This window comes from Saccoglossus kowalevskii, chromosome 5 (assembly GCF_978046115.1).
Source record: "Saccoglossus kowalevskii chromosome 5, keSacKowa6.1, whole genome shotgun sequence".
Lineage (NCBI taxonomy): Eukaryota > Metazoa > Hemichordata > Enteropneusta > Harrimaniidae > Saccoglossus > Saccoglossus kowalevskii.
In genome coordinates, this window is record NC_140645.1 from 42,897,831 (window position 1) to 43,042,009 (window position 144,179).

Genomic DNA, 144,179 nt, shown 5'->3' on the forward strand with positions numbered 1-144,179 from the left:
GAATGAGCTGTTATCACTGTGAACAATGTTAAATTATTCTTCAGATGACCAGTTTATTTTTTAAAAACAACTAATTTTTTTATTTAAAAAAAATCATGCCGTTTTCGCATCATCCAGCTTTTTGATTGGTTAATTAGCGATTTGACCTATTTGACCTAAGAGAACATGGCGGATATCCTACAGCATCAAACGTTTATACGAGACCGGAATCATTCGCTTACGATGAAACTAAGTTGACTTTTATTTGTATTTCATAACCATTCAACAAATTTATTTTGTGTACATTATTATAATCACTACTGAGTACAGTAATAATCAACAATTCAGAAACGCAGCATGCCGAGATTTTTGTGTTCGTTTTTATTTGAAACTTCGTCTATTTAGAATATATTTTCGTTACCAATAAAATAAAAATCTCTCAGTCAATCAGAAACCCGGATTCATGCCTTTGAGGAAGGTCCCGTTTGAACGCTCACATCGGTTTTTTTTTCGTTTGGGGGAAAACTAAAACTGGTCGCAATTTTCGAATAAGAATGAGTCGGCAATTTTTAGTGGAGTCGAAAATTTGGAGGTAAATAAAACACCGAAACCCGGCAAATAAATAGGCGGTCAAATTTTTAGAGGGGTCGAAATTTTGGAGTTTTCACGGTGCTAATTATTCCATTTCAATGAAACTTAGTACAAAGATGCTCTAGGACAATGTACAAACCTAATTAGTTTGGGGTAAAAATCTGTTCATATTAATTCCCTAATAAGCATAATAATTCATAATTTTTTGGTTCTAATCACATTTCAATTAAACTTGGAGACATAGATTTTCTGTTACATTGCGCAGACCTCATTAGTTTTACACTCAAATCTGGTCATATTAATTTTCTGATTTGCATAATTAGTTTTCAGCTAAGTAATTTCGAATTATATTTAATGTGTCTCCAATACTCTCAGCACATGGGAGTTCTTTCTAAGCTTTCTTTGATTTTTAATGAGGCTTTTATGAGGTTATTTTGAGAATTTTACAAAACATTGTGACGATTTGACTTAAGTTCACCTTTACCGGTACATGTAAATACATTGGATTTGTCACATGGTATCCAACATGCTACATCAATGCACCGTCCCTGGTGTTGAGGGACGGTGAGGGATGGTGATCAGTGCAACTTAGTACAACAACTCAGATGTTTTATGTTTCAGTGAAATTATACAAGTTCTCATTTTGTATTAACCTTTTTCAGTCATGTGCAAACCAAATAATTGAATAAAGCTGATGACAACAAACGACTCAACTGTATTACACTTGCTATGACAGGTATTGACTGTTAGAAACTCTTGGGTAGAGGAATTGTAAAAAAAATCGATAGAAAAAAATCTTGAAGAGAGCAACAATAATTTTCAGCAACATTCAGGAATCTTTTTACACTGGTGGGTCCCACTGGTAAAAAAAATTAGCGACCACCACAGAAACGCTTTCAACCTGAACAATTATCCGACCAGCACAGTATATTTTTATTAGACGCATAAAATCCTTAGGAAAGGATAAAAAGGGTCTTACAGAAAGAAATTAAAAAACAAACAAACTACAATCTAAAAAATAAAACAAAAAATAAAAAGATTTCTAAAAAAAAAAAAAAACAAGTCAAAAACAAAAAATACAATTTGCAGCCAATGGTGAATACAGAATATAGAATGAACACAGAATGTGGCCTAATACACTGATAGTTGTTGCTGTTTTGTTCCATAGCTGTTTTTTAAGAAGACAGCTAAGGCTGGTGCTAGAGTATGGTTTGCCATAATCAAAATGAATTTATTCTGACTATTTTCTTTATCAAAATTTGGAATTTTATTTTGTGCAGTCAGGAATAATTTGTCCCTATGGTGACTGTAAGCTGGACATTTCATTACAAAATGTTGCTCGTCCTCAACTATATTTTGGCTGCACATATCACATGTTCTTTTATCCAGCCGCACATTATTATGTCTGCCTTTCTCAATTTTAAGGTCATGGTTGCTTGTCCTGAATTTTGCAATTAACCTTCTAAGACCATGGTTCTGCATATTAATTAGGTAATTTTCAATTTTTAAATCTTGTTTGAAAAGTCTGTATGTTCTTAATTTGTTTTTAGCCAAGGTTAGTTTTCTATTATCATTATGCATGTCTAAGATCCATTGGTTCTCAAATGATTTGTTTATTTTTTTATGAATAAAGTCTAAATTTTTCTTAATTATTTTTTCACTTGAGTTTACAATGGTGACAACATCTAAATCTTGCATGAGGGTTTCTACACTTGTAAACCATTTACTTTTTACATTCTTGTTTACTAAGTAGGCTTCTCTTAGTAATGTGTTATCAGAGTTTGTTACCCGGTTGAAATATTTAAGTTGTTGTTTCTTGATAAAACAGTCAATGGGGTACCTTCCTAGCTCACCATAAACAGCCATTTTTGGTGTGAATTTTGAGAGACCAAGAATGAACCGACAAAATGAAAGATGAACATCCTCAATTGCAGACTTAGTTGTGCTTTCATCACCCCAAACATCACTACCATATACAATAATTGGTCTTATCAGTTTGTCAAATAAAGATAGTTGGAGGGGTATGTTTAGTGAGTTGTCATAACCGAGTTTGCATTTCAAAGCAAAGAGAGCTTTCATCCCTTTATTTTTTAAATTATTGATACCCTCTTTATGTTTGCCATTAGCACTTATAGTTACCCAGGTAATTAATTTGCTTAACTATGGCAATTTCTTTTTCAGCGAAGAAGAATATATTATTGCTCAGGGCTCTGTTTGATTTATTGAATACAATAACCTTTGTTTTCTCTGTATTAACAGCCAGGCGCCATTTTGACGTATATATATAAGCACATATCCCATCTCCATATCCTGTCAATTGTGGATTATAATTTGTAAACAATGGACCAAGTTACAAAATGTGGTAGTGGCTTCTAAACAATACACTAGCCAAATTTGTAAAATTAGCACCTCAAAACTTTCTGGCGATACAGAAAGTCCTTAATTAGAAAACTAAAATTGTGTAAAAGTCAGTGCCAATCTGATGTATCATGGTCAAAGCAAACCAACATTACTGTAAGCTCAAAATTGAGCGAAGAAAAATTATAATTTGCATATTCAACCTTTTATTTTATATTACCGTAGGTTGCAATGGCTTGACTGAACTGAGAAAGAATTTCTTCAGTCGGAGAATGTTTAATGAATTGTCCTCTAGATTCTTGTTTCTGATAAAACTGTTGGCTCTCAAGAAAAGGTTTGACTTAATATTTGAACTGAATATTTGATCCATTATCACCATATCTATTTGTCATTGCTGTTGAGCTTTTGGCTATTAGAATAAGAAATTGCGAGGAAATAAATAGTTTATTTACAGGACCAATTGAAAACAAAATTTCACAATACGCAGATGACACGAGTTTCACAATTGTGCCTACAAAACATTTTGTAAATTGATGGATATTATTAGTGGTTTTTCTAAAGTTTTCTGTCTAAAACCGAATTATGAAAAATGTAAAGTGAAGCGTACCGGGTCATTAAAACATAGTAATTTCCATATTGAGACGTCACATCCTTTAACTTGGGTTGACGGATCTGTTGATGTATTGGGTATTCATATTCCTGAAGATTTATCGCAGCTAGTCACACTAAATTTTAATACTCGTCTTGTGAAAGCGAGGAAAATACTGCAGCCATGGAGAGGTAGGGGTCTTACGTTGTATGGTAAGATTATTATAATTAAAGCATTAGTGAATTCTCAATTTGTACATCTGTTCATTTCACTTCCCTCGCCCAATGAGCATTTTTTTTAAAGTATGAAACCCCGGTGTTTCAGTTTTTGTGGGGAGGTAAACGTGACTGGGTTAGAAGAAACACAGTTTACAACACGTATGATAAGGGCAGTCTGAATTTAATCAATTTGAAGGGTTTTTAACAATTCTCTTAAAGCTGCTTGGATACCAAGGCTTATTCATGTGAAAAGTTCTTTCTGTAGTAGACTTTATAACTATCTTTTAGGTAGCTTTGGTGGTTCTTTATTATATTTATCAAACCTTAAAGAGAAGGACCATACAATATTGGACCCTTTATATTCTAATTTCTTAAAAACAAATTCTTACAGCATGTCTGCGTTATAATTGTATTGAATCAGAACCTACGATTGAAAGTCTTTGTCAGGAAATCATTTTGAATAATTCTAATATCCGCATAAATAGTATACCAATAGTTTGGAGAAGTTTTATTGAGCATGGTATTGTTTTTATTAATGACCTTCTTGATGAGAACTGTAATTTTGTATCATTTGAATTATTTTACAATATGAGGATGTATGTACCCGATACAAATTTTTTCAGTTAAAATCTGCCATTCCTTCAAAATGGAAAAATCTCATAGCTGGTTGTGCTGGAAACAAATTATGTGTATGTAAACCAAACATGCGTAATTGTAAATGGCTAAGTGGTGATAAAATTAATAAAGAATTGCATGCTGTGCTGCTGAAATTCCAAGACGTATCCAGCAATACTGGCATGTCATCCTGGATGTTATAATACCATGGGGACCTCTATGTACACTCCCATATAAAATCACAATCAATACAAAGCTTAGAAATTTCCAGTACAAGCTTACTATGAAATGTTTGCCTTCTAATCAACTTCTGTATGCATGGAATCTCAAAGATTCTCCTCTATGCTCTTTTTGTGAAGCGGTTAGTGTAGATTACTATCACTTATTTTGGGATTGTAAATTTATATACATTTTTTGGAATTCAGTTAGAAAATGGTTATCCTCGTTCACAGAACTCATTTTCACATTAAATGCTCTAAAATGTATTCTGGGAAATATTGATGAGCATACTAATCCAATGCTTAACTATGTCATATAGTCCAGTAATTCTAGCCAAAAAAGGGGGCCAACCCGTCACAAATTGCAACAGAAATAAATTTCTTCACAGTGCTTTTCGGAAAGGTGTCTAGATTGACAGACTGACAGAAATATACCTAATTTGCATATATTCAAATTTGCACATTTTTACAACATGGAAATATAACTATTTGAACATATCTTTAATTCTAGATGGGGTATTTTAAAAATTCATGATGCTATGGTACTGTTTTGAGTCAGGGAAGGTATGAGAGTGCTAAATGTGTTGATTGGGTAACTGAAAATTAGCACAAATTCAATATGGCCGCGATAATATAATTATTTAATGTAACTTCTCTTCTGGCTTTTCTTCTATGTGGCATAAATAATAAGTTTAAGGTGCTAGAATGCTAGAATATTTTAAAAAGAATCATACAGTACATAAAAGATGTAAATAAATGATTTCCTGGGTAGACAGATGCTTCATCTGCATGGCCGTCCCATCTAAAAGTAAAACTAGAGGAATGAAACACCTTGGTTGGATCTACAAATCTGCTATACTATATACACAATAGACCATTTAACCGTAAATTTTCAACTCTATAAACTATGTTATTGATTTAACAAACTATTAAATAGTTATAATTCTGTCCAAAAGTTTATTGTCTGAAACATGTAATTGCTAATCGTCATCGCTATCTTCATCAGACATCTGGACTACATTTGTGCATCCAGATCCTCGATATTGACCACAATCTGCAGAACATTCAAGGTTGTGCTTTCTGCAGGTACATCTGAGACTGTGACGGTCTGTGGAGCAGTTGCATCTCACTATCCTCAAGAGAAATTCAGGTGCTGCTTCCTTGTCAGCCATTACAGGAATGACGATCGGTTGTGGATCTTGCTTCCTGGCAAGAAACCCGATTCGTGTCTTTATCACGACTTGATTGTCCATAAAGACAACACAACCGTCCGAGAATGACAGGGCCCCTAGTTCAGCCTTACGCCTACCTGAGGCGAGGGTGAGTAGGAAGATTGTTTCCAACGTCAGAAGTTTGAGTGGTGCTGATCGGAGAGTCGGAGTCTGTATAGAGCGGCCAGCACAACCGAAAATCAATCGCTGAAAGGACAAGTCCATTTCGTTCAAACGATGGACAAAAAGTCAGCTGTCTGGCCAACAAAGAAATGGCATGGATCTCCCTTCGACTACGCACGTCATTTCGAGGCATAGGCTGTATGGGGGGGGGGGGGCAAGGGTTATTTTCGTTCAACATAATTGCAATATTTTTTTGTTCGTACAACGTAAATTGAAAAAATAAATTCCGTAATTCTGTAATCACAGGCTAGACGTACAACGTAATCAATCAAATATTTTTTCGTACACTGTAAAAATGTGTTACTTTTCTCGGTACGTACAAGAATTTACATCCAAATAATAAAAGCTGTAAAGAATAATCCAGGGTAATTACATTTTCGAAACTGTAAAACGACTAGATGACACAATTCACTGCAAAATTCAATTTTCACTGTAAACTGTAAAAACATCTTTTTTTTCCTTGTAATTTGTAAAAAGCCCTTTTTATTTCCCGTAAAACTGTACCAGCTACCCCCCTTGCCCGCCCTCTGTATTGGTGGGATCCCTGTTCGCCCTGGCCAGGACGTTAGCAGCCCACTGAGTGAGTCAACCGAGAGTCTTGATGCATGTAAGTGGGCTCAAAGACAGTGCGCCATCCAGATTTGGAAGTCCTGATGTTTCTAACTAACATTTCCAGCAGTAGTGGAAACCAGACCTTGCTTGGCCCATTGGGCGCCACCTGCATCAAAGTGCAGATGCGCTCCTGGCGAAGTTTCTCCAGTACCCGATCAATAGCACATTGTATTCCAGGTACTAAAGAATAATTTTCTCCGCTAGGGATCTGGTCCCCCTCCTTGTAGCTATGAGAGACCACTGCTGTGTTGGCCGTGCGAAGCAAGATTCTGTGGTCTCGAACTAAGTGAAGTAGTGCTAAGCACACTTCTTTCAGTTCGAGCCATTTGATATGGCAGTCCTGAATCTAATGCAGGGGCCATATTTTCCATTGGGCTTGTTGGTGCAATAGGTGCGCTCCCCAACATGTTAGGAAGGTATCCGTTTCCAGAGTCATAGCCGTGGCGAGTGGGTCCAAGGAAACCGAACACCAGGGCAAGGCATTCCTCACTTGGTCCGATAGTGTTACTCACCTCTCCAGTTCCCGGTGTTGCAACAAAAGTGTGCTATAACGGCCTGGGGGAACTACCCTGCAAACCGCTGACATCATTCCGGTGATCCACATTACTTCTCGGAGAGACACAGAGGGAACGCTGATTAGGTGTTCAGCTAGGTCATTTAGGCAATGGGCCTGAGGTGACCGTACCAAGCCCACCTCTGTGTCGAACTCCCTGGTCAGGAACACCAACTGTTGTGTTGGCTAAGGGTGGGACTTGATCAATTTACTAGGAAGCATAACTGGTCTAGAAAATCTGGTGTTAGCCTTACTGCTTGACTGACACCTTGTTGGGTTGTATAGCAACCAGCCATCTAGGTACACGTCGATGTGTATCGTTGTGATGTGTACCGGCACAGCAGTAGCACCACCTGTTTCCACAATCTGGTGAATATGTATGAAGCCATGCAAAACCTCAAGGGGAGCACCCTGCACTCGACTACTTGGACAACTGGGCGAAGTATAGCTCAAATCTAGCGAGGCTAACCAGTAGAAACAGAGCACGGAGAATAATATGGTGCTTGGAGTTTCCAGGAAGTGCATACTGATTTGGTCTGCTTAATTCCATGGGGCGCAGCCACCTGTAGTCTCAGTTATAGTCTTTGGAACCACCAATACTTGCGAGTAGAAGCCCAGACTTAATGCTGAGTGCCCTATCCTGTGTATAGCGCCCTTTGTAAGCAATCTATCTACCTCCTGTCGAATTAATCTTGCTTTGTGGGGATCGATCCCCTGGTAGTGCCTTGAACGGGGGCTGGTGCCAGGGGAGTGGAGATTGCAGCGGGATCTTGTAACCGTGTATTGCCACCTGGAGAGTCAAGGGATCAGTTACGCACTGTCTCCAAACTGGAATACACTGGCGCAATGAGTGCGATAGAAATGTGTAGGTTTGGTGGTTCCACATCTGGGTGATCCCTCCTCCGCTGAGGTGAGGTTCCAACTCAGCCTCCCGCCAAACATATGCCCATCCCCCTTGCCACATGTGGAAGCATCAAACCTGCTTTCCCTGCGAGCTGGGTAGGCGACCCCCGAGGAATAGAGGGGGGATCAACACCTGATCCCTTCTTCCTGAGGGGAGCATCGCCACTCTTCCCTCCCCCAGAAGAGCTGGGAACCTTGCCTCCTGGCAACTTCTGGCCAGTGGGTGTTATAGTTATATTTTCCATGTTGTAAAAATGCACCAAACGGCCATTTTGAAGATATGCAAATTAGGTATATTTCCGAAGCCTAGATTTTCCTAGACTTTTAGTATGTCAATCTAGGCACCTCCCCAAATGTATTGTGAATAAATTATTTCTGTTGCAATTTGTGATGGGTCAAACCATAAATTGACTGGACTAATACTTATAGGTCGTTATTATATATTTAAGTGCAAGTTACAACACATTATGCCAAACATTGTAGGTTTCAAATCCTGTGTAAAACAAATCATTGATTTGGAAAGTATCATTACGAAAGCTCAGAACAGAAGAACAAAATTTCTAAAGAAGTGGAGGCCTTTTATTGAATATTATGGTCTGTAATGTCCAAAGTCACTTCGTCCTTTCAGGTCTCATGCCACTAATTAACCAATGGCTGCTCGTAGCCCCAATGAAATTTTTTAAATATTATTTTTCTCAGGTGCTCCCTGTTTGAGGGCGTAATCACCTGGGTCAGAGGTGAGACCAACATGTGGTCTTTTGTTTACTACTTAGCGGCTGTGTACCTGTGGGTTTATTCTGTGTGTTAATGGATGTTCTAATCTTGGTGTTTTTCCAGTGATTTCTCTTGGTGCAATCCAAATACAGTAGGTGTGTCTTGTTTACCTGAGATTTGCAAGAGTTTGAGCTGGCCAACATGTTAGTTTTTTTCATATGGTTGATTACTGGCATGTTGATTTCCCATTTTTGAGCCATATTTTCAACTTTCTTCGTCATTTTCATATAGCAATCTCGTCATATGTTAACATTGTCGTCTATGAAAATTCAATTAGTGGTATGAGCCCTGAACATCGTCATTTCGTATTGCGCCCTCTATGTCCAGCTTAAAAATAATTTTGTTTTCACTCAGCTTGGGCGCCCTCAGTGTCAAACTTTTCTGTGGCACAAGCGAGTCTTGCTAGTATTTCAGATTATTTTGAAAGGCATAGGAAAAAAAGAAAAAGGTTTCATGTTCAATTTGTTTTCCAAAAACTATTTGTTACAAATACAAAAACTTTCCATTTGTTTCGGTATTTTCTGGTTTGTTTTACTTTTTGTTTATTTACATAGTAACATTGTGCCACAAATTGTACGCAAAATGTTTAAAATGAGAAGAATTTAATTTACGAAGTAATTAGAAGAATTCAAATTATTAACACTTGTTATTACTTATTGTATTTTAAAATTTATACATTGTAAATAAATGAAAATCCACAACTGTTGCAAAGACCTGTATTTTTTTACAGATTTATAAACACTTTTGTTTGAATCATGACATGACCGCAACTATAAAGAATTCAGTACCTGGAACTGTATGAATTTGTTTAGTGAATTGTCTTTCCCAACAGGTCATTGGTTACTCTTTCATCAACAGGATTTCATTGCGTGGGCAGAAAGTGAGTAATGTCGTCATTTTGGATATGTACTAACTTTAGTGTGAATCACAACACGTTTTCAAGGATGTTTACGCGTATGGCCAATCAGAAATTGTCTCTCATACGCATTTAGGCATAGTGTCACGTGACGTGTCTGGGAAAAACAATGACATTCAAAATGGCGACTTGGATTACATGTTCTTAGTTCGTTAGCATCATTCCATCCGTCTACGTACTTTATTCTTGGTGTTTTTCACGTTTTCCTTGATGTGCTAGATTATTTATATTTTGCCTTCATAAATAGGTAAGTTCTCTATCTGTATTTTCAATTGTTTTATGTTTCTGTTGGATAAATTTTGCCGATCGCCTCGCAGACGAACGACTGCGGAAGACACAGGAAATTGAAAGTGACGCGAGCTGTAGCTGACTCAGTCTGGTTACGGTTTCACTGAAGTCTGAAGGAGAACAAAAAACCGTATTATTTGGTATCGTGTTTACCGTTTGTTCTGGTTACCTGCAAATTAGTTGTATGTTTTGTTGAATATCGGTGCACATGCGGAAGTGCGTCGTTGCAAAGACTGAAATCATAAGCGCCAACTTTGACAAAGAAAATATCTCGCTTCACGCTTCCCACTCACTTGAAAACATAGCGGAAGTGGAGATGATGATGTTAATCCAAAAATGGTAACAGACGGACTAGTCTTCCATACTTCTCCATACTGTGTGTGACTGTCACTTTCATGAAAAGATTATTTTACTGCATATTCCGGACTCTATTGTCTGTTTTACTAGTTCATGTATTATTTGTTGTTGAAAATAATTACTCCTGATTTCAACAGTTCCAAATTTAGGCGTTGTTTTTTTTTGTTTTTTTTATAATTATAAATTTATAAAGTTTTATAATAATAATTTTGGGAATGCTAATGTTTAGTTCGTGTTTATCGCATGTTCTATGTGATGAAGTGCAATTGTCTTATATTTGTCTTCATGCTCTTCTTCAAGCTCAGGGAAATCTGTCTATCGTCTAATGGCCAATCATTGAATGAGTCACTGTTGTGGTTTTTAGATTTTCACACCCAGCTTCAAGGGAGGTGGTTATTGAACTTCTTTGTTGACAATTTTATTTAATCAGTGTCTAAACTGTACACAAATATTTCTTGACCCCATTAAATGCCCACAGACTCTGACAACATTGAGGCAAGGTCATTCAAATTAGAAATGAGTGTTTTTGTAGTACAATAGTATATTTAATAATAGTAATAATATCACATTGGTAATGGAATGTGTTCATTGATTCATACATGACAAAGTTCAATGTTTTATTACACCAGAATGTGTTAACAAATTTGCATTTTATCAAATTATGCATGGTCTCTATATCAGCTCAAGTTTCCCCATAGTGTGGTACAAGTGTGGTACATTTCACACTGAAATGCTTACCACATTCTAGCATCACACCAGTCAATGAAATTAATCAATTATGATTTAAATGATAATAAAGCGATTTTAAAAAAAACTAGTTGAAATAGGCTAGAAACATTTTTTGAACATGAAAGACTTAAATTTGGTACTAAATGTATGTACTGTTTAAATATCTATTTCAGTGGTTTAGTGAAGGCAAATATGGTGTATGCAGATTTACATTTCACAACTTGATGATATGTCATGTATATAAACATTTATCTTTATTTTAACAAGAGTAGATTGTAGTGTGATGCAAAACCATAAAATTGATGTAAAACTACAAATTACATGTCACATGTTCATATAATGACTGCTGTTTCATGCCGCTGAGAAACTCATAAAATGTGTGTACATGCCGTTCCAATATTACTGCTGCAAGTAGTGTTTTATAGACTAGGTTAAAATGTGTTAGTAATTTCATTTTGAAATGTCCTGAAATATCCTAAAAATGTGTTATAAGAACACCATAAAATGTGTGATATAAAGGCAGTACATGATTTAGATTGTGAACAACATATTCATAATATGTAATATTGCTTTGGTAGTTCCTTCGGTTTGCTGATATCCTCAACACAACTTTTCATTTAAAGGCCAATGGTCTTCATGTTATATACATCTGAATTGCATGGGATTTGTATTGAATATGAAATGACATAACAACAACTGCAATAATGAAAATGATATGAATTAATTTTATTACAGTATAATTATAAAAATTATATCTTATCACACTTTTTGTCTTATTGATTGATCCCTACATTAAATTGCCAGAATAATTCCTAAAGACATTTGAATTTATTTAATAATGAGTTATCTTTGCTGTGGCTTTTGAATTTGAAAAGCTTACATAGTCATTAATGCGCACCATTCATAATACTGTTTGAATTTTTGAAGTATGTTTATTTTTCCTTAGAGACCACCCAATACCTACAGTGTTTATAAACAATTAGTAATATCATTGTGTTGCTAGGAACTTTAGTTTTACAATGTATTTTGTTTCTGATCATAAGGAACAAGTTTGCATCGAACATGTCAGAGATAAATAAGTCACTTATTACAGCTACTTCTGTTTGAGGTATTTAAAACTCGTATTAAATTGATATAAATTGCATAAAACTATTATTTGAAATTATGGGGGTCAAAATGTATCACTGAGAAAAGAAATGTACATTGCTCTATTTATAGTGCAAATAGTGACTTACATACAAAATATAAATGATAGAGAGGTGTCTATAATCAAAGTCATATTCTAATAGTTTGGCTCACAATAAATTACAGTATTCTTTTAAAGATGTGATTCTAATTAAAGCAAATATAGTACATGCATTACATAATATTTAAATTTTAAGATTGGTATTATAGAAATAATTTAAGTACATGTAGTTCTTTATTTAGAACAAAATTTTCACTTGGTTTAAATTCACAGTAAAACAATGATTTTTACTGTTTGAAAGTTTATGTAATCACTGATTTAGTGTAATTTAGCTGATATTACTTATAAACAATAATGAATAAAAAACGCAGTACTAAAACCATTTATTTTCACTGGCATTTTATTATTTCAATTTTTGAAAAATTTCATTAGGTTTTAAGAAATAAATTAAACTTGGATGGAGACAATGAGCTCTATTGTTATTCTACATGTTCATGTAGATTTAATTTAGCAAGTTTTACTTATCAGCGAAAAATCAAAGCAAAATTAAAAACAAGTGAATAATAAAGGCTTTTACAGTTGTTGTCTATAGTTCAGTCAGTTTTGTGTGTTACTGTCTAATATTACTGACTAACTATATTCAAAGTCATAGAGGTCATGGCACTCCTTGGTGCAGTGTTTACCATATCCGGCATGCAACAAAAGTTGTGAAAATCTCTGTTTTATTTTGCTCTCATTTACCAAAGGGAGAAAATGTGAGATGTTTGCAAACTCCAGAGAGCAGGATGTTTTAATTCAGTAACCAATATTAGTGTATATATGGACTTTATTCTCTATTTATAACATCTAGCATAAATAATATTACCAAACTAGTGGTTGGCTCTGTTTATATATTTCAGTCCATATGTGCAAGTGAGTAGATTGAGACATGGTGTCTGTAATCATCAATCATTCTGAAATTAGTCTCTATATAATCCCTATTTGAAGTGATTCAATTGAAGGTAGTGACAGGCTAATAATTTATCTCAGAAGTACAGTATATAGGAGATTATGATCCTCTCAAACTGACAAACCTGGTCAATTTATATAAATGTATGATGGAATGTTCACCTACATGTTTTTGAAAATAAACTGAAATTACATACCAAAAGTTTTATTGTTCCTAAATAACAATTAATATTTCATAATTCCATGTCTAGTATTATGTATATATGTATATCAATTACACTGAAAAAAGACAAGATGGAAGTTGAAGATAGTGTGTACCTTTAAGCACTGTGTTCTCCTAGGATTTTGTTAACAACTGAGTAATATGAACATGAATACTTTTGGAACTTATGCATAGAATTCTAAGCCGTTACAGACTTTCATTAGAAATTCCACTCTATTTTTTCTACCAAGTTGTATTTGGAAAACAAGAATGACGATACATTGGTTTAAAAATTATTTGTTACCACAAGGCACACAAATAGGTGATTTTCCGTACAATTGCGAGATCTCGCGAGATGCATGAAAAACGCGCGTCGAACGTCTGCCGCAAAAATCGAACGATTTGATTTTGAACTCGAATTTCCTTATTTCGTAGCTCACACCGACCGGCCGATCTTCGACAGAGGAATATTGCTTCCGAATACCCTTACTTAATCGAAATTGCCTATCATCAAATGTGGACAGCACATAATTAAGCATGGAAATGTCCCCAAAATACTTTCGCGTTTGTCGAATCCCACGCGATGTTTGACGCAACTACGACGCTATGACCTTTGTTTGTCCTGTTTTTACGTTCGATTTCACGCATAACGCGTGATTCTCTCAGTGTATGGAAAATGGTTTATTGCTAGGGTTTTTCAATTTCTTAAAATTGGACAGGTTTGTAGTAATTTTGCCTGCCAAATGGATATTTGTATCTGTCTAAAATGTCAGGTTGACAGGTAGCTGGCTAAAAGCCTTGGGGGGGGGGGGGTGTTCCTGTTACCTAGTTCAGGAAGAACACTGTCAAGTATCTTCAGTAAACTTAGTATGACTCATTCTTTACATTTTTAATGACTACATGTTCATGATGTGATATGGAAATTCTGTTGCATTGCAGAGAAAGCCTTCATTGACAAGTAACTTTATTTTGGCCCGTTCAATAAAGCACTAATGCACGTGTTGTTGAAATAAAGATGGGTAATACAGTAATTCAAGGCGTGACACTAAAGGTAGTTCTATAGCCCAGGACACTTGCCCTAACTCACTTGTCTTAACAGACTATAGGAAATATATATGCAACATGTTCTTTATTATGTAATTACTGCATTTACATTTTTGTGCAAGTCTTGATAAGGAAGTACCGTTAAAACCATTGTTGTTTTTACCTCATCACTGATGAGATGAAAAACTCATAGGAAATAGGAGAAGTCAGATTTCAGTTTTTTTTAACCCCTTTCCTGCCAGCACTGTGTACCATACTTTTACAGTGACTTGACCAGATAGGGGTAATATAATCGATGCAAACACTATATGTCTGCAGTGCTGATAGGTAATCAGATCTGCTATTAATTATTCTCATTTATATGTTATAGATTTAGTTATGAGGAAAATTCATTATTATTTTGTATCAGGTGTATTTGAATTCATAAAATTAAAAAGAATGTTTTTCAGATTGCCCAATTTATTTGAAAAACCTTTGTACCTGACAGAGAAATTTTGTGAAAATAAGACTTAAAGGAAATACTATCAGTAATCTACATACTAGGAAATACATGTACTGGAATTGTTGTCCTATTATTTTGTGTGAAACAAGATTCATGATTCAAAATAATGAAATTTCTAGCAGTGAAAATTTTTTAGGGGCCAGAAATTGTAGTGACTTTACAGTCATTTCTGATAATGAAAATTTAATGGCTGTGAGACCAGGAAGAGTTCAAGATAATAAATGTATTGAAAACCAGGAAACTCTGTTTGCAAGTAAAATGTAATTATCAAAACAGGATAGCTTTGGCAAAATCTGATTTCCTCAAGGGCCTCTGTTATCAAAATATGCATTCATGAATCTCAAATTATTTTTACAATGGTCAAAAAATAATACTGGTACAACATCACCAAAGTATTGAATCACTCACTACCATGTACAAGCACATGTTAATAATTCATTTACTTACCAGTAATATTATATCAAATTAGAAGTAATTACAATATTTTTAGTGGCCAGTTTCTAAAAAGACATATGCTGGCCATGCTAGTTATTCTAGTACAGATATTTTTGTGCCAGGCAAAGCATCAGTTTCCGAAATTATATGTTGTTGTTGACTTTTTTGACTTCTTGCACAAATTACCGTAAAAGTGTTGATTGTTCTTTACATATTAGCGTATTTGCTCTATTAGTAGTGCAGGCACTTATGTAAATTATAATGGTGTTTCTATGGTCAAAATAAGTAAATGTGATTTTTTTTTGTTTACATGTGCCTCTATTGAAGATGTGCTTCCAATAGAGCAAATTATAGAATGTATAGTATTTTATTTAATGCAAAATGAAATATAACTTCTAAGACCAATTACATAAACTGCATAAAAAAGGTAATATAATACACTAATAGCTAAACTTTATTGTTGTAAAACAAAAACGTTACTGCAGTGAATTTTGCCTCAAAATCTAGTCACTATATTGCATGTTTTGGACTATTAAAATCTGTTTCGCTACAGTCAGAGTTGCCTCTAAATGAAATCTCTTGCACACTCACCTTTGGGTCGACCCCTTTCGGGTGTTCAACAGTTTCAGATAGAGACATACCTACCACTACCACTACCTGTATTCCCAAAAATCATAGTAACCACAACACAAACACACATAATGCTCGGTATTGTTGGTGAAATGTTTATCTTTCTTGATTTGCTATAGATTTGGTGAGTTATTCTAGTACTAGGTGTGACAGTCAAAACACAATTAGGTATACCTGATGACACACGCATTTCAGTTTCCTGAAATAGGAAGTCGGGCAATTAATCAGGTCATGAACTTTGTGACGTTCCTGCACGCAGTGGAAGTCTACATAAATGCACGGTAACAATGCATACTAAATAAATCACAGCCAATCTTACAAAACAGAAGGACACCATGTTCATAAATTATCTTTTTTTATTCTAAACCAAATTGGTTCTTGTGACTCTTCCTGTTTATCTGAAAAAAAAATATGAGAAAGTCTTGGTGTATAGAATTGACGTCATATAAATTATTAGAAAGGTCCTTGACTAGTAAAGTTCATGTTGAAGTTGTACTCTGGTACCATTCCTATGGATAGTCATGGTTTGAATTTTTGGGAACTGTTCAATAGCAAAACCTGCGACCCACAGTAATTTGGAATCTGTTGACTCATCAAATATTCCATACAATTAGTGTGGACACAATTAAATATTTCACATAAGTTCCAAGAATGATCTTGAAGTAGAATGATCTCAGAGTGGAACTTCATGAGATAATTACTATAATGTACATGGTCATGTATTCTTGATTAATCTTATTATTAGGGGAAGTCAACCAGCCAATAGTTTTAGTTTGTGTGTTATCACACTTTGAAAATATTTCAAAGGAGAATGTGAAAAATGATATTCAGATCTCAAATTAATACTTCATTAGTCACTGAAGCCCTACTCTACATGGTTGTTGATAGTCCCATAGTTATCTTATGTACACAGTTTCCTGTTGTGAACAAAAAAGATATGAAGAATATTTGTTTCAGGTGATCCATAAAAGTAGGAAAAAATATTAGATATTACCTTAAGTGTTATGGATGTGTTTGAATGTCTTCATGTTTTGAAAAATGTGCATCACATTTATCTCGCCCTTTTTAGCTCCGCTGTCGACTTTGTCGAGCGGAGCTTATCATATGAGTGATTGTCCGTCGTCCGTGTCAATGTTTTACTTTTTCGACTTCTTCTTGAAAACTACAAGCCTGAATGCTTTGATACTTGGTGTATATGTACCTTGGGTAGACCTCTCTTAGGTTTGTTCATTTCATGTTGATATCTTCAATTCTCTAATTTTGGTGAATATTTTTGTCATTTTTGGTAAAAAGTGATATTTTCGACTTCTTGTTAAAAACCGCAAGTGCAAATGCTTTGATATTACATATATAGGTATGACATGTGGACCTCTCTCAGATTTGTTCATTTTGTAATGATATCTTCAATTCTCTAATTTTGGTGAATATTTTTGTCATTTTTGGTCAAAAGTGATATTTTCGACTTCTTGTTAAAAACCGCAAGTCCAATTGCTTTGATACTACATATATAGGTACTACATGTGGACCTCTCTCAGATTTGTTCATTTCGTGATGATATCTTCAATTTCCTATTTTTGGTGAATATTTTTGTCATTTTTGGTAAAAAGTGATATTTTCGACTTCTTGTTAAAAACCGCAAGTCCGATTGCTTTGATATTACATATATAGGTACTACATGTGGACCTCTCTCAGATTTGTTCATTTCGTGATGATATCTTCAATTCTCTAATTTTGGTGAATATTTTTGGAATTTTTGGTAAAAAGTGATATTTTTGACTTCTTGTTAAAAACCGCAAGTCCAATTGCTTTGATACTACATATATAGGTACTACATGTGGACCTCTCTCAGATTTGTTCATTTCGTGATGATATCTTCAATTCTCTAATTTTGGTGAATATTTTTGGAATTTTTGGTAAAAAGTGATATTTTCGACTTCTTGTTAAAAACCGCAAGTCCAATTGCTTTGATACTACATATATAGGTACTACATGTGGACCTCTCTCAGATTTGTTCATTTCGTGATGATATCTTCAATTTTCTATTTTTGGTGAATATTTTTGTCATTTTTGATAAAAAGTGATATTTTCGACTTCTTGTTAAAAACCGCAAGTCTGATTGCTTTGATATTACATATATAGGTACTACATGTGGACCTCTCTCAGATTTGTTCATTTCGTGATGATATCTTCAATTCTCTAATTTTGGTGAATATTTTTGTAATTTTTGGTAAAAAGTGATATTTTCGACTTGTTAAAAACCAATAGTTCAATTGCTTTGATATTACATATATAGATACTACATGTAGACCTTTCTCAGATTTGTTCATTTTGTGATGATATATTCAGTTCTCTAATTTTGGTAAATATTTTTGTCATTTTTGGTAAAAGGTGATATTTTCGACTTCTTGTTAAAAACTGTAAGTCCGATTGCTTTGATACTATTCATATTGTTCATTTTCTAATGATGTCTTCAGTTCTTTAATTGAAATGTGCATTGCTAACAGCGGAGCTATCTCAGCCGATAGGCTGCTTGTTTTGTTCACTTTGAGCGTAGAAGCACTATACATGAAGCATCACTGAAGACAAAATGAATTGCTGTATTACCCACCGATTGAAATACTGTATTTGCTTGATTAGAAGCGCTAATCCAATAGAAGCTCATATAAACTAAAAAGTCATGTATGTGGTATAGGCATTTATAGACACACCTCTGTAATTTATGAAAGTGTATGTACCGGTACTACTAATAGAGCAAATCATTAAAATGCTCATTGTAAATTGTATTTTGCGAGAAGTACATTTCACAGTGAGAATCACTTAATGATGTGGCAAAAATATTTATTTTATTGGTATTCTGAGCCTGATAATATATAATACTTTCAAATTATTCTAGGGATTATAAGATATGATATAGTTTGTATTTGATATCTTCCAGATATTTTACTGTCATTAAAATTGACTGTATGTACATGTATTGTAGCATATCCACTGTAGGTCAGTGAGCTGTCATTCCACATTTAGATCTTTGTGGAGATGACGTGATGTGTGTCACAATAGCGTTGTATACATGCGTCTATCATAAAGTCAAATTAAAGATATATTATGTATATACCATTTTTGCTGTATTTGAAATGCCTCTCCAATAGAGGCACATCGTAAGCAAAATTTGTTTACTTTCAATTATTATTTGATATTACCAGTAGGTCCAAATTAGCACTATCCATACTTGTTCTATTAATATTTTGCTTGCACTTACATGTACATAGATGTACATGTATCACATATTTTAATGATCCAGTACCGGTTTATAATAAATGCAATTATTGACCTAGATGTGCTTTTTAGAAACACATTTCTCATACATGATAAAGTAAATACGGTTCAACATTTGCACAAGGGATACACTGATCAATGCAAGCATGAAAATAAAAATGTTTCTGTACATATCCCTAGATTGGATGTCCCTAGTTTCCCTATTGAGATGCTAGGCAATATATCTTGTATTTACAAATACACCATACGGTGATGAGGCTATATAAAATAATGTTTTTTTATTTCTACTGGTACAGTATTACCAAGTTATCCCAGCACTGATTTCATCCAATTTCAAATTGCAATATTGTGAATTACCAATACAGTCCATCCTGTCTATAATGGTCACCCAGTGGACCAAGCCAAAGTGACCACTATAGAGAGGTGGCCTTTCTGTAAAGGGTGGGGCGTGTCTTAACCTGAATCAGTGGGCGTGGCATTTGAGAAAAGCTATTAGGGAATGAATAGGTAGGATTGGGGCATGGCATATAAAATGTAAATGAACACACCATATATATGTTGAACTGTTTATTAGTATGAATAAATAAATATGTACAGTGTTTTACAAAACTCAGTTGTCATACTACATTGTATTAACATTTTTGTAATGTATAATTCATTATAACAAATCATGTTATTGTACGTTACGGGTTGTACATGTACTCTCATTGGCTTAAAAAAATCACAAACTGACGTCTGTTTTGCTTGGGTTATTTTCTCGCTGTGCTTTTTGCTAAAAATGTCCTCTAAATCTGAAATAATACCCAACATTTTAGCTGCAATTTAATTTCACTGAAAACAGCAAATTGGGTAAGCATGAATTATTTTTTGAATTTGCATCGGCCTAAATGCCAATGAGAGAGAAAAACAAATTTGTAGCAGTGGACTTTATCTAAAAAACCAGCAAAGCAGTGAAGGGAAAACGATTTTATCTAAAATTATCGGAAAAATAAATTCAAGGATCTAAATTCAAATGTATTGAAGGAGAAATAGTTCACCTTGTTGACCTTCATATAAATATTTTCCAATTCTGATAACAGTATGTTTGTTATCCCTTGTAAATAAAGTGGTTTACAGTAATTGTAAACATTTTGAATTAGTAATCTAGAATCTGGACTGCATGTATCAAACATGCTGACAATGATTCTATAAGAAACCTGTCTATTCATTGAATAATTAAATTCCATCTAACAATACAGTTTTACTGTCAGCTGTAATGGATTTTATGAGGTCTACTACATCAGCATTCAATTTAAAATGTGTATACCATATGTATCATCATATCTGTTTCTTTTGGAACAAATTTTCTGGTAGCTGCACTGTAGTAGTGTCCACTGTAATTGGTTAATTAGTGTCTAATAATTGTTGTATTGTTGATGGTGTCATCATAGAAATTAAAATACTAAAATAAACAAACATAAAAAATGCTTTAAATTGTTAAACCCTGACCTTCATTGTGTTGAACATCATGGCAGATGAAGCCACTCATACAGTGTGGATACTTATAAATCAAATTTGATGTATTTGTAAAAAAATAAATAATCTTTGAATTCATGATATGATATTCCAAGCTAAGTAATCAAAACTGCATGTTGTATGCCTAATTAGTATTATGCATAAATTGAAATGCAAGTAAGGTGGTGCAATTTGCATAGTCAAATTAACCTTGTTTTGCTTCTGGTATCTAAAAACGTATATGGAAATATAATAAGGTAGTGGACAATTGTTTCTTATTCTAAATTTGTGAACTAAACTTGAAACCTAGTAAAAAGGCTCAAACATCAAAATAGTGAACTTAAATGCCAGTGAAAATAAGTGGTTTTACAAATACACCAAAGGAGTCCAAGTCACATGTACATTCACCTTTAGAAGTATAATTTACATGCAATTAGTTCTTTGAATGAAATTATTATGTAAACAAAAAATGTTTATACAATAGTCATAGAAAGTAACAATGTCATCTGTAAGATAAGGTAAGCTTTATTACAGCTGTATAGAAAACACATTTCTATTTGGGCAAAACAAATGTAATATAGAAATGAAATTCTCGCTATAAATATTATGCAGATTTGGTAAAAGTATAAAACTTTCTCAATGTGAATAACGATGTTCAATATTTATGATTCCTCTCTCTCCATTTTGATCCATTTTCTTTTAATTGTGCATGAATAAACGTGTCTTCCATTATTCTGTTTTCATGTACACATGTTGTGTTTAGGGTTTTCTTTAAAAGGCACCAGGCTTCTAATTTAGCATGCACCTACTGAACACACTCCAATTGAACATTTTTAGAGGTTACCCTGTAAAAGCTATTTGGCTTACTTCAGAAGGTCCTTTATGTGCCGACGACCATTGCAGATGACACCCACAGTGATTAAGTTTCTTTTCCGAAATTAATTTGTAATTCATATTTCTTAAATATCACTATTATGGAGTGAAACAATTCTTGATTTTACTTGCCTAGATAAAAAATTCATTTGGTGCTGAAGGAGTTTTCAAACTGCTTTGAATAATGTATGTGGGAGTTGATGTTTTGGTTGCAAACACTTGACATGTCTGTAAATAGGATATCCTTGTGGGCTGTCCACTTGAACATGTACACACATAGTTTGAAGAAGGTAGGACCTTCAATAGTACTATTTATTCTCTAATTATCTGTGTAAACACACATTGTTGACCCTTCTATTGTGAGTAGGATCACACCTGTATGAAAAGGACAGTAATGGATGGAGCTATAGCACAGTGTAATGGTCCCAAATGATTACTGTACCTTGTCCTGATAAATGTATCCCATGAGAGATATTGTAGATTGTTATGTCCCCTGTTCCCATCCTTGCAATATAGTCAGTTTGAATTATGGGAACCAGACCTTCTGAGCCATTGCCCAGAGAAATAAAACTGACTACTGTATTTTCTATTGTATAAAAAGCACATCAGTGTTGTATTTTGTGTTATTTTTTGTGAATGTTACTCTGTGAATCTGGGAAACATTTCTTTCTATTTTATGAATTTTGTATTTAAAGTGAAGGTGGTGTTGAGATGAAATCACACCATTTCTCAGTACCAAATTTACTTTGGGGAAAAACTGAACTACATCATCAGTAGAAGCACACATACAACATAAATTCCATTTATTGTGTGCTGGATTGGAAAAATATGATGATAGACACGTCTCAGCCATTAAGTAAGTGTATGCGATACTAATAGAGAAAATACATGTATAGTTAAAATTGTTAATTAGTTCTTATTTCATGAGAAAATAAATGTGTATTACAATGAAACTACTTATTGTTATAAAATGTGCATGCCCAACAAATTAGATGTTCTGAAAACAGAATTTGAGGGTATTCAATCCCGACTTGAATTGTTTTATTCATGTCATGCATATTCTCATTATCAGAGAATCCTTCTTTCAGTGCTTAATATTTTCTGCACAACTGATCAGAATTGCATCATTGAATTCCCCTTACTATGGTAATAAAAAATGGTTTATTCTGATATTTTAAGCCTAAAGTTATAAAACCTCAAACACAGTCTCCCTAACAAATCATAGAGCAAGCCATGAGTGTCCTTAACAATAAATCAAATTAAAGTTTGAATAAAATTGCAAATCCTGCTATACTGCAGTAAGCACCTCGATGGTTTGTTGTATAGATGAAGCAACTGCAAGGGATATTGTTCACAGAATTATTAAAAATTGTAATTAACAGTTAAAAGCCCATTGGTCAATCAGCCAGCTGGGAAAATTGTTCATGAATGCCCTTTACTATACCGGTATTGTATTTTTTTTTTAAATTGTTATTAATTAAACTACTGCCAACAGACAAAAAACCTAATTATAGACTTGCACATTCGAATATTTCACAAATAAAACAACATTTAGGAGCAATTGTAATATGAATGAAGGGATTTATGTAAACAAATTGGGAATTTGTCGACTTATTTTCCCAAATGGTTGCAAAGTGATATATAATTATTTGAAGAATATAATAAATTTGAAACATTTCTTTCAAACTCGTTCAATTTTATTAACAAGAAATGTTTGTGAGGGAGAGAACATTGATCAAAGATACTCCTCACTAATGTTGTATATAAAGTTTTAAGATGAACACTATTAAAATATTTACTCGTTTGTTTTAGAAAAATATGTTAGTGTTCAGCAAAAGATGCATCTGCTACATGTACATATATCATAATAAAGTGTCTTTTGTTCAACAAATGTGTGCCGTATTTGTTCTATTATAAGCACATCTCCAATAGAATCATCAAAATATTACCTATTTTGACCATAGAAACATTCTACATAATTTGCACTTATGTTACTAATAGAGCAAATACTGTACTGTTAAATTATCTGATGGCATTTCAAATGTTTATAGCTTTTCACTGCAACCTGTATACATGCACTTCAACTAAACTATGCCAAGGATAGTTGACATCAAAGGAGCACATTATTGTACAGATGGACTGGCATAAGTATGACTATTGTATAAATCAGAGTGTTCCTTCCATCAAACCATCAATTTTTTCTGAGATAATCTCAAACTCAAATATTATTAATCACAATCTGTAAAATATGATAATCCAGATAGTTTCAGTTAATTGCTGTGATCGATTACTGCTGCTATTTACTGTTGATTACTGGTATACAGTACATATACTATGATATAGAAAGCAAGGACCTCTAATGACCATCCGCATGTAATTGAGCAAAAAAAATACTTGGAGTGAAACCCAGGCACACCTGGTACAATTCTAAAGAGTATATATATTTGTAAATAAGGATATAGCCTTGCCACAGAGAATAGACCAAGGTCTGTATCCCACTGTGAAATCCATGGTCATAATATTGTACTGGTACCAGGGACATGCTTATATTGTGTTGCTATGCAAACAGATTGGCTGATGTACTGTGCAAAACATGTAAATGACTGTCATGGTCTGCTGCTGATGCCAGAGAGTTATTAACAAGCAGGTATGTCACAATTCTAATGTACATGCTGTATTTGCTGCGAGTGTTTCCACACTACATGCATGTGCGTTTATCCATGGTCATGTAGAGTTCAAATGTAATATTCATAGTAGTCTGCTTAAACATTGTCTGCATCCATGGATGTCACGTGACCTGTAATGGTCCCATGGTTAGATTAAATGTACATGCACCTAAGGCTCCTAATGCAAGGCCAGTCGCTGTAAACCCTATTTCATCTTATGGCAAGGACATGGTTATATATCCATGTGCTTGTAAATGTCAATTCATGTATGTAGAGTGCTGGGCTTCCAATTTCGCTTTATGCAAATGTATCCGATGTTATTTATTAATCGCAATGAAATAAAATGGCCCAGTCATCGTGTAGCAACTGTTTATATCATATTTTGGGTCAGACAGTTTATTATACAAGTGTTTTATATGTCACATGGGACCCATATTAGACATAGTGACTGTCATACTTTACAATTCTCACTGCTACAAATTTTGAACAAATGGCACTGCAAGAGCAAAATCCTATTTGTGACAGAGTTTTGAATGTATACAGTCAATAAAATAATCATGTTCATCAGTCAGCAAATACTTGTGTACTTTGAAAAAAACAGCTAGAGGATGATTTGAAATACATTTGTACATGTAAATAAATGAGTAACTGAATATGCCTGCTTTTCTGCACACTGCAATGTAATAAGCCTTTCCATCCTGGCCTGCTTTTCTGCACATTGCAATGTAATCAGCCCTTCCATCTCCTGGCTTGCTTTTCTGCACACTGCACTGTATATTGAAACCATGCGGAATAATTAAATCATCAGGTAATGATATCATATACCTCCAGATTACTGATGTATAATCAATCTTTGATTGATAAATTGTGATGAGCAATTACAATACCTTGCTTTCATTTTCATAAGTGTTGAAATTCTTTTGTAACCTTAGTGTAGTGACTACTGTACTCTTGGTAAAAGAAACACTCATGTTTGCATGTATCAACTTCCTGATTTTTTACTGATAGTACAAAAACATTTTCTAACTCTCACCAAATGCAGCAGCTTATTTTATTTTTAACTTTTTATTAGGTTTTGTTCTTATTTTTGTTTGAAGTATTTTTGTTTGGTGTAATAAAAATCATTATTATTTATATCATGCAGTTTGTCATGTTAAGTATTCATGACTATGTTTTAATTGGAGCAAACAAAAAAATGAACCTGCACTGTAAACTGACTAGTCTTAATCTAATATCAGAAATATTTTTTCAAGGACTAAAAATAAACTTGTGATTCATTTATTTGAAATCACAAACTGTCAACCAAAAACACAACAAATAATTGAATTAAAAAATATCCTGTTCTGCTCAAATTATCATGTTTGCTCTATTACTCTGGAAGGAGCACATGTAAACTCAAAATTGCCTTTTATTGTATACAATGTACAAGGTAATTAAAATGTGACTAACATTAAGGCAGTTGGAGCTAAATGCATATTTTGTATTACCTGTACTGAGCATGTTACTGCACTAAATGCAATGCATTATGGGAGACAACCTCCAATGGTATATAATGGAAAACTATTATATTGTAAACTGACATACATTTTTTGAAAATGTTCATTAATAAATAATATACAACTTTTTCGAAATTTTGAAAAATGAAGTAATAATCCCACCATAGAAACCAGCATAAAAAAATGTCACTTATGACCAGTTTCCATGACATTTCCTGTATCTCAAAAAATTGTCTGATTTCATCTCCGGTATCCTGGTGGCATGAACAAACTATTCTTTCTTTAGTTATTATTGTAATATCATCTGATCTCTTATTGTATATGTTGTTTTGTGGTCGTACAATAATATCATGCTAACTTGAGAAAAGATGTACATATAAGTGAGACTGGAAATCCCAAGGCAGGTAGCCTAACTGTCATTAAGTCTGTAGACAAAGATGTGCCCCTGACTCCTGCCGCTGGAAGTAACTGATAATACAATACATAATTATTCTGGTACAATGTGGGGACATGTACCCACTTTAATCAGCTACATGTAATAATAGTGTATACACATTTTAGGTGTGGATTGGTTTTACAAAAGCACCTCAGAATGATAGGTATGCAGAGGCATACAGTACAAGCTGTTGTTTCCCATGAAATGTAAGCTATGTAGCATACCAATGTATACCTATCGGTTCTCAACCTTCTTTATTCTGAGACCAAACAGTAACTACACCTATCCATGTACATTGTATATGTCACTGAACTATAATGACCAGGCTTTTATGTTCAACAATAACATACCCACAGTGTCATGGTGTGTTTATTTGATACAAACTGACAGAGTATAACAGATTACCTCCTTTTCTCACACACTACATATGTCTGAGTTTCTGCTAGTCAATCTGGGTTCTGAGGAATTCATTCTATGACTGACCTAGCTAAATTACACGGGCAGTTATTTTGAATCAGATAGAAACTTAATTTAAGATGAATCAGTTAATTTCCTACAGTACAGTCCAAGCATAACTTAACTCCCTACCTTCGTATCAGTTGCTTTTGCCTATACATTAAAAATTAGATTTGAAGCCAATGTCATTGTCATCAACAATTTTAACTTAACAGAAAATTTATGTTACAAATATGAAATATATTCAGGCAGATTATTGTAAAACAAGTTGAAATAGCTTCATCTCATTTTAGCGAATTTGACTTGATACATGAATTAACAGAAACTTAATTTAGCTAAACAATATGCCAACAATCTCATTGTGAGAATATACTTCAAATTAGTGACATTTTAAATTAGCCAAATTACAGATTAGCTAAATTAGCTAAAATAACATGTTAGTTAAAACAACATAATTTACAGTACTCTGCACAATTTAGATAATTGGTAGTTTTAAAAGCAGGCTAAACTAACGTTAAGCCAGCTAAAAGCTAGATAAATGCTAAGATACCCTTGCATCATATCGTACATGTACTACAGGTCAGCCCATATTTTATATCAATGCTTGAATCTACAATTTACTGTAAAACACTGATATGTATTATGTGGTAGCATGTTTTAGCAAAATTGTCATTTGCATCAATGAAAAGTCTGGGTTGCTGGAGTTGTAGTCAGTAATGATAATGTGTGACCATGGAACTATAAACCCCAGGAAGAACAACGAAACTAAGAGGATTAAAAAAACCTTTGTCTTAGTTTATCTTACAGTGCTTTCGCTTTTGTTTCCACGACATTAGTCATACTCCATGTTAGTTGCCGCCGATACGCCCGTTTCAACCGCTTTGCTGGAAACGGAAAACTTGAAAAAAAAATTTCATATCTGCGCAGTAAAATATTTCATTCACTACGCATGCGCAAACAAGTCGGTCTGCAGGGTGACCTTCAGTGTACCGGAAATCATGCAACGGGTCGGAGTTTTAGCGAGTTTTCATAATTTTTAATGTCGTTTTTAGATTACTTCTTGTTTTTTTCAACCCTCGAAAAAATAAGGTTGCGAAAGTTTGCGAAACATGGGGTTTGGTGAGCTGTTTGTTGTTGAGATATCCCGACTAATTCCGTGTTTCCCTTCGATCGCCAGAAGTGGCAATGTGTTTTTTTTTTCCCGTTGAATGTCGATCATTTATCAGTGTTTTTATCTTGGCGCCATTGTTTTTTTATGCTATAACCGGAACAACTCGGTCACGTGATCTCCCGGAGTCGTCCGATTGACTCCGAAAATGACCGATAGTCGGAGATAAACGTTCATTTGCGTAAATCGGCTTATTTTTTAATGCGACAAAATAAACAGTCAAAATAAACTTTCGACATCGCGGCAACTATCATAGTTCAAAGGAAACGAAGTGGTTGTTCTTCCTGGGGTTTATAGTTCCATGGTGTGACATAATAACTGGCATGTTTGCTTAGTATCAAGGTGATTGTGTTTGTGACTTTGGTTGGAACATACCAAAGAAACCCTCAGTAATGTCAAAACAACAAAAACAAAAACACTCATGACAAACAGAACTTATAGAACTAAAACATATCAAGAACATAAAATATAAATTTGCTAAAAATAAAAATGCTAAGAATGAAAGAATCATTGCTTGAAACAATATTGAGAATTCATCCATGCTAAAATTCTTTAACTTTGGGGCATAGATGAACAGGGCTGCAGGAATCTAGATCTACCAGGTTTGATATAGTGTATGAAATAGTACTAACTTACAAGCTTGCAGCATTCAGTGTTGACAATTGACCTCCAGTCCAAGGAAATCAGGCAGTGTAGATAATAAATCATAGTATCCTTGTCATAACTAGTTGTGAATTATTGCTGGATAACTTATCCCCAAACAGGGCCCTCTATAAAGTCTAATAATAATAAATGTTCTTCTAGCTACGGTATACATTGGCCCTCTATTAAGAGCTGTGCTTGTAATGAAGAAAACACGTAGCCCATGCAAAGGTACATTCTCCTCAGATTAAATGAATGGCAGCTAATTTGCATAATAATAATATATAATTTGTAGCCGTGTTTAGTAACCTCAATTGTTTCTTAAAACTCTATGTATAGGAAAATTTCTCAGAGCTTGGTTAATTTGCATAACAAATAAACATGTTAATTATCTTTATTGTGGCAATTATTATGATAATTTAGTTTTATTTTTAGCTCCGCTGTCGACTTTGTCGAGCGGAGCTTATCTTATGAGTGATTGTCCGGCGTCCAGCGTCGTCCGTGTCAATGTTTTACTTTTTCAACTTCTTCTTGAAAACTACAAGTCTGAATGCTTTGATACTTGGTGTATATGTACTTTGGGTAAACCTCTCTTAGATTTGTTCATTTCATGATGATATCTTCAATTCTCTAATTTTGGTGAATATTTTTGTCATTTTTGGTAAAAAGTGATATTTTCAACTTTTTGTTAAAAACCGCAAGTCCAATTGCTATGATATTACATATATAGGTACTACATGTGGACCTCTCTCAGATTTGTTCATTTTGTAATGAAATCTTTAATTCTCTAATTTTGGTGAATATTTTTGTCATTTTGGGTAAAAAGTGATATTTTTGACTTCTTGTTAAAAACCGCAAGTCCAATTGCTTTGATATTACATATATAGGTACTACATGTAGACCTCTCTCAGATTTGTTCATTTTGTAATGATATCTTTAATTTTCTAATTTTGGTGAATATTTTTGTCATTTTTGGTAAAAAGTGATATTTTGACTTCTTGTTAAAAACCTCAAGTCCAATTGCTTTGATATTACAAATGTACATATATAGGTACTACATGTGGACCTCTTTCAGATTTGTTCATTTCGTGATGATATCTTCAATTCTCTAATTTTGGTGAATATTTTTGTCATTTTTGGTAGAAAGTGATATTTTTGACTTCTTGTTAAAAACTGTAAGTCCGATTGCTTTGATACTATACATATTGTTCATTTTATAATGATATCTTCTGTTCTTTAATTGAAATGTGCATTGCTAACAGCGGAGCTATCTCAGAAGAGAGGCTGCTTGTTAAGTTATTTTACCTTCTCTCCCCCCACCCACACACATGGAGCAAATGTGGTGTGAGACCCTTGAACCTTTTTTAGTGTTGAAATTAGTTCAGCTATTAAAGTGGAAATAATGTACTGACTCTTTGGGCAATACTGATCCAGCTTTCAACATGTGCTGAAGAAATGAAGAGAAGTATTTAAAACTATTGAAGTGCCATGAATGATTGTTTTTTGTTTTTCTTCAAATTTGTTCATATACTTTAATTTAATTGTACTGAACCAAAATTGTTGTACTAAATGAGTATACACAGGATATGAGAAAAACCTAGATATTTTATTTCTAGCTGTCTGAATATTATTATTATTCAGTATAGGTGACTGAACTAGACTGTATTATGTGACAGTTGGTACATCAATATTCATTTTGTCTTACATGGATTAAAATTGTACCAACAGATTCTGCTTCTACATGTATGTGTCCTTTGAAAAATGCAGTGCAATAAATACTGTTGTGATTTTATATGGCTGCCAACTGTTTTACTGCGTTATTTTTTCAATCAATAAGTGTCTAATGTCATGTATGAGTAAAGCATGGAGATTAATGAAGTCAGATTATATTTATATACAGTAAAACATTTTATTTTTACTGGCATTTAATTCTACTTCATAAATTGCATGATAATGATCATTGGTATTTGTGTTTAATTGTGAAGCTATTGTCTCATGTCACTATGAAATAGCATCCTTTTTTTGTTGCAGTTGTGTATTTTGAGAAACTTGTCTTAATATTTTTCAAAAATCGCTTTTTTTAGAACTCCATAATAAAGCATAGACTTTCGACAGTCCTCAGGCCTAATTTGTAGTATACTAAACCAGCAAACGTTGAAGGCGTTTCGTCGTTTGCAAGAAATGCCACAGGCATTTCAGCGAAGGCTGAGGACGGTTAACGCTTTTAAACATCCTATCGCGGCATTACATGGTTTCATTTTTTGTTACTTTTTAAGTAAATGAAAAAAACAAAGTACCCCATCATTTACAATACATGTATATAATTCTTTTTTAAAGTAAATATTCTTATATTGCTCGAAAGTACAATTTATTAAAAAAGGTACAAGTTCTGGGTATTTGAAATCTTGGGTAGGTTTCTACCTTAAGTTCAAAAACTTGGCAAGGAGACTAGGAGTTATATTGTTATTTTTCATGTTCGCACAGATTTCACTTATCGGCAAAAATAATAAAATTAAAAATCGATGAATAATTGATGTGTTTACATTCAGTGTAATTTGTTATTTAGGAAAACCTTAGTGTTTCTGCTTTTGATAGTGTCTGGCTGCATATTACCGGTATATAAAAAAAAATTTAATGCACTCGTTTTTGGAAATCTCCTGAATGTGATTATATTATTGTGAATTTTTTAAAACAAAAGGGACTAAGAATCTTGATTGTTAGAAATTATTCTTCTCAGACACTTATCTTACATTTCTAGGGGGAAAACATTTACCGGTATATTAAAACTGCATATGGTAAACACAATAAGTTGAATGACATTAGATGTATTAGAATGTATTAACTGTCTTCAGTGAATATAATAAGGTAATCTACACTCCATGCTGTTAAAATGTCTAACATGTATGCGGAAGGTCTAGGATTCAATTACGACTCAATTCACTTTCAAATCTCTCCTTGCCAAAGTGTTACATGTATTTGTTTTAACAGTTTTTGTTGACCTCAATATCTTCTTTCCCCTTGCAGGTTTGTGGGAAATTAATTCGAAAATTTTAGTCAAGATACCATACAAAGTAAATAAATGACTGTGGTACTTATATTTGCCATTAAAGCCATTTTATTATTGTCTGGAGAGAAAATAAGAAAAGCATTTTAAAACAGTTTGAGCCAAATTACAATTTTGGACTATTGAGCTTACACATATATGCAAAGAATTAAGGAGATAATCTCCCATTGTATATAATGGAAAGCTATTAGCACCCTGAAAACTAAATTATAAGTCTTTTTTTTTTAAATGTTTTCACAATATCCATGTCAATAATAACATAATTTTTCAGTCTATCTCACCAAGTAAAATTTAGAGATATTATGCAGTCCATAAAGATTTTATCATACATCTTATATGTGTAATTACAATTTTACCACGGCGTGACCTCAAACACACAGCATAATTTTGAATGACGCATTTTGTTTTGATTGATGTAAGCTGGGCGTGCTGGACGGGGGTGGGAGGTGGTGTGATCGGGAAATTATTGCCCTGATGTGAGGGCGCACTTCCCATAGCGTTACAAGGCCTGGCAATACGAGGTGTATGATGAGAAGTAATACCAGTATCTCACCAAAGAAACCAGTGATATTTTTTACTATGGTATCTTGAAAAGTTGTCCAGTGACCTTAATATGATGAGAATATGCATGTTTCGTAAATAATGGTCACTCATTCTGGTATTCTCCATTTGTAGGTATTACAGTAATGATTGTAAATAGTGTGTGTCATTTTTTGCCATGTTATAATGTAAACTGTTTTTTACTTCAGTGATAACTGAATGAATATTTTTGCTAATGTAATTGATAATTCTTGTATATTGAATTTACATGTACCTACATGTATGGAAAGTACCAGGATGTGTGACCTTCTTTAAGGTCATGTACAAGGCATTTGCAAATACATGTACATGTATATGGCTGGTCTGATTGTATCTGCTCCAGACCCCAAGTTGATGAGTTTCTACTTTATCTTTATTTTTTATCTATCACTTTCATTATGCCATGTTCAGTTATACATGGTGGAAATCCAGGTTTTAATCCCTATTCCATGTAAGTTGTTCTCACCGGGAAATTAATATGTGGGGCAGAATTTAGTGATAGTTAAATTTGAGACAATCATACCTGTTTATGTGAGACTCAAGACAACTATTTTGTTCATGTGATATCCTGGAGATTAGTATCCTCATATGAACATATTTAATTTTTGCCTTTTGTATTTCAATTTACATTTATAAATTGTCACATGTATAATAATCCTCACTTTTTGAGGCTGTTTAACTCATCAAACACATGAATAGCTACAAATTACTGATATCTATTGTATTAAAAAGCTCTAGCTGGCAAAACCTTGAACAGTATCCTATTAGCAAAATTCTCATGAAAACACTGCATGTACTGCACTACACTCTTGGATTTCTAAGTTCACTCACTTCTTGCAGTATCCATGCAAACTCATCAACACTCAGATAAGCTGGAAATACCCCAGAGATCATATTGATGTAGAAACACCTGACTATAGTGTATATCTATTTATTTGATAGGAACTATATGGGTTCTTTTATTCTGATCTATTCATGTTTTTTCCATGACATACTAATCCTTTTCTTGTAACTAATTAATAATTTAAAATATGTAAAATATAAACGAGTCTGGTGTTTATTATCCATGACACCTTCTTTATTTACAAAGACAGGTTGATTCTCAATGAAAGAGGTAGATTTGTCAATTATGTATTTGTTATGGATAAAAATGCAATTAAAATCTTGGGGCTATCATGTGATATATTTGATCGTATGGATATATTTACACACAGTTTGTAAGAACGATTTGAGGATTTACCCATATTTACACACAGTTTGTAAGGACGATTTGAGGATTTATCCATATTTACACACAGTTTGTAAGAACGATTTGAGGATTTACCCATATTTACCAATGTTATGAATTTATGTGATATTCCCAAGATCCCAATAAAACTTAGATACATGTATGATTCTAAAATGAATTATCAGAAACAAATACACGATTGAGTATTTAACAACAAATTCAGTATAAATGAATGTTTACATCTACTTATCGTATTGTATGGACACAAGGAAGGCAGCATTTATTCCATGGCCACCAGAATATTCATCATACCACATTACCATGTACTTGTAACAGTTGTGTATGAAACCAATAAACTCAAACTAAATCTACTGTAATGTGCGCAGGAATCTTTCACCACTTTGTGCAATTTTGATTGGCTGGAAACCATAAATAATAAAATAAATATTATTGTTTGATGAGGATTTCCAGGCATTTTCTTCAGTCATCACTCATAGCACTTACATATGTGATTTTACAAGTAAAGTACAAGTCCTTCAATAATTTCACCAAGTACTCAAACTTTGACCTACATGTCAGTTTCCTTGATTGTATATTGCATAATTAATGTAAATATTCTTAAACATGCTTAGAATTCATTCGTGATAAAGTCTGCCTGACACACAAATGGTATAGTTAAATAATTGAAGCACGGCTCAGATACCTGGCATGCATTTCACTGCTGTTAATTGTCAAATTTCTGGATGCATGTAATATTCTATATGATGGCTCAAATATCCAGTTGAGTCAAAGCATACATACAATATACAAGGCAATATTTGATACATTGAAACACCCTGTCAACAAATAAGCTGCTGTCTGATTGGTCTGACTGTTAGGTGTCAGGGTTTGTTAGCCAATCAGGTATAATCTTTTAAGTAGCTGCATTGACTCCAAGTATCTGGCAAGCATATGACACTGCTGTTGACTGCCATATTTGTCATCAAATTATTACATTGTGTCAACTGAAAATACCAGATATGCAGTAGTGATCTATATGTTTGATCAACTGCCAAAATTACTATTGTGTTTATTATATGTAGTCACTTATTATTTTTGGGTTCATTTTCAGATGACTTATTTCTAGTCTGTGCTGTTCCTGATGTTGTAAGCTTAAATCTTCCTCAGTATGTGCAAGTATTGAAATGGCGTCACCCAAGGATGAATTACAAAGGTAAGAAAAAAGCCAAGTAGATGAGGAAATATTCACTGGGTTTAATTTTAGAAGATTTGAATTTACAGGGATATTCAGTGTTTTATTTTCACTGGTTTGTGAAAGAAACAATATATTCTATTGTTGAATGGTGGTGGTCATGACACCACATTCTGTTGGATGTGGGATTAATGGCGACGTATACAACATGTGTAAAATACATGAAATTTGAACACCACCACCTTTTAACTATTCACTGGGTTTTAATTTAGTGCTATCTGTTGAATGAACAAAAATAAAACCCAACTACCATAAAATCTGTAGTAGAAGCCACATCCATTCCTTTTGAACAATTATAGAACCAAAAATTCAGCATTCCTCATATGTGTAGATGCTCTAATAGAAGCCGCAGCTTCTAATACTGATTTTACTGTACTAGTTGAGCCCTATGCGGTATATGTTGACTCAAGACTGCTGAGTTTTGTGTTTGTGTAATATTATATTAGCATTTTTGCTAAGTCTTATTTAGACCCACAGAATTCTCTCTATTAATATGGTGCTATTATGCATGTTGTTAGCAATGTGGACTGTGTTTCGACTAAAAATTTCAATCATTGGTAAACGATTCATAGCTAATTCATAATTAAATTGGCATTTAATGTGAAGTTTATCATTGTTGTAAAAAAAATATTTACACACAAAAGGTGTTCCTTGGTGAAACATGGTGATGAATTTTTTTTTTAGATTTTGTAATACTTCTAGATTCCTATTCAAACAATGTATTTGTCTTTATAATACATATATTAAAGAATTACCGTAAAAACCCGCAAATAAGCGCCACCCTCAATTACGAGCCACTCAGTGAAATTTTTTTACATTTGACCCTCCATTAAGAGCCACCAAGAGTTGAGTGGTTTCGTCAATAAGAACCCTGAAATAAGCGCCAGCCACCCGGTTGTTTACAATCAGGCAGACACAAGCTTGTCGTGCCTCACTTCCACCCTGCATTGTTTATTGCCCCACAGAAGTCGTGAGACATAGCTTGCCTGATGTCTTGTGTAAGTGAGAACGGAAGAATGACAGACGAAAGAAATGCAGTGAACGCGTGAATGTGACTGTCAACTTGTCTATTTCATATTTCTGACACACGATCGACCAATTCACAAACTATTTAGTAGTAACTGTTTTTTGACAAAACACCGAAGGACATTGCCAATGTTGTCTTTATAACCAAATAAAGAACGTCACGATTTTAGAATGCCTTTGTCAGAAAATCGGAGTTGTCGAAAAAACATGTAATGATTACGCAGCCCACTCTCGCTGATCGTGGTTTTGGGTTCTTTTTTGCATTTCAATTGAGACATTCGTTCTTAGGTGATTCGAGACAAAATGTTCAGGGAAGTGATAAAATAACTGGCAGTAGTTTGGAGAGAACTCTCTTGCCGAAAATAATCCAAATTGAAGTTGAATGGATTAGTTCCACAAACTTGCGTGATCAACTTGTCTTACAGCAAAACGAAGTCGACGTGACCCGCCTGACCCAAGTATTTAAATTAGCTATTTGTGAGAATTGAAAATAATCTGGACTTGTACCAATCAAAAAATGCATTGTAACAGGCCTGGGCTTTCGTAAATGATTTCGTCTCGGCGATTGGTCACAGGAAATTATTTTTAATACACGTAATTGTTACTTTCTCGGTACCGTTTCTTATTTGGATATATAGGGTAGGGCCATGGACCATGTTTGCCTGGACTGTGAAGTATGTGAATATCATTAGCATATCATTATAAGCTGGCTTGATTATGAAACAGGAAATATATAAACCAAAGCTGTACTGTCAGACGTCTAGTGCAATTAAAACAATGCCCAAGTACCCAAGCTGTAAAAATCTATAGAAAAACATGTTTTTCTTTATTGTTTTTGCCATAAATACAAGTGATGGGGCATCATCATCATCATTCGTTCCATGCTTGCTTTGCAAATATGTCTTCTCCTGTCGCTGCTGGTCAGATTAATTCTATCCGAAACTATTTAATATCGTCACCAAATCAACCACCACGCCAGCCACAGCCACGCAAGTTTTCCCAGTTTTTAAGAAAAAAGTTGGAGTTTGCCGTACCAAACTTGGTAAACAATTGTACAACGAAAGTACAAGTGATTCAAGTGTTGGGTCAGACACTGAGAGTGCTACTAAATCCAACTTCAGGCATCGCTACACATTGTCGGTGAAACATTGAATCGTCGTGTACGCTCAGCAGCATGGTCAGCGAGCAGCCGCAAGACAATACTCAGTACACCACAGTAATGTCACCAGGTGGATGAGAGACGAAGTGACCGGGAAGTTGAATATTCAACGCGTCTCACGGTATGGCAACATTCCCGGAAGTGGTGGCAAATTGTCTTACCCCAAAGAAATTGACGACATGCTGGTAATATGGATTTTAGAACTCCGGGACAATCAAGTTCCAGTGTCAACAAATATGCTTTGCCAGAAAGCCAAAAAACTAATCCGTCCGCACAATCCAGTGTTCAAAAGTTCAGCGGGATGGGCGCGTCGATTTCTAAGTAGACATTCTCTGTCGATACGACGTCGCACATCGATGGCCCAACGACTGCCCACCAAACTCGAAGACAAAATAACTCCGTTCCACGACTTCATTGTTGAGCTAAGACGGACTTACAATTTTCCACTTGAGCTCATCGGAAATATGGACGAGACCCCGGCATATTTTGATTTGTTGCCGAATACATCCATCGCTCAGCGAGGGACAAAGATGGTCAGTATTCGCAGCACCGGTGCAGAGAAACGTCACCTGACAGTAATTTTGACGGTTCTTGCAAATGGTACGGTTCTACCACCAATGATTATTTTCAAAGGTGTAAAAAAGTTGAACTTGAATGTACCAAAGGGCATGGTCGTCGAAGTACAGAAGAAAGGATGGTGTGATACCGAATTAATGAAGATTTGGCTCAGACGTATTTGGCTCCCGTATACAAAAGACCGTCAATCACTCATCATATTCGACTCCTTCCGCGGACATCTCAAAGATTCGGTAACCAACCAACATCAATCAAACCAGACGTACCGAGCTGTAATTCCAGGCGGATGTATGTCCAAACTCCAACCACTTGACGTCTTGATCAATAAGCCTTTTAAAGAATATCTGCGTAAGGAATGGTGCGAGTTCATCGACAGTCAGCTAAAGCTCATCGGTCCAGGTGAACGTCCCAAGACATCTTCGAAACAAGACATCGTCAACTGGGTTTCACGAGCATGGGACAAACTTCAAGACAGACCTGACATGGTGAAGTTGTCATTCGTCTGTACCGGCATAAGTAGTGCACTTGACGGATCTGACGACCCAGACTACCACTCCGCTTCGATACAGCATGAAATTGAATCAACGGCAGCCGCTCAGTTGAACGTAAATTTGGACCCAGACGACGACAGTTCACCGGAGAATGAAGTCAGTAGCGACAGCGATTCAGAAGACAATGTACCAGAACTCAGCAATAAAGAAATTCTTCAACGTTATTTCAATTCAGATGACAGTGGTAGCAACTTTGACGGGTTTGATTGATTAATTTCACTGAACAATTTCATAGCTAACAATATTTTTTTCTGACACTGCATATCTGTACCAGTATTTTTTATATTTTAATTTCAATGTCAGTATTTTCCTGTGTCAGGAGTTTACATACATTTTCAACTGGCATATTTTTGACTCCCATGTGCGAAGCACAAAATGGGAGTCTTTGCAGTTAGTGTGTCTGTATGTGTGTATGTGTGTATGTGTGTATGTGTGTATGTGTGTATGTGTGTCCGACTGTTCCACTGCTATCTCAAGAACCATACATCGGTTTTTGATGAAACTTGGTGCATAGATGCTCTGGGCCAATGCGCAGATTTGATTAGGTTTTGGTAAAAATCCATGCTCGTTAATTACCTAATTTGCATGATAATTAGCTAATTTTTAGCTGTTCTATGACTGTTCCACTGATATCTAAAGAACCACTCATTGGATTTTGATGAAACTTGGTACATATATGCTCTGAACATATGCGCAGATTTGATTAATTTTTGGTAAAAATCCGTGCATATTAATTACCTAATTTGCATGATAATTAGCTATTTTTTAGTGGTTCCATGACTGTTCCACTGATATCTAAACAACCACTCATTGGATTTTGATGAAACTTGGTACATAGATGCTCTGAACTAATGCTAGGTTTTGATTAGTTTTTGGTAATAATCCGTGGATACTAATTACCTAATTTGCATAATGATTAGTCAATTTTCGGTTTTTCCACTGATATCTCAAGTACTAATCATCACATTTCAATGAAACTTGGTACATAGATGTCATACGACACTGCACAGACCTGATAGTTTTTATGGTAATATCAGTACATATTAATTACCTAATTTGCATAATTAATTAATTTTCAGCATTTGATATAAGTAGTTAGCATTACATTTCAATGAAACTTGGTACTTACATACTCAAGGACTATGCAGAGATTGATTGTTTTCGATAAATATTTGTGCATATTAATCACCTAATTTGCATAATTAGTTAATTTTCAGCTTTTCCACATGTATCTCAAGTACTAATCATCGCATTTCAATGAAACTTGGTACATAGATCCTTTAGGACTATGCAGAGACCTGATTAGTTTTAGGGTAAATAATTGTGCATATTAATTACCTAATTTGCATAATTAATTTTCAGCTTTTCTACTGATATCTAAAGTACTAATCATCATATTTCAATGAATCTAGAATTATGCAAACCCAATTAGTTTCCGGTAAATATTTGTGCATATTAATCACCTAATTTGCATAATTAACCAACTTTCACACTGATATCTCAGGTACTATACATCACATATCAATGAATGTACATGGATGCTGTAGGACAATAGACAGACCTGAATAATTGTGGGTTAAAATCTGTACATATTAATTACCTAATTTGCGTAATTAACCAATTTTAATCTTTCACACTGATATCTAAAGTACCGTAAAAACTCCAAAATTTCGACTGGTTTTAAATAATTTGTGTTAGAAATGTGACGTGTTTTTAGAGTCAAAATTAAGGTGCATTTTCGGACGGTCGAATTTTTCAGAATAGAAATCAGCAAAAAAAAATGGGGATGATAGACAGTGTGCTTCATTAGTTTTTAAAAAATGCAATGTCCGTCAATTGACGTAAACTTCCTCATGTTTCACGGTAAAAGCAAAGGTCGTGGCCGAGTTGTAACTCAAAATCTAAACAAAGTCATCAATCAGTGAGTATTATGACAAGCAAAACAAAACATCAAGACGCGGAGAAGAGGTCAGCACAAAACTAATAGGTCAAAAGACAAAGCTGTCTCGCACTACCTAGGAAAACTTGCGAATGTTCGAAGTACAGGTACCCATTGGACAAAAGATACATGGAAGTTTAGCAAACGATCTCCCCGACCCAGTGCAATGTATCCGGTTAGAATCAAAGCTCACGTGTCCCTTATTTGAGCACCGTACCGGTGATTTGAGGGACCAAATTCTGCCGTAAATTCGCCCTTGGATTAAAAAATATAATGGGATTTAAGAAAATAAAATGGGACTTTTAAGGTGTATTTTGGCGTCATTTTTCGGACATTTCAATCAATCCTGCCGGCTAAAATAGAGTCTAAGTTTTACCGTAGTCATTGACGTCTGTCTATTCAAGAGTACACGTGTATGATTTTTATCGTGACTAGCGTGAGCGGGTAAGCTTCCTTTCGAGAATGAGCTGTTATCACTGTGAACAATGTTAAATTATTCTTCAGATGACCAGTTTATTTTTTAAAAACAACTAATTTTTTTATTTAAAAAAAATCATGCCGTTTTCGCATCATCCAGCTTTTTGATTGGTTAATTAGCGATTTGACCTATTTGACCTAAGAGAACATGGCGGATATCCTACAGCATCAAACGTTTATACGAGATCGGAATCATTCGCTTACGATGAAACTAAGTTGACTTTTATTTGTATTTCATAACCATTCAACAAATTTATTTTGTGTACATTATTATAATCACTACTGAGTACAGTAATAATCAACAATTCAGAAACGCAGCATGCCGAGATTTTTGTGTTCGTTTTTATTTGAAACTTCGTTTATTTAGAATATATTTTCGTTACCAATAAAATAAAAATCTCTCAGTCAATCAGAAACCCGGATTCATGCCTTTGAGGAAGGTCCCGTTTGAACGCTCACATCGTTTTTTTTTTCGTTTGGGGGAAAACTAAAACTGGTCGCAATTTTCGAATAAGAATGAGTCGGCAATTTTTAGTGGAGTCGAAAATTTGGAGGTGAATAAAACACCGAAACCCGGCAAATAAATAGGCGGTCAAATTTTTAGAGGGGTCGAAATTTTGGAGTTTTCACGGTGCTAATTATTCCATTTCAATGAAACTTAGTACAAAGATGCTCTAGGACAATGTACAAACCTAATTAGTTTGGGGTAAAAATCTGTTCATATTAATTCCCTAATAAGCATAATAATTCATAATTTTTTGGTTCTAATCACATTTCAATTAAACTTGGAGACATAGATTTTCTGTTACATTGCGCAGACCTCATTAGTTTTACACTCAAATCTGGTCATATTAATTTTCTGATTTGCATAATTAGTTTTCAGCTAAGTAATTTCGAATTATATTTAATGTGTCTCCAATACTCTCAGCACATGGGAGTTCTTTCTAAGCTTTCTTTGATTTCTTTTATTTATTTGACATTTGTTATTCCAATAAGTGTTTTTTACTGAATAAATTAATTGCAATGATACATCATTAATAATTACTTGTCTGTTTTTGTTGTGTGTGTGTTTGCCAATCCCCTTCCCTATTTCACAATGAAAAAGTTTGATGCCACTGGCTACAAAGTTGTCAAAATGTTACCTCAAATAAGCACCACCCAGAAATGAAGTGTTACAAAGTGGCTCTTATTTGAGGGTTTTAATGGTAACATATCTGTCATTCATTTACTTTTGTAAGCATCCTTGGAATATTCATGTTAATAAACATCTCCCGATTCTACCATGTATGGCGCCCTTCAGTTACACCAAAAATGGCAGAGGAAGGCAGAGGTTCCATACTTGCACTTACTGAATGTTTATTAAAAAAATGTATTATGAACTCTACTAGAAATCCCCCATACCTGATGTATTTCTTGTTTTGATCGCTTATTCATATCTGTTACTCAGTACATTTTCTGTAAAACCATTAATTTTCAACAGCTTATAATTTCAATATTTTGATGTTTTGAGCAATTTCACTGGGTTTTAAATTCAAGAAATATTGTTTTTCTGCGTGTTAATTTAGCAAACTTTACATATCAACGAAAATAATGCATTTACAGTAGTGATATATCTTATATCAGTGACAGATCGTAGGTTAGTCTTGGTGCTCTGAGACACATGTCTGTAAGAGTGAGTCAATGCAATGCAATGCTGTCAAGTCAGTTGAATACATTACATCATGTATCCACTCTTTGTCTATTGTATTACTTCTATGCGATCAATGTGTGAGAATAATAGCTCCATTCTTTGGGAGTTACCTAACTAATTACATTCTACGTCAGGTGTGAGTTGTTACACATGCATCCAGGAATGAATATATGTATGTGTAGGTTGGATTTATCAAAGAACGCAAGGAGGATATAAATTGTGAATAAAAAAATATAACTAAATAAATGAACCCTCTACCATAAATGCATTTTGCTGTTTGATCAAATAAATATAATTATTTTTTCTCTAAACAATATGTGTACCATGTTTGCTCTCTTAGTAGCATGGAGCTGCACTTCTAAAAGACCAAATATAGTAATTAAGTAAAATTTATCTATTTTTCAATAAATATGAACAATTTTGAAATTCATCTGTTACAAAAATTGAGATTTTTAAAAAATTTAGTTTTTTCGAAAGTCATTGTGTTGTTCCACTGTTTGGATTTTTCTGTGAACAAAAAGATTACAGGATGTACACCAATACAGGTGACAACAAGACAACCTGCCTATAAGTCTGATGCATGATATGTTTGTAGTGTATTGAATTGACGCCCTCCTGCATAGATCACTATACTTCATATTCCTTAAGAACTAGTACAGTCCTATTGTTTGTTATGCATCTTGTCGGGTTTTACCATTTGCAAATAGATGACACAACATTACTTTGAAGTGTGGGATGTAGTTGAGGCATAGATTGCCTGTTGGAAGTTGAAAATATTTTATTTCCCTCCAACACTACTGCTGTACATCCTATAGTTTATATGAAATTGTCCAGCCACATTGTCCTTAGGTGACTCACTGGGTTGGACCATTCTTAATCAGGGTGCTACAAGTCTTATTATGGGAGAGATGAACACTGATATTGTTGGGTAAGTAAAAAAAAAAACTTCTATGGATGTTTTATTCTAATGCAGTAGGGTATGTCCTAAACAGTGTTGGTTCTATTTACCTGAACACAAAAACATCTTATGGTCATTGGCTCACATGTACAGCAAAGTGTAAACAACTTTAGTTTCACACTGTCAAAGCAACAATACAACGTATAGGATATAGTCAAGTTAACACACACACCCTCCATTAAAAAGAAACACATGACAGAAAGTACAAAAGACTGTATCTATTTAAACTATGTGCTACAATAGTATCATCTGCTTCAGCTCATACGCTATTATTCTGGATTCAATATGTCTTCAGATTACTCCAGCAAACAGCATGGGAATGGCTATGACTTTGTCATGTTGTAAATGGTCTGTACTGTGAATATAGCGGCCATGACTTTCTCCTACATGTAGCTGTTCCACAAGGCAGTGGTAGAGATGTCTTTACTATGTTGGTATGCTTGGTAACACTTTTTATTTAATGCTAGCTATTGGTTGTACACATGTTCGATGGACTTGTGTGTTTTATTAATGTCACCAGCTGTAGACGGTTGTACCCAACTTAAATCACTGAGAATAGAGGAAATGCTGTAGTGCAAAGTTATTTTATGATCTGTGTACTTCATAATTAACGCACATAACAGTTATGCCCAAATGTCATAAGTTTGACATCAAGATGTTATGTTTTATTTAATTCCTGATAACAGGTATCATGTGTCATCTGAAGTCTTGATAACCATCCAGATATAAGTAAGGAGGCCTTTGACTTGAGCATAGTGGGTCATTCTGGAGTCTAGTGTTTTGGTAGTGTTCTCATCATTGATTGACGTTTGCAGTAGACAGATTATTTGGTTAAAAGTGAGTTGTTATTTTTTACTGTCGCCTCAGTCATATAAGAAGGTCATCACAACACTTTTAAAGTCTGGCTATATATATCATGTTTGTGTGAATCACTACAAAAGGCAACTGTTTCTTCTTGAGGACAAGGCCATTTCACTTGGAGGAATCATGTCAAAGGTCACGATGATGATGACATTTTAGTTGTATAATATTACTCAGTTGGTTGCAAGCTGAGTTGCATGTACTCCATCTAGTTGCGCCAGTTAACTCATCACTTGGGGTCTGTATAATCCAATATAAACTTGAATATTGAAGATCTGGATTTAATTTGTTGTAGTTGGTGATTGAATGTTCGTCTCTACTGCAGTTATGTCATAATACATTTCCTTAATTAACTGCTGTTACTATACATCTATAGTATACAAATGGCTTAGCTGGGTGCTACCAGAATTTTTTTTTGTGTGTGTGTTAGTAAAACTTAGCAGAAAACTATAAAGAGCAATCTTTTCCCTTATACCAAAGCATCATAATATAGTTTTTTGTGTCTTCATTATGAAATATTTTGTAAATTAGAAAACATTTTTAATTTGTTACATTTATTAATGACAGGAAGAGTTATGTCTTTACATTAAGTTCACTTTTTACAGTGCAAGCTGGACCATAGCATGTGTGCTTGACAAATATTATAATATAGAACTTCCAGGATAAATTGATGTATTTCATCCATCACACTAATAGTATCATAGTATAGCAGGTCTTATTCAGCTCTGACTACATTCTGTGATATATAAACTATTTCACTCCGTGTTTACACATGTGTCGAATAAAAGAGACATTGATCAAGAAAAAGTCAGTCTTTCATTCATCCATTATGTACTTTACATGTCAATGTTTTCTATTGATCAGTTCAGCTATTTGGGCAGCTAGTGGCTATCTTGAGAGAAGCAGGTCAAGTGTTGCTACATTGTGGCAAGTTTTATCAATTTGGTGAAATCACTTAATGTCAGTCTGTGTCTCTTAACGCTGAAATAATTGGATGAAATGAAAGATACATATTCATTATTGAGTTATTGGATAAATGTCATTTTGTGAGAGCAGATGTGTACTTTGTAAGGTACTTGAGAATTGAGTTTAGATAATTGGTCTGGTCCAATTGAATTAGCTGCTGTTCTGTTACTTAGTTGAACTTTGTTACTTAACATTATTTGTGTTACACTGCTCTACTGTCAATCACACCGAAAACTGACGAATTATATTGTGTTACAACATGCCATTGTCCTTATTTGGACAATTCATTGTGTTATTGCTGTATTCTGTTCAGATGATTTGACTATCGCATTCCATTGGCCCTGAATCTGCATAGCATGTCATTTGATTAATCGGTACTATCAATTCATGCTCCTTTCGTGGGCTGAAATTAAAACTTAATGTTGCCTGTCCAATGGACAGGTTGGAGAATAAAAATGCCTGTCCCTGGATAAATTACGACATCTTTTTATCTATCGACAAAGGACAGGCAATTTCTACATTTATCTGTCCAAGCTAAAATCTGCCAATCTTGGACAGTTTGTCATGTCTTAATGTCAACTAAAAAATCAGAGCATATTAATAAAAACAAACTAAAACAAAGCACATCACATCAGATTGTATGATTGTATTGACTTTGTGTACCATCTATGTGTTTCAACATAACAGCATAACATATGCTATAAAAATAATGAACTCCCTCCAATGTCTTGTTGGATTCAGAGTTGATTCTGTGCTTGAATCAACGACTCATCCATTATGACAGGTTGTTCATTATTGTTATGGTATGGTAATGTTGTCCTGCTTTATATTTAAACATGTTAGTTAATTTGCATATGAACGGTTAATTTTGATGACAATTTATAAAAAAAATACTACATTTCCTAAAGAGTTGTATCTCTCTTTCTGTGCACATTACAAATTTCTTATAAGCTGGATCATTGAAATATGACTTATTTTGACCATAGTTACACATCTGTCAGAAAGAACCACTCTTCAGGATGTATTGTCCAATAAACAGCAATTTCTTATTTGCTCTGTAAGTAGTGCATTGTGCTTGTGTTAAATATCAGAGATCAAGTTGTCCCTCCATGTTGATGCTCTCTAATGTGTCACAGTTTATTTTGTAGTAGAGTTATGTACATACAGGTAATGTCTTGTGGTATGTGTAGTTTTATGAGGAAATGGTGCTGCTAAATGCTAACAGGTTTAAATACTTGTAATGTTTGATGAAAACAGGATGCCTATACAGACAGTGTGTTTTATCGTTGGCTCCAGGATTCCTCTTGACCTGAATTCTTTGTGGGTGCAATACATTTGAAACTTGTCAGTGGATTAATTTTGCCAGTGGCTGTAATGTTTGGGATAAAGAAGGTTTAGGATGAGATGAAACAGCTATATTATAAAATAAGCAAAAGAATTACACAACTGTGGAAAGATTGACACATGGTTACTATAGTAACCATGATTGACATCATTCACATACTTCTGTAGCCTTAAGTTCAACCATTTGATTACTGAAGTCAATTTATGACTTTTCACAAAATAAACTCGCATAATTTTTTCCAACATTCTGATCAGGACCTAGTAAGAAATTGTGTTAATTTAGTTGAAAATTTATAAGGAAATTGTAGAAAAATACATTAAAAAGGTTGCAGGAAGAGTTTGGTGGTATATTCAAAGGGCTGTATTTGAGAAAGATTTGAAAAATTATATTATATTTCAAATTAACAAAGTTGCTGTTTGGACAAAGTCTGAAAACGAGAATTTATGAATTGATACCATTTGGTGTGACGTGATCCCAACCATATATTGGACATGCCTGGACTGATCACATTTAAACTTCATACCTACTTCATATATCGTGACGTGACGTTCATTTGTTTCATTATTCAATTCAAGTTGGTTGAATAGCAACTAATGATATGTTTAAAATTCATCAAAATCAAGTATATCTGCCATTCCGGTATCTGATCTCAGTCATGTATGGATGGGTTTTTGTTCCAACTTGGTGCGTGCATTAAATATATTGAAACCTTGATGCATGTCATTTTGTTTTTCAGATGGGATTCAAAATGGCCAACTGGTGGCCATTTTGTAAAAATCTATGACAACTTTTTGGGAAGGGGAAGTGAAAGAAACTTTTACTAGAACAAATTATAAATCTGATGAACTGAAAAAGCAAATCAAATACATTAATTGTATATGGTTCAAGGCTAGAGGGATTTCAGTATATACAGTACATTTATATTGTTAAGTATGTCTGAAGTCAATGACTTGTAGTAGTGCACCACCTGTCGGCTATCATCCTGTTTGTTTCTATATGTACTGTTATGTCAAGTAAATTATGTATAACACCATGAACTGGTCTTTGCTGGATACACAATTTAGATAATACATTGTTAATAGCTCTTATTACGCTATAACTCTGGCCAAAGGCCAGTAAATATTTTATAATAACCCCAAGGACTAGTAGAAACAAGGTGGGTGTAATTCTTGTAACTTTTTGAATCATGATATTTTAGCTGTATACCGTATTTTTTCTATTGCACTCACAATGTACTGGTATATAAAATAAAATAGAATAGTGTTTTTATTGACAATTTTGACTATAAAGTCAATAAACCTTTTCATAAAGCAAAACAAAATAAAGTAAACTAAATAACCAAGTCAAAGGAGAACAAATTTTGAACCATAAATATAAATTAAAATGATTAAACATGTTTTGTCACAATTGACAAAGGAATTGTTGAGTGATGCAAGTATTCTTGTCATTGTTATTCTTGAGTTTGAATATCAGCATTGTCGACACATATTTATGCTGCGACCAGTTACGTCTTACAATGCTAAGGCCAGGAAAAAAAATTCTGTTTCTCGTTTCATGGAAATTTTAAAATGAGGCTGCAAGGCAATTTTTTTTTAAATACTGAGCTAAAATGGGGGAAATTTGAGACAAGTGCGAGTACAAGCACATTTTTGACTCCCGTGTGCGAAGCACAAAAAGGGAGTCTTTGCAGTTAGTATGTCTGTATGTGTGTGTGTGTGTCCGTCTGTTCCACTGATATCTCAAGAACCATACATCAGTTTTTTGATGAAACTTGGTGCATAGATGCTCTGTGCCAATGCGCAGATTTGATTAGGTTTTGGTAAAAATCCATGCATATTAATTACCTAATTTGCAAGATAATTAGCTAATTTTTAGCTGTTCCACTGATATCTAAAGAACCACTCATTGGATTTTGATGAAACTTGGCACACAGATGCTCCAAACTAATGTGCAGATTTGATTAGTTGTGGGTAAAAATCTGTGCAATATTAATTACCTAATTTGCATAATGATTAATCAATTTTCGTCTTTTCCACTGATATCTCAAGTATTAATCATCACATTTCAATAAAACTTGATACATAGATGTCATAGGACACTGCACAAACCTGATAGTTTTTAGGGTAATATCAGTATATATTAATTAGCTAATTTGCATAATTAATTAATTTTCAGCTTTTGATATTTTAAGTAGTAATCATCACATTTCAACGACACTTGGTACATAGATGTCATAGGACACTGCACATACCTGATAGTTTTTAGGGTAATATGAGTACATATTAATTATCTAATTTGCATAATTAATTAATTTTCAGCTTTTGATATTTCAAGTAGTAATCATCACATTTCAATGAAATTTGGTACATAGATGTCATAGGACACTTACCCCAGACCATTCGTCCCAGTGTTATCGCTATCGCCACACGAGACTCCAGCTTGTCTCCTATACAATTTTCCTTCCGCCCACTTAATTTTAATATTCATATGACCTTTGCACTGACATCGATAGCCAATCGCATTCGACAGCGGACGTCACTCTAAATAAACAACTGAATAAATTAATATACCATATTTGGAAGATAGCGGGTAAATTCAAAGTTGTTGGTGTGTTCCTTCGGGTTCCGAAGTCGCACGAAACGAGTTCATGTTCCGTTATCTTTCGCAAGTAAAACAGGTCGATATGTATTAAACATGGCATTTGTTTTCTTGTTTTAACCCCCTTATTACGCAAGCTTCCGTCGAAGTGGTGTTTTTTTCGACGATTTGTGGCATGTTGCAAAACGAACGAAACATTGCGGCATTCTTAGCGGTGGATAAGGGATCGACTATGTCGTCACATTTATGTCTCGTTTGAAAGAGAATAAACAACCGCTCAGAAAAATATGTTGCTAATATTTAAGTGCGGTGCCTTGAAATCGCCTGCCCGACGTCCAAATTTCAAAAGGATGTTCGATTTGCAATGACGACCGTTCATATGTACTAGGCGACGTTACTAATTACTACTAGGGTCGGTGTTTGCATTAAGAATTATAGAACAAAAGATCAGCAAAGCGGTGCTTTTGTCGGCGATTTTGTCAAAGGGAATATTGATAAAATGATGCAAAACAGAATCGCGAGTTGGGTGAAAAATTGCGCCGGCGGCATTCTCAGCGATGGCGACACCCGAGAAACACCGTGTCACGGTGTATTCGTGCATCAGTACACCGAAGAAATACATACATATTGTTGCGGACGACTATTGTAGACTGTGTTCGTGTAGTCTTCGAGTTTGTGGACAGTTAAAGTCGTGTGTGAATTTATTCAAGCCAGGAAAAGCAGGAGGGATAACTTATGGAAATCGTCTTTCCAATTTGATCCAGTGCAACGTTGTGAAAGGAGCGACTCTTTCGTCTCATCTATGTCTAGTTTGTAAGAGAAAGATTGATAGCGCAGAAAAATCCGCCAATAATGTAAAACAGTGGCGTGAAATTGTCAGTCATTCTAATATCTCCCAACCTGTGAACGAAAGGGTTAAGCGTGCTGCCTTGAAATCGCCTGCCCGACCACGTTCAAGTTCAAAACGACGTTCCATAACTTTCTCACATTCAATTTGCAATGATGACCGCAGTTCAAATGTACTTAGCGACAACTTCCTTAGAAATCATTTTGATTTGATTTATGGATGGCGAGCACCGACACTCCGATCCGATGAACTAATCAAAACTAAAATGGCGCGTGTCACGTGACTTTGTTTACTAAAGATAGCGTGGGCGTTTGATTGACACTCAACTCATTAGTATTCCACCAATCACAGCTACATCTACTTTCTGGATGTGCGCAGTCAAATTGTATAGGAGACAAGCTGGAGTCTCGTGTGGCGATAGCGATAACACCGGGACGAATGGTCTGGGGTATAGGACACTGCACAGACCTGATAGTTTTTAGGGTAATATCAGTATATATTAATTAGCTAATTTGCATAATTAATTAATTTTCAGCTTTTGATATATCAAGTTGTAATCATCATATTTCAATGAGACTTGCTACATAGATCTTCTAGGATTATGCAGACACCTGATTAGTTTTAATTGGATATTAATTACCTAATTTGCATAATGTTCCACTGATATATAAAGAACCACAAATTGGATTTTAATGAAATTTTTAAAGAGAACTATGCAGAGACCCAATTAGTTTTTGGTAAATATTTATGCTTATTAATCACCTAATTAACATAATTAATTAACACTGATATCTCAATTACTGATCATCACATTTGAATATAATTTGGTACATAAATGCTCTAAAACAATAGACAGGCCTGATTAATTTTGGGTTAAAATTTGTTCATATTAATTCTCTAATTAGCATAATAATTCATAAATTTTTTGTTCTGTTCTGTTCATATTAGTTACCTGATTTACATAATTAGTTTTCAGCTTTTCCATCAATATCTCATGTACTAGTAATTTTAAATTAATTTTTAATGTGTCTTCAATACTCTCAGCACACAGGAGTTCTTTCTAAGCTTTCTTTGATTTGAAACGTCCAAGGCGCATAGTTCAAAATGATGCATGCTGAAGCGAGAAACCGAAAATTTTTTTCTCAGTCAAATATGGCTATTCTTTGAATTCTCTTTTGTTGATTGATTATTAATACTATTATTATTACCAGAAGCCTCAGATACATGTGCAGAACACGCTTATATTTGGATCTACAGATTTACAAATGGAACACAGCTCAGTGAGTTCGAAGTCTACACTGTTGCTGTCCTGATTATCATGAACGCAAGTGCTATAAACTTATTTTTAAACCTGAATGATTGAATGATTGAAAATATTCGGCTCATGCCAGGATCTTGTAATGTGAACATAGCTATAGTCTGTATAGGTGTATTTCATTCCGAAAAATAAAATTGCAGTATTCAGTCAACATGCTCTGATCGCTTATGTCTGAATGGTTGGTGCAAACTGTTACCAAGGTTACCATTATAGTGGTCATAGCAACTATTAGATGATTCATCACAGGTGATTGGATTGGCAAATGAGATTGATTGTTACTAAGTTAACTGATTTCTGAATATCAGTGCTTGTTAAAAATGATTGCTACCTATGTGGGTCTGTAAAGGGGCCTTGCAAATCGTAGCCTACGTTTATCTCTGCATGAAATCTAATTGGGCAGTGTGATGGGGTAAGGGACCATCTCAAACCATTGCAGCTTCTGCTCCAACTGACAACATTGTCTTTCTTTCTCTAGAGGAAAAATAATGTGAACCCAGACACATAAAAAAATTGAGGGAAGTCAATGCAGAATAGATGGGAATGGAAAATGAGAGGAGAGGAGAGGAAAGGAAAGGGATTAGCAAAGTGATACATATAGCAATGCTGAAAATTATCGCTATTTAAAAAAAGCTTGTGAAGCCTACTGTGTCATCATGAAAAAATAAACTTTGAAATCATGGCTGGTTGTGAAGTCTGAGGATAATTCCAGGAGCAATCAGCTCCTGGGCTCCCTTTGTTCCGGTCCTTGTTCCTTTAAGGAATGAGTAGCTAGAAAAATAAAATAATCATCATTCTCTGCAGTACAAGGATGACAACCGCATTATTGTAACTATGTATGATATAACAAAATTTAATTTTTTTCTTTGTGTATATTGGTGTCTGTAATTATCACTGATGAAATGGAGCATTGTTTACAACCCCTATTTTCTTGATGAACACTCCTGAGGAATTAAAAATAGACAGTAACCGGGCTACCATAGAAAGTAACAGGACTGCCATAGAAAGTAACAGGGCTGCCATAGAAAGTAACAGGACTGCCATAGAAAGTAACAGGGCTGCCATAGAAAGCAACAGGGCTGCCATAGAAAGTAACAGGGCTGCCATAGAAAGTAACAGGGCTGCCATAGAAAGTAACAGGGTTGCCATAGAAAGTAACAGGGCTGCCATAGAAAGCAACAGGGTTGCCATAGAAAGCAACAGGGCTGCCATAGAAAGTAACAGGGTTGCCATAGAAAGTAACAGGGTTGCCATAGAAAGTAACAGGGCTGCCATAGAAAGTAACAGGGCTGCCATAGAAAGTAACAGGGCTGCCATAGAAAGTAACAGGACTGCCATAGAAAGCAACAGGGCTGCCATAGAAAGTAACAGGGCTGCCATAGAAAGTAACAGGGATGCCATAGAAAGTAACAGGGATGCCATAGAAAGTAACAGGGCTGCCATAGAAAGTAACAGGACTTGTGAAAATATACATGTATACTGTATTTGACCTGTAACACATGCACTTACATACAGTATAACAGAGCTGTGTGTATGGTCATATTTCAATTATCAAGCATACAGTACATGTATATGCACTTCTATTGGAGATGGATAGCTTCTGATGAAGCAATATAGTATAATTCTGTTTCAATGAAAACGAAACAGGTGTGATCAAATCTTTGTTACGTCACTGGGTGTGACTGTTCTACTGAATATATTGTATTTCTTATGAAATCAGTTGCTCACAAGAAGGGCTGTACACAAGATTTGTAAAATATCTGCACGAAACAGGCAGAATTTCATTTCAATATCAACTTGTTTTAAAAATAAATGCGAGTAAATATCAAATTTCATGCAAAATATGTATATTTAGAATATAGCTCACTAGTTCACCCACACAGAATAAATCTTTCTGTTATGAGTAACACATATAAACATGTACATGTATGTATACACATAGGAATGTATGTAAAATCACTTTTAAAATTTCACTTTCATCATACTGATTTACTTTTTACTACATTTTTTTCATTGACTGTCTCTGTGTTGGTTCTTTTGTAAAATTGCATTAAAATACTATGACATATTGCATGTAAGCTATAATTCATTGTGTGGATTGATGGATTCTATGGTTCTTGGCATGGAGTAGCAGGAAATACCCTTGAATACCTCACCACTTGATTTCAGTTTAAAGAGGATATTTATAGAGTGTCAGAATCACATGTAAATACCTGGTACATACTAGTACTATGAGAGCATTTAAAATGTGAAGTTCAGTGTTAGTCTTTACAGAGATGTTTTTCACACTAAAACGAGTAACTAACGATATCAGTATCTGTATAAGGTAACAATAACTTATGATTTTCTTTTGTCTATGATGGATGTTGTATCAGTGCTTTGACAATTGCTTAATTATCCACAAGCCATTTGGGCTTTCCGTTTTCATTATTACTGTACCCTAAATGATGAAATATGGAGTGCATGGTGTTTAATACTGTTTACTGTCTTATGGACTGTTAATATTACAAGATGGATAACATTTCTGGCTTATCTTTGGTCACCAAAGTTGTTTACAAGTTGTGTTCTGTTACAAAGTTTGCCTGGCTGGAAGGTTTGAACAATGGATCATTATCGTACATGTGTACTAAACTTACTTGACGATGAGTTCTAGAAATTAAAATTCCATAATTTACAACTGATTAATTGTTATATTGTAAATATAGTAGAAAGGCATTGCAGAAGGGGACTTTCAAGGAAAAGTCTCAGATTTGAAGTTTCCCAAAAAGTTAATGAGTCTGGGAAACTTAATAAATTTGTTGTTGGCTAAATCCTGTATTACTACAACCTTATTGCACTGCTGGAATTTTATTAGTTACTTGTAATTTTTATTTCAAATTTCTTTCTTATAATGGGCATAAAATCAACAAGTGTCACACTCATTGTGCAGTGTGTTTTCAAATTTGTTATAAATATATAAATTTTAAAGGTGTGTATATATCACATGAACACGTATTGAATAAGACATGATATGACGACTATGTCATTTCCATGAATTGTTGCTACAGATGGAAATTGGCAATATACTGTAATTATCTTTAACGTTTACCCTGATTCCTCATAATTACTGCTTTAAATCATAGTTCATGTCTTCAAATATCCTCAAAACACAAAATAAATCATAACAGTTCAATCTTGGAGTACAATTTTACGATGGAGATGCAGCAATTTGCGGGGCTTGAATTTAAAATCATCAAATCTTATAATTTTCTGAAAATGTCACTGTATCATGTTTGATATTCAAAACTTGATGTGTGATGTAATAATTTAAACTTTTCACACCTCTTTTCAACTCTCATCAAATTGTCGTCTGTTTTCTGTGTTTACTTTCAGGGGTAAAAGAATGCGCCCAGTTTATGAAGTAGAAAATGATGGCAACAGTCACTCACATGGTACTCGGGTTGAGTCTGAAAAAAGTGTGTTCTATGACCACGGTAGTCCATCACATGGTACTAGGGTAGAGTCTGAAAAGAGTGTGTTCTACGACCATGGTAGTCCGTCCCATACCAGCAGTGTCAGGGGAGAGCCCACTGGAAAGAGCATCGCCTATTATAGCAGTAGTAGTCCGTCACATAAAGGAAATGTTCGAGTGGAGTCTGGACAAAGTGTGTTCTATGGCAGTAGTCCATCACACGCTGGTAGTGTCAGGGTGGAGTCAGGACAGAGCTTATTCTATAGCAAGGTAAGAACAAATAGAATTTATATGAAAGTCAATAATCAGTAAAATTGCATGACATTTTTTACTGTTAAGCTAACTTACCAATCTTTTGAAATGTTTTGTTTTATTTGCCTTCTGCTTGAAATCGCAATATACTCTATTAGTAAGGTGGAATATAAACCTTGTGCCATAGAACATGTAAAAAAACAACATATTTTCTTACTGCTTTGATGATCATTGGTAGCCTATGTTGACCAGTCAAATTGTAGACATCATACCCTTATAAATTCCACAAAATTACTGGAACTCTTAGAGGTAGACCATTAAAAACCAAAACTATGGTAGAATTTCTGAGCAAATTATTTGCTTCCTGCGCTTAGTTTTGAGCTATTTTTCCCACAATAAATTTGTTATGCTATGAATTTTTCTGTAGCATTTTTTACTTTAAGTGGAGATTTTGTCTTTTATCCTCTCCTCTTTAACCTCTTCATTGTGGTATATTGACAGATCTATACAATTTCAATATATTAAATAATGATTAAAACTGCTCAGAAGGAATTAAAATACACTCACTAACAAAACTCACAACAATATACAGACAATAATTAGGAAAAAAATATTATAAAATACAATTAAAAATTCACAATATAACACTGCAAGCAAAAGAACAATTAAAAAAAAAAAAAAGTAAATTTTGGAGGAGGTGTTGCTGTATTTTAAAGAAACTGTTTTTAATTTGTAGTAATAAATCTAATCTATGTAGCGTTTTCAATTCTGGCAAGAATCATCTGTCACAGTAATGATAGTTTTTACTCTCCAGTGGAAAATTAAAATAGATTATGTCAGAGTATATAATACTTGGTTGTGTTCACAATCTGTTGATGATATAAGGTTTCAAGAATATGTGACCTACAGGTATTTTTAGTCACTATAGAACAATAATGTCTGTGATCAAACAAAGATGGCATCTCCCTTTCATTTTGATTATGGTAATGCTGGCTATCATTTATTTACTGGTGTCTCATAAGTGTCATGGATGAGAAATGCATGTAGTGTCTTTGAAAGTTGAAGATTGTCAAACGGTTGAGTCTTATTTTTTGAAAGATTTTGTGTTGTCTTTATTATTTTAGTACCAAAATTATTTTGTGTGAAAAAAAAACATTCACACACATGTATATACATGTATATATCGCATGGGGTCCATTTTGAACACTGTGCAGACTGTGTCAACTGTAGCATTCAAACTTGTTAATGCTTATTCAAAATACAAGGTATATTTGATGTTCCTTCATAAATTATTTCAGTCTGTGTTTTCTAAAATCTTAGTATGAATATAAATTTTAAAATGCATACCGGTATTATTAATTTCATTAATATCGTTTATGCACACTAACGAATAATTTATTAGCATTTCTTTTTGTAATTTGTTAATAAGACCAGCGTTTCAACTTAGCAACCCAGCCAGACTTCCAATAATGTCTTATACTGCTCACATTGAACATGTTTAGACTTTAAACCTTCTATACATACAGACATAATCCTCAGAAAAATGTGACACGCTAGATCAATCCACATGTACTTGTAAATATCAATAAAAACAAACAACTTGTGTTCAACCCAGTAGATTTGTATTTCTCTAAAAGCCTCTTAGTTTTGGCAATGGCTGCCACCTGCTTATAACGATATCCAAGTATGAATGTGAAATAATGCACAGTTAATCCACTTCAGTTTCACATAAAAAAAAATTTGAGGTTGCTGAATAACTGACATTTCTGATTTGTTTTTGCAATAAATACAACATCTTACCATTCAAGCCACCATAATCATTCTATTTTGTCCAGGAATGAAACTTTAAATGTCATTCATTTAGAAGCTTGCAACCTATTTCAAGAAGTAGATTTTTAAATATTGCAATACTGCTTTTCTCCTTTACTAAATACTCAATAATAAACAACGAACTCAGTCTATGCTAAATTGGGTGAAATTTGAGAACCATCTGTGTAGCTCAGATATATGTTGATTGATGTATCCTAAACTTTATAATAAATCACTAAAATAAGATCCATATGTATCCTCTACCATTATCTGCTTTAAATAGTATCTGCTTTGCCTTAAGTTACAGTCTGGAACACCTGGTTATCAGTCAATAACTATATAGTACTTGAGGTCAATGAACTCTGTCATGTACCCAAATCTAATAGAAAAAAATTCTTGGTTCCCCCAAGAACATTATAGCTAAGCATGAAAGCCACCTACTCTATGATGTTAAACAATGGAGCTTAATTATTATAACAATTAGTACATTATAGTTGATTAGCATATTATATTATTATGCAAATTAGTCGATAGGCTATGCTTATTTTCTGGGAAGAACATTAAGATTGTTGTGAAGTAAATCAACAATGTCAAAATATTTTGATAAGGAGTAAAAATCATGAACCCACCATTATTCTTTCACTTGCACGAATTCAGGTCATTTTCATCTAGACTGAATTTGTTTAAATGATAGGTACAACTGCGACAGCGTCTCACCCATTATTTTTACCTATTCCTGCCTTTTTCACTCTATCACTTGCAATGTTTCCCTTAAATAAAATTTCATATCCCTAGGCTAGTTCGTGCAGACAGATATGGAAATCAAAGATAATGCATCTAACATATGTGGTTAAAACTGTACAGTTCGTTAGTATAACCATGGCATAATCAGAGGCTTATTAAGGATGTGAAAATTGCAGCTGTCATAGCAACGTAAATGCTAACACTTAAAGTTAAAAGTACATGTGAGCTGGTGTTTGAGGTTAATCTATAATCAGCATAGAAGAAATTACCCATATGAATGATGGGAATACTAATTATACTAGCTGTCTGTGATCACTGCATAGGACTGAACCCTTACCTGTTTGAGTCAATGTAAAAGTATATGTGAGCTGGTGTTTGAGGTTAATCTATAATCAGCATAGAAGAAATTACCCATATGAATGATGGGAATACTAATTATACTAGCTGTCTGTGATCACTGCATAGGACTGAACCTTTACCTGTTTGAGTCAATGTAAAAGTACATGTGAGCTGGTGTTTGAGGTTAATCTATAATCAGCATAGAAGAAATTACCCATATGAATGATAGGAATACTAATTATACTAGCTGTCTGTGATCACTGCATAGGACTGAACCCTTACCTGTTTGAGTCAATGTAAAAGTACATGTGAGCTGGTGTTAGAGGTTAATCTATAATCAGCATAGAAGAAATTACCCATATGAATGATGGGAATACCGGTACTAATTATACTAGCTGTCTGTGATCTCTGCATAGGACTGAACCCTTACCTGTTTGAGTCAATGTAAAAGTACATGTGAGCTGGTGTTAGAGGTTAATCTATAATCAGCATAGAAGAAATTACCCATATGAATGATGGGAATACTAATTATACTAGCTGTCTGTGATCACTGCATAGGACTGAACCCTTACCTGTTTGAGTCAATGTAAAAGTACATGTGAGCTGGTGTTAGAGGTTAATCTATAATCAGCATAGAAGAAATTACCCATATGAATGATGGGAATACTAATTATACTAGCTGTCTGTGATCACTGCATAGGACTGAACCCTTACCTGTTTGAGTCAATGTAAAAGTACATGTGAGCTGGTGTTAGAGGTTAATCTATAATCAGCATAGAAGAAATTACCCATATGAATGATGGGAATACTAATTATACTAGCTGTCTGTGATCACTGCATAGGACTGAACCCTTACTTGTTTGAGTCAATGTAAAAGTATATGTGAGCTGGTGTTTGAGGTTAATCTATAATCAGCATAGAAGCAATTACCCATATGGATGATTGGAATACTAATTATACTGGCTGTCTGTGATCACTGCATAGGACTGAACCCTTACCTGTTTGAGTCAATGTAAAAGTATATGTGAGCTGGTGTTTGAGGTTAATCTATAATCAGCATAGAAGAAATTACCCATATGGATGATGGGAATACTAATTATACTAGCTGTCTGTGATCACTGCATAGGACTGAACCCTTACCTGTTTGAGTCAATGTAAAAGTACATGTGAGCTGGTGTTAGAGGTTAATCTATAATCAGCATAGAAGAAATTACCCATATGAATGATGGGAATACTAATTATACTAGCTGTCTGTGATCACTGCATAGGACTGAACCTTTACCTGTTTGAGTCAATGTAAAAGTACATGTGAGCTGGTGTTAGAGGTTAATCTATAATCAGCATAGAAGAAATTACCCATATGGATGATAGGAATACTAATTATACTAGCTGTCTGTGATCACTGCATAGGACTGAACCCTTACCTGTTTGAGTCAATGTAAAAGTACATGTGAGCTGGTGTTAGAGGTTAATCTATAATCAGCATAGAAGAAATTACCCATATGGATGATAGGAATACTAATTATACTAGCTGTCGGTGATCACTGCATAGGACTGAACCCTTACCTGTTTGAGTCAATGTAAAAGTACATGTGAGCTGGTGTTAGAGGTTAATCTATAATCAGCATAGAAGAAATTACCCATATGAATGATGGGAATACTAATTATACTAGCTGTCTGTGATCACTGCATAGGACTGAACCCTTACCTGTTTGAGTCAATGTAAAAGTACATGTGAGCTGGTGTTAGAGGTTAATCTATAATCAGCATAGAAGAAATTACCCATATGAATGATGGGAATACCGGTACTAATTATACTAGCTGTCTGTGATCTCTGCATAGGACTGAACCCTTACCTGTTTGAGTCAATGTAAAAGTACATGTGAGCTGGTGTTAGAGGTTAATCTATAATCAGCATAGAAGAAATTACCCATATGAATGATGGGAATACTAATTATACTAGCTGTCTGTGATCACTGCATAGGACTGAACCCTTACCTGTTTGAGTCAATGTAAAAGTACATGTGAGCTGGTGTTAGAGGTTAATCTATAATCAGCATAGAAGAAATTACCCATATGAATGATGGGAATACTAATTATACTAGCTGTCTGTGATCACTGCATAGGACTGAACCCTTACCTGTTTGAGTCAATGTAAAAGTACATGTGAGCTGGTGTTAGAGGTTAATCTATAATCAGCATAGAAGAAATTACCCATATGAATGATGGGAATACTAATTATACTAGCTGTCTGTGATCACTGCATAGGACTGAACCCTTACCTGTTTGAGTCAATGTAAAAGTATATGTGAGCTGGTGTTTGAGGTTAATCTATAATCAGCATAGAAGCAATTACCCATATGGATGATTGGAATACTAATTATACTGGCTGTCTGTGATCACTGCATAGGACTGAACCCTTACCTGTTTGAGTCAATGTAAAAGTACATGTGAGCTGGTGTTAGAGGTTAATCTATAATCAGCATAGAAGAAATTACCCATATGAATGATGGGAATACTAATTATACTAGCTGTCTGTGATCACTGCATAGGACTGAACCCTTACCTGTTTGAGTCAATGTAAAAGTACATGTGAGCTGGTGTTAGAGGTTAATCTATAATCAGCATAGAAGAAATTACCCATATGAATGATGGGAATACCGGTACTAATTATACTAGCTGTCTGTGATCTCTGCATAGGACTGAACCCTTACCTGTTTGAGTCAATGTAAAAGTACATGTGAGCTGGTGTTAGAGGTTAATCTATAATCAGCATAGAAGAAATTACCCATATGAATGATGGGAATACTAATTATACTAGCTGTCTGTGATCACTGCATAGGACTGAACCCTTACCTGTTTGAGTCAATGTAAAAGTATATGTGAGCTGGTGTTAGAGGTTAATCTATAATCAGCATAGAAGAAATTACCCATATGAATGATGGGAATACTAATTATACTAGCTGTCTGTGATCACTGCATAGGACTGAACCCTTACCTGTTTGAGTCAATGTAAAAGTACATGTGAGCTGGTGTTAGAGGTTAATCTATAATCAGCATAGAAGAAATTACCCATATGAATGATGGGAATACTAATTATACTAGCTGTCTGTGATCACTGCATAGGACTGAACCCTTACCTGTTTGAGTCAATGTAAAAGTACATGTGAGCTGGTGTTAGAGGTTAATCTATAATCAGCATAGAAGAAATTACCCATATGAATGATGGGAATACTAATTATACTAGCTGTCTGTGATCACTGCATAGGACTGAACCCTTACCTGTTTGAGTCAATGTAAAAGTATATGTGAGCTGGTGTTAGAGGTTAATCTATAATCAGCATAGAAGCAATTACCCATATGGATGATTGGAATACTAATTATACTGGCTGTCTGTGATCACTGCATAGGACTGAACCCTTACCTGTTTGAGTCAATGTAAAAGTATATGTGAGCTGGTGTTTGAGGTTAATCTATAATCAGCATAGAAGAAATTACCCATATGGATGATGGGAATACTAATTATACTAGCTGTCTGTGATCACTGCATAGGACTGAACCCTTACCTGTTTGAGTCAATGTAAAAGTACATGTGAGCTGGTGTTAGAGGTTAATCTATAATCAGCATAGAAGAAATTACCCATGTGAATGATGGGAATACTAATTATACTAGCTGTCTGTGATCACTGCATAGGACTGAACCTTTACCTGTTTGAGTCAATGTAAAAGTATATGTGAGCTGGTGTTTGAGGTTAATCTATAATCAGCATAGAAGCAATTACCCATATGGATGATTGGAATACTAATTATACTGGCTGTCTGTGATCACTGCATAGGACTGAACCCTTACCTGTTTGAGTCAATGTAAAAGTATATGTGAGCTGGTGTTTGAGGTTAATCTATAATCAGCATAGAAGAAATTACCCATATGGATGATGGGAATACTAATTATACTAGCTGTCTGTGATCACTGCATAGGACTGAACCCTTACCTGTTTGAGTCAATGTAAAAGTACATGTGAGCTGGTGTTAGAGGTTAATCTATAATCAGCATAGAAGAAATTACCCATGTGAATGATGGGAATACTAATTATACTAGCTGTCTGTGATCACTGCATAGGACTGAACCTTTACCTGTTTGAGTCAATGTAAAAGTACATGTGAGCTGGTGTTAGAGGTTAATCTATAATCAGCATAGAAGAAATTACCCATATGGATGATAGGAATACTAATTATACTAGCTGTCTGTGATCACTGCATAGGACTGAACCTTTACCTGTTTGAGTCAATGTAAAAGTACATGTGAGCTGGTGTTAGAGGTTAATCTATAATCAGCATAGAAGAAATTACCCATATGGATGATAGGAATACTAATTATACTAGCTGTCGGTGATCACTGCATAGGACTGAACCCTTACCTGTTTGAGTCAATGTAAAAGTACATGTGAGCTGGTGTTAGAGGTTAATCTATAATCAGCATAGAAGAAATTACCCATATAAATGATGGGAATACTAATTATACTAGCTGTCTGTGATCACTGCATAGGACTGAACCCTTACCTGTTCGAGTCAATGTAAAAGTATATGTGAGCTGGTGTTAGAGGTTAATCTATAATCAGCATAGAAGAAATTACCCATATAGATGATAGGAATACTAATTATACTAGCTGTCTGTGATCACTGCATAGGACTGAACCCTCACCTGTTCGAGTCAATGTAAAAGTACATGTGAGCTGGTGTTTGAGGTTAATCTATAATCAGCATAGAAGAAATTACCCATATGAATGATGGGAATACTAATTATACTAGCTGTCTGTGATCACTGCATAGGACTGAACCCTTACCTGTTTGAGTCAATGTAAAAGTATATGTGAGCTGGTGTTTGAGGTTAATCTATAATCAGCATAGAAGCAATTACCCATATGGATGATTGGAATACTAATTATACTGGCTGTCTGTGATCACTGCATAGGACTGAACCCTTACCTGTTTGAGTCAATGTAAAAGTATATGTGAGCTGGTGTTTGAGGTTAATCTATAATCAGCATAGAAGAAATTACCCATATGGATGATGGGAATACTAATTATACTAGCTGTCTGTGATCACTGCATAGGACTGAACCCTTACCTGTTTGAGTCAATGTAAAAGTACATGTGAGCTGGTGTTAGAGGTTAATCTATAATCAGCATAGAAGAAATTACCCATGTGAATGATGGGAATACTAATTATACTAGCTGTCTGTGATCACTGCATAGGACTGAACCTTTACCTGTTTGAGTCAATGTAAAAGTACATGTGAGCTGGTGTTAGAGGTTAATCTATAATCAGCATAGAAGAAATTACCCATATGGATGATAGGAATACTAATTATACTAGCTGTCGGTGATCACTGCATAGGACTGAACCCTTACCTGTTTGAGTCAATGTAAAAGTACATGTGAGCTGGTGTTAGAGGTTAATCTATAATCAGCATAGAAGAAATTACCCATATGAATGATGGGAATACTAATTATACTAGCTGTCTGTGATCACTGCATAGGACTGAACCCTTACCTGTTCGAGTCAATGTAAAAGTATATGTGAGCTGGTGTTAGAGGTTAATCTATAATCAGCATAGAAGAAATTACCCATATAGATGATGGGAATACTAATTATACTAGCTGTCTGTGATCACTGCATAGGACTGAACCCTCACCTGTTCGAGTCAATGTAAAAGTACATGTGAGCTGGTGTTTGAGGTTAATCTATAATCAGCATAGAAGAAATTACCCATATGAATGATAGGAATACTAATTATACTAGCTGTCTGTGATCACTGCATAGGACTGAACCCTTACCTGTTCGAGTCAATGTAAAAGTACATGTGAGCTGGTGTTTGAGGTTAATCTATAATCAGCATAGAAGAAATTACCCATATGGATGATGGGAATACTAATTATACTAGCTGTCTGTGATCACTGCATAGGACTGAACCCTTACCTGTTTGAGTCAATGTAAAAGTACATGTGAGCTGGTGTTAGAGGTTAATCTATAATCAGCATAGAAGAAATTACCCATATGAATGATAGGAATACTAATTATACTAGCTGTCTGTGATCACTGCATAGGACTGAACCCTTACCTGTTTGAGTCAATGTAAAAGTACATGTGAGCTGGTGTTTGAGGTTAATCTATAATCAGCATAGAAGAAATTACCCATATGAATGATAGGAATACTAATTATACTAGCTGTCTGTGATCACTGCATAGGACTGAACCCTTACCTGTTCGAGTCAATGTAAAAGTACATGTGAGCTGGTGTTTGAGGTTAATCTATAATCAGCATAGAAGAAATTACCCATATGAATGATGGGAATACTAATTATACTAGCTGTCTGTGATCACTGCATAGGACTGAACCCTTACCTGTTTGAGTCAATGTAAAAGTACATGTGAGCTGGTGTTAGAGGTTAATCTATAATCAGCATAGAAGAAATTTTTTTTTTCTAGGTTCTAACAGTTATTAAAATTTGTCAGTTACGAACATGACAGAAATTAAGGAGGGGTAGACAAGTTTTAGGGTTAAAGGAATAAATCTATTTTAAAAAATAGGCAGTACCTGCCCTTTGTACTTTCTATCCAGTTTCTTATATGACGAATTGGCTGACACATAGCTACTATACGTATTGTTTAGTGTCCTAAACCCCACACAAAGTATTTATGTCATGACATAAATGATATTGCACACACCCCATGTATCAAGGCAAGATCACACTATCTATTTGTACCATTTTAATTGGATGCATTCCTTTCCATAACTCATACTACATACATCCTGTCATAGTTCCTTTCTTTACGGAATATCCTAATCCTAGTTTCCAAAAAGAAATGATGATTTTTTTATGTGACTTGGTTGCAAAGGAGTAAACTTATTCCTGAATTAAAATTGATCTTATGTGAGATGGTGTTTATTTAGTATACGAATCTGAATTTCTGACAACAAATGACATATTATGAGATCTCCAAAATGAAATGATGTTGTTCTATGTGACTTGGTTGAAATGAGGTAAAACACTCAATTCTTAAATTAAATTGATATTTTTATGTGAGCTGGTGTTTATTTGGTACAAAAATCTTAGTTGCCGGCAACTTATGACATATTATAATCCATTGTGTCCTGCTTAAAGGCATATAAATTATGTCTTTAGTATGTGTCATATACATTTAAATACTGCAGTCAGAAAACAATTGTCATAGTCAGTGGATCGTACTAACTTGTTTTTGGTATGATGCAGTATATTATGCTCTGTATATGCAAAATTCACATTAATTGTTGTACTCAATATGTTCATATAAGTCTGCACATTTCCAGGTGGATCTATGCTTTTTTAGTGGACCAAGATACGCAAAAAGTAGACACATGCTGACTGAGCTCTGATCATTACCACACAGTAATCGCCCTTGCCAAAATTTGGATTCATCTTGATCAGTATCAAGTTCACTAGTACAAATAGGGCTATATACTCTATCAGATACATGTACTTACATACTTGTCTCAACACACTTATAAATATGCTGTAATCTTGTAATTTTTTAATGATTCACTTACAATATACATTATTGTGTCAGACTCCTTTCCTCATAATTCCATGTGTGTCATCCAAACAATACGTACTAATAACAAGACATCAACTCATCCCAAAACTTTGACAAGCAACATGTTGCTATTGCCAGCAAACAGTATTTTAATATGTGCCACTTAGGTGACTTATACTGCAAGAAATAGCTGATCATCTTTGTATTATTTGCTAAGTTAAAAACCATATGCAAAAATCGTATTAAAAACTGAAAACAATGTTCTTAATGAAAAAAGTTTGATAGTGAAAAGGTGAATTCATATATGTTTATGTTTTTATACAGTATAAATATTTGTTTGTTTTCAGGTACCACTCAGTAAGATAGATACCAATGGTTTGAATAGTAGCAGCAGTAGTAGTAGTAACAGCAGTAATGACAGTAGAAATGGTACAAATAATGTCTTAACAAGAGCACAGGCCAGTGTCAGAGTCAAGAAAATGGCTGTGTAAGTAAATTGTTGTCACATAACTAGATTTAATTAAAGTTGCACTGTGAATTTATAACTATATATCTTTATTGGTGTCTTTATACTATGATGTAATATAGGATATGAGAGATTGTGAGGCTGAAACAATTACCAAATGATCATTACATGTTTATATTATGTGTGTAATGCTTATATGGTGTTTTGTATCTTTCTAGATACCACGATGGCTCCAGTAGGTTTCCTAAGTTAAGTGACTGTGCTCATTTTCATTATGACAACGTTGAAATTGATCAAGTACAGGTGAGTGTGCCAGTTTCTTTTGAAAACTTGAATTTCAGGTTGTACACTTTCTATTTGAAATAGTCTAGTGTATTAATCTATAACAATGGGTTCTTTCACACGAGTGTCTGTCCACTATTTGGAAGTGATCAAAACAGGCATAATTGGATAACCTAGTGTCTCCTCTGCTTTGCACTTACTATAAGCTACTCTACTGATGCCTAGTTACAATGCTCGCAATATCCTATTGGGGTCAGCTATTATATATAAATTTGATTGGTTCAATAAAACTTATGTTTGCTGATCAATACCTTCAATCAAAGGTGATTATTAATAAAGTATTCTTTAAGTACTATACCTGTGTATAGTGACCACAGTCAAACCTCCATATATAGTGACCACAGTCAAACCTGTGTATAGTGATCACAGTCAAACCTCTATATATAGTGACCATAGTCAAACCTCCATATATAGTGACCACAGTCAAACCTCCATATATAGTGACCACAGTCAAACCTCCATGTATAGTGACCACAGTCAAACCTGTGTATAGTGACCACAGTCAAACCTCCATGTATAGTGACCACAGTCAAACCTGTGTATAGTGACCACAGTTAAACCTCCATATATAGCGACCACCTATGAGACTTTATGGTCTTATAGACTGTTGTCTTCATACGAGATTGAATTATTTTTGTATGGATCCCCAACTCGTACATTTGACATTATGTTTGCCCAGAAAGTATCGGTAATGAGATTGTACTATTGCAGCAAAAACATTTATTTGAGTCAATCAAAATAAAAACAGGAAAATAGAAAATTAAATAAAAAATTGTTTTATAAACAAAATTATTATTATTTTGGTCTCTAAACCAGAATGAATATTGCTGAAAGGGTGGTCACATAATACAGGTAGTCTTTATACACAGGTTGCTCATACATTATGCCTTGGGACTGCCTAAAAGTGGTCACTATAGGCAGGTAGTCTTTATACACAGGTTGCTCATACATTATGCCTTGGAACTGCCTAAAAGTGGTCACTATAGACAGGTAGTCTTTATACACAGGTTGCTCATACATTATGCCTTGGAACTGCCTAAAAGTGGTCACTATAGGCAGGTAGTCTTTATACACAGGTTACTCATACATTATGCCTTGGAACTGACTAAAAGTGGTCACTATAGGCAGGTAGTCTTTATACACAGGTTACTCATACATTATGCCTTGGAACTGCCTAAAAGTTGTCACTATAGGCAGGTAGTCTTTATACACAGGTTACTCATACATTATGCCTTGGAACTACCTAAAAGTGGTCACTATAGGCAGGTAGTCTTTATACACAGGTTGCTCATACATTATGCCTTGGAACTGCCTAAAAGTGGTCACTATAGGCAGGTAGTCTTTATACACAGGTTGCTCATACATTATGCCTTGGAACTGCCTAAAAGTGGTCACTATAGGCAGGTAGTCTTTATACACAGGTTGCTCATACATTATGCCTTGGAACTGCCTAAAAGTGGTCACTATAGGCAGGTAGTCTTTATACACAGGTTGCTCATACATTATGCCTTGGAACTGCCTAAAAGTGGTCACTATAGACAGGTAGTCTTTATACACAGGTTGCTCATACATTATGCCTTGGAACTGCCTAAAAGTGGTCACTATAGGCAGGTAGTCTTTATACACAGGTTACTCATACATTATGCCTTGGAACTGCCTAAAAGTGGTCACTATAGGCAGGTAGTCTTTATACACAGGTTACTCATACATTATGCCTTGGAACTGCCTAAAAGTGGTCACTATAGGCAGGTAGTCTTTATACACAGGTTACTCATACATTATGCCTTGGAACTACCTAAAAGTGGTCACTATAGGCAGGTAGTCTTTATACACAGGTTGCTCATACATTATGCCTTGGAACTGCCTAAAAGTGGTCACTATAGGCAGGTAGTCTTTATACACAGGTTGCTCATACATTATGCCTTGGAACTGCCTAAAAGTGGTCACTATAGGCAGGTAGTCTTTATACACAGGTTGCTCATACATTATGCCTTGGAACTGCCTAAAAGTGGTCACTATAGGCAGGTAGTCTTTATACACAGGTTGCTCATACATTATGCCTTGGAACTGCCTAAAAGTGGTCACTATAGGCAGGTAGTCTTTATACACAGGTTGCTCATACATTATGCCTTGGAACTGCCTAAAAGTGGTCACTATAGGCAGGTAGTCTTTATACACAGGTTACTCATACATTATGCCTTGGAACTGCCTAAAAGTGGTCACTATAGGCAGGTAGTCTTTATACACAGGTTGCTCATACATTATGCCTTGGAACTGCCTAAAAATGGTCACTATAGGCAGGTAGTCTTTATACACAGGTTGCTCATACATTATGCCTTGGAACTGCCTAAAAGTGGTCACTATAGGCAGGTAGTCTTTATACACAGGTTGCTCATACATTATGCCTTGGAACTGCCTAAAAGTGGTCACTATAGGCAGGTAGTCTTTATACACAGGTTGCTCATACATTATACCTTGGAACTGCCTAAAAGTGGTCACTATAGGCAGGTAGTCTTTATACACAGGTTACTCATACATTATGCATTGGGACTGCCTAAAAGTGGTCACTATAGGCAGGTAGTCTTTATACACAGGTTACTCATACATTATGCCTTGGAACTGCCTAAAAGTGGTCACTATAGGCAGGTAGTCTTTATACACAGGTTACTCATACATTATGCCTTGGAACTGCCTAAAAGTGGTCACTATAGGCAGGTAGTCTTTATACACAGGTTGCTCATACATTATGCCTTGGAACTGCCTAAAAGTGGTCACTATAGGCAGGTAGTCTTTATACACAGGTTACTCATACATTATGCCTTGGGACTGCTTAAAAGTGGTCACTATAGGCAGGTGGTCTTTATACACAGGTTACTCATACATTATGCCTTGGAACTGCCTAAAAGTGGTCACTATAGGCAGGTAGTCTTTATACACAGGTTGCTCATACATTATGCCTTGGAACTGCCTAAAAGTGGTCACTATAGGCAGGTAGTCTTTATACACAGGTTACTCATACATTATGCCTTGGAACTGCCTAAAAGTGGTCACTATAGGCAGGTAGTCTTTATACACAGGTTGCTCATACATTATGCCTTGGAACTGCCTAAAAGTGGTCACTATAGGCAGGTAGTCTTTATACACAGGTTACTCATACATTATGCCTTGGAACTGCCTAAAAGTGGTCACTATAGGCAGGTAGTCTTTATACACAGGTTGCTCATACATTATGCCTTGGAACTGCCTAAAAGTGGTCACTATAGGCAGGTAGTCTTTATACACAGGTTACTCATACATTATGCCTTGGAACTGCCTAAAAGTGGTCACTATAGGCAGGTAGTCTTTATACACAGGTTGCTCATACATTATGCCTTGGAACTGCCTAAAAGTGGTCACTATAGGCAGGTAGTCTTTATACACAGGTTGCTCATACATTATGCCTTGGAACTGCCTAAAAGTGGTCACTATAGGCAGGTAGTCTTTATACACAGGTTGCTCATACATTATGCCTTGGAACTGCCTAAAAGTGGTCACTATAGGCAGGTAGTCTTTATACACAGGTTGCTCATACATTATGCCTTGGAACTGCCTAAAAGTGGTCACTATAGGCAGGTAGTCTTTATACACAGGTTACTCATACATTATGCCTTGGAACTGCCTAAAAGTGGTCACTATAGGCAGGTAGTCTTTATACACAGGTTGCTCATACATTATGCCTTGGAACTGCCTAAAAGTGGTCACTATAGGCAGGTAGTCTTTATACACAGGTTGCTCATACATTATGCCTTGGAACTGCCTAAAAGTGGTCACTATAGGCAGGTAGTCTTTATACACAGGTTGCTCATACATTATGCCTTGGAACTGCCTAAAAGTGGTCACTATAGGCAGGTAGTCTTTATACACAGGTTGCTCATACATTATGCCTTGGAACTGCCTAAAAGTGGTCACTATAGGCAGGTAGTCTTTATACACAGGTTGCCCTTACATTATGTCTTGGAACTGCCTAAAAGTGGTCACTATAGGCAGGTAGTCTTTATACACAGGTTGCTCATACATTATGCCTTGGAACTGCCTAAAAGTGGTCACTATAGGCAGGTAGTCTTTATACACAGGTTGCTCATACATTATGCCTTGGAACTGCCTAAAAGTGGTCATTATAGGCAGGTAGTCTTTATATAGAGGTGGTCACTTGCACCGGTGTGACTATCCCTAAACCACGATTCTATGATGTATATGAAATGATAAATTTAAATTTATTAAACATAAATGTATATTATATGTTTACTTGTCAGATTTTAATATGTGAAGATAGTGAAATGGCTGATGTAAATATTCCACACCAACCTAACTACTACTACACAGTGCAAGTCACCTGCCAGAATAAATCATGGATATTAAAACGATGCTATGAAGATTTCAGAGTTTTAGATAAACACTTACATCGATGTATTTATGATAGAAGATATAGTCAGTTAGTTGAACTACCCAAAGGTGAAGCCATTGCACCAAACCATGAGGTAAGTATATAGCCTTTCAGTAGTCTTCCACTTTAGATTATTAGATTATGCCTACTTTTCAGACTCACAGTAATTGTAGTTGGAATATAACATTCAGTTGGAGGGGATATATTATTGTTGGTGCTGATGCTGATGAACATTGTCTTAGAGTTGTATTGTATGGCTATACAAGAAACCACACAAAAGGCTGGTGTGTCTCTCAGACTGATCTCTATAAAAATTGTTTCACTTTTGATATTAATTTTAAAACTTCTCAGTGATATCTTGTGAATACAGTCACAATTGTTATTATTGTAGAAGGCATATTACTTCGCATAACAAAAACTTCAAATATAATTTTGCTGGCAATGCAACTGTAATGCAGATCTTAAAAGTCTGTAGTCATCACGCCATGCATGCGCATGATATATGGGTCTCATATAAACAAAGATGGCGACTTTTGCTGTTGTGCAGATTAATGAGTATAAACTGATATGTTACCAAGCCCTAATTTGTTTTGTTTTTTGGAAGGTATTGAAGGAGTCATCAGTGGTAATCAGTGCAAGTCGTGCCCAGGTCTTTTTGGTAGTTTGAACAATTTCAAATAAACAAATAGATCATGGGGAGTACATTCTAGTCTTAACCTTTTTACCACCAGACTTTCTTGCCCAAATTTTTCAGCACTTTTTTTTATATTCTACAATATTTCTTGACATGAACCTTAATTTTGGAGCCACCAGACCAAATTTGAGTCAATTTTCAGTTTTTACTGGCTATTTTTGTCCCAATCTTCTGAAGTAAAGTGCAGACTATAAGTGGGACTATTTTATGAATTAACTCAGATTATACAGATTATGCCATTTATACTGTTCAGTTGTTTTGACGTGTTTTGTTCAAGATACAGTTAACTAATGTATGATTGTTGTTTTTTTTTGCAGGCTGTACAAGCTATGTTATCACACTATTTATCACGGTTCTCTCAGATTACCGGGGATATGATTAACTGTGCACCAGTTCTGAACTGGATGGAGGTAAGCTGTGATACAAAACAATGTTCCACACTTAATGTTATTATTCTATTACATATCTGAGCAGGGTGCCATTATCTCTGTTGTTTACATAAACTCTCACAATGCTCATTTGGTTTCATTTATTGAAGTTGCTTGAACTCAACATATAATTTTACATTATTCCTCATTCTGTTGATATTTTTAGGTTACAGTCGCCTACACACATTCTATTACATCTGTAAATTTGACTTCTTCTTTAACACAAATGAGATCTTTCTTGTTCTTTATATTTAGACTTTTGGAATCAGATAGATTTAATACAAACCTCATCCTGAGTCACATAGCTCAATTGGCATCATAAAAAGTAAAATGATCTTTCCACTTGGAATTTTTTTTTCAGCTATGCCATGTGTTTTGACTAATTCAAGCTTTTCCAAATTTAGCAGAAAGTCTACTCTTGTGAGATTTTTAAGTGTCATAGTCATCATATGTTGTTGTATACATTGCATAGGATCTATATCAAATGTGATTGGTGAGATGACTAGCACTTTAAGATTCATCAAAATCAGGCATTAAACCAAATTATACTAAAATTATAAATATTTCAGAATTGTTTACAGTTAAACTCAGTGTCATTGAAAATGTTGATAGTGTATTTCTGCAAATTTGAAATTGTCGTGGCACTTCTGTATCATACAAGTTGAACAGTGATGAGTCTGTCATTCCCTGTTACTAACAAGCCATCAGGAAATAAAGCATTTTCTGGTTCGGTGACATATATAATGATCTGTTTGTCTTTCCATGCACATATCTTAGGAATACAATAATATTCCCATTCATCTGTGACAGAGACTGATTTAGGCACACTCGGTTGATCCTTGGAGAATACCAATTGGGTTCTCATCTGATCAAGTCTTAAATATGTATTACATTGGTTATATAGCTTTTCATTTTGATCTTTAATTTACATGGGTGGCAAATTTAAATTTTACGGTAATTTTTGCAAATAATAGCATGCTGTTTTACTTCAGCATCACATTTTATTGTTTTACCAATGAGTCATATATATTGGGTGTACTCTGCATGGTATGATATTCTTGTGAATTGCCTCTAAAACTCTTTGTCACGTGCATTGCACTTTCTAGGTCTTAAAAATTCCACTATGGGTGTCTTTCATTGCTTCAGTGAAATGTTCAATGCTACAAAATACTTAACAATAATAGATCAGACGATCCCCAGTTGCTAGTTTTGCGGGTTGATAATATGCAAATACACAAAGATTATCACAACAATACACCTGGTCAGTTCTGTAATAATGACGTTTATTCTTTTTAACGTTTCGTCCTAAAATTATGGCTTCTTCGGGAAAACTGTTGTACAAATAGGTTCAGTTTACCCTGGCTTGCAAAATTCTCAAAATCACAGGGTGACTTTTCAACTTTACCATGGAAACCTGTCAGTTAAACATGAGTGTTCAATTTACAGAAGTTTATTACAGAGTATTGCATACTAACCCCTTTGGTTAATGAAATTTTAATTTCATAAACAAATGGGATAATTGCCAATTATCATATAATACTGGTTAAATAAAATCGAAATAACAGTGGATAGCTCCCGTAGGGGCGTCCTTCCCCTGTCATCTGATTTGCATACTTCCATTTTTAACCACGAGATTGATTCACGGTTGAAATTTGGGCTTGCCAAAATATCATTGTTTTTGCGGTGGAAATACATTGTTACCACCCATCAACACAGCCACCGAACTATTAGTGTGTCAGGAAGCTCTTGTGGACATCAAGAACTTCGTACTTAGTCACCTTGAGTAAAAAATTGTAGTTTTAGTAACGAAACTCAAAAGCCCGCCTTCAGTTTCAAGATGGCGGAAAATATGGATACCGGAGAGTTGAACACCGTTCATCCCAGCACTTCGGATTCAAACACTTTCGGACGAAAGTGTGAAGAGTGCCATATATCGATGCTCACTTACGATGATCACCGTATTTGCATTCCATGTGGCAGAAAATGTAATGGGCACATCAACTGCGGTGTTTGCCTCGCCTGGCCGATAGAAACTTGGAACTGGGATTCCCGCCTACGCAAGTCAACGGAAAAATCAGGAAAGAAGAAATCCAAAAAACGTCATTTGGAGGAGTCTTCGGTTTCATCGGTACCTACCAACGCTGAGGACGAACTATTGGCAGACGAACCCAGCCAAAAACGTCCAAAGGAGACTGACAATGAGCAAAGTGTTATAGCTCATTTACAGAACAAGGTGGATCTACTGACCAGAAAAATTAAAGTTTTGGAAAACCCAGTAGACGAAGAGGTACCACCAAAAGCATGGAGTGTCAGCGCTCTCCAGGCGGAAAAGAAAAAATCCTACACAACAGTGGTGCGAGAAAATGTTGAAGATGCACTGGCTGAGGCAGGCGTGATTTTTTCTACTGAAGATGCTACAAGCAACGCGGGGGAGGCCGGCTCGTCGAAAACCACAACAGCGAGTGGTACCGACAAGGAGGACCCCGAATTCAAAATCCGCTCCGATGCTATCACGAAAGGTGCGGTTATGGTAAAGAAAATCTTACCTCTACCGATTCCACCGATGGCGGACGCCCCACGTTTCTCGATCGGTTTGTCTACACTGCCGAAAAAGGACACTTTTGCGACTTCAGCAATGCTACCATGGTCTCCCCGACTGACACAGGGCGCTGCTATAACACAACGCGTGATCGGAGGAGGCAAATGGGATCGTGAAGTTACCGAGAAAACCGCTACAGCCACCAAGGACGACTTCTTGGGGACTAACCGGGACGATTGGAGCAGACGCTACCAAAAAGTCATACCGCCCGCTGATGAGTGGAAAACACCGGTCGGTACCGACGCCAGCCTGCACGAACGACCTCTCGGCGTACAACCACCAGAACTGGAGCCATGCGTCCGGGAAATGGTCGCCGAAGGAAGTATAACGAAACATCCACTCGGCAAACCACAAGTTTACATCCCGTATTGCCTGTCCCAGTCAACGCTATGTAGATTGGAAAACAACGTTTGGGACACTTCTCTTGCATTAAGCCATAGAGAATTTTTCACTACTACTACACAAATTCAGTTAGCGAAATTCAAAACAGGCAACATCACCAAGGATGAACTGTTTAGCACATTAGAGCCGCTGTTGGTCGCGACTAACGTCGTCGACGCTGACATAATACAGAGTCACCTCCAGTTACGAGCGACTATTCAACACTCTCGCCGTGCAGCAGTTTGGTCCGCTATGCTAAAGACAGCCGCCAACGCTGAAATCAAGAACGAATTGGCGACGATCGATTTCAGAGGGACCAAATTATTCGACGGAAAACTCAGCGCTGTGAATTCTAAGTTGAATGAGAAAGCAGCGGCAAAAGTTAACCGTGTGATGATCGAAGGCGCCTTTAAAGCCAAGCAAGCCGCTAATAACAAACAGAGCATCGCGACCAAGGCGAAGCCAGTTAACCAAGCTACTACGGGTCAGCCCAAGGGAAACGCAAAGGCAAACCCGAATCAGGCAAAAGGAAAAAGTGAAAACCAGCAGCGACAGAATAAACAATTCTCGAAACAGACTGGTAACACTAAAAAGTCTTCCTGACTATACGTCAGCAAATATGGTAATGTATCAAAACAAGGTGCGATTAAACATGTCAAATATTACTCAAGTCTCCGAGTATTTTTGTCAAACAAATCAAACCACAGATCCCCTTACACATATACCACTTGCATTAAACGATTCGGTTCAGTGCCCAGGTCGGCGGGAACCAAGTCGTGCAAAACATCGTGCATTAAGCGATTTTGTTCAGTGCCCAGGATGGCGGGAACTCAATCGTGCACAACAAAAACACGGTCGGCCGCACCTCAGGTCGGTGGGCGATCGTATAAACAAACAACCGGCCGAATGCGTGGACCTAGGGAGAATGACGCATCGACCGGTGAAAAAACAGAAACCCGTAAGGCAGAGTCCCTACTCCCCTCCAGGTTGGAAAAAAAGGGGGGGAAGGACGTTAAACGGGGATATAACGCCGCATTCACTCCAGGGGGAAATGGAGAAATCGGCGATGTCAATGTATACCGCCACAAGCGACCGAGGGTTGGTGAGTCCCTCGACGCCGGTGGCACTGCGTCTGCAGAAATGTATTCCCCGGTGGAAAGAAACTATAAACGATCCGTATGTGATATCGATAATAACACACGGGTATCGAATACCGTTGATAAAAGAACCGAAATGCAAAAAAAGAACATGTATTTCGGGGAAACCGGGCTCTACTCAGTCAACAATACTGAAAGAAAGCGTGGAAATACTACTCGAAAAAAAGGTAATTCAGCGGGTACAAAACCCGAAAAATTCTTTCATCTCGAGGTTATTTCCCGTCAAGAAATCCAACGGTGGGTACAGGCTGGTGCTGGATTTAAAGGAGTTGAACAAATTTGTGAAGAAAGAAACGTTCAAAATGTTAACTCCGGCACTAGTGAGAGCGTCAATTCAAAAAGGGGACTGGATGACGTCCCTCGACTTGACCGACGCTTACCTGCACATACCAATACACACAGACAGCAGGCGCTTGTTACGATTCGTGGTGAACGGTGTAACGTATCAGTACACCGTCCTACCTTTCGGTCTGACGTCAGCCCCACTTCTGTTTACAAAAGTTCTACGCAGACGTCAACCCCTACTTAGACGACTGGCTGATAAAAAGTCAAAATCGGAACCTGATTTGTCAATCAACCGAGCGGACTGTCAGTCTACTGTTAAAGCTAGGTTTTCTGATAAATATGGAAAAATCAGAATTAATACCGACGCAGAAAATAGTCTTTCTGGGCATGGAACTGGATGCGGAGAAAGGCATGATCCGACCAGCCCAGCACAGAATCGACAATGTACAAAAAATGATACAATCATTTCTAAAACAAAAACAAGCCACACTACGCCAGGTAATGCGACTAGTGGGGATGTTAACTTCGATGAGGGGCTTAGTACCGAGAGCGGCGCTACAGTCCAGACCGATCCAACGCCTAGTGTTAGACGCACAGTTAAAAATGCGACTATCAAAGGACGGGATAAAATAAGAAAAACCGGTACTGTTCACACCGGCCTTTCTGGAATCACTTCCGTGGTGGGGCAACCTCAAGAACCTCACGGCGGGGATTCCCATGGACAAGGCGAAACCGACAGTAACGTTGGTGACGGATGCATCCATGACGGGCTGGGGAGGGCACTGCATGGACGGGATTGCACACGGTCAGTGGAACGAAAAACAAAGGAAATTTCACATAAACCGACTGGAAATGCTAGCGGTGCAGTTCTCCCTGCAATCCTTCAAAAAAGCGGTAAAAAACCGGGCCGTGTTAATAAGATCCGACAATCAGACTGTAGTAGCTTACCTCAACAAGGAAGGGGGAACGAAATCACAGTCGTTAAACGACCATGCTGTAGCAGTGCTAAAGTGGTGTGCACAAAACAAAGTCGAGCTGATGTGCAAACATATACCGGGAGTCCAAAACGGTGTAGCGGACTCGCTATCCCGGGGGAAACCCTACGACGACACAGAATGGGAGCTGTCACAGACGGCAGTAAACCTAGTGTTCGACATGTGGGGGGAACCCCAGGTAGATCTGTTTGCAACACCGGAAAACAAAAAACGTCCCGTTTTTGTGACGCGTTATCCGGACAAACAGTCACTGACGTGGGACGCACTTCAGATGGAGTGGGGCGGAATGTTCAGTTACGCATTCCCACCATTTCCATTGATCCACCGAACGTTACAAAAACTGGAACAATCGGAGAACTCGCACATGATTCTAGTGGCACCGAACTGGCCGTCTCAGACTTGGTTTCCGTTACTGCTGTCTCTGCTAACGGACCATCCGAGAAGCCTGCCACAAGAAATCACGTTGACACAACCCGGCGGTTATACACCAACCAACCCGGAGCTGTACCAACTTCACGTGTGGAAACTATCCAGCAATTTAGAATTGCGCAAGGGTTTTCAAGCCAAGTGTCGCAAACAACGACGGCCGGGCTTAGGGATTCCTCAAATGGATTGTATCAATACCACTGGGAAAAATTTCGTAATTGGTGTCTTGCAGGGGATATACATCCACTCTATCCCTCTTTGCCCCAAGTAGCGGAGTTTTTTTCTTATTTGATCAACGAAAAAAAGTTGAAACCGGGGACAGTAGAAAACTATAAATCGGCGATCAACTCTGTACTCAAACTAAGCCTAGACAAAAACATTTCGGATGACCCGACAATCTCCGATCTGTTCAAGGGCTTTATTACACAGGCGGGCCCCATTGAGAGGTACAAAGCGCCTGCATGGAGCTTGTCAGTAGTCCTTGAAGCGCTACGACAATTCCCATACGAACCGAAGGAATCACTACAGGACTGGACGAAAAAGACTGTTTTTCTACTAGCACTCGCTTCAGGGAGGCGAGTTAGCGAAATACACGCTCTGTCATTTGAAGACAATTTTACAGTGTTTTATCCCGATAAAGCGATTTTAATGACATCAGTAAAATTCAGAGGAAAAAAATCAGAAACTGCACGAGACGGCGACTCCGATCGTTATCCCGGCACTGAGCAATATTTCCAATGAAAAACAAGACAGAATTCTTTGTCCGGTACGTGCGCTAGCTTATTATAAGAAACGTACTTCCGGGGTCAGAAGGGGTCAAAGGTCGATGTTCGTTTGTTACCAAAAAGGTAAACAAAGCTCAGCGGCGTCGAAATTCACGTTAGCGAGATGGGTAAAAGAGACAGTTTACCACGCTTATAGTGATAAGTATTTGAGCACAGAGGCAGGCAAAGTCACTGCCAAGATGCATGACTTAAGAGGCATAGGTAATACACTGGCATTTGCTAGCGGAGCTTCTTTAGCCCAGGTGCTAGCAGCCGGGTCCTGGAAAACTAGCAACACTTTTCTCTCTTATTACCTGAAAGACCTAGCGGCCGAGTCACAGGGCCTACACTCATTAGGCTACCTAGTGACAGGCCAAGTTGTAACGAAACAATAGGGCATGTAACTTTCCGCAACTGCAAGAATTATTCAGTTAGCGGGAGTTATACAGTTGGGGGGATGGAATTTTTTCAATTCCATAATCAGGTGGGGTAGTATTTATCTGCCAAGAGATATTCTCTGGTAATCTGTCCCATTTGTTTATGAAATTAAAATTTCATTAACCAAAGGGGTTAGTATGCAATACTCTGTAATAAACTTTTAAAACTAGCGCCGAAGGCGCATATTAGTTTTTATGTTTATATAAGAGATTGCATACTTACCTTCCCACCCAAAACCACCCCAGATAAATAGCTACGAATCAATATCGTGGTCAAAAAGATCTGGAAGTATGCAAATCAGATGACAGGGGAAGGACGCCCCCTACGGGAGCTATCCACTGTTATTTCGATTTTATTTAACCAGTATTATATGATAATTGGCAATTATCCCATTTGTTTATGAAATTAAAATTTCATTAACCAAAGGTAAGTATGCAATCTCTTATATAAACATAAAAACTAATATGCGCCTTCGGCGCTAGTTTTAAAATATTGTTTAGTTCAATTTGTTTATTGTGTAATACCTGGATGTTCCACAGTAGAGAGTATTCTTTGTAGATCTCCAATATCATTGTCACTTTCCAATAGTTTCCAACATTTCCTGTGAACCTTTAATAAACACATTTCATCTTCATATGCATCATGTATTTACTTGACGTTCATTAGTTCCGTCATCTCTTATCATCTTCCTCCTCCTTAAAGATGGATAACTATGGATACTGTTGCCAGGTAACCATGTGGTCCCCACATCATCAGCATTGTAGTGTAGTTGCCTAGGTAGCTGGTGTGGTTTTTGCCCCCAAAGTACTAAGTTTGTGTATTGTTTGACAAAACTATTGGTTTGTATAGGACTGCTCCATTTGCTGTCTTGCAAATGCGCGCTTACCTAATTTGCATGTTTTATATTGGTGACATGCAAAGTGGGAGACATTTACCAAATTTACGATGTATGTGCTTTATTGCATGTTCTGGGAATGAATAGCTTGAATCCAAGCCATATGCCTAGGCTGGTACTCATTCTTATTTGTTAGTTCTGTGAGGGCGCTGTTGTGGACTTTTTTCTGTTGAACAGGATGTTACATATCTTTTGATTCGTTGACATAGAATATTTTATTTGACCACAAGGAATGCCTGTCACTTTCTTGAGAAATGCACTCTCTTTCCAAAGAGGGGCCTGCAGTAGATAATTCACCTAGATTTGTTAGTCATATCACATTTAATACTAGTAAATTATTAATTGAGTTATTTAAAATTGATATAATAAATTAATGATAATTTTAAAAAAATATTCCCAGTATTCAATTTTGATTATTAAATAATGAAATAATTTATTATTTTTGCCTGTTTATTAGAATCGCATATTGATCAAATTGTACATTGCTTGTGTATTTTGGGCATTAAAATTTTACTTATTTTCACTTTAGACATACTTCATTTGCATAAGTCCATACGCTATTAACAGCAAAAACTGTATTGTCTCTACTGCAGTTTTTTCTCACTGAATTTCTGTGCATTTTTGTGGTTGCTCGCAAACTATGTCAATGTTCATCATGAATGTTTTAGTGCAGTAGTGGATGCAACCTGTTACTGTAAAACCATTAATTTTCACTAATATTTGATATCACTATTTTGATTTATTATTTACTGGGTTTCAAATTCATTGATTTTGATTGATTATATCGTAATTTGAAATATTTATGTAGGTTTATGTGCCACAATAGTGAAATTCAAATGCAGTGATTACTTAATGAGTTTACAGTATTGTAATGTCCAAGTGTCTTTGTGTTCCAGGCATGGATGGATATATTCTCCAAATGCATGTAATACGGTAATACTGGTAGATAGTTCTAATAAAAAGTGTCTAATGTATTTTATATTTGATTTGAGTAAACAGTAGCCTGTATGTCATGTCATGAATCACCAAAAATCACCATCCTTTGCTTTGTGATTGTACTGTCATGAGAGACTTATGTCACCATTTGCACCTGTTCTATACTATGTTCACATTGAAATTGATATGCCGGCTACATTGTATTATAGTAAAGTAAACCATTTAATTCTTATAACTCAAAATGTTGATTTAACCTTTTCACCACCAGACTTTCTCTTTCTCGCCCACAAATTTTTCTGGAAATGAACCCTTATCAGTTTTAACTAAAAAAATTGGCTATTTTTATCCCAATTTTCTTTAAAAAAAGTGCAGACTTTAAACTTTTGAATTTGTGATGAAAAGAGGGAACTGTTGGTGAAAAGACTAAGGACATGCAAGACTCTGTGACTTATGGTCACTAGTGAAATACACACTGATACAAAATTTGATGATTTTCACAATTTGGCTTAGTTACATTAGTCTACCAAGAGATTCACACTTTATTTAAAGGAACTATTTCCCTGTATTCGATAATGCTTGCAAATAAATGTATTTATTACAGAAATATTTTTCTCTAAATTTCTTTTCTAAAATATTTTTGTGTGTGAATAAACTTGATATTCATCTATGTTTTGTTAATAGGTCGATAACCATGGCAACCATTTAATCGTGTCCGAAGAATCTGCAATTAATATCCCAGCTGTTGCAGCGGCACATGTAGTTAAAAGATATGTAGCTCAGTCAAATGACGAGTTATCATTACAGGTAAGATGGAGTAATGACAGCCGTCTAAATGTAGATCATGGGTAATCAACCTGGTAAATCCAGGTGGTCGAAAAATTGTTCTATGTTTAAATTTTTCAGATTTTTTCTCAGTACAAAATATTTGTTTAGAGATAAAATGCTTAAAAAGATACAAAGTTGACATTTTAAAGCCACGTTAAAGCATTATTCTATAACCACAATAGTAATTATCAGAATATTCTAATAATTCTTGAAAATCATAAATACCAATCTTGCAACTAATCTGTAATACCATTGCTTTCATCATAGATGTATATTTTTGTATGTAACCAAGTGTAATTTGGGAAATGTTGAAAACTTTTTACCATAGGAACCATAATGGTAAAATAGTTTAAAATCAACATTTTCAATGACCTGTGTTTTGTGCAAAAAGTGGTCTGATGACCATACTTTTTTATTTGGGTTTCGCTAACAGCATATCCAAGGAATTCTGTAAGATATCTTCCCTGTATTGTGTTCATACATCATCAACCAGATATTCTGACATTGCATCTCTACAGTGAGTGAATTACATGCTTCCCAGACATCAGCAAGTTGTTGGTATTTTTTCAGAATGTCCTCATTTTGTTCAACCAATTTTGACAACTGAACCCCATACATTGCCCATATTTAGATCTGAAATGTCATTGCTGACCGTTATCACATGCATAAATTGTGTCACCACAGTGTTACGTCAAAAACTGACAAACTTTTTTCATTGTACACACTGCTTGTACGCTGTCTGAAGCTTCCAGGGTTATATACAAAAATACAAAATGAAATATGATATAATGATGTTTGGCTGCATTGTTTTATCATGTACTATACATTATATTGTACACAGGTTGGAGATATTGTTTCTGTGATTGATATGCCGCCAATAGAGGATACAAACTGGTGGAGGGGGAAGAAAGGATTTGAAGTGGGTTTCTTTCCGTGTTCTTGTGTCCAAGTTATAGGAGGTAGCGTACCAACATGTGTGGTCAGCAAAGTGCCTAAAACTCCTAAACCAGGTAAAGTGTCTCTCTTCTTCTTTCACCTAACAATACAGACTTCTATTTGTAATGGCTGCATACATATGCTGCATTATATCTGGTGAACTGGAGCTATTGGCAAAATCAGATGATCCTTACTCTTCACAGTTCATGTATAGTGAGTTTGCCCACCCTTGCCCTCTAAAAATATCCAGGATGTTTGACCTTTAGGGGTTATGCATATTGCATATCCTATGCATAGTAGCACTTGATTCAGTGAAAATATGAATTCAGTCATTACAAGTGTGCAAAGCAAAGTGGTTTTTTGCATAAAATACAGAAGCAAGACATACATATTATGTAGGAATGCAGATATTGATCAGATAAGGAGATAGACAAGCTTGTGTTCTTTCACACATTTATAATTATAGGATATAGAAGTGGTATACCGTATTTGTCTTCACTTAGGCGCCACTTTGTTACACTTTCATGTCATGGTGGCGCTTATTTGTGGTTAAATTTGAGCAACTTTGTTTCAAATGGCGCTTATTTCAAGCACTTCAAGTTCTAGTACCGGTAACTGTGTTACAAGCCATTGTTTTTGCTCCATTCTGGTGATAGATTATTGACAATATTTTACATTACAGTCTGTCGCTTAGTCACTGTAGCCTTTATTTTAAATACTGAGTAAATGACCCATTTTCAGACAGTTTAGAAAGTTATACAAAAATTATCATTCTTTAGAAAACATTCACAGTTTGCCGTACAATCAACAGAAAAATAAAACAAACACAAATTCAACGCTTAGTAGTCAATGATCACGGTAGCAAAATCCGGTCATGCTGCATTCCACGGTTACGATTATTACTCAGTAGTAGTTATAATAACGTACAAAAAATAAAATGCAAGTAAAATTCAACTTAATTTCATCGTAAGCGAATGATTCTGGTCGCATGTAAACGCTCGGCGCGATTCGATGTCTGCCATGCTTCCTGTCTAGGACTTGACCTGGAACGCGTTTTTTGACCTGATAGGTCAAGTCGTTAATTAACCAATCAAAATGCTGGATGATGCCAACGTGATCAAATTACCATAGCTCATTTAAATAATGTATGAACGCAATGCGGAAGTGATTTGCCGATGTTTGCGATATTTTGGCTTTGATTTTGGTGGGAAAAACGGCATGATTTTTTTTTTTAAATCAAGAAATTAGTTATTTTTGGAAAGTAAACTAAGCATTTAAAGAATAATTTAACACTGTTTACTGTGACAACAGCGCATTTGAAACAGAACATTTTCGCATTGTTTTAATTTCGTTTTTATGGACTTACTGCGAAATTAAAAACCACGCTGATATTTTCTACAGTAGACTAAAAAGACATGTTTCAAGAGATTATAGACCGATTTCTTAAAAATTGTTAGAAACAAAACCAATTTTTTTTTACATAAAAGCCATTCGTACAGTAACAGCGAGGGACTTCCGCGATCGCGTCCATCGCTACGAACCGGTAACCGGTAGTCGATCCGCCGGCGCCCAATTCACGATCATTACGTGCCAAAATTTCAACTTTGTCTGGCGCTTAATTGAGGTGTAAAATACAAAGTTTTTGTGGCACTGGCGCCTAATTGAAGGTGGCGCTTAACTGAAGACAAATACGGTACATCAAATACAAATTTTGTCTCTTTGAATTCCTCAAATCATAATGTCAGCCCCTGTTGACATTCACCAAGCAAAGTTTTTCGTGTTGTTTTCTCAGGTATAGCAAATGTATGATAAATTATCAAATTTTGAAAGAAAAGCCACAACAAATCCAAATCCCTACCTTTTTAATAAAATTATCTACTGTAAATATTGTTTTCTTGACATTGAAAATCATTCTTCAGTTAATTTTCTTTTATCATGCCATGACCATTGCTGTGTAATTTACGTTCATAGACTGATTTTCAGGTCCCCTGTAATGATATGATACATACAATTTACCACCGATATGTTCCATCAATGTGAAAATGAGGCTTGGAATCCAAGTTGTCAGCAATGACTGTTCTGTGATAAGAGTGAATTAGCTGACAATACACCTGTGTTGCTAGGAAACCAGTAGATCATTATCAGATGTGGAGGCAACATAGCTGTATTGTCAGCCAATTAGATGATGATATTGCTGTCTAGGGACACAAAATAAGCTCAACGCCACAGTAAGGTCTACTAGTGATCAATAATTGAACCTGAAAATGCTCAATGCAACAATGATTGATAATTCCTAAATTTAGTTATGGTGCCTGGTATGCTTATCCTTCACCTCAATCCCACAACCAAATATGTTCTTTTCCTCCTCCTTACCCTGTTCCTCTCAGTAACAAACATGACCATCTGTTTACTAAAATTGAAATCGCTAATTCACCCCTATGTAAAGTGTAGTGGAGAAAACTGGCAACATTTTCTTCCTATATCCTCAAATACCTAGCAGCAAACACATTGACTTGTCAAACACTACCTCTGTTATTTCTTATACATTGTTTGATTGTTTTTTTATACCTATGTGTTGTGATGCTTTCCCCTCTGGTTATATAGACTGTATTACAGGTATGCTTGTATCATCATGTCTTGGTGTTATGCTTTGTATGTAACAATATAATCTACCTCTGCTTTTTACTCTACAATCTCAACTTTACTACATTGTCTATTCAAGCTCCACAAAGCATTTATCTAGAACTGACAATTCAGTGAAAGTGATTGCACATACCGGTATATGCTATACTGTGTTTCTCATGAATTAAGCTGATTTGTTTCTCCAGCAAAAACTTGAGGATGTGTTCCCAATCAAAATTGAAGTTTGTATTCCATTAGAAATCATTCACAGACAAGACGACTTCACTACAAGTAAATTCTGTTTCCTTGTCATAGTTTTTCCCTGCTTTCTGAAAAAAAATATGGTTACTCTTATTCTGATTACTTGGCATTAAAGAGATTAGAATTGTTTGATTGGAAGTTGTTATAAGGTCACCAAGCCAAAATATGAATACTTAATCATAAAACTTGCCATATATACCGGTAGTGTTTGCAGTGAGCACATTGTATGAGCTTTAATAGAGAATAAAACAAAGATGTGATTGTAGTAGATTAGTGTGTTCTGTGCTTTCAGTTGTAACCAGTTTGCTATCATTATATAAATATATGTCATTTTTGTTTTCAACACTGATTACCAATCATGTCCGTTCTTTGTTCCCTTGTAAAAGGCCAAGGTTATTCATATTGTGGTGTACATGTTGTTGAAATTTAATATTTGTGCACATACATTGTTGCAACATGAACATGAATGGTGCAGTGACCTTTGACTTTTCAATCTCACTGAATGCCATGGAGCCAAAACATGTCTAGAATTCCATGAACTCTTTGCCTTCATTGTGCGATCTAAGTCGTTTCACCACGTCATGTTCAATACAGGTTCCATACAGCATATATATACATTGTTTCTTTACTCAACATTTAGCTGCTCGCTTTGCAGCGTCTGTGGTGCTTTGAAGAGCTATGACTATCAAACCATTTTCTATATTGTTTTTTGATTTGTGCAGATTTTGATTTCTCTAATTACAATATAATGTATGCTACTGAATAGAAATTTGCATAATGCTGTAAATAAAATGTGCTGTATGTCTTGGATTTTGTGCCTTTATTGTATTTTACTGTTTTTTTTGTTTCCTAACTGTTCTTTTAAAAAAAAAAAGTGAACCAAAAGAATACTACAGATGCCTGCTAACGGCTGTCTGATAAATATCAATTGATGATAAAAAACAATATTTATGTTTTTGTATTTCCTCTGTTAATCATTTGTTTGGATGCCAATAGTGGAATACCATATTTGCTGATGTTAAAATATGTTCACACCAACAGAAGCGCATGTAAACAAACAATTCCATTTATTATATGATTATATTTTGATATGATCTATTTTGAGCATAAACACACCTCTTCATTTAAGTAAGTACATGTGCTACTAATTGAGCAAATACAGTACAAATGTCCAGCAATTATCAGTCATTAGCAGTTGCTGATTATATTTGCACCAGAATTCATAACTGGCTTTATCAGGCCACAAGACCTTGTAGGACATTTATTTGTTTCTTGAAATATAATGAAACCTGTCTAAACCATATACTGAATAGATTGATGTAGTGAAACGGAGAATACCAACAGAGCTGTGACAATGTTCAGTTCAGGTTTTGCGCTAGTGTCTTGGCAAGACGAGTCCCACTTACAAAATTGTAAGAAATTTAAATTTGACCCTGGTTAACTTGATTAGAGATTGGACCCCAGCATGCCTGAAAAACTGGCTCCCTCTTCAATAATTGGAGTCAGGGAAGTAAAATATGGGGTTAACGCAATCCCTTGTTCAGTTTATAGAGATGTTCGATATACAAAGATTTTTTTACATAAGCAAGTCTGCTTAAAGGGGAATGGAAAAGTTTTGACATGTTTCTTTTCACCACATTGGCTGTTGACATTGTTTTTTCCATTTCATTTCTGCTATTCGTGGTGGCTTTCATCAGGCAATGTCTTGAAGGGGTTTCACTGCACATGTATAATATTGTTAGAAACATTGTTGTTAATGCAGACACTTGATTTGTGACTTTCATAACATTTGTGAATGCTCTCATATCAAATTTTTTTGTGGTGTGTACCTAAAAATGTCTGTTTCATTTCAAGCAGTGAAAATTACAGATCATTTGTTTGACTTCAATTATTCAAGTCATTCATCTGCTATGGTTTAATGTGTGTTATGTCATAGAGTGAGCAGTCTGTATATTTGAAATATTTTACTGTTATGCATGAATGACAGGATTTACCAAGAGCTTGATGAATACTGTCACCTATGTGGTGGGTATACTAAATGTATACTGCCACCTAGTGGTGGGTATACTAAATGTATACTGCCATCTAGTGGTGGGTACACAAAACATATACTGCCATCTAGTGGTGGGTACACAAAATGTATACTACCACCTAGTGGTGGGTACACTAATTTTCACTGGTTGCATTAAATCTATCATTGAGCTGCAATTTTTTTCTTCCTGCATATTTTATGCTTCTAAAATATGTTATGGTTGTTAACTAATTTCTGTAAATTCAGTTTTAAGCCTAATTTATTTAGTGACATTTTGCACATTTATATGTATTTGTATATAATTTTTTGTTAATTTTGGACAACATAAACATAATTTCTCATTAGATACAGATCTTTTCAAAATTTATATGGCCGTGATTATTGCAGTGAAATAAACTTTATAAAATACATTCCAATACACAAACTGCTCAAAAATGTATATCAGTCAATTTATGTTTATTTTCTCATATTTACTGTAAGTTATAGATACATCATATAGGGTAAGGTATGGTGGTGGTGTTGGTCATGTTACAATCCACTGTAAAATCCGTTATTTTCACTTGGAATTTATTTTTGCTGAAGTGATTCAGTGAAAATAAAATCCTGCAAAAAAAATATACTTTACATTCAACTCATCAAAAATCAGTGAAAATAAACTTCAAACAAAACACCCAAAAAGTCTTAATCAAAAATGAATTCCAGCTAAAATAAAGTATTTTGTATGTGATATGGGTTTTTGATCAGAATATTATAGCATTACGCCAGGGGGCATCACGTGACGATCTGAATTTACATCTTTTTTTTTTTACATCTACATAATCATAAATTGCGCACATGGTAGTTCATGATAAGTCAGATATGTACAGTTCTATAGGGCTGTCTCTTCCTTATTTACTTGAAGATTTAGGTTTGATGTACCTGATATATGTATTGGTTTTGTGTAGGGTAACAGCCCTACTATATGTTGTATCTCTGCTGAATTTTTAGGGTGAGGTGGCTCTAAGGAACTGATCACATAAACTGAAACTGTTATTACAATTTTAGCATACATTATAGTTCATGTGTGTGTAATATATCAATGGTTCTGAATTTTGTTTGCAATTTCTCTTTAGTTCTTCGGAAACATGGTAAACTTATCCTGTTTTTGAGGTCATTTATCTTGGCACGTCCTGCTAAAAGAAGACTGAAACAAAGTGGGATATTACGTGAGAGAGTTTATGGTTGTGACTTAGGAGAACATTTACTCAACTCTGAACATGATGGTAAGTGACTGATGAGATAGCGCCACCTAGTGGCAGACAAGTACAACCTAGTGGCATGGTTAAATATGTAATATAAGGAGGTCTTATATTCTGAAATCTCTCACAATGGGTTTAATTTATGATAGTTTTGTATGGTCTGCAACTGTAACACAACCTGGAAATAAATGTGACCTATCATACTCCTGAGAATTTCTGATGCCCTGTTGACTCACTAAACATGTCTAAATATATGTTGTGAATTTTTTGAGAAATATGGCATATGAGACAGTATTTATAGTTCATCTGCCTTGAATGATTTGCATATTTGTTTATTCAGTCCCCCAGGTACTGAAGATATGTTGTGAATTTATTGAGAAATATGGTATAGGAGATGGTATTTATAGGTTATCAGGCGTGGCCTCTAATATACAGAAGTTACGAGCACTGTTCGACAGTGAAAATGTACCTGACATGGAAGAGTATATATATGATATACATAGCGTTAGTTCTGTGGTGAAATTGTATTTCAGGTAAGTTACAACGCCCTCTAGTGTCTGATATGTACAATAATTTGTCTTGCATGTAACCTTGGTCATAATTGTCACCTCAATTAACACCTTAGAACATGATACAATGTTGTCCTGGAAACATAAAATAAAAGGTATTATGGTCCATATGGCTTGGTAAATAACTACATTACAATAGGAACAGAAGCAGGACAGTGATAGAAATGAGTTTTATGGTTTATAGAAATTTCATTATGGTCTTGAAAAACTCTCAAAAAAAAATACTCTAAACCATTTCAACTTTTGTCACCGCTGACAAAATTAAGCTCAAAAAAATTGTTTTCTAAAATGTTGATCAGTCTCTGTATCGACAACTTAACATGTATATTCAGTCCAAGATTCCTGAAGCAATTCTAGAAAAATACATAAAAATGTGCAAAATTCTGGTGTTGAAAAGGTTTAGGTTATGTATATCTCTAGTATGGAAATGAAACATATTTTCTTCTGTTATGTTATGACCAGTTTCTGATAATCTGTTGTACTTTTTTTTTAAAATAGAGAGCTTCCAAATCCACTACTTACATACCAATTATACGACAAGTTTGCAGCAGCCATTTCAAATGAAGAGACCAGACTACTGGAGATTACTAATGTCATACAACAACTGCCACCCCCACATTACAGAACAGTAGAATACTTAATGAAGCACCTCAATAAAATGGCTTCTTTCAAGGACCAAACAGCAATGCATTCCAAGAATTTAGCAATTGTATGGGCCCCTAATTTACTAAGGTAAGTTCATCTACACATCATTTGGGGCTATATAAATGCTTGCTCTGCCTTATGTTTAATTTGAATGCCAAGTCCCTGAATTGTAAAACAGAGCTCTAATTCCGTCAGATGTGACCAACTGCATCACATGTTTCTAATTGTTTTGTAATGTGTTTTTAGTGCTGGTGGAGGCTGATATGTTTCCTTGGTTCCCCAGATTTGTATTTGTATAGTTCTATCTGCAATGAATATTACCACACTGCACCCAATGATAGGAATATCAAAATTCACAAAAGCACAACTCATGCGGATATAGTCATAGCTTTTGTCACATGAATTGCATATCACATAACCTAAATTTATTTATCATTATTTGAATTCCAGATCTCGACAAATTGAAACTGCCAGCATGTCATACAACAAAAAGTAGGTCAATACTCTTATTCCAGTTCATTTCAAATATGTATATTTGGAAGTTTTGCTTGCATGACCTTATTCTACTTTCTGACTTTTCTAGATCCAAAGAGATAGAGCTTGGTGTTGCAGCTTTCATGGAGATCCGTGTTCAATCAGTGGTTGTGGAATATCTGATTAGGAATGTTGATTTGATATTCAGTGATAAACTACAATCACAGTTAGCAAAAACTGATTCATCTGATGCCCCAGGTAAGATTAAATACCATTCTGAAAAATTTAAACTTTATTTATTTATCTAGCCTATGTGTCAATCTAATGCTGCTCTATCACAGAGCCCTGAGGCTGCTTTTAGCACTGTCTTTGTTCACTTTCAGTATGTTCATCTTTTTGTTTGCTCATTCTAAATTTTTATACCCCAAGTCTACTCTAAAATCTTCACAATATTTAAAACAAGGATCTGAATCTTATTTCCAAACACGCTCTTTATTAAATTAGTTGGTTCATTAACTCAAGTTTCCACATACAGGATCCACCCCATTGAACAGAAGAGCACGTCCCAAGTCACTTGTACTATCCACTCCTGCTAAGCTGCTGTCATTGGAAGAGGCTAGAGCACGTAGTGGGCTGCAATCAGTACAGGATATACCTGTTAATGATAGACAACGATTTATTGAAGTAGGAGGTGGTCCATCAGCATTACCAAAACAATATCATACAGTTATTGATTTTCCATTTGACAGGTAAACTATGCTGGATCTATATTAGATTTGAATATTTCATGACAATATCTTCAATTCTGTAATTTTCATGATTTTTATCCACTCTAGAAATGAAATACATGATCTTCAATTCTCAGTATTTTGTATTCATTGTGTTGTATTGTTTGCTTTGATCATGTGACTTTAAATTTTGCTGAGTTAACACATTTTTATTTCATTATTTAGTGTTGCGTGTATCTCCTGTCAAAACTCAGCAGCAGGCCTTGAGTGATATCATAATATCAATAATTTGTCAAAATAAAAAAATTAAAAAAAAGCAAAAAACATGTTTTCAGATTAACCCCTATTTCATCAAATCATGATTCTTGCAATTGGCTCTACAGGAAAAGATCAGGCTCAACCTCATCTAAAACGAAGAAATCTCCAAGTGGATGGAAATCCTTTTTTGCGAAATCTAAACCTACTGTTGATGGGAAAAGAAAGATGCTTCGTAAGTCAAGCATACCTGTCCCCAAAGAGATTTGTGTTGTTAAGAAAAGAAGCAGTTTACGATCTGTTCGTAGTGCTGAATCATTGATGTCTGGTAGTGATAATTCTGATGGTACAACGATTGTAAATCCTTATGCTGGTAAGTACAGATCAAAATAAGGTTGAATAGATGGATGATGGATTGCTTCGATATGTATTTTTATATGTATGTACTTTGGGTGGACCTCTGTCAGATTTGTCCATTTTGTGACACTAGTTAATTCTCTTTTTAGTAAGATTTTTTTAGTCCCCGTTCAGACGAAGTCCGAAAACGGGGACTTATAATTCGGTCTCCGTCCGTGCGTCTGTGCGTCCGTGCGTCCGTCCGGAGTCATATCTCAGAATCCTTTGGACCGATTCCGTTCATTCTTTGCATGTGCCTAGTACTTTATGTGGGACATATGCACATGCAGTGGTTTAGCGATTTGATTTAAAATAGCCGACTGGCAGCCATCTTGTTTTTTGAAAATGTTGTATTTTGGACATGTTTTGTCAGTTGTCATTCAAACTTGGTACATAGATTAAATTTATCAGGAATGAAAACAAAGTCAAGGTCATTTTCTATTATGGATTTATGCATGCCCTTTTTGTTGCAAAGCCCTGCTGAAACAGCAGAGCTATTTCGACTATCAGATTGTTTGTTTGTTTTAAATGTGTGCATATTTACGCATGTTGCAGTGACAATATTTTGTGTCAAAATTATTCAACAATATGTGAACTTTTTAGCTCCGCTGTCGACTTTGTCGAGCGGAGCTTATCATATGAGTGATTGTCCGGCGGTGTCCGTCGTCTGTGTCAATGTTTTACTTTTTTGACTTCTTCTTGAAAACTACAAGCCTGAATGCTTTGATACTTGGTGTAAATGTACCTTGGGTAGACCTCTCTCAGATTTGTTCATTTCATGATCATATCTTCAATTCTTTAATTTTGGTGAATATATTTGTAATTTTTGGTAAAAAGTGATATTTTCGACTTCTTGTTAAAAACCGCAAGTCCAATTGCTTTGATATTACATATATACTGGTAGGTACTACATGTGTATCTCTCTCAGATTTGTTCATTTTGTAATGATATCTTCAATTCTCTAATTTTGGTGAATATTTTTGTCATTTTTGGTAAAAAGTGATATTTTCGACGTCTTGTTAAAAACCACAAGTCCGATTGCTTTGATATTACATATATGGGTACTACATGTGGACCTCTCTCAGATTTGTTCATTTTGTGGTGATGTCTTCAATTCTCTAATTTTGGTGAATATTTTTGTAATTTTTGGTAAAAAGTGATATTTTCGACTTTTTGTTAAAAACCAATAGTTCAATTGCTTTGATATTACATATTTAGATACTACATGTAGACCTTTCTCAGATTTGTTCATTTCGTGATGATATCTTCGATTCTTTAATTTTGGTGAATATTTTTGTCATTTTTGGTAAAAAGTGATATTTTCGACTTCTTATAAAAAACCAATAGTTCGATTGCTTTGATATTACATATATAGGTACTACATGTGGACCTCTCTCAGATTTGTTCATTTTGTGATGATATCTTCAATTCTCTAATTTTGGTGAATATTTTTGTAATTTTTGGTAAAAAGTGATATTTTCGACTTCTTGTTAAAAACCAAAAGTTCAATTGCTTTGATACTATACATATTGTTAATTTTCTAATGATGTCTTCAGTTCTTTAATTGAAATGTGCATTGCTAACAGCGGAGCTATCTCAGCCAATAGGCTGTTTGTTTTAATACTTCTAGACATAAAAAAAGCATCTTTTAAAACACTATATCTTTTTTGTCAATGAGCACAATTTTGAGATATTGATCATAGCCATAGGAAACATTGGTAAAAATAGAGAAAATAGTTCAAACTTTAGATCTTTAAGTATTGTATTCAGACAATATAGAAAATGTCCAGGCTTTACATGATTTCAAGTTTTTATTCATGAAAAATAAATTGTATTGTATCAAATAAAGTTTCTAGAATATTTATTGATTATATGATTTTCAAATCTTAGAGGTTCTGTGATACAAAATGCATTTTGTGTAGCTGGGAAGAGATTGTAAACAATCAGGGAAGAAAATTGGCCATAATACAAGTGTCTGCAATTCTGCAGTATTACTGAGCTTGAACTTGGATGATGAGAGAGCGAATAAGAGTAATATAGGAAATATCTGTATTTTTTAAGAGTAGCCCTGGTATTAGCCAATGAAATGAATGTCACCTGTGTTTTGTATTGTGTACATGCATTATATTGTTTTCTTTTACTTTGTTTCAGAAGGTGATGTCTTACAGAGGAGAGGGTCTGATAGTTCACTGCCAAAGTCAACCTCTCATAATTCATTCTTTGAAGGTGAAAGTGCAGTTGCTGCTATGACAAGCGACATGACTCCTCCAGATCTGTCATTCATTAGGCCTATCAGAAGGAGTGTCAGTGTACACCGTCAGAGATCCAATTCTGAAACTGCTCCATCTGTATCCCATATGGATTTCATTCTTCAAGATTCAGGGCAGAATGGAGAGAAGAGGTTTCGACATTCTGATACACCAACCATGGTTAGAACATCTACTAAGGATTGCCTGGTTACATCTAGCGCTGGAGTAACTAGAAGAAGTTTAACTTCACCATTAAAGGAACGTGAACAATATACTGATCTTCCTCCATTGCCAAGGTCTGTAAAATCGCCAAAGAAAACCTCTCCAGTATACAGTACACAATCTTCGGTTTCATCACAATCTTCAAATAGTCCAGACAGTTGGAGCAAAAGCCGAAACAGGCATGCTGTTCTTCTTGGGGATGAGTTGGCAGAACTTTCTGTTCTGGAAATGGAAAGAATGGACAATATTGTCCCATCTGTTGTGCAAACAAACAGTCAAGAATCAGATTTTGATTCAAATAGTAAGGAACACAAAATGCCAACCATTAGACAGTCTCGACCTATGAGTGATGAAGAGCTGCAGAAACATGCCTCTGTAGCTCATTTGAAAAAAATTGTTGTTGCACCAGAAGAGAGGTATCGCGCACAGTTGGAATTGAACATTGATGAGGAAGTATCTCTAGCCAAGGAAGAGGACTTCCAAATTACACCATACAGTACGATAAAGAAGAATTATAATAACTTTGATTTTAATGATGAAGACTTGTTGACAACACCAACCATAGTTGAAAATCCTTTTAACTTGGATGTAATGATGTCAGAGTTTGATAGTGTCAGAGAAAAGTATCTGAGACAGGAATCTTTAAGCCCTGTCTTTTCCGGCAGTGGCAATGGAACGCCAAGTCCTCGGCCTGGCAACAGCCCTGTAATGTTTTCGCAGACTCTACATCCAATTGATGCCCAACTCAATGTGCCGTCTTCCAAATCCAATAAAGATGTTGATTTTCAGGTAGTGCGGAAGTCATCAACATCATCATCAGAAACATCTGGTCATGTCTCAGAGGAAGGGAAAAGTTCACCACTGCCAGACACCAGTCCTTCACCTGAAACAGAATATGAAGAACAGCAAGAGTCACATAATAAAGAGAACATGCCTGTGACAAGCCCGGTGGAGAGTACTTCCCCACCAGTTCCTCATATGCCAGAAGAATATTTAAGAACCATATTCCCAGACTCTCCTAGCCAGCTTTCATTAACCTCACCCTCACCTGAATTAAGAATCCCTCTTCCACCTAGTCCACCATCTGAATTGTCCCATGGGAGCATCAGCAGGAATGTGTTTACTTTTGAGAATGCACAAGGTGCTATCATTGAACCAGTCTCCCCAGCTGTAACAAGTAGTGCATCTTATGTGTTTCCGAGCATGCTAGAAATCAAATCTAATGGTGGAAGTTCAAGTTCAAGCTCACTGAGTACACGAACTCCCTCTAGTCCTGTCAGCCCAATTAGTCCATTAAGTGACAAAGTGGTGGATAAACCTCCTGTTTCACCACGTAAAAAGATACCAGTCAGCCCAGTCGCTGTTAAAAAGTGTGAGAGACAATCAAGTCTCAAAAGGAATGTCAGCCCCACAAACATTGCTTATGCTGAGAGAGTTGAGAAAATGAAATCAGTTGCTGCGAAAATGAGCACTCATCATGATGACTTCACCATGTACGAAAAATATAAAGGATCCTCACTGGAAGCAGATACACAATTTAGTGATGGTGAACAGGAACTTCTGCTTGAAAACCGTTACCCATCATACTATGACAATGCTACTCTGCCAGATACTGATCCTGCTGAATGTCAAGAAGGTCCCAAAAAGTTTCCACAAGAAGAACACCTGCATGTTGAGACCAGAGAATATTCTTCTGATGAATCTTCTGATGACTTTGAACCTGATGAGACAAGGCTAAGTGTTGCTACGTTGGCCTCACAGTATGATAACCTGGATGGTGACGAAAGTGATGGTTTGGATGATAGTGCTACACATTATGAAAATGTTGGACACAATGACAGTTATAACATTGCAGTGGGAATTGATCTTCTCTCGCCTTTGGATCCTGAAATAATTGAGCTGTAAAGCTACTCTAATTTCAGCTGTAAATATCTCCTGGATGATAACAGTGTGGTTTCATTGGGCTTTGCAATAAAATACATTACACTTTTTAAGGCATAGTCAATGAAACGTTATCTGGTTATTAACTTTTAAACAACTTTGAGGCTATGAATTTCTTATATTGAATATTGAATTTACACAGCAGCTTATTCACTTTTGAGTTTATACAAATTATCTGTCACAATATAAATAACAACCTGTTTTCTATGTTAACACCATTGAAAGAGTTATATATAAACAGCATTATTAAAAGCATTTTAATTTGGTTTATTTTGCAGCATTGGGAGGCTTATTTCCCCCTAAACGTTTTTTTATAATAATTATTTTAGATGCATATTTGCTGATCAGTTCAGAATGTTATGAAGTGGTAAACCATTCTTATTATAGGAGCATTATGGATAATGTAAACCTTCTTGAAGCTAACCCATCAACCATTTCTTCCCAGATAAATATACGAATGTAGCACTTCAACACTTTGAAATATCTGTAATAATATATACAGAAGAACAAAACTATTGTCCTAACCTGGTAATTCAAATTCAACTGGCTTTGAATGGTTGGTGAGTGAGTTGACGTTGTATGTTCAATACAATGCAGCAGGCATGAATAATCCAATATCATTTTGCACTCGGACTAATTGATTTCTACCAAGGTCTTCTCAGTATTTGTCTGAATTAACTGATTGTGATTTGGTGTGTAATACATGCTCAGCTTTATTTTTTGATGATACCATATCTGCTGTGATTTGATGTATGTTGTATACAGCAGACACAAACTATTTCATTTATTGTTTATTATTCATTGAGTACCAATTGATCACAGATGTCCCTTTATCATATTTATTTGTGAGATGTACATTTAGTACAGCTTTCATCAAGAGTATTAAAATAGCTAATTTACAAGAATGTTTTCCCTCACGCTTTCCTGATAATTTTTATTTTTGTGTGAGAAACATTCCAGAGTACATTTTGTTCTCCACACACATACCCCACATCAATTGCAATCGTCTTAGTGACATTATATAGTGACATTATAACTATACCCAGTATTGTGTTTTGAAGTTGCACCGTGTTCTATTATATCATTATAATAATTACTTGCGATCTATCTAACTATCTAAACTGGATTTTCAATAAGACCTGTATACAGTACTGATGTTTATTATGATACTGCATTATCTCATTTTATCCAGGAAGATTTGTAGCATGCGTATACATATAGCTGCAACTATGTAGTGAAAACGTCAGATATATATATACGTTCAATGGTGCCTTAATCATCTAAACAACAAAGCAGGTGCTGTCTTTTCTATATGCCTGCCATTTTAATATTCAGAAACCACAAGCCACCTTGCGTGAATGGGTCATTCTGCTGTCATTTTTTTGTGTTATACTTTTTACGAATGTTGTCAAGTTTATAGAATGTATTTCGATTTATGCTACTTTTATATAGATTTCCCAACCACCCAACATTTATGGAAAAGAATTGTATGATGGGCGTGACATCTGATTTGAAAATTTCAAACCTATAGCTATGTATGCAGTAAACTTATAAACAGTCTCCACATATTTCCTTATCAAGCATGTGTACGTGACGAACACATACCTTATTAAAATAAGTTAGTACTTAAAGGGTTTGCGTAGTTATTTCTCCAGCGTTCTGGCTATACACCCTCAATAAAACACATTATTTCTGCTGGACAGAAGTCGAAAAGATGTTTTATTTTGTAAATACTATCTACCTGTATATACCACAGATATGCATGGCAGACAAATTTTCTTTCCTTGTCTATTGTTTGCATTTTGTCACAAGTGACATTTCTTTTAATTTTTTATGTATTTTATGTTTTTTTCGTCAGCATTAATTTTTAGATATACACATACATCTCATTGTAAGTGTACACAAACTTAGTGTTAAAGTATTGAAAGGAAGATATTTTTGTAAATATATCCGATATTATTGCAATAAATTTCACTTTATGTGGCATTAATATTTGACTTTTCGTTATTTAATTAGTCTAGAAATAATCTTCATTCATATGTTTGAAAACCTAATCAGGAATGTTTTTCGAATGGTCTGTGTATAACCATCTATATTAACATCCATGTTCGCACTGAAGGCATCTGGCCCAAAAGTATACATAATATTTAGGTAGCAGGATAGTCGTTTTGTAAAAAAAAGAATGTTCGACTTAAAATGACTACCCTGCTGCATTAAGGTAATGGAAACTGGTTGATAATATTCTTTATGGACTGGATACGGCTTTTGCGGCCGAGCTTGTGAGGGCGCGTAAGCCGTACGATCAAGGGCAGCAAAAGCCGTATCTAGTCCATTAAGGTGTTATCACATACCATATATGAAAAAAAAAGTCTTTAGTTATGTTATTTTTCGCTCGTCTGGCCCAAAAGAAAACCTATTCGATTTAATCCAGGTTCCGATACAGGCCTTTTTTTCTGGCGCGGATTTATACGGGGGGTTCTAAACGACGCAAACGCGTCAACAACTCTCACGCAATGCACAAACGAATGTCTCCAAATACATCCACAAATTGCAATACGTTTTAATGATACAGTAAGTGAACGTAAATTTATAACAATAATTTAACGGTAATAAATACGAACTCATAAACTTTCTTTATTAAGAATGAATAAGTTGGTCATTTACTGACCGTCCGGATAATACACACTCCTATTTATACCCCCTCCCAATCACCAACCACCAAGTTATAAAGAGGGAAATCACCAATCACCAGGAATTCAATTACCTATTCACCAATCACCAGGAATTGTTGTTGAATATAAAAGCATTTATTGAAGATATTTGACATTAACTTTGATTGCTGGTCAGACCTAGTAGTTAGACATACATTTCTTAACTGATCTTCCTGTTTGAAACTATCTATCTCCTCCGTTTTTTAAACTGCTGTTCTCGTCATTACTGTAGTCGCCCCTGTGTGCAACAGTTTCCCTAGTTGCTTTCTGTTCAGGAGCCAAACTATCTTGCACACACTGCTTCTCTTTGTTCAGCAATTCATAAAATTCACTTCTTCCGTGTTATCTACTTCCTCAGTTTCTGAATCACTAGTTTTCCTCACTACTATATTCTTCTTTCTGCTCATCAGTTTTCTCAACAGCTGACCCATCTGACAAATCATGTCTCTCTTTATGCAATGTTTCACCAATTGGTATCTCCTTCTTGTATAGATTCAGTGGCCTTATACTTTGTGTTTTCTTGTCGTTTTGATCTTTGTCTAACAACTTTCCCATTGTCAACAGCCCAATTTCTCATTTTCTCTTGATCCTCTCTTCTCATGGCACAACTGGTAATGATTGGAGCTTTGGACTGTCTCAAAATGAAACTTGGTTTGTGGCTAGTGGATAAAACGATGAGGACCGGTGAAGTAATAGACTGACCGATTATATGATCTTTTCAAACTTTCTCTAATTCTTAATTCACAATTACTTGCACTTGAGATATTGATGGAAAAGCTTATAACTAATTATGCAAAACAGATAATTAATATGAACAGATTTCAGTGTAAAACTAATAAGGTCTGTGCAATGTAACAGACCATCCATGTATTAGCAAGTTTCATTTAAATGAGATTAAAACCCAAATAAAATATTATGCTTATCAGGGAATTAATATCAACAGATTTTGACCTAAAACTAATCAGGTTTGTAAATTGCATATATAGCTAAATAATGACTTTAACTTAAATTTATAAATCAGTAAATATGAGGGGAGGGGGGTTCATAAGTATGAAAATAATTTGCACATTAAAAATTGTTCTCAAATGAATAATTCAAAATTAATTCTAATAATGTACGTCACTGTAGAACAGGGGAAAAATGTTTTTACATTTTTCCTTATCTACTATACATTATTAAAGGTTGTGAACCTTTTAATATTCCATTGGAAAACTATGACGTAATAAGGAATCAATAAACAATAGGACAATAAGAAGAAAACTATAATTTATCATGTAATAAAGCGTGTTAGCATTAAAAGACGTACATGAAACCTCAAGTATTTCCTAGACACACCAACAAACCACAGGCGCTCGGAACGTTTCTTTGATAATAAAAAATGACCCAAAGTAGGGTCGGCATAGTTAGTCAGTCGCCGGTACATTCGCCTACTACTCATATAATAACAAGACGGCGCCAGCGAAATTCGAAAGCCAACTGTTTAGTCAAAACCCGGGCAGTTAGCCAAATCTCAAGCGAGTTTGCAAATTGGCAGCCCCAATACTTCGGAGACTTGTAGTAATCATTATAGAACAGTAGAATGATTGGCAAAAGATCACCATACACTTCGAAGAATTGACCAATGGGAAGAACTCTCTCAAACTACAAGTACACGAGTGTATATAAAACAATCAGGTGTACCGATTTTAAACTATTGGTGGCGCAATTTAGCGTACAATACAGAGAACGGGAAAGTCAAAGAACGCATAACGCGAAATTAAAAGTTGCAAAAACGTATCACCGGAAATTCATTACACCCAATAACGAAGAACAAGAAATTAGCTGAGAACGAATCACCATGAATTAAAAATCCCGAGAACGCATCATCAGAAATTAAAAAGCCCTCATAACGGATAACGAAAAGAGTATAAAGAGGCCTGAATACATAACAAACGGACGTTTTCTTGGAGCTGATGTAGCCGCAGTGTTAAAAACTGTAGTCGGTGAACGAGAAATAATTGCTTGACAAGGACCAGTTTCATACAGTTCTAGATTCGGGCGTAGCTCAACTAAGAAGATCCGTGGTACATCGTGGCCATTTCACAATGTAATCTCATCCGTACAATGAATTAAATAAAAATTTTGTATATTAGTTTTATTTGTGACTCGCTGTTAACATAACTCTGTACTATGGTATTGGTGATATATGAATTGGGTGCCATAGGATGGTACTTGATGGCCAACCAACCTAATCAAATATGTATTTTGCATTGTACGAGTGCAAAATAAGATATTAGGAAATTAGGATATTAGTACCAGCTGTTTTATACGCATGCGCATTGGCCGATCCTATCAAATCTCGTCATCTGTTTTGGGGCGTGTCTGGTCGAAGTGAAATTGCTTCAGCCATTGGGAGACGGAATTAACTGATGCCTGTGTGAAAACCGGTGTAAAGTGGCGGTGAAATGAATTTGCGCGGTTTTTGCGCTGCCATTTTCCGAATGATTTGGAGCAGCAATGGAAGCCAACCATTTAATTGATAAAAATCTTGTCTAGAATATGATTTCAAATGGCCGAACTTATAAAAAAAATCAGTCTCGTATTGGAAAGTACGTTTCCGGGAACGAAAGGTTTCGAGGTGGAGTGACGTGGTGAGTAGATTTCCTTCCCAGGACGCCGAGTTTGGCGTCGGTACCGAAAGAGAATATGGTGTCGAACGACCAACATAGTAAACCAAACTTAGAACTAGCAATACTGGTGCAGACGACTATGGTCGAACAACCATGAAAAATAAATGGCGGGACTTTGGTTGCACATTTAGCTCAGAAATAAAAGACACGCCAGTAGTTGGACAACCAATCATTTTATTATTGGTGACGATGTACCACGGATCATTTCCACGTCCTTTGTAAACACCACATACACGATGTGCCGCCATCCAATGGCGGGATGAGCGGCTTCCTTTGTGCACAATCAGCGTCAACTTCATGAAAGAAGCACGACGCACTTGCTAAGCCAGACCGTCTGGTGGCGCCCTACTATTTCATCAATCACCAAATATACTATTATCCTGTTCCCGAATTGAACATTTGTTTATTTGGAGTAATTTCCAATTCTACGCTAGGTCCTTAGTAATTAATGATTCCACGTATTTATTTGGCCGTTATTTGACAGACGTAAAATGCCATAATGTTAATTCGCGGAAATTTAAACACACTGATACTGATAATGAATTACAAATTTGCCAAAAATACTAAATTTGGTATCCCATGGAAATAATTAAAATCAAAATATTTGGCAATATATTAAGTTTTGTGTCGCATGCACACAATGAAAATATCATACAAAATGGGCCTAATATACTAATGTTGTATTTAATTTATTGTAAGAACGAGTTTACATCCTGGAATGGCTACGATGTACCGCGGAGACAGTATCGTAGTGCTGTAAATTTGACGTTTTTGTGTTTTCTGATTGTTTGTGGTGAATTGCACGCTTTCGTCAGGGTAATGATGAGTCCAACGGGCCTTTCGCTATATTTCCCATCCACTGAATAGTATCATCAACCATTGTCGAAACGCAGACGATAATCTCAAATTACGCGTGTTGTTTGGGAACAGAAAGGAAACGGGGCCCGGATGTGATATGGAAAATTATTGCACGGCTCGCGCATCGGGATTCCCATAGCGTTACGAGGCCAGGCAATACGAGGTATATGATAATTCATAATACTAATAATACACGTCATATCCGTGGTGCTTTTATGCTATCTATCAGTATTTATCTGTACCTTATTGGATGAGTTCATTTCGTGACATAAGCGAAATGCTCTACTAATTATAACATGATATCCTATAACTGGAGTTGATGAATCTAAAAATATATTTATCTCATCTGTGCACAGTCACTCCCATCAAGTAAAATAATCCACTTAATTCATAATCAGTACATGTGATAGTCGGTTCAATTGTGTTTCACAAACGATTCAATGCGTCAAACGAATGGTTCAGAGTCGTGTTCGGAATTAACAGTTAAATAATAACACATGCTTGTGAGGGTAATATCACGTTTTATCGTGATATTGCCCGAATAACCATGTGTTATTTATTTTATCACATCGAACAGACATCCACCATGACAATCACAGATACCATACATCACTCACACCCGCTCTCCCACAAAATAACAACACTTATATTTGAAGTATGCAATATTTTATTTTATCCATTACCGGTATAACAAGTTTCACATTACTCAAAAACATACATACATTGTTTGCTGAAAAAACAACGAAATACACTCAGTAAATGTTATTTTCAGCCATGGATATACTTTTTAGTTGAACCGTGTTTCAGCAGTGTGAATCACTCAAATGATCGAGAATAACATTTTTGAAATGAATTGAGATATTCCCAAACGCAAGTTATTTGATCACTCTACAGATAAAAATGTCAGAGTGCCGTGGAAATGACTGAAATTACCTTCTCGCGAACGTACCACACCTACAAGCCACACAGCTTTGTTTAGAGCGTTTTCGGTTAGCATCGGCGTGGAACGCGTAGAAATGTTTACAGCGTAGAACGCGCTGCAGCGACCCCGGCTGCGACGTTTCAGTGGCGGCTTTGCCGTACATTTTTGCTCCATATAAAAAATACCCTATACATCAAAACAGAGTATCTTACTTAATATCCATTCTGACACGTTTACTGTCTATTTCGGATGGCTAAAGTTCCTTCAAAACCCTGAAAGCAACCCCGAAAGCAACAGCGGCCAGAGCATCACCAGTGCAGCGAACGACAATTTGTTATGCGCAGTAGTTTCAGTGAAGTTATCTATGTGATATACCCATGTAATATCCACTTGGCGGGTAATATCCATTATAGAGTCTCAACCAATCACAGCATGCGTAACAGCAGTGAGATGTGATAAAATAAAATAATCACCATGACCATTAGTTTTGATCACAAAATATATAGTGCATAATTTTTTAAAGAAAAAAAGTTTGTCCCAGGCATGATTTTGTGAGTTAGTAAGGTAAGTAAGTAAATCTTTATTGCTATCGTATCCCATTTGAAATCTTGACATAAAATACAACAAAGTATGTAATAAAAAGAAAATACTAATAGTACTGTAATACATGAAATAAATACATATCTCAAAATAAATAATAAATGAATAATTCTATATTTCTGGGATGTAAATTTGTGTTTTTGAGGCAGCTGAAATTATGATTGATTTTTTGCATAAAACAAGTATAAATGTGTTTTGAAATGTCTTTAATTATGTGATTGTTTTTATTATTTAAACGTTATTAATATATCTCCATGCATTTTATGTTTAATAAAAGGCTGGTCCTTTCTTTATCATATAGCTGTCACATGAACAGGAAATGTCTAAATTGTAAGTGTCGATGTCAAATGCATCTTACAACAGAAAGTGTACGACTACATGATAGAGCTGTGTAACGACATGACATTTAAATGTCCTCAATCTACCATTACAGTTTTCATACACCAGATACAATGGTGTATACATTTTAAAATATATTCATCATTAAATAACCATTTTTTCATGAATGTAAAACAGATATGCGTGATCCCTCGCAACGAGCAATCTAGGTACAGAGTCGTGACTCTTGTATAAGTTCAGAAAATGTCAAATTTTGAAGTGACGTCACTAAATCGGGGCTACTGGTTGCGTTTGAACTCTCAACTTCAAGTTCAAAGGCAACACCTTGTCCGTTGGTCTACCAGAAATTCGATGTTACTGGTCAGATTTTATACCGTGTCACAATCATAGTATAGTGACAGTCTTAACCTGACAATACAATACAATGCAACTTGTCAATCTGTTATACTCAATATGTAAATTATGTGGACAACTGAAACAAAACTTGTAACAAGTGTAAATATTGACACAGACAATCATTGGAACATGCACGTGGTGGTAAGTACAAACATTAGGTGTGCTTGAAAAGGGGCGGACATAGAATGTTTGCTTTTACGGAAAAAAATGAACAAAAAAAAGGAACAAATTTATTGCAATCTTCAGATTTTAGAGGGTTCGGACGAGCCAATGTTTTCGTCATAGCTTGACGTTTTAGCCGGGTAATGTACTTGTGGTAATGCAATCGTTCAAACTTCAATCGGAGTGCGGTATCAGGGGGAAACTCTTCTACTCTCGGGTTCTCCACACGTGTCAGGGGGAAATCTCGTCTCGTCTCTATATCGCATCCTCTTGAGGTATGGGACCGGGAAAGTCACTTATACTTTACAGTCAAATAAGACACACACAACGAAATACGTTTCAGCTCTCGTCTTAGTCGGTCAATCGAGCACTCTATAAGACACAGCGCCCTGGGGAAAAATCCCCAAGACTATCGCAAGGCTGAACCAAGACTCGATTAGACTGCGTCAAGGCTCGCCCCAAGTCTCTCCAGGACTGCACTTGTCCTGGTCTACTCGCCAAGACCAACTAAAACTCTCTTTATTCATTTTCAAAACTCTAACCAATTACAAAGCAGAAAAAAGACTCTAGGGCGTAACCTTCAATCATAAAGCCAATCACACTAAGTACTGAATACGTCATATCTTTTGATTAATCGTTCACTACATTAATAACTACGAATACCAACTGTCAGAAATAATAGTCAGAATAGCGACGGTTATCTCGTAATTAGTTCCAAATCACTGAGCCAAGTTCCGTCCAAAACTTCAAATAGGCCTAAACGATGACAGACATAACACAGCAATTCGCTAATAATCAGCTAATTAAGTCGGTCAACAGATACGCGTAAACAAATTCATGACAGCGGCACTGCCACTCGTACATTGTTCACACAGATATTTTATATGTAATAGTAATAACTTTATTGTCAACCTATCTCCTATGGTTGGTGTAAATTGGCATAGGCCTGGCTGCCAATCAAGACAGTTATCTATTTTTATAGTATACTAATAATGGTTGCGTCTGTTTAAATGTAACAATACGTTATATTTAACTTGTGCTATTTATGGTTATATTCTTGTTTATCTTGTATAAGTCAATATTCCCAGTGATTAGCCATTGTAGGGTCATCGCCATGGAATGATTTAGTTAAAACTAATGACATCTCAGTAAACCAACCACTTTAAGAGAATGTGATTTCTAAAGAAAAAATAAGCTAAATAAAATAATGCACCTAAGGTGGCATTGTACAAAGTTAAAGGCAGCAACTCCGAATACAATGCAATACACATATCGTAATATATAAATTGAACTATTAAAAACTAGCGTACAAGACGAGAAATACAGATCAACAAACTCGTGGTGGCGTTACTATAACAATATGTAAGTATGATTATTTTTGAAAAACATTCCGATAGCTAGATTATTATGTTGTCACTGTCTTGTTGGGTATTATGATCTTATGGCTACAAACATAGCAATCTGCATTCGCAAGATACTGGGAATGTTGGTAAAACTGGAATATGTTGTATAAGAGCCAGTATTCCATCGAATGAATATCAACAAACAACTGCAGTTTGCTTAGGCGTTTTATTTAATAAAAATCACACCCTAAGAAGTCATATGCAATCAACTTGTTTGAACTAAATATTCGGTTACACCTGTTTTTTTATTTCTGTGAAATATTTCACAATTAGCGTTTAGTCCAAGTGACGTAATTCACAAATAAAGTCAACATGATAATTCTTAATACAGTATTACATATATGTAAAATAATTCAGAAGGGCACTATGCCACGTACGTGTTTGACGTGCCAATGTCAGTATCAATGAAAATATTTAAAGTAAAAATAGTCTATTATTTCTAATTAATCCAGTATTAGCATGTTGTTGACGATGATTCAATAAATGTTGTACTCAATGTTGTAGGTTAATTATCTGTAATAATGTATGAAAAACAAATTTACATAAATGTTATTTATTTATTGACACAGCACCTTGTCAAAGTTATAGAGCAGTATGATCACTAAATACAACTATCAAAATTAAAAATAGAATGTCTTTATATGTATTTTTAATCTTTGTGACCTCAAGTTAAGTACATGCCTGAATTAATGTCAGTAAAATACATGTTTTATACATTTATTTATTTCTTTATTATGATATTCCTGCATACATTTATTAACGGACTTCCTTGCGTTCTTGGAGGACTCTATTTAAATCCTGTTGCATTGATCGTACTTGTCGCTCATCCTCAGCCTTAGTCAAATCAGTTGACTTTTCATGGTTTATCTTGGCAAGCAAGAAACCTCGCAAGCATGTTTCCTATAATGAAAAAAGATGGTAATGATGAGTACATATTATTTATTACAGAGTATCATCTAAGTTCTATATAAGGCATAGTTGACTAAAATTATATATATTTTTGTTTTTAATTAAATTTTGGGATCACACTATTAATTCTCGTATATCTACCCCACTACAATATGTTACACATTATTTTTTGAGCTGGCATCGTCGTTGCTCGGAGTATGGAAATATATGATAATGGGTCCTTGAGTATTAAACGAGAACTCAAGTTAGCTTGTTTAACATATGTACTGCAAAACACTGAAACTTATAGTTTATAGTTTGCTTCCTATGGTATTCCTAATTGTCAATTTACCTATAATTAACTTGAAGCTTTTATATAGATTGTCCCGTACATAAACAGCAATTACTACTAAGTATTTGTACAGGTGTTTACTCAACTCAATAGTTGCGTGCATGCAATGATTAGACATGTGACTAAACATAAAGTGATATTATAATGATCTTACATCTTCATCGTCTACTAGGAGATGATCGAAATCTACACTCCCGTGATACAATTCACGTTTATGTAAGTGTGAAATAGCTGTTTTGATATCACCAATCAAACTCTTGATATCCACGTTTGTAATGAAGTTGTCCTCACTTGCGGCCAGCCATGACGTCATAGAGAGATGAGCGGCCCTACTTGGAGGTATGACGAAGAAGATCCGGGTTATTGCGATGTCCTGGATAATGGCTTGAGCAATTCTTGGATCTGATATGGGATGAAGTGAAATAATTATGTGTCAATACAATCACTCTAATAATAACCAGAACAATGGCAACCCATTCAATTCAATCCTTTGAAGAATTCGGATTTTTGACATATTGATTACATTGTAAACATTCTCGCTAACATATTATATGAGATACACAGTCGATTGTATATGAGAACTCGGCAACATATGCTCACAATTTGGCCTTTCTATACAATCAAATGTTCTGTGATCTCGAAATATCTAACCACTAGCTGCCTAGACTGACAAAATTAGCTAATAAATAAACAATTTGAAATTTTCAAAAAATGGTTGTCAATGAAAATAGAAGATGTCCCTAGTTATCAATTGTTTACGTATTACGAATGACACGTGAAACACAAAAAGAAATAACGAATTCAACATCCAACAAGAGATTCGAACCCTTTACTTTACTAATGAACGTGCCGTTACTGCCTACACGTTCTGAATGGCCGGCGATATTTCGTTGATTGCCTCGAGACTTAAATATTGTTCAATCCTCGGGGTGGACATCCGGGAATTTCACCGCCTGGCAACTATCACGGCGAATAGTTTTTGAGACTACTGAACAGTGTAACAAGATTACCCCTATATGTGCAACATATATACATTCGGTTGCCCAGGATAATTTCAAAGTTGCGTTTGTGCTGTTTCCTCGACTTTAGGTCTTTCACCGGCTTTTTGACAGTAGCTTGCACAGAGCCCATAGCAAACCACGGTACAGTGGTATGCGTCTAAGCAACATAGAACGTTCTGCGACGTAGCTCCGCCCCGAGGATTACAATTCGTCATTATCCATTGTTCCAAATACTATATGACTATATATCGAACAATAGGCGAAAGAGATTGTAATATCTTTGAGGACAAAAACAAGTCTCACAATTATCTCGCTCCAAGTTAGATCTCGCCGGTCATTTGCATATGAGGTACTCGTATATTAGTAAAGCAACCATCTTTTACGATCGTATGCTTATATAGATGTATGCGCTGCTGTTGTGATGTATATAATATACTTGTGCATCATCTAACAAATCTGTACTCATACTGACCTAACTCTCTTTCATTTTCAGCTTCAGCCCTTCGTTTGTGTTCAATCTTTATACTAGCATAGGTAAACATAACTGGATTTAATGCAGAGTTGAACGGGATTAAGAACATCACAGTCCAACCATACAAGTTCGCATTTACAGTGCTACCCCCTAAAACTGCTGTTGAAATCAAGACGAGTGGTATCCAGAAGAGACAGTTTGAGTAGGCCAGCGTGTTTATCAATGTTACCAGCTTCTGTTCCGTCATACTGGTTCTCAAACCTGAGAATTCTTCAGTACGTTTCACTATATAGCGTATACCGAAGAAGGAACCAATCACAACAACTGAACCCAGGAATGGCAATAGAACAAAGTTGAATGTAGCAAACTCCCAACCCGGTGTCTTCTCCGAAAAAAGGGGAACAGATATACACATACCTGAAAAATAGAGCAAAAGTCATTAAAAATTCTTAATATTATTATCCTAATAACACGATCTGGTGACCTCTCATAAGAAATAATAATATTAATGTTCAAGACAGACTACATTCGCGTTACTAATAATGATTTTGAGTTTTGTCAAAATTATCTCATGAATATTCATGAGATCGTTCACTACCTACAGACACCTGAATAGTGACAGGCGTGTCATTCTAAAACGTTTGAGACTTTGACATAGTCTGGCAATAATAAATTATGTGAACTATACGTCCTTGAGTTTCACAACAAATAACTCAAAAGCCACAATAAAATAATGCATTTCGGAATGAGAACATCTTTTAATTTAATCTCGTGTTCAGGATGCTCTATGGTTACGCAAGTTATATTTTTAGTGAAAGAAACGTGTTGTTGAAACAGAGCAGTACATCCAGCCATCATACCTGTGCGTCCATAATATTCCTCATCAAAGTATTCCAAATTTAGTGTTGGTAGTGTTGCCATGACTGCACTCGTGGTCCAGGCTAGAATGAGGATTACCTTTGCATAGAACTGGGACAGATGATAATTCGTAAATGGAAACATAACGACCAATACTCTCTGTAAAGTCATTATTGTGAGAATAATGACAGTCATTGACATAGATACACTAGCTAAGGCACCAGCTGCAGTACAGAAGGTGCTCTGCCTCCACTGTCTAGCATTGGTCACATATATCCCTCTGAAATAGACGTCCGCGACAGCAATGGTCATGAGAAATGCCCCCATGCACAGATCAGCCACAGCCAGGTTGGTGATCAAGAACATGCTGACTTTGCTTCGATCCGTATCTTCGAGACCAGCCTGCCTGACCAACGCTATGAGGTTTCCAACAAATGCAATTAAACCAATGAACCAGAGAACCACACGAAGAAATTCGTTTTGGATCAGATCTGTACACGACGAGAATATATCTGTAGAAGGAACACAGTCTTGAATCTTTCCTTTCTCATAACCAGCCAAACAGCAGAAAACATAGTCATCAGAAATCCTGCAATGATAATTCACATTAGTGTAGTGTACTGTGTACAATAAACCGACAAAAACACACACAGATGAAACATAATGTATATATTACAAAAGTAATAATTAGAGTAACATTTGCTTGTGTATCGACCAAAAACAGCTACATATGAACATCAATTATGACTGACTTGGGTCAGATTGCATATCCATTTTGGTTGTCATCTTGCCATGATTATACCCTTGGTTTGTCTTTAAACAGGAGCGACGTACAAAGCACATTTTATATAATACATGCGGTCATGTTTTGAAAATAACATGGAACAAACCAATGGAAATATAACAGAGTTGGTTGTTCATGTCCATGTACTGGTTGATGTCTATGTAAATAAAAAAAATAATGTTGTAATTTACTTACAATGACATCAGGTTTGGTAAGTCCTCAAACAAATTTTCAGAATAATGTGTAATTTTATTGTCGTGCATATCTCTGTAAATAATGCATTCGTTTTAATCGTTAACAATGGACCTACTCTTATTATCAAAAAACAAAATAAGTTATTTTCATAGACGAGTTATTAGAGCAGCACGATCACAGAACAACAGTCCCAAATTCACAATGTATAATTTAATATAGCCATTTAAAAATAATATTTATAGAGTAGTCGTAACAAAGCGATATTAAGTGTGTGAATACCTTCGAACATGCACCCATTAAACTATGATCCAGCTGATACGAACATTGTATGGATTGTATCATAATAAATGCAGGTTGATTACAACGGCAAACTATTATGTTAATTCCTACTATAAAAAGGTGTAGTATGCATATTCTTTGTACTTGTACTATACAATCCCTTTGTATCCAACACGTCATCGTAAAAAAATGTTTTCATCTGTTTTCGTATACTTACATGTAGCGGATTTTCTTGGGTTTTCCCAATATTCCTTCTGTTAGTGTTACAAGATTGTTATCGCGTAAGACACTTAAATCAATAATAAAACAGTGAATTAATCACCTATTCATATTAAATACGCTCACCGCACTGCTATGATTATCTGTGGATGTACTTACCACATTTTATAATACTGTAACATGTGGTGAAAATTGGGATTACTTTATTGCCGTTTAATAATACATTAATAAATTACTATCAAACTTGCATTGCCAACTTCTACTTCCTGTAATTCTATGTACTTATTGAGTAATTTGCTTGCAGTTTGTTAACAAGGTCGCCTAAGAGGGTGATTGGTATTGGATAAACAGTTATTTTGTTGTAATCTATTTGCCTTAGCAAAATATTTGAAGAGCACAATTTTTAAAACCAAAGAAAGTAATTAATTTATTTTTTCTTTTATTTTACTGACATTTTTCTTTTATTTTCCCTTTTAATTTGATCTCTTTTGAATGTTATGGTATTTGCTTTTTTTGTATTTATGTGCTTTACCATACAAAAACCCTCTGAAGGATTTTAGTAGTGTAATAACGTTATTATTATTTGTTCTTTATTTGGTAAACTTCGTGCTTAATATTTAATTCACAGCTTTATATTTATAATTCACTTTGGTCAGGTTTGTAATTTCATTTTTAAACAAAGTCACTGACTGGGTCACCTGGGTTGCCCGGGCTCATGGTCGAGGGTTGCCTTGATCATCAGTCTGAATTTTGGCAGCACACTGGGTGGGTGCATCAAAACTATGCCATGCAGTTTCAATCGGGAATAATCCATTACCGGCAAGATAGTGACTAGCTTTTCAAGCCTATTCCGCTACCGTATTTGTGGTATTTAAATGTTTGGGGGGGGGGGCAATTTTACTGTGATATCGACCGAGCACATGGTCAGTACAAAGCCTTTGACTGGCCGATTTTTGTACAGAACTTGCTTCAATAATGACTCCATAATCGAACATTGTAATTTACATAGGTGCATATAATTGATGTCGTATATCGTAACCAATGGTTTAGTAATTTAGTCGATGTACCTTAAAGTGTTGAATGGCGAATAACATGGTATAACATCTATTTACAGGGCATGATATTCTACAGCGCCTGAATATATTTTATTGTATTGATTGTGTATTGTGCATAGCTGACAAGCGAGTTGCTGATATTTTCGGCGAGTTTTAAGTTAAAACTGTCCTCTTTCGCACACTTTGTAATGAGTGTATAAAATTAAATGAATTGAACCTACATTATTTGAATCAATTCTATTGTAATGTAATGTAATGTACCAGTAATGAATGTAATGTAATGTAATGTACCAGTAATGAATGTAATTTAATTTGAAATTGAAATTTTATATTCTAACAGATATTTCTGACGGATGAGTACTTGTATCAAAATGCTTCTTTAGCCTTCTTGAATTAAAAAAAAATCAATTATAGTTTGGTGGTCTGTTTTCCTGTTACAATACAGTATAAATATATATTTCAATATTTATTCGCATAACGATCTAGTGTCTAAATAGAGATGAACCCAGTTCAAGTCAGTTGCACAGGGACTTTGAATCCAAATTTACATGACAATTTATATCTGTAATTGTAATGAACTCACATTTTCGCCAAGTTCTTTAGCTTTAAGAACAAACGCTCTCTTAGATACGTTATTCCATTATTGGAGATATCTCTAACAAAAAACAATAACATAATACAATTACGTTAGAGCGAATCTGTCTGTTGAACATAATGTTATATTATTTCAGAGCGCTTATATGACATTCATTCATGGAGATCTTTCTGATGACTACTTACAGTGATCCAATCAGCTTGAATTGATCAAAGAATGATTCCCATGATGCATTGAGAGCGGGCTGTGCCAATGATTGAATACCTCCCAATACTGAGCTAGCATTTCTGAGAAATCAAAATTACAATAATGTTCAAGGTATTGAGTTCTTGTGTGCGTGTGAACCAGTTACCAACATATGGGATACGTGCCAGTATGCATATCAAAGCAATCAGACTTGCAGTTTTCAACAAGGAGTCGAAAATATCACTTTTTACCAAAAATGACAAATATTTACCAAAATTAGGGGTTAAAGATATCATCGTGAAATGAACAAAACTAAATGAGATCTATCCAAGGTACCTATGCATCAAGTACCACAGTAATCAGGCTTGTAGTTTTCAAGAAGTCGAAAAAGTAAAATCAACTAACAATCACTCATATGATAAGCTCCACTCGACAAATTCGACAGCGGAGCTAAACTATTGCATGAACGGCTCATTTACTGTAACATTATGTAAGATTCCATATTTATAAAACATAGCATGATTGTTTCAAGTAATATTACAAAAATTATTACCTATTGTACAAGTACTGCTCCAATGTGTACAATATAGATATAATGAAATGAATAATAGCAACAGCTATGTGTACTGGTTTGAGGCATTTCAAATACAGATATTTGGTACATCAACATACCTTTTACAAATTGTATAAATGAATATCCAATAAGAGTTTTATTTGTATTTCAAAGCTACGCTCATAGTATGTATTGAAAACCTATTTATGTACGTACGATTTAATTACTTGTAATGTTATATGCGGTTTAAGAATATAGTTTAATCTAATCTATCTAATCTAATTTTGTAGTAGTCATACTTACAACGCCCTCGCCATATTTGTATCAGTTTTAGCTATGGTCTTTCTGTCGGTATTGGAGCAATCAACTTCAAAACCCACACATGTACAGTCATCTGGACAGGGTACATCTAATAAACAATAGAAATATCTCGTCTATATTGTCAATACCATTCTTACACTTTCAATCCTAGACGTGTATCCTAATTACTAAATCTAATGTACAGTCCAAACAAACATTATCTAGATTTTTTTTCGCAAGAAACTGAATAAATAAAAGTATTATTTACATTCCAAAAAAACACTACATTGACTGATAACAACTGACTTTTAGATTTCTTCCGTAAACAACTATGAGTAGAAACTACACAATTTAACGAATCATTTATACCACGAACACGCGTATATTTTTCATAATTATAATTATTGTTTTTCAGTCGACCCAAATAATCCCTTCATTTCACTGTTTCCATACTGTAAAATTGTGAATGAATTTATAAATCTGAAATGACTGATGTTTTAAATGGCATTTTAATACGTTTGTCGTCTAAATCATCACAGCATTTAAACACTGTCAACACTGATAATGCACATACCACAATACATCTCATCGTTGCCATAGGCACACTGTAGTGACTTGTCGCATAGTTGCTGCTCGGTCACGCAATTGTCAGCTTGGGCACACCTATACGTACCAGCGGGACATATGTAATTGTCTGTAAAGTAACAAATCATATTTGAACATGTAAAGAGTAAACATGTAAAGAGAAAACATGTAAAATGTAAAAATGTAAACATGTAAAATGTAAACTTGTAAAATGTAAACTTGTAAAGAGTAAACATGTAAAGAGTAAACATGTAAAGAGTAAACATGTAAAGAGTAAACTTGTAAAGAGTAAACATGTAAAGAGTAAACATGTAAAGAGTAAACATGTAAAGAGTAAACATGTAAAGAGTAAACATGTAAAGAGTAAACATGTAAAGAGTAAACATGTAAAGAGTAAACTTGTAAAGAGTAAACATGTAAAGAGTAAACATGTAAAGAGTAAACATGTAAAGAGTAAACATGTAAAGAGTAAACTTGTAAAGAGTAAACTTGTGAAGAGTAAACATGTAAAGAGTAAACATGTAAAGAGTAAACATGTAAAGAGTAAACATGTAAAGAGTAAACATGTAAAGAGTAAACATGTAAAGAGTAAACTTGTAAAGAGTAAACATGTAAAGAGTAAACATGTAAAGAGTAAACATGTAAAGAGTAAACATGTAAAGAGTAAACATGTAAAGAGTAAACTTGTGAAGAGTAAACATGTAAAGAGTAAACATGTAAAGAGTAAACATGTAAAGAGTAAACTTGTGAAGAGTAAACATGTAAAGAGTAAACATGTAAAGAGTAAACATGTAAAGAGTAAACTTGTGAAGAGTAAACATGTAAAGAGTAAACATGTAAAGAGTAAACATGTAAAGAGTAAACTTGTGAAGAGTAAACATGTAAAGAGTAAACATGTAAAGAGTAAACATGTAAAGAGTAAACTTGTAAAGAGTAAACTTGTAAAGAGTAAACATGTAAAGAGTAAACATGTAAAGAGTAAACATGTAAAGAGTAAACATGTAAAGAGTAAACTTGTAAAGAGTAAACATGTAAAGAGTAAACATGTAAAGAGTAAACATGTAAAGAGTAAACATGTAAAGAGTAAACATGTAAAGAGTAAACATGTAAAGAGTAAACATGTAAAGAGTAAACTTGTAAAGAGTAAACATGTAAAGAGTAAACATGTAAAGAGTAAACATGTAAAGAGTAAACATGTAAAGAGTAAACATGTAAAGAGTAAACATGTAAAGAGTAAACATGTAAAGAGTAAACATGTAAAGAGTAAACATGTAAAGAGTAAACATGTAAAGAGTAAACATGTAAAGAGTAAACATGTAAAGAGTAAACATGTAAAGAGTAAACTTGTAAAGAGTAAACATGTAAAGAGTAAACATGTAAAGAGTAAACATGTAAAGAGTAAACTTGTAAAGAGTAAACATGTAAAGAGTAAACATGTAAAGAGTAAACTTGTAAAGAGTAAACATGTAAAGAGTAAACATGTAAAGAGTAAACATGTAAAGAGTAAACATGTAAAGAGTAAACTTGTAAAGAGTAAACATGTAAAGAGTAAACATGTAAAGAGTAAACATGTAAAGAGTAAACATGTAAAGAGTAAACATGTAAAGAGTAAACATGTAAAGAGTAAACATGTAAAGAGTAAACATGTAAAGAGTAAACATGTAAAGAGTAAACTTGTAAAGAGTAAACATGTAAAGAGTAAACATGTAAAGAGTAAACATGTAAAGAGTAAACATGTAAAGAGTAAACATGTAAAGAGTAAACTTGTAAAGAGTAAACATGTAAAGAGTAAACATGTAAAGAGTAAACATGAGAGGTTGTTTCCCATCTTGTTGTAGTTAAGTTATGTTTATTTATTTAATGATGAGATATTTTTTATTAAAACTCACTTATTTTTACTTTATTAAATAGTGCCCACCAATGTTATTAAGCAGTGAAAGTTGAATTCTTAAATTTCAGTCGAACTTACTAAATCGAGTATTGAGAATATTTACCAGTAGCAAAAAATTAATTTGTAGGGCTTCATGTTCATACCTCGTACATGTGCTATAGTTTACATACGAGATACAAACAAGTATCAATCTGCGATTTACTATACATAACATTTGACTAGACATTGAAAAAATAAATTCAGTTGGAGCCATTTGAAAATGGTATATGGTTATAATATATATATAACAAAAAATATGTATATTAGCACCGGTATTTGAAAGATGAATGATTGCGGCCAGTGTTTCTGGTGTAACATTTACCAGATTCGTTTAACATCACATACAAATGATAATGTAGCTAGTGTGCTTAATCGGACCTAGTGCAAAAAACACGCTTACCACTGCATCCCCATTCGTCTTCAGAGCCGGGGCAATGAGCTTTGCCATCGCATCGACGATATAAATCAATACAGAAACTGTTTGGACATTTATACATGTTATCAGGACACTGGTAATCCACTGTATGATGAACAGAAGGAACATATGAACATTTTATGGTTCTAAATGTATAACAAAGCAATGTAGATTAAAATAGATTAAAATAAGTCTGGCAAACTTGAACACATAACAGGTTATCGCAAATAGACGATTGATTGACATGTGTTATTTACCACAATCTCTCAAATGCCAAAGGTCACGACAACCAATTTCATATTTGAATTCATCGGTGTCATATATACACTTTATAGAGTCGTCAACACAAGCTCCACTTGCACATCGTAATGTCTTTTCTGGGTCGTGATCTTTGCATTTTTTATCGGCGTCCATAGCAACAACCTTTCCAACTAGGATAAATCAAGATATTTCATGATAAAGTAATTAGTGTATTTGAATACGCAATTCAGGACAAAGCAAAGAACAGTAAAATGTCCAGTCCCGATGATAAAATTAAACCCACAATTAGTCCAATAACACAAAAGGCCACAAAAATCTAACTGCGAGCGAGCGAGCCACAACATTTGTTTTGCACTTCCATCTTCCACCGTGAAATAATGCCTCAAACAGTTTTTATACTTAATAATCCCGTATGATAGCGTTAAAGTCCCACACTGTTAAGAGGCCCTGACCAGTGTTTAGAGTGGGCGATGGCCACTTTCAAAGAAAGACCTTCAATAAAACCTAGTGAAATTTGGCTCCTGGTGTTATTAGCTCCCTACGACAAAATATTTCAGGTGCATAAATTCAGGCACTTGTAACTTGCAGGTTGACCTGCATGCAATTATATGCGACTGACTGTATTATATTCCATGAAAGCAAGCGTCCTGTAATTCATTGGATGCCAGGTGATTCAGGACAAGTGGAAAAACATTTGCGAACAAGGCCGGACATTTTTATTCAATAATCTCTCGTCTGAAACTTAATTCCTACAAAATACAAGCAAAACAACGCTATACTGGACATAGATAAGAAACGTGGATATGGAACGAGGTATATTGCGGAGCAGCAAATTCGTCTTTAAGACTATTGCGTACAAAACAGAGCATTGTCGTAGTACAAAACTCGACCTGCAATCGCAACGTAGGCATAAATCGGGCTTGTCACAAAGTTTGTGGTGACGGTTTGGTATCTTGATGATATTGTATAATCATAAACATATTATATTTGAAATGTGAACATGACCGATTGATATATGAATCAATACAAATAAATGAGTTTCTATACTATATGAAATACGGATATGACTTACAGCATTCGGGAATGCCTTCGTCCTGTTGTAAGCCATCTACACAACCCATGCAGTCAACTATTCCATCACATTTAACACGGCTCGGCAGACAGTTTCCATCGTGGCATTGAAAACCTCCAATGTGTCTGCACTCCTCTACAATAGAGATGTGTGTATATTATGAATCAGTGGAAAGAGAGGGCTCTGCTAGTGCAGGTACTGTAAATGCATTCATTATTCGCTATTTTCTCTAAGAAGTAAAATCCGCTACATTAAATCTACGTGAACATGTAAAATAACAATTAACTTATTGTTTTGGGCATATTCGTGAATATGTTCAGAATATCAAAATAGTGAAATTAAATGCCGGTAAATTTGGCAACATTATAAATGCAGCAACAATAATAACTTTTTTGTTCCCGAGATGAAGCTCGACACCTATGAATGGGTGAATTAATGGCAAGTTATACAACATGATTATATGGTCTAGTTATCTCGAAACGCCATTTTAGAGTTAGGTAGATGATCGGTATAGATGAAGGTTCTTAGATGTTGACATGGTGTAGTTGGAAATAGTGTGAGCATTAAAACGAATTACCAGCTACGTCTTTCAAAAATATGTCATCATTTCCAAAAAGTCGTAATGACTGTTTAGTAGTACAATGTATTTCCGTCGTGTTGGAGTTGATATTTTTAAACTCAGAAGTCTGTTGAACTCGCAATATAACATTCTCATAAATTGCGCCCTTTTGCAATGACGTCACTGGGGTTGGACGCTGTTAATTTCAGAGATTTGATTATTTTCTTAATAATAACTTCATGACCAAACTGAATTGAATACATTTTCTTACATATACTTCATTTTGACGCCAAACTTACCTTAACGTCCCAATTCTGAAAGGCAGTCAATTAAAGGGCGGCGGTCATTGAGCAGCGCGTGTTCGAATTAACGTCTTGATTATGAAAGGCAGTCAATTAAAGGGCGGCGGTCTTTGCGCAGCGCGTGTTCGAATTAACGTCCTGATTATGAAAGCCAGTCAATTAAAGGGCGGCGGTCTTTGCTCAGCGCGTGTTCGAATTTACGTCCTAATTATGAAAGGCAGTCAATTAAAGGGCGGCGGTCTTTGCGCAGCGCGTGTTCGAATTTCATGCAAACAAGGTATTTTACACACGTTGTGTACGTCGATATGAGTCCCAAACCAACGACCAACGCCCTGTCGCGACGGTGTTTTACAATAACGTAATAACTGAATTGACATGACAACATTTAATAGGTATATTACTTACTAGCACAGTTCTCGTCACTTTTATCGCGGCAGTTGAAGACGAAGTCACATTTTAAATGGTTGGGAAGACATTCCCCGCTTCCACACTGGAATTCGTCTTCCTTGCATACCGGAAACGCTGAAAATACACATTGGTAAAACTGTTTGTCACCAAACAATGCAGTTTCAATAATAAAATGCATCATATATTTTTTTCTTAGCACCTCAAACTCTTAAACACTGTAATATAATTCATGTGCCATTCTGATGTTCACTAGATTTCTCCGTATTTAACCATCACGCACACACACCATCAGATACAGAAACAATACACATTGAAACACAGTCCCTCTGTGATGGAAATCTAAGAATTAGTTAAAGTCATTTACAACACAAAGTAAATGGAACTAGATGAATGGTTATGAAGCAGCACCATCGAGATTATCACATGCATCGTCTGCCACTCTGTACAAGTTCACAAGCCCTGCAGCCAGTTGAAAACTGGATCTAAAAAGATTGACATTGAAGGCGCTTTGGGCTCACAAATGATCGATAAAATGATCGATAATCTTTGAATTGCGGGTCAAAAAGAACGTGTGGACCGTTAAAATGGGGGAGGGGTATCCGTATACTTCGACTTCGACTACGAAGTCGTGTACGATGAGTTCCCCTAGTACAGTACAACTAGCGCCAGCATATGAGATATGCGTGATAAGAACTCCCTAAGTTCAGTATAAGTTGCCCATTATACATTATACTCAGAATGGTATGCACATTGTTACACCTACTGCAATCTTTTTCGTCATCCTTTTCTCTTTCTCGACAGTCTATTCTGTGATCACAATATCTCGACCAAGCTATGCACCGAGTATTGCCCGGTTCTGACCCACACAAAAATCCCTGACATCGTTCCTCGTCTGAAATTTAAATTTAATTTAAACGTAGAACAGTTAAAACGCTGGTAGTAGCGTGAGTTCGTTACTGTAGCCGAATTTTGTTGGACCATATATTTTCAGACAATACATAATTGCTGAACAAGGATTAGCTCACCTATAAGATACAACACGCCATTGATGTAATTTTATATCCACAATGAATTCTTACCATTTGAAATACTAGATACTAGAGCAGTGTTTTATTGAAACAGTAATTAGAGCAAAAATTATACACATTTTTTTGGTCAAGCTATATCAAATCAGGTCAAATGAATAAAGAAAATTGATAGATAGAAAAAAATCAAATTTGATTTACATTAAGTTGTTTACTGTTTACTGTACCTGACTAAGCAATTGACAAGTGACAATGGTTCAGATTGCAAATAAATGTTCTTAATATTCGTATCAATAGTATAATTAAATTGTTCCTTCTTATGTGAAAGTCGGGGTTAATTGATTGACCTGTTTCTAATGATGTGTTTCTACGCTGTCGAGCAGCATTACAAATGGGAAATTTATCAACAATTGTACATTTAATCTCTGTGTCACTGGAACATGCTGAAGCACTCATTTAGAATTTAAAGAAAGCGACATAAGTTTACTTTCGTATAGATCTCATTGAGAGAGATTGGCGCGAGACTTTCTCCTCAAATAATGTTACATTCAGTCATTGCGTCAACTGTTGCCCTGATGTAGGTAACCATGGTAACGGAAACAGTTGACGCGATGATGGAAGTAAATGAAACACTATTTGAGTGACAAAACAGGTCCCTTGACTATCTCGCTCTCTACGAGATCTAGGCGGCCATTTTCGTATTGGCTGACCCAATGCAAAACTACTCTTCGAGCACAATAAAAGTAAATAACAGTTTCGAGTATTATTTGACAACACTTACTGCAGCCTCGTTCGTCGCTACCATCGTGACAGTCATCACGTCCATCACAGAGGAAAGAAGAATGCACACACTCTCCATTACTACACTGAAAATATTCCTCTCGACAAACTTGGTTATATACTGCAAAAATAACCGGAACGCGACAGATTGAAAAAAAAAACACATCTCTGCGCGAATACACTTTAAACTGATGGAATGTTATAGTATCGAAGAGAGTGAATAAGTTAACGCATTTCAAGAACAAATCCTGAACATGTGCTCTCGTGTGGGTATATTATTTATACAGCAATGGTTTGGGGTACATTTGTAGCAAAACAAAAGTATAATTTACAAATCCAAATATAGACCGAATTTGGACTCAGTCAATACAACACAATCAACAACAAAAAATGAATTAAAAACTCATTACATGATCAAATCAGTGAAATATACAAGCTAGTTTATGGGTCGCAAAGCATCGAATACAAGAGTTTATACATCTGCTCTACACGTGATACCTACTAAACGCTAATATCAGTCAATGTATGTTCAGAGGAGTGACATCCACTCATATCTTACAAAAACCTTACGAATATTTAAGTAAGTATTTTTCTCTGAAAAAAATCGGACTACTTGAAAAAGACAATGAGCTATTAATTGTATTGATTTGCAACCAGAGTAACCGACACACCAAAGAGACAATACAATGAATACGTAAGTGTAACCTACCTGCTGGCATAAACATTTTGCCCTCCGGTGGTGCGTAGGCTGAAAATAATGTGATCCTGCCGGTTAAAATAATATGCTAGATGTCTACATATATAAGTATACTGATAAATATTTTATTGTAACTCCAATGATAAATTTCTTAAATATAACAAGCCATGTAAACTTACACGCCCCTTCTTCTAGTGTTGCCCACTTTTTACATAAATACTGATTAGTAATATTATAAGAACACACTTTATCATGCCATTGTTGAGTTGTACGTAAACTGTCCATATAGATGACTACACAGTTCTCCAGAGTACCACCGTCTGGCTGCGCCTCGTCTAAACTATACAGGGAAATAGCAATAACAAATTATACCAAGCAAGATTAACACGTGCATTTAGTTATCGCGCCTTCTAGTGGCGGAGCGCTTCTGTGACGTCAAAATGACGTATATGAATAAAGGGAATGTTGTTCTAAATCCCAAATTGTGTTTGACTGTGAAGTCACTTGGCGTCTAGAATACAGTAACATCTGTCAAAAATATAACCTTCATTGAGAAGCACTACAGATAAAAAATATATCGACACTAATTACGTCATAAAAGCTTCGTAACTAGGGGGCGCGATTTATAAGCTAGGTGCAGTGTATAAACAATACATACACAAATGCAACATTATGAAACTTTATTGCAAAAAGATATACACAACATCCACAAAGTGGATTCTGTAGGAACAGAACAGGATTATACCAAATGTACATAAAGTATGCATACTTCTCTACATTCCAATCAGCGTAACTCATCGCCATGCCGTCAACCCAACGATATCTGCCTTCAGTTCCTAAATCAGTCAAACCTACACAAATGTGAAGAGATTTATTTTAATGGTTGTCATGGGTACAAAATGATGGGCCATGAAGTGGCTGTCACTCTCAAATTTCGATTTCGAACAAATTGCAATTATTATTTTAGACTTCATTTCCACAAAGATTTGACTCGTGTTTCAGATTACATCTTATAATTGTATGAATATTACTTTCGTTTCCTCTGAATAATAATAATAGTAATAATAATAATAGTAGTAGTAGTAGTAATAATAATAATAGTGATAGTAATGATAATAATAATAATCGTACGCATTCACAAAGCCTTGATCATGCAGGTATTTCGCAACAGATACCTGTCGTCTTTTTTTAATCAGAACTGAAATGTTCAATGTAATAGAACAGTAAAAATGAATTGATTTGAACAGATGCATTTAACGTAAAAATGGCTATCGTTCGGTCATCTCGAATCGGACACGCAACGAATGGATGTGCATATATTTGTCCACAGTCCCTCAAATGGTGTTGAGGGACTGTGATTTGTCATAACGTAGGATATATATGTGAAAGGGAGGTAGTCATCGCGCCACACATGCGCAAGATATATGGGTCTCATATAAATAAAGACGGCTATGTCGACTGTTGCGCAGTTCAAAGAGTACAAACTTTAATTAGGTATTTTTAGGTGATTGGAATGTAGTGAAGGAGTCATCGGTGGTAATTAGTGCACGGCGCACTTGTGATTTCCATTAGAAGAGCGCATTGGTTTGTGGGAAAATCAAAGTTTATTAACACGAATGTCGCGATGACCACCGCCCTTAAACTTGATCGGTCCATGTATGTATGGAATGCAGTGCGAACACACACACTGGTACACGGATGCACTGGCTGACGCACAGGGAAAAATTACGATTAACTTATTAACTGTTACGTCACAGATGTGCGTTGTCACTAGAGGGCGTTACTGGAAAGGTGCATCGGACCACAGTTGCTGCTCATGGATGTTCGTGCAAAGATTGGGAACATGGTAATTCATGCATTATTGCACGATAAAGTGTAACCTTACCTATATATGTCATGTTCAAACGCTTTTCAGAAAGTTTGTCGTGTACGAATTTAGCCTCGTTTTCATTAGTGATGCTGGTCAAATACGAATCATCTTCCCGACACAACGCATGCGCATCATTCCACGATATTTTAGTAGACGCTGCACGCAGACTGTAACAAAAATGACCGTATAATTGCCAGTCGCCCGCTTCGCCATCTTCACAGTAGAATCCTGCGATTTTAAAAACAGGTTACCAGAATGAAACATTATATTTCCGCACTAAACCAAAGGTCAATAAAACAGAAATTCTCGATCAGTTACTGGATATATGATAATAACATTATACATATTCTGCAAGCTTGAACACGTCTAACTGGTTAGACCTCAAAATGGCAGTGTGTCACTTTCGACTGCTAGTACCTGACATCGCCATATTCAAACACCATAATTTGGACATGAACATATATACTCAGATTGGCTGATCGTTAAAACAATGTGCATATTGTTGTGGCTGCGAATCTAGACGTGCTGTAAATCTCACTTTAACAGTGTTATACAAATGTGTAACAAATTCTGACAATTTTGAAGCAAAACTGTCTATAAGAAATACATGTATTAAAGAAACAAAACAATACAATTTTTTGATGTATTGCTAAGCGATAGATTAGTCATAGATGACAAAACGCAAGTAAAAGTGTGGATGCCGATGATTTCGTTTCCATCTTTAAAGCAGTTTTGTACTTTGGGATTATAACTTTCAATATTTGTGCCAAGTTCATTTAATATTCGTTATTACCAACAAGCGTCTGTTAAAAACGTAATATCAGCTTGTTTGAAGTCTCTTTGAACATAGAACGCTACAGTATATCAAATAGCTTATCTGTCAAACAATGTGCATTGTATTCATGGACTTGATTAACAAAATGCGCAAAACGGCAAATTTAGACAGGGCGCATGAGAGATATAGAAAATACGCAGGCGACACTTTGTGTTGACATTGATAATAGCGAAATTGCTTTATTGCGAATTGCTCTTCACCCACTGTCACGTAAAGGCTGAAAATCCTAAAACATCGATCATTTTTATTTTTTCTTGAGTTTTTATCGGAAGTTCTGCAAACAAATAATTTTAAAGAAGTAGCGACGACAAATCAAGAAAAAAAAATAGTTATGAATAGTAATGATTGATTTATTTGGATTTTCAGCGCTCAAGTAACTGTGCTCATACAGACCCATTGCCAGTCTATGTGAACTCCTGGACCACACATTTTGTATGGAATTCAATATTACCTGTAGAATCCAAAATAGCTGCATCGCCTCTTCTGTTTTTCTCAGCTCTGTATTGGGCGAAGAAACCAATGCTGTTCTCAGAGTGACTGTCCGTTGTGAAGATAATCAACAGCTGATCGAAACCGGAAACTACTTCCGTCTTCCCATCCACAGGGGGAGGGTCCGTATTACAAAATCGTTCTCGAAGGTTCTCGTCTCTTTCGACGTCACCGTCATACAAAAGTAAGAAGTCAAACTCACATGACGTCTGCAAGCCACCGATGTCGAAATCTGTGAACAGTACAGCGATGTACGACCCGTCGGGGACAGTCAGTAACCAGGAGCAACGGCTGTTTGGAGGATACAGCGCAGGGAAGTCTATACTGGATAGAAAACCGTATGGATTTTTACACACCAGCGGAGATTGGCAAACTCTAGTCACACCATCGCATTCATATATATCTGTTGTAAGAATAAACACATGAATAAAATTAACATAATTAAATAGCTCTACGTTTCTTATTTTGTCAAAATATTGAATGATTCAATGTTTTTTCTTCTATTTATTTATGGAAACGCATTTGTTGACGCCATAACATTGATAATCGATAAATTGATTGATTATTTTATTAATGACTAATTTATTTATTTAAATATAACAATAAGATATAATAATATGATATAATAATATCTGTTGCTGTGATCCAAAAATAGGGAACATATCTTTATGCATTCTTTAATACTGTCTGATCAAAATTCAAACAATTTGGAATACCCTCTTTCATGCAGTTATTAACACTAAATATTGACCTTCCTTCGGTAACGTTAACTGTCTGTTTATTTGTTATTCTTTGTATTTGACTTATCAATGTGTAAGTATCAGTGGCGGAGGCACGGAGGGCAGAGGGGCGGTCGCCCCTGGAAAAAAGTTGGGGGCGTCGCCCCTCCAAAATCAAGCTGAAACCCTTGTGTCAGCAAAATTTGCCCATCAAAATGCAGGAAATAGCATTTCAGGGGGTCTAGATTTCAAACCCCTGACCCCCTGACCCCGAGTAAGGTAGCGCCTTCGGCGCAAGTTTGGTGAGCAAATCAAACCCCCCCTCCCCATGCCGCCACCTCTGAGCATTATCTACCTGGCGTTAATTTAATATGATACTCTGCATTCCTGGCAGAAAGTAACTCTACAGGGTTCGGTAACAACCAGTGAGGCAGCGATCCAAACATGCACTGTCGCTCAACCAAATCATAAACATAGTAACGACACTCAAAATGGTGCTCCGCCAAGCAGAAGAATTGACATTCATCTGCGTTCAGGAAATGGTATATATCGCTGAGGTTGTGTTGGTGATGAATGTCTAGCGATGGTTGGAGTCCATGACGAGTATAGAACAGAGAAGATACGTTGTAACCAGCAGCGGTAACATTTCGCATCACCTCTAAAAAAATATGTTTATATCGTTAAAAAACTGTCGATAGTCTATTTGTTTGTAGAGTCGGTTAGCAGGTTTTTTTGTCGTTTGGTCAATGCAAAATTACTATGGCACAAATGTACTGACATGCTTGGCAAACTTTTTCAATTGTCAACAAAAAAACCATACCTGGTAGTTCTTGGCAACCATAGAATTCAACTCTCATTCCAATCATATATGGGGTCTTCATATCCTCGGGGTAAATTCTCAATAGTTTGGATTCAATGTGAGGTATAATAGAATGGTACACGTGTGAATCCTCCTGGAAACTGCCACTGAATATCTACGTATTGTGAAAAGTGTATGTTTATGATTTTAACTGTTTTTGCGTAGTTGACTACCTGTATTATTTGTTGTGTTTTATTTTCGCGTATTTTGTTGATAGCTAAAAGTGCGCACTAATTTAATATGTTTTTCTATATGTTATGTACGAGCTGTTGTGGAACGTCGGTGGAAGAGCCGATGACAGCTAAACAGTCGGGGAAACAGTACAAATTCAACTTTGAGGTAATTATGAACAACCAAATTTTTATATGTTGCACATGTAGGGGTAGCCTTGTTAAACTCTTCCTGAGAATTTTCAGCTTTTGGTTTTTCACCGGTGATGGTTGCCAGGCAATGAAAATGCTCGGATGTCAGCCCTCGAGAATATGCTAAAAATTATGTAGATTTGTTGTCAAAGAACAAAAAGAAAGTATAGATGGTCACAACAAAATTTAATTGTGTCATCTAGTTTGTGCAATTAAAGCCGAACTGCGGAATTATTTTATTTAAAGCTCCACTTGCAATTAATTTTCGTTATTTGCGCAGAAAGAACGAATCAGTGATTTTTCCTGTATTTCACATGCAATTCATCAAAAATCAATAAAAAATTAACTTCGTACAAAACATCCAAAATGTTTTTTCAGCGAAAATTAATTCAGACTATATGAACTATTTTACAGTGAATTTATAGTTTCAGGAAATTATTGTATTAAATGTGTGTATAACATTAAAATTTGTTTGACGCATTGTCAATACCAGCGAATTTTATGACGTCATTGCCACAGATTATTCGCGATAATGTATTGCATCATTGAGCATCAAGACCCCGTACCATGCATAGGAATAGAATGTTGAGTTCGGTAAAGAAATAAACAGACGGACATTTAATAATAATGGAAACTATGGAGTGAAAACGATTAAAAACGTAGTTGAACTCTGGTGACCTTGCCCTTTGTTATATAATATAATTCCCTCTATCACAGTTTGTTTCAATATAAATATGCATTGTCATAATTAATTTTGAATACAAACAAGTTTTGGGGTTAAACCAACAGTGGGGAATCAGTCTACCGAATGTCCTTAAAAGATGTAAATATCTTACAAAAACATTGGTGTCTTATTTGTTTAATTATTTTAAGGGACATAATTTCCAGTTTTAATTCAGATATTTTAGTATAAAAATAAATGCCTCATGGCAAAAAAAAAGTTCTGCATTTAGACGTGAATAGATTCATAAAACATGCAAGATAACAGAAAATCTTAGCTGGCTTTTGTCCAAGTATTTTGTATTGCATGAAAAGTAAAAAAAAAACACGCTTTATGAATAGCTATCATGTTGCAAGCTCTGCTTTGTATGCAAATCAACTTAAATAGTTAGTTGGTGTCCAGGGGAGGGAGAAATCAACAGTACTGTTGCCTCCTGAGAATCTACATCTTCAAACACTGCAATCTTCTAAGTGCGTTTTTAAACTAGTATTATGAAAACTCTATCATTCTGTTCTAATAGCTGAAACATATTCCTGCGAGTTTTCATTTGTCAAATGAACTGTTTGTCAAGTACAGAATACATATATTTTAGAACAATTTTCTTTTTAAAATGTGGATGAAATGTTTTGCTTTTTATGTATTTTTTATGTATTGTTTTTGATTTGATAACTTTGAACTAAACAGATTTTCTATTAGCTTCAGATCTTGATGAAAGTTTGTCACCCAGTTCATAGGAGTGCTTATATTGATTTTCTGACATCTTGTTTTCTGTAAAGATTTTATTGGTAGACTTGCAAATGTGTATCAGACTGTGCAATCTCTCCATGAGTTGGTTTTGAAACCCAGTATGGGATTCTGGTATACATTACCAAGGATATTATTGCAAGATAAATCATTTGCTTCATTGAACACATACAACAATGCATATTTCCACTGAGATCAGTGACCTTTGATGTGTATCACCAGTGATCAGTCAAGTAGAAACAGTCAAAATATTTTATCAGATTTTCTCAATTTTTGCATGATATTTTCATACAGGACATCTGTTCAGGGAAGACATTATACTGATGAATAAGGTGACCAAGTTTGATGAAGTTTGGAATAGAATTAGTAAAGTTATTATGCACACAATAACAATTATTAACGACGACAACGACGACGACGACGACAACGACAACAACAACAACGACAACGCCGGACAAAATCTTTCCCTTAATATACCTTTCCCTTCCATCTTTGATGGTACGGGCAAGGTAATAAAAACTGAAAATTGTGTGTGTGTATGGGAATCGTTGCGTGAACGATGCGGTATGTTTAGTGCAAACCCATACAATATTGAACTGAGAGAAAAATGCTACAGTCTGAAGAGGGAATACAAGTGGCTAATAAAAAAGAAAAAGAGATTTCAAAAATGATATATTAAACAAGCTCGAAGCAAATCGAACCCCACTGAGTACTGGAATGTATTAAGAGAGCTAAAAGATACCAAAATAAACAATGACTTTGATAATGTTGACAGTCAAACCTGGTTTGAACATTTTAGGAAACTGAGTAAAGAAATGAGTAATACAATGAGCGAAAACTCATTGCAGCTACAACTAAAAAACCATGAATCACTCTCTCTACCTAAAGCCAACTTAGACAAGTACATCTCACAATTAGAAATCCAAAATGCTATAACTAAACTCAAAAATTTAGGAATGATCACTACTATTTCCAAAAAAGGAAACAAAACAAATTCAAACAATTACAGAGGCATCACACTTCTTAATAGTGTCAGTAAACTTTTCACCTCCATTCTTAAGCAACGGCTTTTGAAACATCTAAAGGAAAACAACACAATTATCAGAGAACAAATAGGATTCATGCCAAACTGTAGCACCAAAGACCATCTATTTGTCCTCAAACAACTAACCACAAAATACCTAAGCAACAAAAAGACTTTGTTTGCTTGTTTCATTGACTTCCAGAAAGCCTTTGATTCCATCTGGAACCAAGGTCTCTTCTGGAAACTTATCCAAAGTGGTATTACAGATAAATTCTACAACATCATAAAATCCATTTATCTGAACTCAACAGAATGTGTTAAACTTAAACAGGGTCTAACAGACAATTTCACAATTATCAGAGGAATTAGACAATGGGATGAACTTAGCCCACTTTAATATATATGTAAATGATATTAAAACATCATTAGACTTGACTCGTAATGACCCGCGAAGTCTCTTAAACACAAGTCTCCCATGTCTGCTATATGCAGACGACCTTGTAGTATTATCCCAATCACATACTGGCTTACAAAATGCCATAAATTCTCTTGAAACTTACTGTCGGAAATGTAAACTCAATATTAATATCTCTAAGTCAAAAATCATCATGTTTAGTAGGTCAATCAAAATCATAGGACAAATTCAAATTCTAAGGTGATGGGGAGGAACTTGAAAATACACAAATCTACACATACCTCGGCATTAGACTACACAAATTAGGTAAATTCACCGGAGCACAAGAAGACCTCAGAGCAAGAGCAATCAAAACAAAAAATGTTTGGTGCAATTGTAAAACTAATTATGCTTTACTGCAGTGAAATTTGGACGAGCGAGAACATCAACAAATCGCATCTTATGGCAAATCTGCCTACACAAATGGAAAAAGTACAAATACATTTCTGCAAATACCTTCTAAAAGTAAATAGCAAAGCAAGTAATTTGACAAGCCTACTAGAGTTGGAAAGATATCCACTCCTAGCAACAAATGTCTGTACGGATCAAACAATGGCGGCAGGGGTCAAAAATAGATTTGGCTCATATTTTGCACAGTGATAGTACTTGGTCCACAACCCCTCAAAATAGCTTTCGTTTAAATCAAAACTCCTTGTTACCATGGTAACGGACAAAAAAGTTTTCTGGCCATTTTCCACAATTTTAGCATTTCAAAAACACGGAAATCAGCATATTTTACGGCAATGTCTCGGCAACACCTTTAAACTTATCATAAACAAGATCTGAATAGACCAACATTTTGCCTTTTTCAATTTTGTTTTGAAATTTCCAAAGACGTACATTTTAGTTCTTGGGCAGCCTGAAAACAATCAGATGTTTCAAGCTACAAAAGAATATCTGTTTGGCCCGGTATGTTTTTTGGCTTGAAACTTGTACCGTATTAGAATATCTATCAAATGCATTGTTGCACAATTTAGTACCTTATTTGGTTGTCACGTGACTGTCCCTTAAAGTCGGCCACTTTTTGTGTTTGTCGAAAATTGTGAACTTTAGCCATGTTCAAAGTACGCTACATGACGGAGTAAAATATATTTCTAATTCAACTTATTATCAAAGATGATTCTATGTACTGCCTATCAAATGAGTGCTTGCATAGTTTCGGGTAATATGGGAAAACCATGATGACAAAAAAAATCACTGAAACAGTAACGCGCAAACTAAAATAATTCTTTGAAATACATTACACGATGACAATAAAGGTAAAAACCATTAAAACAAGTTACGAACCTATAAGAAAATTAAAATAGAATTTGCATATGAAAAATATCTCACTACAATTAAAAACCCAAATCATAGAGCTGATATGACAAAACTCAGAATAAGTGCACACACTCTTCAAATCAAAAGAGGCAGATATAATAACATTTTAGCGGAGGACCGAATTTGCCCAGTTTGTGACAAACAAGACATTGAGAACAAAATACGTTTTCCTCTCAATTGTAATTTATACAAGAAGGAACGAGAAATCATGATCAAGAATATTAAATACAATAAAAGCAACTTGAAGACGGATGATGAACACCCTACAGATATACTAAAAAGTAAAAATGACAAAACAATCATTGAGCTAGGAAAATTCATCCACACGACAATTATTACGACAAGAAAAATTCTAAAATGCCAGATGCCTCAACCAACCGCCAAATATTTTTTTTTCTTCGTTTCTTTATTCAAATGTCTGTGATTGTCTTGTGTTTTTTTGTTTGCTATTTTTTTGTGTTACTTTCTTGTATTTTCAACTAAGATCCCACTCTGGGATACGGTTTCAATAAAGATTATTATATTATGAGCCACCGGGGAGTACTATTAATTATAGCGTTTTGTTTAAATTGTAATATGTACACACAATCCGAGTAGAACAATTTCACAGACAGTACATTGCATGGAGACAATATAGTTTGTTTGACTGTGGGAAAATGTTTAGGTAAACATACCTTTTCATTACCGTTGATGTCTTTATGTACCTGCCATCTCCACCCGTTATTGCTGTAATGCAATAGAAAATGTGGCACGAGGTACCACACTGTTTTATCTTCCGTTATAATAGCGTTCATGAAGTCCCGCCAGTCTTCGTGAAACAAAAACCTGGAAACAGCGATACCCGTGACATTAGTCATTGTCAGGAAATCTACTTGAAACCAAGGGTTCTCATCGTCGTCCTTCGGCACCCATCCGGGAAATCTTTCCGGGTCAATCCTATCCAGTCGTATTCCTGGGACGTCGTGGAAGCGTAGTACCTTCTCGTGACCATCGTAATGTATATCGAGTTGCCGTGCATAACGAGGTGCGGTGTCGTCATTGTAGTAAGATGACGCAGTTAATTGCTCATGCGCAATACGCAAGTCTTCCATTCCCAGAGGTCGACTACAAGATGATATTTCTGAAATGACATTTAAGATATAAGCTTACTCATAATATTCGAGGAAACAAGTTAGTCATCAATCACATGACACTATTTCTTTGGTTTTACTATTGAGTTATATTTTCAGTACAATATAGCAAATTTTTCTGTTGTGAGCTATAGTACCGTATTAAAAAATGGACAAATAATATTTTCAAAATGTTATTTTAGTACAGCTTCACAAAACAAAATTTTAACGAAAATAGCATTTTCTTAAATTTATCTAAAACAAACCCCGTCAAGGACTTGCATATATACCCGACCAATGTCAACAATTTTAACGAAAATAGCATTTTCTTAAATTTATCTAAAACAAACACCGTCAAGGACTTGCATATATACCCGACCAATGTCAACAATTTTAAGAAAAATAGCATTTTCTTAAATTTATCTAAAACAAACCCCGTCAAGGACTTGCATATATACCCGACCAATGTCAACAATTTTAAGATATGACGCAAAATTTCCACTACAGGAGCCAATCAACATTCTAATTCGAACAAAGAACTTAAATGTTACCATCATTTTTTATGTATTGCAAAATAGCTAAATTTTATGCATTTTTATTTATGACTAAGCATGATCAGTGTAAGTAATGTGTCCAATATAACACGTGCCGGATATAATATTTATTTTTACATTATTACATGTAACTGTATTGCAGAAGATTTTAGATATCTAACTTGATATGTTTATTTTAACATCTTTATTACATTTTATGAACCAAAATAGATATGTAATTCATTCCATAAGTTTGTAATAAAAATGATCTTATCTTGTCTTACTTATCTTATAGTGTGTGTGACCGACATAGTCGATATAAGGTAATCCCATCCCTGGTAAATTTATGCATCGTTTTCTGCAATAACAGTAACCAATACAGCTACAAAATACTTCTAGTATGTGTGTCTGACATAGCATGTGTGTCTGACATAGCATGTGTGTCAGATATAGCATGTGTGTCCGATATTGTATGTGTGTCCGATATAGCATGAGTGTCCGACATAGCATGTGTGTCTGACATAGCATGTGCCAGATATAGCATGTGTGTCCGATATAGCATGTGTGTCTGACATAGCATGTGTGTCTGACATAGCATGTGTGTCTGACATAGTATGTCTGTCTGACATAGCATGTGTGTCCGATATAGCATGTGTGTCAGATATAGCAAGTGTGTCCGATATAGCATGTGTGTCAGATATAGCATGTGTGTCAGATATAGCATGTGTGTCGGATATAGCATGTGTGTCAGACATAGCATGTGTGTCAGATATAGCATGTGTGCCAAATATAGCATGTGTGTCCGGTATAGCATGTGTGTCAGATATAGCATGTGTGTCAGACATAGCATGTGGGTCAGATATAGCATGTATGTCAGACATAGCATGTGTGTCAGATATAGCATGTGTGTCAGATATATCATGTGTGTCTCACATAGCATGTGTGTCCGATATAGCATGTGTGTCAGATATAGCATGTGTGTCTGATATAGCATGTGTGTTCGATATCGCATGTGTGTCAGATATAGCATGTGTGTCAGATATAGCATGTGTGTCAGATATAGCATGTGTGTCAGATATACATGTAGCATGTGTGTCAGATATAGCATGTGTGTCCGAAAAAGCATGTGTGTCAGATATAGCATGTGTGTCAGATATAGAATGTGTGTCAGATATAGCATGTGTGTCCGATATAGTATGTGTGTCATATATAGCATGTGTGTCCGATATAGCATGTGTGTCTGACATAGCATGTGTGTCTGACATAGCATGTGTGTCCGACATAGCATGTTTGTCTGACATAGAATGTGTGTCCGATATAGCATGTGTGTCCGATATAGCATGTGTGTCTGACATAGCATGTTTGTCAGATATAGCATGTGTGTCCGATATAGTATGTGTGTCCGATATAGCATGAGTGTCCGACATAGCATGTGTGTCTGACATAGCATGTGTCAGATATAGCATGTGTGTCCGATATAGCACGTGTGTCCGACATAGCATGTGTGTCTGACATAGCATGTGTGTCTGACATAGCATGTCTGTCTGACATAGCATGTGTGTTAGATATAGCTTGTGTGTTCGATATAGCATGTGTGTCAGATATAGCATGTGTGTCAGGTATAGCATGTGTGTCCGTTATAGCATGTGTGTCAGATATAGCATGTGTGTCAGATATAGAATGTGTGTCCGTTATAGCATGTGTGTCCGATATAGCATGTGTGTCAGATATAGCATGTGTGTCAGATATAGTATGTGTGTCCGATATAGCATGTGTGTCAGACATAGCATGTGTGTCAGATATAGCATGTGTGCCAAATATAACATGTGTGTCCGGTATAGCATGTGTGTCAGATATAGCATGTGTGTCAGGCATAGCATGTGGGTCAGATATTGCATGTATGTCAAACATAGCATGTGTGACAGATATAGCATGTGTGTCAGGTATAGCATGTGTGTCAGATATATCATGTGTGTCTCACATAGCATGTGTGTCCGATATAGCATGTGTGTCAGATATAGCATGTGTGTCTGATATAGCATGAGTGTTCGATATCGCATGTGTGTCAGATATAGCATGTGTGTCAGATATAGCATGTATGTCAGACTTAGCATGTGTGTCAGATATAGCATGTGTGCCAAATATAGCATGTGTGTCCGGTATAGCATGTGTGTCAGATATAGCATGTGTGTCAGACATAGCATGTGTGTCAGATATAGCATGTATGTCAGACATAGTATGTGTGTCAGATATAGCATGTGTGTCAGATATAGCATGTGTGTCAGACATAGCATGTGTGTCAGATATAGCATGTATGTCAGACATAGCATGTGTGTCCGATATAGTATGTGTGTCTGACATAGCATGTGTGTCCGATATAGCATGTGTGCCAAATATAGCATGTGTGTCAGACATAGCATGTGTGTCAGACATAGCATGTGTGTCAGATATAGCATGTGTGTCAGATATAGCATGTGTGTCAGATATATCATGTGTGTCAGATATAGCATGTGTGCACGATATTCCATGTGTGTCCGATATAGCATTTGTGTCGAATATAGCATGTGCGTCTGACATAGCATGTGTGTCAGATATAGCATGTGTGTCAGATATAGCATGTGTGTCAGATATAGCATGTGTGTCAGATATAGCATGTGTGTCCGATATAGTATGTGTGTCCGATATAGCATGAGTGTCCGATATAGCATGCGTGTCAGATATAGTATGTGTGTCTGATATAGTATGTGTGTTAGATATAGCTTGTGTGTTCGATATAGCATGTGTGTCAGATATAGCGTGTGTCTGATACAGCATGTGTGTCCGATATAGCATGTGTGTCTGATATAGCATGTGTGTCTGATATAGCATGTGTGTCAGATAGAGCATGTGTGTCGAATATAGCATGTGTGTCTGACATAGCATGTGTGTCCGATATAGCATGTGTGTCGAATATAGCATGTGTGTCTGACATAGCATGTGTGTCAGATATAGCATGTGTGTCCGATATAGCATGTGTGTCCGATATAGCATGTGTGTCAGGCATAGCATGTGGGTCAGATATTGCATGTATGTCAAACATAGCATGTGTGACAGATATAGCATGTGTGTCAGGTATAGCATGTGTGTCAGATATATCATGTGTGTCTCACATAGCATGTGTGTCCGATATAGCATGTGTGTCAGATATAGCATGTGTGTCTGATATAGCATGAGTGTTCGATATCGCATGTGTGTCAGATATAGCATGTGTGTCAGATATAGCATGTATGTCAGACTTAGCATGTGTGTCAGATATAGCATGTGTGCCAAATATAGCATGTGTGTCCGGTATAGCATGTGTGTCAGATATAGCATGTGTGTCAGACATAGCATGTGTGTCAGATATAGCATGTATGTCAGACATAGTATGTGTGTCAGATATAGCATGTGTGTCAGATATAGCATGTGTGTCAGACATAGCATGTGTGTCAGATATAGCATGTATGTCAGACATAGCATGTGTGTCCGATATAGTATGTGTGTCTGACATAGCATGTGTGTCCGATATAGCATGTGTGTCAGATATACATGTAGCATGTGTGTCAGATATAGCATGTGTGTCCGAAAAAGCATGTGTGTCAGATATAGCATGTGTGTCAGATATAGAATGTGTGTCAGATATAGCATGTGTGTCCGATATAGTATGTGTGTCATATATAGCATGTGTGTCCGATATAGCATGTGTGTCTGACATAGCATGTGTGTCTGACATAGCATGTGTGTCCGACATAGCATGTTTGTCTGACATAGAATGTGTGTCCGATATAGCATGTGTGTCCGATATAGCATGTGTGTCTGACATAGCATGTTTGTCAGATATAGCATGTGTGTCCGATATAGTATGTGTGTCCGATATAGCATGAGTGTCCGACATAGCATGTGTGTCTGACATAGCATGTGTCAGATATAGCATGTGTGTCCGATATAGCACGTGTGTCCGACATAGCATGTGTGTCTGACATAGCATGTGTGTCTGACATAGCATGTCTGTCTGACATAGCATGTGTGTTAGATATAGCTTGTGTGTTCGATATAGCATGTGTGTCAGATATAGCATGTGTGTCAGGTATAGCATGTGTGTCCGTTATAGCATGTGTGTCAGATATAGCATGTGTGTCAGATATAGAATGTGTGTCCGTTATAGCATGTGTGTCCGATATAGCATGTGTGTCAGATATAGCATGTGTGTCAGATATAGTATGTGTGTCCGATATAGCATGTGTGTCAGACATAGCATGTGTGTCAGATATAGCATGTGTGCCAAATATAACATGTGTGTCCGGTATAGCATGTGTGTCAGATATAGCATGTGTGTCAGGCATAGCATGTGGGTCAGATATTGCATGTATGTCAAACATAGCATGTGTGACAGATATAGCATGTGTGTCAGGTATAGCATGTGTGTCAGATATATCATGTGTGTCTCACATAGCATGTGTGTCCGATATAGCATGTGTGTCAGATATAGCATGTGTGTCTGATATAGCATGAGTGTTCGATATCGCATGTGTGTCAGATATAGCATGTGTGTCAGATATAGCATGTATGTCAGACTTAGCATGTGTGTCAGATATAGCATGTGTGCCAAATATAGCATGTGTGTCCGGTATAGCATGTGTGTCAGATATAGCATGTGTGTCAGACATAGCATGTGTGTCAGATATAGCATGTATGTCAGACATAGTATGTGTGTCAGATATAGCATGTGTGTCAGATATAGCATGTGTGTCAGACATAGCATGTGTGTCAGATATAGCATGTATGTCAGACATAGCATGTGTGTCCGATATAGTATGTGTGTCTGACATAGCATGTGTGTCCGATATAGCATGTGTGCCAAATATAGCATGTGTGTCAGACATAGCATGTGTGTCAGACATAGCATGTGTGTCAGATATAGCATGTGTGTCAGATATAGCATGTGTGTCAGATATATCATGTGTGTCAGATATAGCATGTGTGCACGATATTCCATGTGTGTCCGATATAGCATTTGTGTCGAATATAGCATGTGCGTCTGACATAGCATGTGTGTCAGATATAGCATGTGTGTCAGATATAGCATGTGTGTCAGATATAGCATGTGTGTCAGATATAGCATGTGTGTCCGATATAGTATGTGTGTCCGATATAGCATGAGTGTCCGATATAGCATGCGTGTCAGATATAGTATGTGTGTCTGATATAGTATGTGTGTTAGATATAGCTTGTGTGTTCGATATAGCATGTGTGTCAGATATAGCGTGTGTCTGATACAGCATGTGTGTCCGATATAGCATGTGTGTCTGATATAGCATGTGTGTCTGATATAGCATGTGTGTCAGATAGAGCATGTGTGTCGAATATAGCATGTGTGTCTGACATAGCATGTGTGTCCGATATAGCATGTGTGTCGAATATAGCATGTGTGTCTGACATAGCATGTGTGTCAGATATAGCATGTGTGTCCGATATAGCATGTGTGTCCGATATAGCATGTGTGTCAGGCATAGCATGTGGGTCAGATATTGCATGTATGTCAAACATAGCATGTGTGACAGATATAGCATGTGTGTCAGGTATAGCATGTGTGTCAGATATATCATGTGTGTCTCACATAGCATGTGTGTCCGATATAGCATGTGTGTCAGATATAGCATGTGTGTCTGATATAGCATGAGTGTTCGATATCGCATGTGTGTCAGATATAGCATGTGTGTCAGATATAGCATGTATGTCAGACTTAGCATGTGTGTCAGATATAGCATGTGTGCCAAATATAGCATGTGTGTCCGGTATAGCATGTGTGTCAGATATAGCATGTGTGTCAGACATAGCATGTGTGTCAGATATAGCATGTATGTCAGACATAGTATGTGTGTCAGATATAGCATGTGTGTCAGATATAGCATGTGTGTCAGACATAGCATGTGTGTCAGATATAGCATGTATGTCAGACATAGCATGTGTGTCCGATATAGTATGTGTGTCTGACATAGCATGTGTGTCCGATATAGCATGTGTGCCAAATATAGCATGTGTGTCAGACATAGCATGTGTGTCAGACATAGCATGTGTGTCAGATATAGCATGTGTGTCAGATATAGCATGTGTGTCAGATATATCATGTGTGTCAGATATAGCATGTGTGCACGATATTCCATGTGTGTCCGATATAGCATTTGTGTCGAATATAGCATGTGCGTCTGACATAGCATGTGTGTCAGATATAGCATGTGTGTCAGATATAGCATGTGTGTCAGATATAGCATGTGTGTCAGATATAGCATGTGTGTCCGATATAGTATGTGTGTCCGATATAGCATGAGTGTCCGATATAGCATGCGTGTCAGATATAGTATGTGTGTCTGATATAGTATGTGTGTTAGATATAGCTTGTGTGTTCGATATAGCATGTGTGTCAGATATAGCGTGTGTCTGATACAGCATGTGTGTCCGATATAGCATGTGTGTCTGATATAGCATGTGTGTCTGATATAGCATGTGTGTCAGATAGAGCATGTGTGTCGAAAATAGCATGTGTGTCTGACATAGCATGTGTGTCCGATATAGCATGTGTGTCGAATATAGCATGTGTGTCTGACATAGCATGTGTGTCAGATATAGCATGTGTGTCTGACATAGCATGTGTGTCTGACATAGCATGTGCGTCCGATATAGCATGCGTGTCAGATATAGTATGTGTGTCTGATATAGTATGTGTGTTAGATATAGCTTGTGTGTTCGATATAGCATGTGTGTCAGATATAGCGTGTGTCTGATACAGCATGTGTGTCCGATATAGCATGTGTGTCTGATATAGCATGTGTGTCTGATATAGCATGTGTGTCAGATAGAGCATGTGTGTCGAATATAGCATGTGTGTCTGACATAGCATGTGTGTCCGATATAGCATGTGTGTCGAATATAGCATGTGTGTCTGACATAGCATGTGTGTCAGATATAGCATGTGTGTCCGATATAGCATGTGTGTCCGATATAGCATGTGTGTCTGACATAGCATGTGTGTCCGATATAGCATGTGTGCCAAATATAGCATGAGTGTCCGGTATAGCGTGTGTGTCAGATATAGCATGTGTGTCAGACATAGCATGTGTGTCAGACATAGCATGTGTGTCAGATATAGCATGTGTGTCAGATATAGCATGTGTGTCAGATATATCATGTGTGTCAGATATAGCATGTGTGCACGATATACCATGTGTGTCCGATATAGCATTTGTGTCGAATAAAGCATGTGCGTCTGACATAGCATGTGTGTCAGATATAGCATGTGTGTCAGATATAGCATGTGTGTCAGATATAGCATGTGTGTCAGATATATCATGTGTGTCTCACATAGCATGTGTGTCTGAATGTAGCATGTGTGTCAGATAGCGCATGTGTGTCCGATATAGCATGTGTGTCAGACATTGCATGTGTGTCAGATATAGCATGTGTGCCAAATATAGCATGTGTGTCCGGTATAGCATGTGTGTCAGATATAGCGTGTGTGTCAGACATAGCATGTGGGTCAGATATAGCATGTATGTCAGACATAGCATGTGTGTCAGATATACCATGTGTTTCAGATATATCATGTGTGTCAGATATAGCATGTGTGTCTGATATAGCATGAGTGTTCGATATCGCATGTGTGTCAGATATAGCATGTGTGTCAGATATAGCATGTGTGTCAGATATAGCATGTGTGTCCGAAAATACATGTGTGTCAGATATAGCATGTGTGTCGAATATAGCATGTGTGTCTGACATAGCATGTGTGTCAGATATAGCATGTGTGTCCGATATAGCATGTGTGTCCGATATAGCATGTGTGTCTGACATAGCATGTGTGTCCGATATAGCACGTGTGTCCTATATAGCATGTGTGTCTGATATAGCATGCGTGTCAGATATAGCATGTGTGTTCGATATAGCATGTGTGTCCGATATAGCATGTGCGTCCGATATAACGTGTGTCAGATATAGCATGTGTGTCAGATATAGCATGTGTGCCAAATATAGCATGTGTGCCAAATATAGCATGTATGTCAGATATAGCAAGTATGTCAGATATAGCATGTGTGCACGATATACCATGTGTGTCCGATATAGCATGTGTTTCAGATATAGCATGTGTGTCAGATATAGCATGTGTGCACGATATACCATGTGTGTCCGATATAGCATTTGTGTCGAATATAGCATGTGCGTCTAACATAGCATGTGTGTCAGATATAGCATGTGTGTCTGACATAGCATGTGTGTCAGATATAGCATGTGTGTCCGATATAGCATGTGTGTCCGATATAGCATGTGTGTCTGACATAGCATGTGTGTCCGATATAGCACGTGTGTCCTATATAGCATGTGTGTCTGATATAGCATGCGTGTCAGATATAGCATGTGTGTTCGATATAGCATGTGTGTCCGATATAGCATGTGCGTCCGATATAACGTGTGTCAGATATAGCATGTGTGTCAGATATAGCATGTGGGTCAGATATAGCATGTATGTCAGACATAGCATGTGTGACAGATATAGCATGTGTGTCAGGTATAGCATGTGTGTCAGATATATCATGTGTGTCTCACATAGCATGTGTGTCCGATATAGCATGTGTGTCAGATATAGCATGTGTGTCTGATATAGCATGAGTGTTCGATATCGCATGTGTGTCAGATATAGCATGTGTGTCAGATATAGCATGTATGTCAGACTTAGCATGTGTGTCAGATATAGCATGTGTGCCAAATATAGCATGTGTGTCCGGTATAGCATGTGTGTCAGATATAGCATGTGTGTCAGACATAGCATGTGTGTCAGATATAGCATGTATGTCAGACATAGCATGTGTGTCAGATATAGCATGTGTGTCAGATATAGCATGTGTGTCAGACATAGCATGTGTGTCAGATATAGCATGTATGTCAGACATAGCATGTGTGTCCGATATAGTATGTGTGTCTGACATAGCATGTGTGTCCGATATAGCATGTGTGCCAAATATAGCATGAGTGTCCGGTATAGCGTGTGTGTCAGATATAGCATGTGTGTCAGACATAGCATGTGTGTCAGACATAGCATGTGTGTCAGATATAGCATGTGTGTCAGATATAGCATGTGTGTCAGATATATCATGTGTGTCAGATATAGCATGTGTGCACGATATTCCATGTGTGTCCGATATAGCATTTGTGTCGAATATAGCATGTGCGTCTGACATAGCATGTGTGTCAGATATAGCATGTGTGTCAGATATAGCATGTGTGTCAGATATAGCATGTGTGTCAGATATAGCATGTGTGTCAGATATATCACGTGTGTCTCACATAGCATGTGTGTCTGATATAGCATGTGTGTCAGATAGCGCATGTGTGTCCGATATAGCATGTGTGTCAGACATAGTATGTGTGTCAGATATAGCATGTGTGTCAGATATAGCATGTGTGTCCGAAAAAGCATGTGTGTCAGATATAGCATGTGTGTCAGATATAGCATGTGTGTCCGATATAGTATGTGTGTCCGATATAGCATGAGTGTCCGATATAGCATGTGTGTCTGACATAGCATGTGTGTCTGACATAGCATGTGCGTCCGATATAGCATGCGTGTCAGATATAGTATGTGTGTCTGATATAGTATGTGTGTTAGATATAGCTTGTGTGTTCGATATAGCATTTGTGTCAGATATAGCGTGTGTCTGATACAGCATGTGTGTCCGATATAGCATGTGTGTCTGATATAGCATGTGTGTCTGATATAGCATGTGTGTCAGATAGAGCATGTGTGTCGAATATAGCATGTGTGTCTGACATAGCATGTGCGTCCGATATAGCATGTGTGTCGAATATAGCATGTGTGTCTGACATAGCATGTGTGTCAGATATAGCATGTGTGTCCGATATAGCATGTGTGTCCGATATAGCATGTGTGTCTGACATAGCATGTGTGTCCGATATAGCATGTGTGGCAAATATAGCATGAGTGTCCGGTATAGCGTGTGTGTCAGATATAGCATGTGTGTCAGACATAGCATGTGTGTCAGACATAGCATGTGTGTCAGATATAGCATGTGTGTCAGATATAGCATGTGTGTCAGATATATCATGTGTGTCAGATATAGCATGTGTGCACGATATACCATGTGTGTCCGATATAGCATTTGTGTCGAATATAGCATGTGCGTCTGACATAGCATGTGTGTCAGATATAGCATGTGTGTCAGATATAGCATGTGTGTCTGATATAGCATGTGTGTCAGATATATCATGTGTGTCTCACATAGCATGTGTGTCTGAATGTAGCATGTGTGTCAGATAGCGCATGTGTGTCCGATATAGCATGTGTGTCAGACATTGCATGTGTGTCAGATATAGCATGTGTGCCAAATATAGCATGTGTGTCCGGTATAGCATGTGTGTCAGATATAGCGTGTGTGTCAGACATAGCATGTGGGTCAGATATAGCATGTATGTCAGACATAGCATGTGTGTCAGATATACCATGTGTTTCAGATATAGCATGTGTGTCAGATATAGCATGTGTGTCTGATATAGCATGAGTGTTCGATATCGCATGTGTGTCAGATATAGCATGTGTGTCAGATATAGCATGTGTGTCAGATATAGCATTTGTGTCAGATAGAGCATGTGTGTCCGATATAGTATGTGTGTCATATATAGCATGTGTGTCCGATATAGCATGTGTGTCTGACATAGCATGTGTGTCTGACATAGCATGTGTGTCCGACATAGCATGTTTGTCTGACATAGAATGTGTGTCCGATATAGCATGTGTGTCCGATATAGCATGTGTGTCTGACATAGCATGTTTGTCAGATATAGCATGTGTGTCCGATATAGTATGTGTGTCCGATATAGCATGAGTGTCCGACATAGCATGTGTGTCTGACATAGCATGTGTCAGATATAGCATGTGTGTCCGATATAGCACGTGTGTCCGACATAGCATGTGTGTCTGACATAGCATGTGTGTCTGACATAGCATGTCTGTCTGACATAGCATGTGTGTTAGATATAGCTTGTGTGTTCGATATAGCATGTGTGTCAGATATAGCATGTGTGTCAGGTATAGCATGTGTGTCCGTTATAGCATGTGTGTCAGATATAGCATGTGTGTCAGATATAGAATGTGTGTCCGTTATAGCATGTGTGTCAGATATAGCATGTGTGTCAGATATAGCATGTGTGTCAGATATAGTATGTGTGTCCGATATAGCATGTGTGTCAGACATAGCATGTGTGTCAGATATAGCATGTGTGTCAAATATAACATGTGTGTCCGGTATAGCATGTGTGTCAGATATAGCATGTGTGTCAGACATAGCATGTGGGTCAGATATAGCATGTATGTCAGACATAGCATGTGTGACAGATATAGCATGTGTGTCAGGTATAGCATGTGTGTCAGATATATCATGTGTGTCTCACATAGCATGTGTGTCCGATATAGCATGTGTGTCAGATATAGCATGTGTGTCTGATATAGCATGAGT

The 144,179-nt window shown here is 35.7% G+C and overlaps 2 protein-coding genes across 2 annotated transcripts; one reads left to right on the top strand and one right to left on the bottom strand.

Annotated features, from left to right (window-relative positions):
* Window positions 1-9,841: 9,841 nt before the first annotated feature.
* Window positions 9,842-97,759, top strand: LOC102803321 (uncharacterized). The gene is made up of 17 exons (XM_085499444.1): window positions 9,842-9,967; window positions 34,528-34,629; window positions 54,349-54,697; window positions 65,495-65,634; window positions 65,832-65,916; window positions 70,248-70,472; window positions 71,390-71,482; window positions 81,058-81,180; window positions 82,043-82,211; window positions 88,165-88,314; window positions 88,631-88,823; window positions 89,358-89,591; window positions 89,955-89,996; window positions 90,088-90,236; window positions 90,514-90,727; window positions 91,090-91,334; window positions 93,509-97,759. The coding sequence occupies exons 2-17, from the start codon at window positions 34,601-34,603 to the stop codon at window positions 95,731-95,733; spliced, it is 4,665 nt and encodes a 1,554-aa protein (XP_085355570.1). The 5' UTR covers window positions 9,842-9,967; window positions 34,528-34,600; the 3' UTR covers window positions 95,734-97,759.
* An 8,826-nt stretch (window positions 97,760-106,585) lies between these two features.
* Window positions 106,586-112,565, bottom strand: LOC144363581 (G protein-coupled receptor GRL101-like). The gene is made up of 7 exons (XM_078014193.2): window positions 112,516-112,565; window positions 110,876-110,947; window positions 110,380-110,451; window positions 109,403-109,989; window positions 108,543-108,959; window positions 107,224-107,471; window positions 106,586-106,729 (listed from the first exon to the last, which is right to left on the bottom strand). The coding sequence occupies exons 3-7, from the start codon at window positions 110,445-110,447 to the stop codon at window positions 106,586-106,588; spliced, it is 1,464 nt and encodes a 487-aa protein (XP_077870319.1). The 5' UTR covers window positions 110,448-110,451; window positions 110,876-110,947; window positions 112,516-112,565.
* Window positions 112,566-144,179: the final 31,614 nt, after the last annotated feature.

What these genes read in the sequence shown, in the direction of transcription:
- LOC102803321 (XM_085499444.1), top strand. Translation starts at nt 34,601, where the DNA reads ATGGCGTCACCCAAGGATGAATTACAAAG. An exon ending in ATGACGAGTTATCATTACAG is followed by an intron (nt 81,181 to 82,042) that starts GTAAGATGGAGT and finishes TATTGTACACAG; the next exon opens with GTTGGAGATATTGTTTCTGT. An exon ending in GCCTAAAACTCCTAAACCAG is followed by an intron (nt 82,212 to 88,164) that starts GTAAAGTGTCTC and finishes ATTTCTCTTTAG; the next exon opens with TTCTTCGGAAACATGGTAAA.
- LOC144363581 (XM_078014193.2), bottom strand. Translation starts at nt 110,447, where the DNA reads ATGCACGACAATAAAATTACACATTATTCTGAAAATTTGTTTGAGGAC. An exon ending in TTACCAAACCTGATGTCATT is followed by an intron (nt 109,990 to 110,379) that starts GTAAGTAAATTA and finishes TTATCATTGCAG; the next exon opens with GATTTCTGATGACTATGTTT. An exon ending in GGAATATTATGGACGCACAG is followed by an intron (nt 108,960 to 109,402) that starts GTATGATGGCTG and finishes TCTATTTTTCAG; the next exon opens with GTATGTGTATATCTGTTCCC.